This window comes from Lutra lutra, chromosome 1 (assembly GCF_902655055.1).
Source record: "Lutra lutra chromosome 1, mLutLut1.2, whole genome shotgun sequence".
NCBI lineage: Eukaryota > Metazoa > Chordata > Mammalia > Carnivora > Mustelidae > Lutra > Lutra lutra.
In genome coordinates, this window is record NC_062278.1 from 3166542 (window position 1) to 3286945 (window position 120404).

Sequence of the window (120404 nt, forward strand, 5' to 3'; positions counted from 1 at the left end):
CAGTTTTAAGACATCTGGATGTCCCAGGAAAATATCAGCCCATAAAATTAGATTAAGAGGATTCCAGATTGCTAACACAGCCAGATGTCTGGCAGCCACAGAAGTCCCCAGTGAAGATGCTATCAGCAAATTATTTCTACAATTTTCCCCAAATGCAATGTCTAGCACACAACCTAGAATAAATAAACACACAAAGAGAAGAGAGTGTTGACAAGAACCAGCAGAAACAAAGCACAACAAAATTAAACCCTCAGGGACACTCTGTAGATGTTGTAATCAACCCAGCAAACCATTCAAATAGGTGAGAATTGAAAGCTATTAAAAAAAAGACAGGGCGCCTGGGTGGCTCAGTGGATTAAGCCTCTGACTTCAGCTCAGGTCATGGTCTCAGGGTCCTGGGATTGAGCCCCGCATCGGGCTCTCTGCTCACCAGGGAGCCTGCTTCCCCCCAGCCCCCACCTGCCTCTTTGCCTACTTGTGATCTCTGTCTGTCAAATAAATAAATAAAATCTTTTAAAAAAAATGACATAATATATATTAAATATCTGAGTACAGATTTGAGAACTGCAATATATAATCATTGGAGTTAAAAACTCAATGGATGGGTTGGAATGGTATCAGCTAACAGGAAAATTAATGAATCTGAAAGTAGGCTAAAAGAAAATATCCAGAACAAAGTATGGAAAGAGATATAAAGACGGAGCATACAAAATAGGGGTGAAAGACATAGAGGTTTCCTAAGTATTTACGGAGTCTGAGAAGGAGAGAAAAAAAAAAAAGAATTGGGAGAAGCAATACAAAGGATGTTGGCTAAGAGGTTTTTTTTTTGTTTTTTTTTTTAAAGATTTTGTTAATTTATTTGACAGAGAGAGATGACAAGTAGGCAGAGAGGCAGGCAGAGAGAGAGGAGGAAGCAGGCTCCCTGCTGAGCAGAGAGCCTGATGCGGGGCTCGAACCCAGAACCCTGAGATCATGACCTGAGCCAAAGGCAGAGGCTTTAACCCACTGAGCCACCCAGGCGCCCCTAAGAGTTTTTTTAATCAAAGGAAAACACTTAAGACTCACTTAAGACTCAACATTTTCCTCTAAACATTATTTTCCTGCATCCTACAACATTTGAAATGTAAGACTAAAAATTGCTTAAAACAAAATATTAGGGGAACGTCCCCAAATAATAGGGAAAATGCCAAGTAAACACTCAGAAAAGGAAAACTAGTGTATATGGTCTAGTATCAGACAAAACTGACTGCAGGCATAACATCATTAGAGACACAAACTCTAGAGACAAAGATGGACACTTTGATTCATCAGAAAGATACAGCAATTCTAAATCAGTATGCTCTTAATGACACGATACCGAAATATACTTAAAAACATTTGATAGAATGAAAATAAGTAGGAAAATTCACAATTGCACCAATAGCGGAGGATGCCGCCACACCTCCTCCATGGCTTGTAGGTAACAGGCACAAAGATCAGTAACGATACTGAATATCTTTTTTTTTTTTTAAAGATTTTATTTATTTATTTGACAGAGAAATCACAAGTAGGCAGAGAGGCAGGCAGAGAGAGAGGAGGAAGCAGGCTCCCTGCTGAGCAGAAAGCCCGATGCGGGACTCGAACCCAGGACCCTGGGATCATGACCCGAGCCGAAGGCAGCGGCTTAACCCACTGAGCCACTCAGGCGCCCCACGATACTGAATATCTTAATAAAATCCATACATGACATGATAGATGCATATGTGGAACTCCGTCCCCCAAATCTGCTCGATACCCATTCTTTTCAAGCACACGTGAATTATGTACCAAAATAGACCGTCAAGTCCGTCTCAACAAGTCTCACAAGCTAAATCGTGCAGAGCACGTTCTTCGGCCAGAATGCAACCAAGCCAGAAAGGAACAGGAAAAGAAAAATAGAAAACTCCCCCCACCCCATGCTTGCCATTTAATTCTTCTAAAAGGCTAAAGTTCGGAGGAGAAATACCAATGAAAACTTTTAAAATATTTTGAATCAAAAGATAACCTTTGGGAAACAGTTCAATAGTTCTTTTTTTTTTTTCCTTAAAAAAAAAAAAGATTTTATTTATTTATCTGAGACACGGAGAGAGAGAGCACAAGCAGGGGGAGGAAGGGAGAAAGGGCAGAGGGAGAAGGAGCAGGCTCCCCGCTGAGCAGGAGCCCGACGTGGGGCTCGATCCCAGGACCCCTGGATCACAACTCGAGCCGAAGGCAAACGCTTAACTGAGACCCCAAGGCACGCCAGTTAAATAGTTCTTAAAAACAAATTCATAGCTTGATTATATACATTAGGAAAGAAGGAAGATTGGAAATTAACGACTAAGAATTTTCTCAAGAAGTTAGAACGAAAAGAAACACAAAGTAGAAAGAAGAAAACAAAGAAGGGAAGAACAAAAGTAGCTGAATAGACAGAAAATGTAAAATAGAAAAGACCAACAAAGACAGAAAACACGACTGGAAGATTAGTAACATTAACAAAAATCTGAGACTCATGAAAAGGAAAGCCTCTGCCTTCAGCTCAGGTCATGATCTCAGGGTCGTTGGATCGAGCCCCTTTTTGGGCTCCCTGCTCAGTGGGGAGCCTGCTTCCTCCTCTCCCTCTGTGCACCTGCTTTCTCTCTCTCAAATAAATAATTAAAAAATATTTTATTTATTTATTTGAGAGAAAGAGAGAATGAGAGAGAGAGCATGAGAGGGGAGAGGGTCAGAGGGCAAAGCAGACTCCCCGCTGAGCAGGGAGCCTGATGCGGGGCTTGATCCCGGGACTCCAGGCTCATGACCTGAGCTGAAGACAGATGCTTAACCAACTGAGCCTCCCAGGCACCCTCAAATAAATGATATTTTTTTAAAGAGAAGAGAAATAATAAGAGGACTGTTTGAACACTTCGTGCCCATAAATTTGAAAATTTAGATGAAATAGAAACATTTCCAGGAAAATAACTTACCAAAACCAGCACAATAAGAAATACAAAATGTGACTAGTCCTACAACCATTAAAGAAATGGTTGAATCATCTCAAGAGATGGGGGAAGCATGACAAAATGTCAACATTCATTTGTGCAAACTAGGCTCTGAGGGAACTTCCTAAATCTGATAAAATGTCTACCAGAAAACCTCGAGCAAGCGTCATAACCACACGCAGCACGTTAAAAGGTATCCCTTGGAGACTGGGAACAAGACAGTGACGCTGGCTCTCGTCACTTCTGCGTAGTGTTGGACCGAAGGTCCTGCCCTGTGCTGGCTCCATCTGAGAAGCTGGGCTCCCGGACACTTCCACGTAACCCCAGGGAATGCTGACCTGTGGAAGCCGGCCTTGACCCTCAGACAGGTGCGGGTTCCAGGCCTCCTCGTGGTTGGTGGGGTCACGTGACTGGCCGTGGCCCACGAGCTGTGAACCCTGGTGTATCAGAGCTCTGGTCCCCTGGGGTGTGGTTAAACCTTCCAAGGGCTGGCTATTCCTTGAGCTTGGCCCCCCGAGCTGGGAGTTCGGAGAGGAGCCCCCACACTCCCGCGAAGGGCACGTCGTGTGAATGAGAAACAGATCTGCTGCGGTAAGTCAGAGAGCACGGCCCTGGGACAGAGCGCTCAGGAGCTTCATGCCCTCGCAACTGAATGCTCCAACGCAATACGGTGTTGCACGCCCGCTCGTGACTGGGCCGTAACTGGTCACAGGGTCCCACTCCAATGGGAGTTCTGGAATGTTCTCTGCAGAAACAGACGCAGAGATGCACCCATGCGGGCTCAGATGTGGGAAGGCTGGCACCTCAGGGACTGTCTCAGACCCAAGGGCATGCCTCCCAGGCAGCCCACACTCTGTGGCCGATCATGGCCGGGGCAGAAGGACAGAGAAAGTTAAGCCACACCCAGGACACAGTCATCACAAGAACCAGGTTCCAAAGAAGGTTAGATCCCTGACCCAAGCCAGGTGGGTCTGCTATTCCAAGGCCGTGGTTGGAAAGAAAGGGGATCCTGGCACCCTGAACAGGGACTTCTAGGTTGACTCACCTGAAAATCCTAAATTCCCAACTTCCCCGGAACCCCAAGTCTGCAGAAGTGGGCCATCCCTCCTGGTATAGACGCTACCAGCCCCGCTCGAAGACAATGTAAGCCGTCTCCCTCGCCTTCTCTGTAGTGTCAGAATTTCATTCCCTGGCAAGGACCTAGGAGATGTCCCCAACTTTCTACTAGGAGGGTCCCTAGAAGCCTGGAAAAGCACAGGCCCCTGCTGAGTACGATGGGAACCCACAGTTGCCATGGCAGATGGTGGACAGAGTAACCCCTTCTCCAGAGCTCTGGACGTGGGCTTGCTGGGATGAGTATACGATGGAAAGCCTGAGGTATACCAGATGGTTGGATTCTACGGGAGGCCCTGGAGGCGACTCCACTGACCACGGGGGTGTGAACGTGAAGTGCGTTGCTGGGGACAGCACCAGCCTCCCTCAGGGGTCAGTGGCGGCCCCCTCCGTAGACCAGGCTCACTGCAGACGAGGCCACTGAAACCAGGCTCACCGCAGGAGGGGCCCGCAGACCCAGGCTCACTGAGAGCGATGGGAACAAGGAGATGGAAGCCACAGGGCGGGCGTCAGGGCCAACTGTCCGAAGGCAGTGGGTGTGATTACTGCGTGAGCAGGGAGCTTGGGGGGCAGCTGCATCCTTAGAGGCAGAACGTGTGCAGCCAGCAAGGGTAGCCCTCTGCTCAGACCCGTGAAGAAAGCAGGATGGAGGACGTGGAGGGGTGACAGGTGCCCTGCAGAAGTCACGATCCTTTGTCCTATTCCCAGACCTGAGCCGTGTTCAGACCTGGGAGCTCTTGGAAGAGCAGGTTGGATCCCCAGGGAAAAGGATGACAAAACAGCAGAGCTGAAGAGCTTGGTAACAACTGTCCTGTTCCTTCTGCAAAGTGACACGTGTGGTCATTTCCTCGGGTAACTGCACATGGGGGAGGGGGCAGGGGAGGAACAGCCAAACACCCTGAGGCTTGCTGGGTAGAGATGGAGTTTGCCCTGGTGCCTAAAGACCTAGAGCCTCATCATGACCCCCATGAGAGTGGGGTGTGTGGGGACTGGGCAATAATGCGGTCTTGCCCAAGCACTGACGTCCAATGGGTCCACTCTGTCCGTGCCCCTGCCCAAGCGGCCATGTCCCCCATCCCCAAACTACAGTTAAGACGGACAAACGGGGCAGTGGGTAAAACTCTCATTAGGTCCTTGGTGGTCAAATCAACTGTCCTGGGGGGATGACAAATGGAAGCCTCTGGAAAGGCCCCTGCCCCCGGTCAAGATGGGAAACACGAGAGATTAGGGAATTAGCTCTACGGTTAAGGATCTGAAGGGGGCAGGGTGGTGGCCTCTGTCACATCCCCGTTTAACGAGGCCACCACTGAGGTCTCTTCTGTCCCCACGAAGAAACAGTCCACATTCATGCGGACTGCGTGAGTGTCTGTTTTTGCTTTGCTCTGGGGCTGTGTTCACTCACACCCTCTACGCCCTCGTGGGGCCCAAAGAGAGACGGACGACCTGGGCATTTCCGAGAACATCACATCGGTCTACGACACCGATGACATCTTGCTGGTAGGCGACAAGCAAGGAGTGGCAAACACATCAGAAGTCTTGAGAAGCCTGAGCTCCTGCCGGTGGAAGACAGGCCCTAAGGAAATTGAGAGGGGAACCCCACTAGTAACATTCTTGGGGGGCCCAGCCAGGAGGACGTTGGGACCACCAGAGGGAAGGGCCGGTCACAGCATTTTGTGTCGTCTCCCAAAACCAGAGACAGACGGCGCCTGGGATTGGCCGTGGCTCTAGAGACGGCCCCAGCCCATCTACTGTTGGCGGGGAGAGCTACCGGCTTTGGGGGAGCCCAGGGCAGGGAGGGCTCGGCAGGAGGGCCCGGCGTGTGCAAACAGCCCCAGGCGGACCCTGTGTTATCACGGGTGTCGGTGGTGGGGAAAGCGCTGCGCGGCGTTCACGGCAAGCCTGTGTCAGAGTCACGGTGCAGGCCCCCGGGGTTTGGGAACAAAGCCATGCCATCTGCGGGAGAGAATTCTGTGCCTTTCGAGAAGCAGCTGCGGATGAGCTGCTGGGCCCAAAAGACACGGGCGCGTGGCCATGCCTCGGGGCCCACTCAGGGTGAGCCAGATCCCATCACCCCCCCCACGTCGTAAGGTGGGGGGACTCAGAAATAACCCGTCAAGGGCGGGAGTGGATGCCTGAGCGGGGGCAGAGGATGGGGAGGGCTGTGAGGAGCAGGGACAGGAGTGGGAAGACGGCTGCAGAGCAGGTTATGCCCAGCGAGCGCCCACCACGAAGAGGCACCCCGCCACCCAGGAGGGAGGGCAGGCTCGGCCGTTCCCGCCGGTGTCCGCCAACCCGTGGGAGGTTTTGGTCAGCTCCCCACGTGGGGGTCCTGAAGCTGTGGTCGGTCTGCACTGCGGCTCCCCGTCTCCCTTTGTCCCCCTTTCCCTCAGCCTTGGACCCCAAGGGAACCTCCCGATAAGCTCCAACTCGGAGCCTGCCTGCGGGGAGCCTGCCTGCGACACCCATTCCCAGAGCGAGAGAGCCTGGGTCCCAGAGGGCTGCCCTGAGGCCTGGGCATCTGTCCCTCTGGTCAGGGGTCACGCTCGTCACCCAGGAAATACAGTCCCTCTGTTGGCGCCCGACATTCCCGTCCAACCCTCCCCACGCACACCCACTGGCCCCACCAGGTCCAGACGTGCCGCTTCTTGATTTGTGGGTGGATGAGATGAAGACTGGTTACTCCCCGCCTGCACTTGCTGGAAAATGGTGGAATGGGGGTAGGGGTGGGGGTGGCTGTGACCAAACACTTACTTGGGGCAGGGCAGGATGACAAGAGAAGGAGCCAGGGTTTTGAGGCCCATCCTGGAATCCCAGCTCCTGGGTTCAGCCCTGATTCTCCCCGCTGGGAAGTGCCCCAGCCCGTGCCTCTGGCCCATAGCCCTGTCCTCTGGGGTCCCTCTCGTCTGATCTGGACTGAGCACTGTGAGGCTGCCTGCGGCTCCTACAGGAATGGGGCCCCGGGGTGGTTTTCAGGTCCTTGCAAAGGGTCCCCAACACAGTCCATCCCCATTAATTGTAGATTCTGTATTTTCGAATTCACCTGCTTGGGAAGACGTTTTTGTAGTCCCTGTTCAATGCTCCGGGTTGTTCTCAGACAGGAAGGGGACTGGCCAAAAACCCGTGAGTGGCTGGACGCCCGCGTTCCCCGCGGAGGTTGGAGACGACGGCCGCCGCCCTGTTTCAGGCCTCGCTGGAAGCAGGTCTCCCCTCCGTGGCCTCTTCGGAGTCGTGGAGCATTTCTCACATTTTTGTGCTTTTTGTTGTTTAAACTGGTCCCCTGGCAGGATGGGAAGTGAGGTCTGGCGTGCTAGGACGCACCTCACGGGGAAAACGCGGGCAGAGATGGGCCTCCGTCGGGGGTGGGTGACTGAGCTGTTGGCGAGGAGGTCAGGGTTCATGCGTCCACGGGACACACAAAGTCTGTGCCGTTCAACAGAAGCTCGCATCCAGCCGGCCGTGTGTTGATTGATGACACCGTCATGAGCACAGGCTTGAGAGAACCACCGGGGTGCGAGGGCTCAGTCTTTGCTGCTTCAGTGCTCACGCAGACTTTCTAGAACAGAGCTCCTGCGCGGAACTGGAGATGACCGTTTCCCTGGCTGGGGTTTCTTCGGGGGGTACCCACCCCTTGAAAAGGCAGGTGACCTCTTATTGCAGTTACGGTGAAAGATCGTGGCTGGTCCCGAGCCTTACAAGTTCAGCTGGCAGCCGCACCCTTCCTTGGGGTCCCTGGGTCCCTCCCGAATGGCGCCTGGTGCTGGCCGCCCGCAGTCCCGGGGGTGGGCTGGGCCTCGCACTCGGAGCCGCTGACTTTGGCAGTCAGCCGCTGCTGGCGCGTCTCAGTGTCACCATTTTGCTGTTGGTACGTGAGTGGCAGCTTCTGTCTAACCCGCAGGTCTCTGAATTTGTTAACTCCCGGCTCCCTTTCATCCCTGCTTACACACCAGAGCTGTGCTCTCCGAGCTCATCTTTTTCTTACAATACCTTCCCCACGGAACCCAACAGCCAACACCACACACTCCTACAACCCAGGTTTGGCCGCCTCCCCTTGGGGACGTGGTGCTCTTAGGGGCAAAACCTGTCCCCCCACTCCCCTGGGGACCCTCAGGCAGCACTTCTATGGAGCGGGCCGTCCCTGCGCCCCCAGAAATCACCCTCTTCCTGCCCCTGGCGGCTGTCTCCTCGCTGCCCTCCCCCAGCCCTCCTTACACACTGGGGCCGCCCGTTCTGCTTCACGCCCGAGCCAGACTCAGGGGCCGCCAGCACTCCGTCCAGGAGCTCTGGACGGACACGCATGCACGGGGTCATTACACGCTCCAGCACCAAAGGGACGTGGGTCACCACTCTCCCAGGACGCGGGCTGAAGGAGGCAGGGCGCTGGCGAGACCATCGACCCACGGGCTTAGAGGGGCACGCACTGGAAATGCTTGGCAAGAAGCATGGGAGGCCGCTGGAGAGGACCGAAGGGACCAAGGGGAGCAGCTATGGTGATGCGGTGGCCAGGGTTGGGGACGAGCCCTAGTAACACGGCGGTCGGGAGAGTGCTCTGTGGTCTGTCCGCTGCTCTGACTCCTGCTCGCTGCGCACAGTGGGGCCTGGGAGCGGTGCCCGGAGCCCTCCAGGCCCGCCGAGCCCCCGCGCACACCTGTCCGCGCCTGAGAGCCGAGAGAGCTCCCTCTGCTGCCCACGCAGGGTCCCTGTTCCGGGAATGGGTCCTGGATTTCTGTTCCAGCTGGACTGGGGAGCCCTCGAGGCGCTAACTCTTCGTGCCCCCCACGCTGCATTTGCAAATGCTCCAGGGCGCTCTGGAGGAGCCGGCTCTGTCCTGGAGGGTGTCATTAACACCTCCCATCTGTCATTGACTTGAAAGCCCTCCAGGAGCTCCTGGACCTGCTCGGAGCCCGCCCCCGGGCTCCTCTGAGTCACTGCCGCTTGGATGGTTTTCTTGCATTTCCTATAATTTGGAGGAATCGATTTATCATTTCTCCTACTTGGTATTCTAGAGACCTCATTTTTCATTTCATCCTGCCGCTTCTAAAAATAAAGTTAGTGGTAACTGGAGTTTCTTACTCATTTCTCTTCCCTTCGACAGTAGGCGATTAGATTTATAAAACCCTGCGCTGAGGAGATGGGTGGGGACCAAGCGCCCCGGGCTCCTCCTGGGCACATGTGCCCTCCCCTCTGGTCATGTCCAGCTGCCACGGGCAGGGTTGCTGGGGAGGTGAGGGCGCCTGGGGTGGAGGACCGCACCTTCCCCTCCTGGGCTGGGTCCCCCAGCACCAGTGTGCCCAAGCGTGCCCCAGATCGAATCCTGGGGGACCTGCCGTGTGAGGTCGCTCGACCTCTCTGATGGCCTCGTCTGGACAGTGGGGGAGATCAGGACGTGTGATCTTTGCTCCCACACGACAAAGCACTGAGGTAAGTGGCTGGCTTAGGCGGGAAAGGGGCTTGGGGCACAATGACATGAATTTAGAATTTGCTTGAAAATACTTCGCATTATAAACCGAAAACGAAAAGGCCAGGTGGAAATGAAGCAGGTGTCGGGGTCACGGACGCACCACTCCGAAACGGGCCGCTTGGGCATAGTGACCAGTTTCAATAGAAGTGAGTTAAGAGCCAGCCTGTGCAGGAGGGACCTTCAGACCCCCTCCGTCCCCTGAAGGCAGGAGGTCAATCTCCCCTTGTGGAAGGTGCCCTCCCTGTCCCAGGAGGAAGGGACATGTCCTCGTCACCAGAGGTGGGACATGGACAGCCCAGAGGCTGTACAAACAACACTCGTTACTATTTTTTGCTAATTCACCACCGCAGCCCCAATTCTGCTTAGAATTCCTCACTACCGGAAGGTCCCCCAGTTACTTTTCTTGGTCCTGCCAACCCCTCTCTGATACATTGTCTCCATGTGCAGGAAGGCGGAGCCCGCTTGCCTTGCTGGTTTCTTTCTCTTAATTTCATTACGGGGTGCCCGAGCGCACATGAAAAAATTTTGTTTTCTTTTTCCTGTTGTATTTGCCTCAGGTCAGCTTGATTCTCGGTGCAGCCAGAGGACCTGGGACCGAGGCCCTCCCCTCACCTCCCCTCCCCTTGCGGGGATGCTCAGCCCGTGCTCACGGGTGAGGCCGGGCATGGCAGCTCATCACGTGATCTTGGCTGTTTCCGTGACCCGGCCCTTCCCGGATAAGTGTGCAAGGCCATGAAAGAAAGTCGTGGGGAGGCCGGGGCCCCTGGAGGCTAACCCCGGCTTCGGCGTGGTAACCTCCTCAGGGCCGAGTTCCTTCATTCCTCGTTAGGAGGAGTTAGGAGGCACAGGTACCTGGCCGCGTCTGGTCCCCTCCTCCCTTCCTGCCCGCCCGCAGGCTTTCTGGGTTTCTTGTGCCCTGGAAGGGACAGGCAGACTTGCGAGCCAACAGCCCACACCCCAGGGACGCGATGGGAGGGGTTTGCTGGGCAGTGAGCACGGCAGGGCCCCCCAGCAGGGCCCAGATACTTCCTGCAGGGGGAGGTCCTGGGGACGCTGGGCTGGCCTTCCCAGGTCCTTCTGTGAGAGCGCTGGGGGCCCTCTCGTGGCGGCAAGGATTCTGGGCTGTATTAGAACAAAAGGAAACATAACCCGGGGCCCAGCCTTTGTGGCAGGAGCAGCCCAGTGTGCCTGCCGGGCCCCCAGGCGTGGGGCAGCCCCTGGGCCACCATCAGCGGCCTCTCCCCGGTCATGCCCACATCTGCACCCACACCAGGGTGTCTGGGCCCAGGGCCCGCTGGCCGCCTCCCCCTGTCGGCACAGGCCTTACATCAGGGCTTCACGCCCAGCAGCCCGCCGCACCCTCTCTGAAGCCTGTAGGCTGTCTCGGGCCTCGAACTCCCCCCTCCCCACCCCTGCATGCCTCTGGCCCCCTCCCCTGGCCCGGCGTGTCTGGAGAAACCCAATCCTGGGTACCTGCCAGCTGCCCACCCTGGGTCAGCTCATCAGGACACTGGATTCTCTGCCCAGCTCTCCCTCACGGGAGGCCGTCTGCTCTCGGATAATGCTGTGCCCTCTGCCGTGCCCTCAGCGCGGCCAGTTTCTGCTGGAGGCTGGCCTCCCTCGACGGCGCGGCTCGCTTGCTTGCTGGTTGCGGTCTGTGGTCCCCCCACTCCCAGGGGACAGCCCCGCAGGTGCACGGCTTGGGCTCACCCTGCTTGTCACTGTCCCCACGCTCCTTCGGCACTGGGCAAAGCGTGTGTGTTGAGGGAATGTGTGAACGAATGGACGGCACCAGCCCACCTGTTGGGTTTGCGATCCTGCCGCCCGGCTCCCTGGAGCTCCCTTCACGGGGCTTGGCTTCAAGGACAAGGGGCTCCAAAGGACAGCTTGTAGAGCTGGTGACATCCCAGGTCACGGAGGGGTGGCGGGTGCTGGGCTCAGAACGCGTCTCGGAAACACGGACTCCAAACACAGCCGTCCTGGGCGACGCCGGCCTGCCGCGCGGGTCTCTCCGCTCCCTGCCACAAGCCTGTACTTTCACAGTTAGCTTCAGTGCTCCTGAGTCTAAAAATAAGACACGTTCACGGCCAGACACGTGGATGATACAGGGAGACACTGTCTACGTCAGGGTTCCCCCAGAAATAAGCAGTGGGGGACACACGGTTGGGGACACACACGCATACCACACACACGTGCACACACACACACCATGTAAACACAGACACACACACAGACACACAGACAGGCAGGTACACGCACTTACACAGACACACATGCAAACTATACAGACATAGACGTGTGCTCACATGTGCACGTGCACAGGCACGCACGCACACGCTCTTGGGCAGGAGCGGACACTGTGATTCACGGGCAGGATTTCTCGTTCTCCAGGGAAACCTCAATTGTGCTCCGAAGGCCTTCGGGCTGATGGCGGCGGCCCCCCGCTCATCCAAGGGAACGTCCGGACTTGGCGTCCGCCGCCACAAGGTGTTCACACACCCACCGGGGCCTCCCAGCAATGCCTGAATTAGTGTCTGGCTGCCTGGGGGGGCAGCCCAGCCGCGTTGACCCCGAGAGCCAGACTGCACGAGCCTGGAAGACAGTCTGCACGTCGGGCAGGGGCCAGAGCATGGGCAGCGCCGTAGAGAGGACGATGGTGCAGGGAGCAGCCCTTGTGACCCACAGACACACAGAAAGACTCGCTGAGCTCCATGCAAACCCGTGTGCTCAGAATAAAGCAGACTTATAATAGGGCCCGGGACTATTTCTGGGGCGCTGGTAATACTCTATTTCTTGCCCTGGATACTGGCCCCAAGGCCACACAATTTATGATTTGTGACCTGTCTGTGAAGGCTGCGGGGGTGCTCCCAGGGCCTGGCTCCGGCTGGCAGGGCGGAGAGGATGCACTTGTCTGTGGGGTCCGAGCTTACGGAAGGAACACCGGCTCCCTGGCCCTTTCCAACAGGCCTCCTGCTTCTCGTGCTCTGCCCAAGCCCCGCTGTGTGATGCCATCAGTGCAAACCCACACGGGGTCCGTCACAACTGTTCTCAGGCATCAGGACATGTTTTGGGCAGAATGATCTGCCTGTCTTAGGCCGTTTGCTTAGTCTGACTCAGAATTATAAAACGGGAGCTAAACCGACCCGTGTTTAATCCTGGTGGCAGCAGGTCCCAGCGCTGTGAGCTGTCTGGCGCTCCTGGGAGATCAACGATAAATAAAATTCGGTGAGAAGAGGGGGAAGCAGGTTTAGGACCACTGTGTTGGGGCCACGGCCTGGGAGGGGGTGGGGGGCGTGCACATGTACACGTGCGTGCACCGAGAGGCTGTGTGTGGGCTCACACGGCGCTGTTCCTGCCCACTCGCCCTTCCTCGCGGTTCCCATGTGCGGAACTCGTGAAGACCCTTCCGATGGGCTGGAAACCGCCGGCCATGGGTGCGGGCGCAGGAGGAATCCGAGGACTCCGGCTTCACGGAGCTGGTCTGGACAGAGCCACCTTCCGTTCTCGGCCAGTGTCTCCACCCGTGACGTCCAGGGATCCTACCGAGCCGGGTGGCTCTCCGTGCAGGCAAGGCGCACGCCGAGGTCTTGGCCCTTACGGGTCAGTGCGTGCTGCTCTGGAACGTGCCGGGAAACTGTGCTGTGCGACTCGGAGCGTCCGGCTCCCAGGAAGTCGGTGCAAAGTGCAGCCTCCGTACACATGTCCCTCCCACCCGCGTGTGCAGCAGCCTCGATGGACGCTTTGGTGCCAGGGGTGGTGTGGCCGTGGGGGAATGAAGCCACAGTGAAGGCGGGTGGGTGTGGGAGGGAGAAACCAGAGCTGTTGGTGGCCTATGTGGGACTCGGATCTGGGGACAGCGATGGCTTGGGGAGGTCTTCCGGGGTCAGCAGACCCAGACCACGGTCCCCTGCGAGGCTTCTCAGAGGAGCCGGGACAGTGCGATGGGACACCCCGCTTTCCCGCCTACCGGTTTCTTCCTAATGTTTGTTTAATGAGTGAATGAATTAGCGGGTGAATAGAGGAAGTGCTAGTTTGCAGACACTTAGCTCCAGCATTTTGGGGCTAAAAGGGGCCCTGGAGCCAATCCATTAGGAAACTTTCATTTAAAATGTGAAGGTCTTGGGGGAGGAGGCTGGGGTGTGACCACCGGGGCCCAGGATGGTGACGAGCTCTGAGACTTGAGAGCTGTGGTCGCACATCATCTGGGCACCGAAAGCCACCAAAGGACACACTTTGTGGTGTTAACGTGACTCTCGCCTCAGTCTCAAAATATACAAAGGAAACTCTCGGGACCGGTGCACCAGCCGTTCCTTCTGCTGGACTCGAAGCTGATCAGGGAGCTGTGTGGACGCCACGGCCCGAGACCCTGACCCGCTTCAGGCCGTGAGCACAGGTGACCTCTCTGTGCCTCCACTCGGGGCCCAGCTACCTGAAATGCCCTCAGGGCAGGTCGTACAAGCTCTGACAGGTCACAGAGTGTCTGATTCAGGCCTCAAGTTAGAACCTCAAACCAAGGCACGGCCCTCTGGGGCATTAACAAGCCGAGGTGCTGCCCAGCCCCACCCCTGCCCGCCAGGACAACTGAGCCCGCAGCCCCACCCCTGCCCGCCTCCTCAGGGGCAGGACGCGGCCCCTCTGCCCACGGCGGGGCCTGCAGCGGCTCAGCAGGGACAGGGCTCTCTGACAGGGACTCACGTGGTCCCGGGGTATCAGTGTGAAAGGATGTTCCTGCCCCGTCCTGGGGCTGTGTCGGCTGGGATGGGGACTCACCCGTTTCGGTTAGTTGGGGTTCACGTTTGTGACGCGTGCGGCTCCTCCGTGGTGTCCGGGGCCTGACGGAGCCTGGCTCCCTCGTCAGGAACGTGTTCCCGGGAAGGTTCCCGTGGCGCGCAGACCTCTGCTCTCGCAAGGACTGGGTGAAGTGTCTCCGCGTTGGCCAGCAGCTCCACGCTGCAGGGGGACAGGCCCGGGGATGGGAACAGGGCCGGCAGCCTCAGGCACTCAAAGGACGAGCCCTTGGTGGCCGTGACCCCACGCTGGCTGGTGAACGGTCAGGGAAGGGGGCGGACTGTCTGGAGCCTGACGGCGGGCTTTGTGGGACCAGCTCAGAGCCTGGGGACTAACTGTCGGTGGGAGGAGGATGTGGAACATGCCGGAAAGGAAGCTCACGGGGTAGCACCTGAACTTGCCGTGTGGCATCAAGGCAGGACCCCCAGGGAAGGGGAGACCGAGGGAGCACACCCCGCCTTCCTGCAACCACTGCCCCCGGACACCGGCCTGCGCAGTCAGAGGCAAGGCTAGGACCAGCCCACGCCCATCAGTCTCCGTTCTAGTCGGGGCAGAGTGTCAGTGGGACAGCGTCCTGGCATGTGACCCTCCAGCCACACGGGCTCTGCTCCTGGGAAGCCCGTGCTTGGGGTTCAGTGCTCTGCAGTTGCTGCGCTGGTGGTCTGAGTCATGTGATCTCTGCGTTGTGGTTTCTAACAAATCAGGTGGGACAGCGGAGCAGGTGCTGGGGGACCAGAGCCCAGACGCTCCCCACTTGTCCCCACGATCCCACCTACCGCCCCCGCTTGTCCCCATGATCCCACCTCCCACCGCCCCTACCACCTCCTAGAGCAGAAGAAAGGACCGTTTCAGTACCTTGAACAGCACCTTTCCCTGGGTTTTGAGGAAAGGGCCCACGTTTTCATGTGGTCTTGGCCCTGGTTGGAGACACACACCTGCCAGCTCGGCTGCCTGCACCCCCCAGCCTGGCAGGCCCAGGGGTGTCCCAGGAGTCAGGCCGCTGTGGCTTCTTGGGGACACTCCACGTGACACTCCGTGAAGAATTCACAGCATCCCATGCACTGCACCCACAGCCTCCAAGCCACGCGCCCCGCAGCACGCCGGACCCCAGCACCCCTGCCAGGACCCAGCACACGGCCACCTGCTCGGCTGGGCTCTCTCCTGCTCCAGGTGCAGTCAGCGCGGGGCCACTGCCGGCCACCAACTGTGGAAGGTCCCCACATAGAGACCCAAGGAAGCATTTACAACCCCTACAGCAACTGGCACGATGTCTGTTCAGCCCAGCAGGCATTAGGACTTGTGTTGCTCCAGTTCATTTTTTCTAGTAATTTGTTTTATTGGGTCTCATTAGGCAGCTGGAGAGGGGGTTCTGATTTCTGACGGGGAGGGGGAGCTCCTAGGCGCGTTACCTCGGAAGGGCTCTGCTCCTGCACTCGGCCCTGGCCCTCCAGTGCCCGTCACAAGCTCGCGTTTCAGATGTCCTGGGTGCTCCCCCCCTCCCAGATTTGAATAGAAAATCTCTTCCCGGATGCGAATAGGAGAACTCCTGGAGGGCAGAGTCACACTGCCATGAGAACAGAGCCCGTACTAGCAGAAGGGGGGCATCTGGGCTTAGACCAGATGCCTTCTCCTTTAACAGTGCGGACGAGTCCTCCATGTCCTCCGTCCGGGCTCCGGCGTGTCCCAGCTAAACTGCTTTACGCAAAGCTGCGCGGACGCCTCGTTTTCCGATGTCGACTCTGCATATCAACAGACATGACGTGTTCCTCCGCAGGCTTGTGGGTGCAGAGTGGCCTTTCCTCTGTGGGCTGTGGAGACGAATACCCCAGCCCCCAGAGTTGGGAAAAATAATCACCCCAAAGCGTCCTGTGGCCGAACCACCCAGGCTGGTGGCTGTGCTTTAACAGGGGTTGGGGGGGGGCGTTGACTACAGGCCTTGCCCGGGAATAGGACCGAGTTCAGGCATCAGGGAGATCCTCCCGCGGGGCAGGGAGCAGTGGGCTCCGGAGTGTTGTTAGGAAGGATTCTCTGTGCGTCCGGGAACGCACGTTTGCGTCTGGTTCTGCCCTCTCTGTGTCGTCGATGCTGAAGCTGGAGCCCCGGCGCAGAGGCCGCAGGGTGAGCGGGACGCTGCCGGGGGCACAGTGAACGTGGGCCCTGGGCCACGCGGGGTGGGTGCCGAAGCCCAGGACGGGGAGGGAAGGCAAAAAGGAGCGACCCAGCCTGTGGGCTTGAGGTGAACAACAGACACAAAACGGAAGGAACCAGAGGGCCAGGGACCCCGGTGAGCGGAGCCAGCCTTGCACGAGGAACGGCACGGTCCGCTCCGTGCTTACGGGAACCGCACTCCAGTTACTACTGCAACTTTCCAGCGTGTAAGTGACTTGTGCTATGACGCAAGCGAGCCTGTCTGGGCAGGACAACGGCCCCCAGTGGAGTCCTCATCTCTCTGGTCCTCCTCCAGAGAGCCCGGAGCAGAAGCCTCCGTGGGGACGGCGGGGAACCGGGCTGGATTCCCGCCGCGGGCACTCTGTGCCGTGGCCCAGGCACGCAGACCGGGAAGGCGTCCACTGCCTGTGCCTGGGGAGCGGCTCTGAGAGACTGCCCCGCTCCGTGCAGTTTCTGGTGCAGCCCTGTCCTCCCGTGCATGGAGGACAAATCTCGGAATGTCCCTTAAATTGCATGATTTTCAAAACAGCCCGACTCTGTTTGCCGGGGCCTGAGCAGGGCGGCCCCCGCTTTGCTGGAAACGGCCTCAGCTTCCAGCCACAGAACCCGGGACAGCGTCCGACCCCGGAAAACAAGAACACGCGTGTGGAGTTCTTTTGTTAACAGTGGAAACGGGAGCAGACGCAATCGACATTCTGCTTGACCGGTTTCTAAAAACGACTATTTTATTTCAAAGAGCAGGTGAGTGTTTTCCTGGCAACAAGTGGGAAAGCAGTGGCCGGAGCAGAGTCAGGTGCTCTTAATAGACCAACATGCCTTTATGTTTCTAAAACTTCTACAACACATACCACGTCTTCAATAAATAAGCCCGCACCGGTGCTACGTCACTAGAGACAGTCCCGGGTGTCTGGGTGCCCGCCCGCCCCCCAAGCCATGTCATCCCCGAGACCTGCAGGGACAGCAGCAGCGGCAGCCTCGGAGCTCGGACCCCAGACGTGTCTGGGTGTCCCGGCCGGCACTCCCAGGGCCTCTGGACGGCTTCACGGCTGCTCGCTTCCCGCCGGCTAGAGCTCGGGCCGCAGAGCAGGCGGAGACGCTGCGACAGTCCTCTGGGTGCTGGGGCGGCTCTGAGTTCCGTCGTGGTGTCTGATCCAGGCATGGTTTCCTCTGTCCTCCCAGAGGCTGGGCCCCGCGCCGGCTGCATTCGGGCACCCGCTGCGGGATCCGGTCCCCGCCAGCGCGGCGCTCACCTGCTCTCACATTCCAGACCGGGACACCCGAGACACCCCGGCTCCCGAGCACCCCCCGCCAGTCCCGAGCAGCTGCCGGGGTGCCCGCCTGTCCCGCGGGGCGTCCCAGGCTCCGCCGTGGACACAGCACTTCCCGCACCTCCTGGACGCCGTCGTGAGTCCCACGGTTCGCCTAAAACAGGACCCGGATTTCTCAAGGTGTCTTTTGTGTCTTTTCCAGGGATGCGTGCAAAAGGCACGGGGAAACGGCTCTTTTCAACACAGGATCCTTTATTTGAACTTTTCCTTGACAGTGTGTGAAGGACAGGCCCAGCCTCCCTCCAGGGGACTCGAGGGGTCAGTGTTCCTTGAACCTGGAAGAGGATAAAAGGGCAGCTGGTGACACAGCCAGCGACGGTCACAGGCCAGACGCTGCGTCCGGGCTGGACGTGCAAACCCTGCAGAGCCAGTTTCTCTCCCTCCCGGCGGGGTCTCCGAAGCCACATGGAGGGGGCAGCCCCAGCGGACAGAGGATGGAAGACAGGAGCGTGAGCAGGACACCCGTAGCTGGGACTATCTCTGTCACAAAGCTGCAGCTCCAAGACAACAAAGAAGGCAATTTCCCTGATGTTTTTCCCAGATTTTGGGGAGAGATGACTGCCACTGCCACCCCAACATTGGGAAAAATGAGCGTGAATGAGATGTGCAAAGTCAGGGTCAGTGGGTGGGTTCACCAGAGCGGCCTCTGACCCGGCGTTGGGAAGTCGGGAGCGGGGGGCACTTACAGAACTTGGTCCCCGGCCGCAGACCCCGGGCAGCTCAGCTCCTTGTGAATGAGCCGGATCAGGAACTGCACCCAGAGAGGAGAAGCAGTTACTGTGGGCAGGGAGCCTGCGTCCAGAGAGGCAGCCCCCATGCCACCTGCCGGGCTGCCTGTGGGGACTCTGAGGCTCCTTCAGGACAGAAAGGACTCAGAGGCCCACGGAGGCCGCGCTCCTGGAGCTAAGGCTGTGAGGACAGAGTTCAGCGTAACATTTCTGGGACCAAGTAACGTTTAAAATGAAATGAGTCCAACCATAAGATACCCGAATCAGAAACGGAAGAAAGACAAGGTGACCCACGATGGTGGAGACACTGGGGCGGGTGGGTAGGGGGGCACCTGGCTCCGCCGGGACCCTCGCCTGTGGCCTCCGGGGTGGCTGCGGGAATAAACCAGGGACAGCTCTGCGTCACCTGCCACCGTTCCCTCGAGCTCCCTCCCGCTCACAGCGCCGAGTCACTTTCCAGAGCCGGACTAATGGCAAAGCAGGACACCGGCGAACTGGCTTTGCTGTTGGTGGCTGTGGGTCTGGTCCTTCTGCGCGCCAGCAGCAGCCCCACAGGAGGCGCCATGTGCGGGGAAACAGGCTCCTGGTTTTGGTGGTCCCCACCTCTTCCAAGGTGGCAGGTGCCCTCGGGCCCGGAGGGATGGCGGGCTGGGAGAAGCCCAACACAGGTTGAAAGCCCACGTGGCTCTGCCGGACCCGGCTCAGGTCGGAGCTCTAAGGGGCAGGGACACTTTTGTCTCTGAGGCTTGCGTTTCCAGCAGGAGCCCGAAGTCCCTTGTATGCCACGAGATCAGGCTGAAGAGAACCGGCGTGTCCCCCACAGAGAAGCACTGCCGGCTGCTCTCTCTGCCCCTCAAGCCATGCGCGTGCACTTGGAGTGGGAACGCAGGGAGCGCGTCAGGCGCTCGGTACGGGGCTGGCGGTGACAGTGACATTTCTGCTGGGCAAGCTGGGACCCTGAGCCCCCAGCTCACCAACATTCCCCTGCTCTGCGGGAGCTGGAACCAGACCGCTGCACGCACCACCGAAGCCCACATGTGAAGGAGGAGCCTCCCGTTATAGGACCCGGATGGTGGGGGGGGGGGAGGGGAGGGAAGAAGACGACCGGTGCATCCTGTGACACGAAATAACGCGGACGCGGGCAATGCCTCTGAAGGTCAAAGGTGATGAAATGCCGTGTCTGCGGGTGAGACAAGCCCCCTGGGGCCCCCGTGACACGCGTCCGCAGGTATAAGACCACACACGTGACAGCATGGCCATCACGGTCACGCTCCCCAGACAGTCCTGTAGGGTGCCCAGATCTGACCCCGCTGGGTGACCTGCCCGGGCTGCCGAGCTTCTCAGCCTCAGATGGGTGGGGTCCAGCAGACACACGATTGATGCGTCCCAAGTTCACGCCCATCCCCCCACCGCCGTCTCCTGACACCGTTCGCCTCACCGGGGCCGGTCCAGCCTCCTTCCGGTTATTTTCTGCCTGCGGGTATGTTCACGTTCTCATCTCTGTCCTTCTGGAGCCGAGAGACATTGGTCTGCACGCTCTGTGGCTGCCCGGCCGGCGCCGTGTCCCCTCTTGGTCTCGAGATCCCGCCCGGGGGGCTCAGAGCAGACCACCCGTGTGCACTCCGTTCTGTGCGTGGTCTCCCTCCAACCGAGCCTCCGCCTCGCTGTCCAAGCTGCCCCCGGACTTGGCGCTGTCTGCTCGCCGAGCTCGCCGTCTGTGCCCACGGGCTCCGTTCCTCCCTGGACAGCTCTCGTGGCGTCTCACCTGCTTACCGTACGTGCGTCTGGTCCTCGTCTTCTCAGACCCACGTGCCCGTGTTGCCGGTGAGCCGCCCGCTGGAGCCCAGCCCGACACCTCCTGTCCTCTCCCCAGGGGCACAAGCAGCGGTCCCGCCGTTCCTGAGTGGGCGACTCGCCCGTGCCTCCAGCTGGGGCCTCGGTACTCGTCTATGCTGTCTCGATGCCGTGGGCCCTGTGGACACCCTGCCTCTCCTCGGAGCTGCTGGGCGGCTAGAAGGGACGGACGTGCTCCCAGGATTGGAGAAGGAGAGTTTCCAGTCCTCGAACAGCCCTCCCTGATGGGAGTCTCACCGCCACTGAGCTGAAGTGATCTGGGGACGCTGACGTAGCCACACCCTCAGGCACCAACAGAAACCAACACTCTGAGAAGCAGCGTCTTCAAACCCAACAGGCCCCGAGTTGAAAGGTGCCACTGGATTCTGTCTGAAACCGGGAGCCCTGGAGTGAAAACTCAGAGCCTTCGTGTGATCGACGGAGCTGAGATTTCCAAGTCCCCAACTTGCTTCCGGGGGGGGACTCTGCCCACCAGCCACTGTCGGGGCGCGCTGCACGCCTCTGACTCGGGCCGCGTCCTGTCTGTCCTGCAGCACGCCCGAGTCTCGGTGCCTGTCCCCGCAGCCTCCACTCTTCTTTCCCATCCCCCTGGGTGCTGGGAGTCGGGCTGCTTCCACACAGGGCTGCTGGACGCGGGGGCACTGGGGCGAGGGGGATCGCCGTGCGGGAGGTGGTCACGGCCTGCCATCTCCTCCGGTCCCCCCGACAGTCCTGTCTCGGGGTGCCATTTGATGCCCATCTAGCCACCGCGGAGGCGACACGACAGCCAGCGGACGACACGGCTGGGGCCCCACGCCAGGGTGCCCCGCCCTCTGCCTCCCTACTGTCCCGCCGAAGCCGCAGGCAGGACGTGTGCGCCGACCACGCAGAGGCAGGCCTCGTATCACGAGCACAGGCCAAGCCTCCCCGAGGCCCGCAGCTCCCCTGGAGAAGCGACCCCAGCGTGCGGTCGACAACCAGAGAGACTCACCAGTAAGGCGCAGGCGTCCGCGAACATCAGCATGTAGAACACGTTGTTCCACCCAGACGGGGACAGGAGCCCGGCCAGCAGAGGGCCCAGGGCCGCTCCTGAGGGGCAAACGGACACAAGTGAGCCGCGTGAGAAGACTCGGGAAGGCGTACCCAGACCCCGTGCGCGCACACCGGGTGCTCAACACCTCCCCCTCCGTGAATGAAAAACGCGGCAGAAGCAGCTCCTTCTCCCTCGCAGGCTGGGTGGGGCAGAAGGCCCTCCAGTACCCTGCACGGTGGGGCGTGGCCGGCAGCACCAGTCTCTGGAAACAAATCTGAAAATTCGTATTGACCCTGAAACGTTCTTTCTCTTGGTCCAACAATCCCAAAGAAAAACTACGGAAGAGCCCCGAACCGGACGCACGATCTGACCGGCGCGCACGTACGAAGTGCGCAACTGTGTAGCGAGGCAGGAGTAAGGTGCGGCCACCGTGCCCGGGAGGACGTCCTCACTGCGACAGCAGGGAGCTGGGCGTACAGCCCGGGGCTCTCCCTCTTCGGGGAACGCACACCGAATACACAGCCCCTGGTGAAGGAGTGTGTGTCTGTCGTCTGCGCCCAAGCGGTCCGGGCAAACCCGCGTATGATGTTCTCGCCTGTGCGCGTGCGTATGTTACAAACGTGTGCGCGTGGGAAAGGCGATGAAGCAGACGCAGGATACAGGAATTCTCCACAGCATTTCTGCAACTTTTATGTAAGTCTAAAATTATATCAAAATACTTTTTCGTTTTTATTTTTTTAAAAGATTTTATTTATTTATTTGACAGACAGAGATCACAAGTATGCAGAGAGGCAGGCAGAGAAAGAGAGAGGAGGAAGCAGGCTCCCCGCTGAGCAGAGAGCCTGATGGGGGGCTCGATCCCAGGACCCTGAGATCATGACCTGAGCCGAAGGCAGAGGCTTTAACCCACTGAGCCACCCAGGCGCCCCTACTTTTTCGTTTTTAAACGAAAGCAAGCAAGTACTCCTCAAAATGCCTGAAGACGCCCAAGAACGCTGCCACAGTTTGGGTATTTACTGTCTGAAAAGCGACGGGAATAGATTACGACCCGCGCACGGGCTGCGCCATCGTTTCGGCCCGTTAAGAAGTACAAAGACTTTACAGCAAGTTACCCTGACACCTGACCCCGAGAGGCAGAGTACGGGGTCCTTCCCACTTTGCATGCACTAATGTTGTTCCAACTGTTTACAGACAGCCCTTACTACTTTCTTACCTGAGAAGTGATCGTGCGTGTTAAATCTCAGAGAAGCTTCCGGTAAACACGGTGGCTTGCTCACCTGTGCTCATTTCTACACCTCCCAACACCGACATATGCCACAAATGAATTCAACAAATTACGAGCCCACAACGAGAAGGGCAGATGAGAGACGGCACCATTCTTGGAGGATGGACTTTCAAGGGCACGACAAGGACACAGGCTCCGGTCTCCTTGCTCGGAGAGAGGTGGCCTGAGGACTCCTTGCTCGCAGGCAGGCCCGTCCACACACGCGAGGCAGGGGAGGGTAAAGGGAGGGAAGGGGGGCTGTGGGTGAGACTCTTTTATGAGGATATTGGATACGTCCCTCCACTCTCCTGATCCCAGCTTTCTCCTTGTCAGCATCACTCCAGGACCCACCCCGCCGCTTCACAAGAGAACAGCCCCTCAGACTGGGCTCGGGGATTTGGGTGGGGATGGGGCAGCGACTGAGTCGGGGAACGCGGGAAGGCCAGCACCCCACCAAGCAGCAACCCCCCCACACACAATGATGGCAGTGCTGTCCCAAGACCCACACCCCAGCGGGCACCGGGGCTCTCCTCCTCCAGATTCCAGTCTGATCCCGTGGCCGTGAAGACCAGCGGCTGATAGCATCCCACGCACAAAGGGCTTCTAGGAAGTGCTGGGTGGCTCGGGCTTGAATACGAACACGTGAAGGGCCGGCCAGATTCATCTGGGAGGAGGGCGACTTAGAGGAAACGAGCAAACTGGGGAGGCTAAAATGCCCAGAAGATCCCAATACCCTCAGGAAATGGACAGAAAATCAAGTTGAACCACACGATATTCTCACATTTATACCTGAAAACCAGTATCAGCAATTACACGATTCAGTCCAACACATGCTGCGACCAAGAACGGGATGCACTAGGCTCTCCCTCTCCCACAGCACTCACGCCCTTCCTTCCGGCGCCACACAATGGCTCCCACAGAGAAGGGGGGCGACCAGGGCCGTTCTGCCTTCAACAGCACAGTGATCAGAGAACACACCATCAACGTTGGTTCACAAGCACGTCCACGGAGTGGGTTCTGAGATGCGTGCCCCTTGGCACACAGAAAGATCTGGAAATTTGCCGTGAAGGAGACGGGAACTCCAGATGTACACACTGACACCAGGCTCGACCACGCTGTCTGGTCAAAGGGATTAGGAACGTTCCACACTGTGTCCGTGTGCGGCTGTCCAGGAAGTGTAACAAGATGATTCTGGAGAAAGCTCTCTACGTCGCTTATCTATCAATATCTCTAAAATCTCCAAAATGTGTGGAATGAGAACTAATCACTGACTGTCAAATAAAGGTATAAAACTGGAAAAAAACCCCACAGAAAATGGGATGCATGAAAAGGGCAGAAAAACACTAATGAATGTTAACATTATGGCAACTTTCCAAGACGAGGTTGGAAAGTCAAGTCAAGAACAGCTCTGAAAGCAGAGAAAAGAGAAGAAGACAGGAGAGAAGGAAAAAAGAAAAAAAATGGAAGGATTAACCCAGAAAGGTTAACCTCTGATGAATCAGTTTTCCAAGAATTAAAACCAGACAGCAGTAGGGGAAACGTGTGCCCCAAAACAGAAGAGTTGGGGCCGCCAACACTGGAGGCGGGAAGGACTTCAGGCTCCGCGTTAGTAGGACAGCAGTGGGCGTCCAGGAGAGGACGGCGGCCGTCTCCGTCCAGCTACACACAGGGCGGTGGGCGCCGCCAAGAGAAAATCCTCAGGGTCCTACACCGGTGCGGAAGGACAGCCCGGCTCAGGTGGAACTGTGTTCTTACCGAGCCGCCTGCGTCTGGCAAGAGCTTGCGTCTGCTGCTGTGAGACTGTCCTGGATGCCCAGGTGTCCCTCCTCATCTAGCCAGCCCTCTCTCTCACAGCCCCCCTCCTGCGGGAGCCTGGGGCAGCAGGTGACACCGGGGTGCTCCCCGAGATCCTCCTGGGTAGCCGCGCGTGCCATAGCAGCTGACCTCCGGAGCTTCAGCTCCCCACGTCTGGAGAGGGACCAGCGTAGGACCACAGGTGCCTGGAGCAGGGTCAGGGGCAGTCGCAGGGCATGTGCTCCTGGCAGGAGGCTCGAGAAAGGTCAAGAATGTTGATGGCAGCCTGCTAACTGGTCGGTAAGAACACGCTTGTCACTGGCTCGGTCCCGCCCGCCAGTCTCTGGTGAGCGACTTGCTCATCTTGTCACCTTCCTTTCCTCCAGAGGATGCCGCTGCTCGCTCTTCAGGAACCGGCACGAGGGGCGCCTGGGGGGCCCGGCTGGTTAAGTGTCCAACTCTTGGTTTCGGCTCAGGTCATGATCTCATGGATCCTGGGATCGAGCCCCACATTGGGCTCGGCTCAGCGGGGAGTGTGCTTCTCCCTCTGCCCCCCACCATGCTCTCTCTCTCTCTAATAAATAAGTGAATCTTAAAAAAGAAAAAAAAGAGCCTCTTTAAAAAAAAAACAACCCTAACAAGGCTGGTAACACCGGACTCTTGTACACCTGGGACCTGAGAGTTCCTGCCGTTTGCACTGGGTTGGATTCTGTCCGTCTTGAACGGGAGGGATAAACGGACCAGCGGCCCGCAGCCCCCTTTGCCAGCGGCTGACTTTGGTGAAAACCTGAGCGCGCTCTTTCACACGGAGGGAGAGTACTCGCAGCCAGTGCCGGGCCCGTCCTCCCTCGGCAGCCAGCGACCCGCGGACACGCGCCTCCACGCCCACGGCCCCCAGATCCGCGCACACTTCGGATCTGTTCATGTTTGTAAAAGGCCGAACATGGGGACCCTGTCCTGTCCCTCCCACCCACGGTCCTCCCCCCATGCCGCGCACTCCTACCGTCTGTGTGCGTGCCATGGTTTGGTCCTAGCAAACACTGGTTTTTCACAGTAACAACTGTTAAGACCTCCTTTTTTCATTATCTAAACTTGTCGATAACAATTATTTGAGCTCTGTGGCAACGGCATTCATCAAATTTCCCTTGGCTGGTTTTTATCATAAATTATTAACATGAATTAGCAACTCTGCTGAAAGACTAACTGAACTTTAAGTGACTCTGAGTCCTGTATTTTTCCATTCATAAAAATTATTAGTAAATTATCGAGTGCATGTGAGCACCACATTTATGACCTGAGAGATATTTCCCATTTTGCCAAGTTAGATTTTATACACGTATTGTGTATTGGGATTAAATTTTGAATTAAGTTTCCTCTGTCAAATCAGCTAAGAAAGGGGACCTCCTGTAAGTCTGTGCTGACGTTTTCCTTCCCTGTGTCTGCAGAGAACCGTCATGTCACACCGCTCTTTCTTCTGGACTCTGCCACTTATTAAGACTCTGATGCCCAAATACCATATCAATCTTTGCGTTTTTAAATTACGGTGTTCCACTCATTTGTAGACAAAAAAAGATACTTTTACTAGCACGATGATACTATCAAACTAAAAATAATCTCTGATTCTTGAAAAATAATCTCTTTTTTTGAATTTTATTTATTTGTTTTTAAAGTAAAGTTTATGCCCAATGTTGGACTTGAACTCACAACCCTGAGATCAAAAGTGGCATGTTCTACCGATGGAGCCAGCCAGGTGTCCCAATAATCAACTTTCTTTTAGAATAAGCATCATAACAATAGTGTCAAGACTGTTTCATGCAGTTTAAAAGAAAAAAAAAGGCCAGCCCATCCTAATATTACCGAAACATCTGGAATCCTTGGCATCTGGTTAATTGGGATGTGACAAGGTGGACAGTGTGGTTCCCCCATGACCATGATGAACTCTTAGAGCTAAAAACACCCACGCACCTACAGAGCCAGTCCCGTCGATGATGGCAGTCACAGTGGCGAGGGCGTGCGAGTTTCCCTTGAGACTTTTGTGTGTGCCCTAGGAGAGAGGGGACAGCAAACGTGAGGCACATCCCAGCAGCCTCAGCGAGAAACGAGCCCGCACCTTCTTACAGCAATTTGCCTGAACTTGGCAAAGCAGTTTAAAACATGGGGTGTTTTTCCGTCAGAAAATTTAAACTCTACTCTATTCCAACTTACTTTGGAAAGATACACGAAGTTTAAGGGTTTTCAACAGTAAAACCTCATCAGACATCTCTGTCCAAACATATTCTGGTTGAAAGAGCTCTCAGAATTTTTCCTTAAGCAAATATTTCCTCAGCACACCCCACCAGCCAATGTGGAAGACAGACACACGGACGCCACTCGTCCCTGCCCTGAGCTACGCCAGCTCTAACGCCCACGTCCCCGTTCCTGCGAGGGGCTTTCTGTGACATGTGTGGGATGGCTCTGGACCACCTAAACGCCCACCCAGTTCTCAGCAAATGCCCAGGAGGGTGGGGAGGCGGGCAGGACCCAAGAAGCCAATGTGGGAGTCACCAAATCCTAAATGACAGACCCACAGGAGCTCCGGGTTTCAGAAAGCAAGACGGAGAGATGGGAGAAAGCAGCACCAACGGAGGACGATAAAGAAGAAAAATTAACTGGGAGAAACAGCGCCCAGACGCTTTCTAAACCCGAGGCGGTAAGTACAGGTGCTTGTGTGTGTACCCACAGAAGTATACAAAACAAAGCACATATAGGAAGCGATACCCAGCTATAATCCACATTTTCTGGAGTTGGGAGTCCCTCTTCTGTCCTCTGATCCCACAGGGCAGGCAACTGTTGGTGGTCTGGTGTGGACCCTTCCAGAGTGTTCTGTGTGCCCCGTGCAGGCAGGAGCATGGGTACACCCTCAGCACAAAGGGGGGCCTGCTGCTGGACTCCCCCGTGCCCCTCCTCTGCTTCTCTCTGCTGACCCGGCACAGCAGGGCCTCTGCTCGTCTCGGGCGGGGAGGACGGGGCAGGAGCCACTGAGCAGGGCGCAGTGTTGGGCAGATGCCTGGCCCTGGAGGAGGGGTGGGGGCAGGTGCGGGGTCCGCAGCCACCTGGGTTGCCAAGTAGGAGAATGAGCGAGTGGCCGGGAAGTTCGGGGTCTGATTCTAGAAGGACTTGAGAGAGGTGTGTCCCTGGGGCAGGGGGCAGAGAAGTTCCAGGGGCCTCGGAGGCCCGATGGGGCGGGGGGATGCCAGGCCAGAGGCCCGAGGAGGCCGGCCGTCCTGCCCACCCAACGATGGACCGGCTCTGGGGACCTGCTTATGAATTTAAATGAGCTTTTACTTTTGGAGCAGTCTCAGGTGCGCGGACATGTGGCCCAGATCGCACACGAGGTGTACGTGCCCTGTACCCACTTTCCCGTGTCCCAGCTGCTGCGGCGAAGGTCCCGACACCCATGCGCCAGGATCACCTAACAGGCGGGCTTTTAGCTAAAGGTTACTTTGATGTCCTTCTGTCCAGGACACCACACGACGTTCCGCCATCACGCCTCCTGACTGCGTCTGACACTTGCCCTCTCTTGGATGCCGTCGTGAGCGGAATGACCCTCTGCTGGGATGCTGGGTGGTGGGTCTGGGGACGGAGGCCACAGAGGGGAGGTGCTACCTTCACGGCACATGCCCAGGGTGCAGGCTGTCACATCCTGTCATTGCCAGTGCTGACCTTAGTCCCCTGGCGGGGGGGAGGGTCTGTCAGGTCTCCCCGTAGCTACATGGTTTCCCCTGCGCTGGGAGGAAGTCACTGTGTGCAGCCCACACCTAAGGGCAGCGAGGCGTGCCCCCCTCCCTGAGGACAGAACACCCAGTTAAGTCTTCTCTACGGGGCATTTGTTTCTTTTCTCCCGTTTATTTAGGGAAACAGCTTTTTAAAGGGCATTTTGTATCTTGGTGCGGTGTTCCCTACAGGTGGGGGCACCTGACGACTGCGTGAAACGTCTGTCTGTTCGGGTGGATGGCGGTGGTCCTGCCTCCCTGGGGTCCCAGAGCACGGGGGCCGGGCTCTCCTGATCGCTAGTCCTAGGTCGCCTCATCAGAGCACCCTCTTCCTCTGGGAGGAGTGGGGACGGTAGTTCCTCTGGATCCCAGGGCAGACCAGCAGAGGGCCGGCCAGGCTCAGCAGGGGCCGGGTGAAGGGGGAGCTGACCCCACTGGGTCTCTGATCTGGGGCCCCGCGGCCGGACTCCGGGGCGCAGGGTCACCAGCCCCCGGGTTAAGCAAGGGCAGCACAGAGGAGGGGGCCAGCGAGCTGGATTCTGACCTCCGGCCTCACATGAGCCCCTTCAGCTCTGCTGGGATGGACTGGGGGCAGCATCTCCCTGCATTTGTTTCAGAAGAGACTTAGAAGCACGGACTCTTTCCCAGAGAAAAACTGCTTCTATCAAGACACAGTTTTACTGAGAGTGACTGTCTCTGTCAAGTACGACAGCGAGGATGGGCTCCTGCCTCTGTTCTGTGCTCAGCCGTGTGGCCACTCACCAGGTCGGCGGAGACGGCGGTCGTGATCAGGGCGTACGGCCCGCTGACCAGGGCCCCACTCAAGAGCAGCATGGCTGTGGGAAACCAGAAAGCAGAGGAGGCATTTAGGAGCAAAGCAGTGCCCTCGGGGAGAGCCTCCCCAGCCTCAGCTGCCCTGGGGTGAGCAGCCCAGCGTCAGGCGGGGCCGGCCTGAGCGGAAGGCAGGCGGGTGCTGGGAAGGCGACCCTCGCGTCTGGGGAGCGGACACGCTGGGCCAAGCGTGGTGGGCATCTGCCTTCAAACCTGCCCACGGAGGTCTGTAGGTCTTCTCACGCTCCCCCAAAGGCTCCGGCTGTGTCCGGAGGACCTGGTACTCCTGCGTCCTCGACCCTCAACAGGGACAGCTGGGGACCCCCCAGGAGCAAGCAGAACCCTCGTGTCCCAAGCATGACTATGCCCTGGTTGTGCCAGGGATCCCTGTCATTGGTGCCAGTGGTGTGCTAACTCCAGCCATGGCCTTCTCCGCAGTGAAAAGGGCTGTCTCTCTCTCAGTGCCCACAGCCACTGGTGGCAGTGCCCGAGGGGACCACGGAGACCCAGTGCAGCTGAGCTCCTGAGGGCAGGATAACACGCTCGGTTCTGAACACACGCGTCTACGCCACCCCCCAGGCTCACTTTCTCAAGCTAGCCTCTGGTTCACACTCTAGGCAGAAGCCTCTGGACCAGTGGGTCACGGGGAACCCCACGGCCCCACGCATCAGCGACCTGCCTTCTGGAGACTTCTAATGGGAGCACACACAGGCTGCTTCCTTTCCAGTCCCCGCTGCCAGCTTGTTACGACAGAAGAAGTACTTACCAGCTGCCAGAGGCATCACCAGGGGGAAGCTAAGAAGAGCCCCTCCTCGGCCGACACTGCTCTCAGAACGGCCGCTGACGGAAGCCAGCTGGGAGGCTGCGCTCTGCCCGGCCCCGGCCCGCTCCCGCCCACATGGGGGACAGGCCTCGGGCTGCTGCGGCCCTGCCTGCCGCCTTCTGGGGGGCTCCCTGAGGCCCCGGAGCAGCAGCCTGTGCTCTCCCACAGCCACGCTCTGACCTGCGGACGGGCAGGCCTCCCTCTGGGAGCAGGTGTCCCACTGGGAGAGGGACACGGGCCTGCTGTGGCCACACCAGTGCTCCAGCCCGCCCAGCCAAATGCCTCCGTGCTGTCCGCTTTGTCTCCGTGAGCTGCGTGGATGGAACCCGACTGCGCAAGGAGAAAAGCCACACGGACTTACCGACAGTGGCTTCCAGGCCCATTTTGCTGATGGTGGAGAACGTGTAGAGCTGGCAAGGGCAGGAACACAGGGGAACCGCGGGTTACCAGAGGCGGCCGAACACCACCCCGGAGCCCGTCTCTCTAAAAAGTCAGGTGGGGATTCTTGGGTGGCCTGCGGGAGTCCCCAGGCTCAGCCCCTGCACGGGTTCCGACGGCGCCTCCCGCTCTCAGCTCCCTGGGCAGCTCTCCCTGGGCTCCGTGCGACTGTCCCCTCCTCACGCTGTCCCCTGCCCTGCAAACAGCTGCAGCGCTGAAGGGGTCCTGCGGCGGGGGCCACACGTATTTCCCCAGTAAAGGCCCTCGGAAGATCTGTGTGGGGCAGGGTCCCAGGCCCCAAGCTGGGCCTTGTCCTGGGGACACAGCCTGGCAGAGGGGCAGACGCGCAGACGCTTACAGAGCAAGTTGATGGGTGACGGCATTATGCCTGAAACTACCACGGCTGGAAAACGGTACTGACTTAGAAACCCTTGCATTGCCTCTGGGACAGGGTGCTACCGGCACCCTCGTTTTTCAGACAAGGCAATAGGCCCGAAAGGGAAGGTCACCTGCCCAGGGCCGTGTGCCACCAAACGCATGAAAAGCAGAATCCGCGCGACAGTGGGGCAGGGCAGGGAGGTGGGGCGTCCCAGAGGCCGAGCAGGAGCCTGTTGGGGAGAGGAGAGGGGCGGGGAGGAATGCCCCCCAGGGAGCCAGGGATGAATGAAGAGCGGGGCCGGCCACTTGCCCGCTGCCATGGGAAGTGGCCACGGGAAGCACATGGGGGAGGGAGCCCGGCAGGCCTGTGGGGCATGCTAAGGGGTTCGGAGGCTAGAGTCTATGCCCAGAAACCACGAGCCACGAATGGGGCTGAGTCTGGGCAGGACGTGACAGTGTTTGCTTGCGGGGAGGGTGGCTGCTTCTGGAGGCTTGGGGCCCAGGCTCACCGTCGGGGCCGCCAGCAGCAGCATCAGGCCACAGGTGGACGCCCTTTTCTCTAGTCGGTCTGAGATCACACCTGCCAAGATCCCACCTGCAACACAGAGAGGTGAGGCCCGGAGCGGCCCGGGTCCCCAGGGCAAGAGCCCCTTGAGAGGACGCGGAGGGTACAGGACAGCAGCAATAAGGGAACCATGTCCTCCTCCCCATCCCCGGCCACGTTCACCGTTAGCAAGGGGCCATCCCAGTGAATAGGCCCCGTGGGGTTGTGGGCAGACAGGGGCGACCCCGGGGGCATCTCCCAGGGAGAGAGAGGACAAGTCTGGGGTCTGGGTCCAGGCTGGCCGTGAAGCCCCTTCACCGCGAGGGCGCTAATATGCCAGCCCGCCGCCTACCTTGAGGCGGGCCCCTGCTCCCCAGGGAGAACCACTCTGGGCTCTGAGTCAGATGCGGGACAGGGGACCGTCCCCCAGAGGGACGGCCATACGTCCACTCGGGTGATGCAACGTTTTGGGGAACACGCGTTCCTCCTGATAGTAAGTCAGCTCGGAGAGAACACGGGCCCAGACGTTCACTTACCGGCCCCCAAGTTTCCGGCCAAGGACAAGAGGGCGGGAGGGACTCACCAAAGATCCCACCCACATCAAACAGGGTGGAGAGCTCCCCGGCTTGTCGGGCGTCCAGGTGATCTGAGAAAATGACACGTGTCTTTGTGAGCAAGTCACAGCCAAGGAAGACCCCACGTGGCACCCTCTGGTTTCCCCAGGGTGACTCACACCGAGAGCAGCTGGGAGTTGACCCCGCAGCCTGCCACGTCGGTAGACTCGCAGAAAAGATGAACGCCGCTCTTTACCAAGAAATGAGGATTTGCCCAGCTCAGCCAGATTGCCATCCCCTCTGGTTTGGTGTCCCCCAGGGGAGGCCATAGTGTGGGATGCAGCAGAGAAGGCGGTAAGAACCACGTGGCACAGAGAGGAGTGCCACGGGCACTGGCCGGCTGACCTGAAGGCTTTAGGTCTGGAGGGACTGGAGCTCCATGAACAGCAGCAGAGGAAGCCACGCAGGGCTCCCCAGAGGGCTCAGGTTGGCCCGAGTAGCAGAAGTGGGCGGGGAAAGCATTTGGGATCGAGCCCAGCCTTTCCTGGTGTCCTCAGTGCCACATATAAGGGACTTGGCTTTTTTAATCACTGGGTCTGGAAAAGGCAGCAATGTCTGACTAGAGTCCTGAAAACGTCACCCCTTCCGCAGTCACAGGGAACAAGGGAAGAAAGAAGTAGGACGCCTGTCTACACTGCACGGGGCTTGCCTGCCCTCATGGAGTCACCTGACAGGGAGCAGCTCCTAACCGTCCCCTCTCACATGGGCGGTCCCCTTACTGCCTCAACCGCCGTCCCTGGGAAACCCAGCCCTCCTGCCTCGGGCCCACGGCCACCCCTGCTGGTCCTTACAACCGTCGGGAATCCATGGTGTTGGGGCCCAGGGCAGGCTGCCCCAACACGGGCCTCTTTGGCATGAAGGTCATTTTGAGTTAAAGGGGCGCCTGGTGGCTCAGCCGGTTAAGCGTCCGACTCTTGCTTTCGGCTCAGGTTGTGATCTCAGGAGTTGTGAGATCGAGCCCCGTGTCAGGCTCTGAGCTCAGTGCAGGGTCTGCTTGAGGGTCTCTCCCTCCCTCCCCCATCCTGCATTCTCTCTAAATAAATCAATAAATATCTAAAAAGATTTATTTTGAGTTAAAGTAATTAAAACGCAGCAAATTCAGGAAAAGCTCTCTGCCTCCCCACAGCTGCCGAGATTTACGGGGGGAAGGAGAGCCTGCCCCAGGAAGGGAGCTGTTACCAAAGACGCCCCTTTACTTCAGAACTGATCTGCGTAAGGGGGTTTCCAAACCTCTCCTCTCACCTGCCTGCCAATGTGCTTCCGTCCCCATGGGTCCCCAGACCCAACATTGCTCCTGCGCCCACGTAAGCTTTGTGGGGCCTCACTGTCTCTGAACTGCACCTGTCACGTGGCATTTGATTCTAAGTCCGGCCAGAAGGACCACAGGGCGGAGGAAGGGCTTCCTCCCCGTCAGTGGTTTTGTGCTCTGCAAAGCCCCATGTTCCAGATCTCCCCTCGCTGTCACCTTCCCAGAACCCGCATTTCCAGGGGGCCCTGCTTTCTTTCCTTTCTCCCTGCAACCCCCAGCTCCCGGCCCGAAGGCTCCAGGGCCCTCCCTGCCTAGCCCCACCCCGATTCAGCCGTGACTGCAGCCCATGGACTGAAGCATCTTTTAGGAACTGCCGATGACCCCTGACTTCCCTCCGTGGTCGCACACAGCACAGGGGCGCGTGGAGCCCACAGGCTGGTGCCTTCTGTCCTATCTGCAGCTTTAGCTGCGGCCGGACTGAGGAAACATGAGACAGGCTGCCAGCTGTCCCCAGAACTAGAGCTCCTCTCCAAGGAGCAATTTCCAGGTCAGGTGACTCAGCATTTATTATCTCCACTCCCAGGGGCCTCCCCTGCACGTGGGAGGGTGTGACCTGACCTTCGGTGCAGCCTAGATTGAAATGCGGGCTGCCCCAGATAGAAGGGCCCCACGGCGCCAGCAGCCACAGCTGGGATGGAAGAGGGGCCCCTTAAGCCCCATCACGGTTATTATGGCTTCCGTAGCCGAATTCTCTTCTGGCCTCTACTTTTCTACTAACCACACTGTTTGATCAAAAGTACGTCTCACGAGACTCTAGAAATCGGACCTAAAAGGGCGTCTAGATCACAGCCACGGCAGGAACGTAGCATCGGTGTTTCCAGCAACAGATACTCACCCACGTTTGTGATGTACAGAGGAAGCCAGAAGAGGAACGTATAGCTGACCAACTTCGCGAACAGCAAGCACAGAGAGAACTCGATCACACCCTGAAACGGAGAGAGCCGGTCTTCACCCCGAGCGTGTACACAGCAGGTTTGTGGAAACATGCAACACAAGTCTAGTTTACTTCACTCCCGTAAAAACAGCCGCCATCTCTGTCTGGTGGGGCACCTGCCGACGCTGCCGCGAGAGGGGAGCCGGCATCCTCGGGGCTGGGTCCCGCCCGAGGACTGGGGTGGTGGCGGCTGGGGGTGTGGGGTGGAGGACCCGCCCATGGCCACTCTGGCCGCCCCTGCCTGTCTTTGCAGATTGAGACCAATTTCTTGACGTCAGATCAGAGTCCATGCAAGCACGTGTTGACCTGATTCCTACACCACATCGCTCTGGAAACTCAGCTGTTGAAGGAGTCCTCCAAGAGCGTACCTAGAAGGGCTGCCTCGACACGGTGCACGCGGTGCTCTCCCTCCTTTTGCTGGAAACCCTGGCAAACGACGCAGCGGCCAACAAGCACACAGGACAGGGCTTCCCACCGGTCACAGCGCGCATGCCTGCCGGCACCTGCACCCGGCGAAGCGGGAGCTCGGGGAAGACACTGGGAAGAGAAATGTGGGTCTGGACGAGGACCCCAGGGCCCACAGTCTGCCGGCTGCTGTGAGAGTCCTGTCTGTGTTCTGCTTGAGCTCTACTCTTGGGAAGGCGTGGCATCGCGACACACGCGTTCCAGACGTCTCCGGGAGGTCTGGGTGAGACATGGGGTAATGCTAAGGTGTCACGTTGTGTGCGCACAGGGACCAAACCAGGCAGAGAACACAGATCTCTATCTCTGTGATTGTGAAATTATCTGAGTTTGTGCTTCACAGTGGCAAGCCCCATCCGAGGATGTGTGCGGGGCTGATGGTGGAGACCACACGCCCTGCATGGCCTCACTACTGCCCTGAGTGACTTGGTTTAATCCTCAGAACATTAAGTATAACGCCAGGCCCTGAGCCCCATTGCAGATGAGGAGACGGAGGCTCAGCGTGGGTGACACACTTGCCTGGGACACCCAGCACATCCGTGGCCGGACCGGGCTACGGTGCCTCCTTCGCTCTGTAACTGGGCGCGCCCTGACCCCGGCCGAGCAGCCGCACAGGAAGGCCCTGGTCGGCAAGTTACTAGCTGTTACTAACCATCACACGGGAACGGCGACTTTCTATTTAAAAGCAGCCGACCCACATTCTCAGTGGCTGCGGGAGCCCCGCCCAGGCCTTCCACACTCCCCGCCGGCTGGCCGCCAGCGCCGTCTGGTGCAGCCAGGGCTCTGCTCTCAAGCACACGTTCTCCGAAGTTGTTTCACTTCCACGACCGGATTCTCAGGTCCCGGGCGCACCGTTTATGCTTCCTGCCTCACCCGGTCGCTGAGGGGCCTCTGGGCTTGTGCTCCCTCAGCCCTTCCTCGCCGAGGGCCGCGCTGGCGAGGCTGTCTCGTCTGTGTGTGAGACCTGCGGGAACTCCTCTGCCTGTCAGACCCTGGGGCGGGAGTCCAGATGTTTCTAGGTGCGGTCCACAGGCCTGGCCACCGCACGGGTCTGGATATCCTCCCTGACATGGGCAGTGTCTGACATGGGCATCCCCCCCTCCGCATGCTTCTGCCCTGGGCTCTGCCTTCATCGCCTGCCGTGCCTCGCCATGTTAGAACACATTTCCCACGTGTCCTCTGTGGGTCCCCCAGATGCTCTGCTGAAGGAGCCCATGGATTTCAGATAAGAAAAACCCAAAGCAACAAGAAATCTCACCACAGCTCCATGCCCTGGGCAGAAAAGCCTCCCCCTGGACCTCCTTCACACCCTGACCACACACCAGCGTGCCCACCAGCCTGGAGCCAGCCCGCCGCCTCACCCAGACCAGCACCTGATCTTTAAATGATGGACGAGAGCAGAGTCCCAGCACCATCAGCGTGTATTCCCCGGGGGCTTCTGTCTCTTCCCTTGACTCTGCACCCCCCCCCCCCTTATTTCTTCCTTTAGCATGTGTGGCGGCAATGCACCAGCTCTGGTCTCCTAAAAGCACTTTAAAGGGTAAAGAAAATCGAGTGGGCTCACCCACACCCCACAGCAGGACTCGGGGACATGCCTCCCAAGGGCTCCACACTAAGGGTCTTCATGGACCAGGGAGGGGAGCACTGGTGAGGGGCTGGGCCACAGGACGAGGGGCTTGCTGGAGCCAGACCTTCTGGTTTCCCAAGTAGAGAGGGGAAGCCCTGTTTGTCTGTGAAACGGGTGTACTTCTACACGGAGGCAACTGATTTTGAAAAACTGAAAGCTTAGTGTGAGGCAAACACCGCAGCCTCACTCAGTCCCATGACTGCCTGCTGGCAACCTCGGGTTGATGCCCAAGAGTTCACGGATTATGTGACCACGGATTTCTGCTGTTAAGCTTGATCGTCAACCGTAGGCACAAATGCCCCTTTCTGAAACGCCTCCCGGGTGCTGGTACTCACCGGGATCCTCAAGGCCCCGGTGAAGCTGATGGCAGCCATGCTGCCCCCGCCGTCGGCTGGGAGGACCACGATGTGGCTCTGATGGACGGGGTGCTTCCCGTCGGACGGCAGCAAGCACTGCAACTCGGGGTCCTGGAGGCGAATCCCATCGGGAAGGAGAGAGAGAAGAAAAGCTGTCAGCAGGGCACCACCTGGCTGAGTGAGGCCAGTCCTGAGCAGGACGCTGTTCAGCTAGGTCATGCGGCCACGCAGGGCTGAGCTCCTCACCACGTCTTCGCCTTACGGTCGGTCCCAAGCGCCCGCGTGTCTCCGGGAAACAACTAAAAGCATGCAAAATCCTTCCACCCAGCAATGCAGGACTCTATTTGTGAAAAACCATTTGAAAGTTGGGAAAACACCATAAACTGAACATTGGTCAAGGGCGTCCATGTAAAGGACATATCTCTTTACGGCTGGGAAGGACGGAAGGAAGGAAGGAAAAAGCTGGTGAGATTTTAACGTTTATGTCCCATTAAATAGTAAAAGTCAAAACTTCATTTTTCATTATGATCTTAAAAAACATTCAGTATATGCCTATTACGTGTCTAGGTAACTAGAGGGATCTATCTAATTACAGGGGGAAAAAGCAGCTGAATTCCAAACTGACAATGGTTATCACGGAATGATAGAATTATGGGAAAGGTCAATAAATTCTTTACATGGCCCTGTACTTACTAAGGAGTTCACGATGGACATCTGTGACCAGAAATAACATTATTTTAAAATTCATAAAGCACTTCCAATATTCTGTGAGTTCCAATCCTGGACAGTCCTGGAGGGCAAAGTTTGCCTTCATTAAAGCAAAGAACAGCGCTCCCCAGTTCGGGGCTGGGGGTCAAGTCGAGCTAGGATGATCTAAAGATATTCTTTGTGAGTGAACCACAAAGGTCCAAGACTTACAAAGAAATGTTTCTGTGCATCTCACGCTTTCCACAAAGTCAAACAGTTTTACTGTATTTATCTCACTACAACCTAGGTAAGTTTCAAGTTGTACTTAAATTAGGAAAGAAGAAAGAGATAATGCGTTGTCATGGTCCTCTCGTGATATTCACACTTCCCTTCCACGGAAAAGCAGAAATTGGCACACTGGAAAGAAGGCGACCCAAGGTCCCCAACACCGAGAAGCGGGTGTCCGACCACGACGTGGCCCGGTGATGGGGACACACTCACATTTAAGCATATGAGCGGATGTTTCTGAGTGAGGATGACAACCCCCAGTGGGACAGCCCATCCTCCTAACGACAACTCCGTAACAGCACACGGAAACAGAGAACCAGGATCAAAGTCTACAGTAAAGAACCTTCTCTCTCTAGAATGCCGCTGTTAGCGGTTCCGCTCAGGAGATCAAACTGATGGCTGTGAATCACAGTGAAACACGGCCACCTCGGGGGCTGTGAGGGAGCCTGGTGCTCCGGCCACACCCCGGGCCGGTCACAGCCATCTCAGGGGACAGGCTCCAGGTCAGTCTGGTGTGCGGTCAAGGCTGAAATTGCAGGACAGGTTTCGTTTTGTTTTGAAGAATTTTAAGGTATGAATTATGATCCAACAGAAACCAGTCAACAATGTGTAGTTTCATCGGTTTCATGAGTACTGTCCCCACACCCATGAAATTCTACAAATCTTACTAAATTGCTTCACTGAATAAAAGATGTTATTCTAGCAAACTTGCAAATGAAGAGTCTAAATTAGGAAATGAACTATAGGAAAAAATAAAGACTTCCAGACCAATTATAGAAAAAACCACTTTCAGATTCATTACTTCCAGTCGAATTGGTACCCATGTGTAGCTATCAATACAGTCACTATACTATTTCAATGAGGCACTTTTTAATTCTAATTCCTGTACAGTTGCCTACAGTTTCAGGTGTACAACACAGTGGTTCATCACTGCCATGTGACCCCGGTGCTCACCACCACAGGGGCCCTCCTTCATCCCTACCCCCTTCCCCCACTGCCCGGTCGACCTCCCCTCTGGGGCCCATCTGCGTGTTCTCCAGAGTTAAGAATCTGTTTCCTGGTTTGTCTTTTCCTCCCCTTTGCTTCTCTAATTCCACATGAGTGAGATCATATGGTATTTGTCTTTCTCTATTTTGCTCAGCATAATACCCTCTAGCTCCATCCATGTTGGGGCAAACAGGGAAATTTCATTCTTTTTATGGCTGAGTAATATTCCTACACACGTGCGTGCACACACGCACGCATGCACACACCCCTTACTTCTCCCTTCCCCATCCATCAGTCAGTGGACACTTGGCTGCTTCCGTATCTTGGCTACTGTAGATAATGCTGCTGTAAACACGGGGGGCCTGTATCCTTTGAATTAGCGTTTTCGTATTTTTTGGGTAAATACCTAGGAGTGCGCTTGCTGGGTCCCAGGGTCGTTCAATTTGTAACTCTCTGAGGACCCTCCACACTGTGTTCCAGAGCGGCCGCGCCAGCTTGCATTTCCGGCAGTAGCGCACGGGGCTCCCCTTTCTTCACATCCTCGCCAACACCTGTCGTTTCTCCTGTTGTTGATTTTCGTCATCCTGGCGGGTGTGAGGTGGGATCTCAGGGGGTCTGGATTTGCATTTCCCCGATGATGAGTATGTCTGTTGGCCGTCTGGGTGTCTTCTTCGGAGAAATGTCGTTCATGTCTTCTGCCTGTTCTCGACAGGACTGTATGTTTTGTGGTGTTGAGCTAAGTTCTTCACGGGTTTTGCAGACTCACCCTTTATCAGATTTGTCATTTGCGAGTCTCTTCTCCTGTTCATTTTGTTGTTTCCTTCACTGTGCAGAAGCTGATTTTGGGAGACCCCGACACATGATTTCTGGTTTTATTTTCCCTTGCCTCGGGAGACGTATCTGAAAGACGTTGTCAGGGCCAGTGGCAGAGATGCTACTGCCAGCGCTCTCCTCTGGGGTTTCTGTGGTTTCAGGCTAGGACAGGTGCTCGTGAACACTAAGCAGGCTCTCCAGGGGACGGCATGCAACCGGACACACAGAGGACAGACAGTGAAGAGCTCCTGCCCAGCGAACAGAAGAGTGCCTCTAGCCCGGAGCAGGTACTGCACACTGAGACCCGCCTGCCCCTTCCTGGTTCTGGAAAGCACTTCTGGGCCACTCGTCGGGCTGGTGGAAAGCCCCAGATCCAGCACTTCTGGTCTTTATCTAAGCAAGCTCGGCCTTTGCTGGAAAGGGCCCCAGCTACCAAATTCCAGTCCTCTGCAGTGTCTGGAGGGTGCAGAGGGGAACTGGGAAGTCACGGTGGGTTTTCCAAACTAAACCAGGGGTGTAGAGTTGCCTCCTTACAGAGCCAGAGACCCCCTGGGCCGACCAGGACACGGGAAGCTGTGCATCAAGGGCCCTGCAGGGTCTCACGGCACCTGTGGCGCCCTCAGCAGTGGGCGGGGCCTCTTCGGCCAGGGAGCCCCATTCCTAGGCTTCGGAATCAGCAACGGGGCTCCCCAAGATTAAAACAGACACACACAGAGACATGCACACAGCGGGGGGAGGGGACGCGTGTAATAACATGCTGATGTTCAAGTGAGAAGCCCACGCCATGCCCAGAGGCGCCCGCGGCCACACTGTGCCGGGAGGGCACCCCCCAGATTCGTGGCTCCACTGCCGTGCCACGTGGAAGGCTCCTTTAGTACTGAGACACCCGCTCGATGCTCGGAAGTGTCCGCTGAGCCACAGCCGATCAGAAGGATCCTCAGAGAAGCCAAGGCTGGGCAATGACACGTGACTACAAGGTGACAAATTTTGACCACCACGAGGTAATCATAAAGACCCGAAGGAGGGAAGAGGGTCCTCCTGGCTTCGTGACGCCGGAGCCCCTTCCTCTTCGCTTGTCCTTGCTTTCGCACCGGCCCCTTTCCTCACACAAGCCTGTCAGGAAGGCAGTCAGCGTCCCGCCGGGCACAGAGCGGCGGTGATGAGGGGGTGGGTGACGCATTAACTCCGAGCCCAGGGGATCTGAGCCAGTCATTCTGGGAAAGGGGACACCAGGGTGTCCAGCCGAGCTTGGGGGGCATCCTGGCTGGTGACCCCCATGGGGTCCAGCCCCCTCCAGCGCCTTAGCCCTTCCTGCCGTGTAAGAGACAAGGGACCAAAACCTGCGTGGTCGTGGGCACGACAGGGTCGGCCTGTGGTATGGCCAGACCGGAAGAAACAAGGCCTGCCCGGGGCCCCTCGGTGACACGTTAGTCAACAGACTTAGGCAGCAGGAGCCAGAAAGGGAAGAGGGAATTGGTACCAGAAGACGCGTCTGGCTTTACTGGTCATTACAGCGTCACAACACAGGGGCTCGCCTCAAGGAGAAGGTTAGTGTTCAGTAACGAGCAGGACTTACAGCCGTCAGACATCGATTAACACCTGATGCCGTGGACCCGGTACTTGTGTCCCCCCGAAGCTCCTGAGTGGAACCCCGAGCCCCACTGTGGTGGGCGGAGCCCTCAGGACGGGGTCCATGCCTTGTAAGAAGAGGCCCCCAGAGTTTGTGTCCCCCGTGCTCTCTCCAGCATCCCAGGAGAAGGCAGCTGGCCGGGAAGTGGGCCTCGCCAGACCCCAGACCCGCCCGTGCCTAGATCTGGGACTTCCTGCCTCCAGAAGGACATGTGTGTTGTTTACGTCACACAGTCTATGGTATTCGTGTTACAACAGCCCAAACTAAGACACCCAATTTTTAAAAATGCACACTGAGCACTGAGTAGAGAGATTAGAGCACTGCAGTTGACTTTCCCTAAATTCCAAGAACCAAGAAGTACAAGACATCATTTTTCTCTTTCCCGTCATGTCAACAACCACAAATAAGTTTTTGTAGGCAGTAAGGAAAAAAAAAATTAAGAAGCCCATTTGGTACATTTATCCTTTAAGGTGTTTGATTTAAAAAGAAAAGAGCTTGTAATTTCAGTGCGTAAAACCGAGTCTGAGGTGTCCCCGTGGCTCAGAGCTGTGCGGCAGAGCCCCAGGAAGGACTGGTCGGAAGGACGCTGAAAGCCAAGGGGCCCGTCGCGCTGCCTCCAGGCCTCCTGTCTGAGCAGGACTGGGCAGGTCCCTGAGCACTCTGCCTCAGTTTCCCCTTCTGGAACATGGGAGTGTCAGGGTGGAGGCCTGGGAGATGACTCTCTTCATTACCTCTTGGGCCCACGTCCCATTCCATCTCCTGAACCCTCTGGCCCAGGTCGGTGCTGACCCACCCCTCCTCCTTCAAAGCCCTATCCATGCCCCCTGCTTAGGGATGGCTCCCAAGACTGGGCCGGAACCAGCGCCTGCTCGCGCCCCACCCCCCGGGCTCCGTGCTTGGCATTTAGCTGCTGCGGGAAGCTGCCGGCTTCCCGTCTGTACCCCACACCTGCCCCCCAGAATGGGAGTCCACAGGACGGGGGGGGCCCCGTGGCTGACACTCCAGGTGCGGCCTGACCTAGGGCGTGCCTGGGACACTGAATGCGGCCCGCAGTCGTGGGACGAGTGTGCTTTCAGGCTGATGCAGACTTGAAGTCCAGCCAGCTACCCAAAGAAACCGCGCAAGCAAACGCGGGTCTTACAGGAGAAATACGAGACCTAAGTTTGTCACCGAGGCTGGGCTCTGACCTCTGTGAAGCAGCGCAGGCTGGTCCGACTCACCAGGAGCGTGTTCTTGTCGTCCGTGAAGATCTGCTTCTGCAGCCGGAACCTGTGCGTGCCGTTCTCACAGCCCTTCGGCTGCGGGGGCAGAAAGGCACGCTTAGCAGTTACGGACGCAACGGCCAGACGCCGCATCTGACTGCAAGGTAGGAAGCTCCGCACGAGCCTCTCAAAACAGCCGCCCAGGGCCAGTAAGACCCAGGGTTAAAATAAACCACAGGGCTGAGGGGCTGGGGGCTCAGTCGGTCGAGGGACCAACTCTCAGGTCACGAGCTGGGGGGCACGGGATCCAGTCCTGTGTTGGGCTCCGTGCTGGGCGTCTGGGGGATTCTCTCTCGCCCTCTCCCTCTAGCCTCGTGCTCTTGTTCTCAGTCTCCCTCAAATAAACAAATAAAATAAAACAAAGGCCTAACTGGGGGCTCTAGACCCTCAGATAAAAGAAAGTGAGAAGAGGATCCTCTCAGGAAAAATAATCGAGGACTGGGGTATGAGGACACGTCACGGTGCTGGTTCTGTCAACTTCACTTTCCCTCACGGCTTTGATTTTTTTTTTTTTAAGATTTTATTTATTTACTTGACAGACAGAGATCACAAGTAGGCAGAGAGGCAGGCAGAGAGAGAGGAGGAAGCCGGCTCCCCACTGAGCAGAGAGCCCGATGCAGGGCTTGATCCCAGGACCCTGGGATCATGACCTGAGCCAAAGGCAGAGGCTTTAACCCACTGAGCCACCCAGGCGCCCCGGCTTTGATGTTTTTAAATGACCTTGAAAGGAAAAGCCTGTAGAAACAATACTGGGTGACATTCTCCTCTGGTGAGAGAGGAACCAAGGTCCCCCTAGGTCAGTAGACTGTTCAGAAGGCAGGGTCAGTGCGTGCAGGAGACGCATGTGGCCCCTCCCTCGGCTGGGCACCATGGACTGGAGCTGCTGGGCCAGCTGTAAGGGTTAATTCTCAGCACAACGAAACCCAGATCCCTGTAAACTCTGAAATCCATGCTCATGGAAGGAAAATGGCTTTTAAAATGTTATAAAATATCGCCTGCTGTTTGAAGGCAGTGACTTTCAAAACTGAGTTTTTATATTTGCTTAGGAAGGTACCAGAACCCTTCTTTTCAAATTAACTGTGCTCAAAAGCTCAACATATTGACAAATGGACAGAAGCAGCACTCTCTGGCCATCCGCTCCCCCGGCCTTGGCACATGGCAGAGACCAAGAGGAGACCCTGCCCTGGGGCTGCCACCCGGAGGGACTGGTGGTGAGGAAACGGGGAGCCACAGGAGGCTGTCAATCAAGTCAGCGACCCGCTCTGACTCCTGCTTCAAAAAAATCTTCCGAGGTCGGGGCGCCTGGGTGGCTCAGTGGGTTAAAGCCTCTGCCTTCGGCTCAGGTCATGGTCTCATGGTCTCAGAGTCCTGGGATCCAGCCCCGCATCGGGCTCTCTGCTCAGCGGGAGCCTGCTTCCTCCTCTCTCTCTGCCTGCCTCTCTGCCGGCTTGTGATCTCTGTCTGTCAAATAAATAAATAAAATCTTAAAAAAAAAAATCTTCCAGGTGAGGTGTGAAGCATGGCTTTTGCAGGAGCAAAGGGGAATTACTTTAGGAGCCTGAGGAGAGACGCTGGTGCCACGGGCCAGAGCGGTGGAGGTGACATCCCACGTGTTTAGGACTCCCGAGGATCTGGCCTGCCCACAGCGAGGACAAGGCTTCCCCAACCAACACAGGGAATGTGGAGCCCAGCAAGTTCATGGGGTGAAGTGGGGAGATGACCCTAGCTGTGGCCCATCTGAGCCCACCAAAGGCCCTTGCAGGGATGGCAGGGGGCAGGGGCCTGTGTGACCGTGGACCTCAGGGGATGGCCCTGCTGGGGGGAGGCGCTGACCACCAGGGCCTGTGCAGATCTCTGGCGGGGAGGGCACAGATGGGGGCTTGCGCCTCTGGAGGTCTGGCAGAGGCGAGGGGCCAGCTGGGGTGGTGGGGCATGGGGTCTGGAAGCCCAAGAAAGAGCGCTGCATGAGGGAGGGGAAAAGCATATCTCCTGGGGCCTCAGCCGTAAGACTCTGCCTTCGGCTCAGGTCATGATCCCAGGGTCCTGGGATGGAGCCCTGCATGGGTCTCCCTGCTCAGTGGGGAGTCTGCTTCTCCCCCTGCTGTGCTCTCTTTTTTGCTCTCTAATAAAGAAAATCCTAAAAAAAAAAAAAAAAAAAAAAAAACAACCAAGTAGTAGAGAGGGTCCTTACCGCCGCCAGGGACGAGAAGCAGGCGATGTCCTTTGGATCTGCAAGACCGAACGGAAACAGCAGTGAGCCCGGGGCTGGGCGTTCCCACCACCCAAGAAATCACCCCAGAGCAAGACACCACCTGAGACTGGACCGAATGAGGAGCAGTTGAAGAAAAGGACAAGGCCTGCACCCCGCCAGCACCCCTGTCCTTCTGTCCCCGTGACACACGCAGGGTGAGGTGGGGGAGCTTTGGCAAAGGCGAACCGTCGCGCGTGAGAACGGCTTTGCGCTACGGGAAAGATTTCACATGGGACAAGCGGAAAAAAGCAGAGCTCGTGCGCACCGCAGTGGCGAGCCGCGGAAAATGGCCCGAGGGACAAAGATCGGGAAGAACCGTGAAGACCTGCGCGGTGGGTGACCTGTACCATGCGTGATGGGCTGTCCCACGTTGCGGGATTAATTACAAATACAAACTAGTGGGAACAAAACAAAACAGCCAGACCTACGGCCACAAGGAGCCCAGGGAAGCAGACGCCCTTCTTCGGAAACCAGGCGGCGGCCTCCAACAGCCCTGCCCCTCCCCCAGCCCAGAATCCGGGTCTTTTTGTCACTTTTGGTAAAACAGCTTCTCTGGAACGCCACCAGCCTGGCTGGGGCCTGGTTGGGGCCTGGCTGGGGCCGGAGCGGGGAGGAGGAGCCGGGCGTTCTGACCCTACACACCGGGGTCTCTGTGCTCAGACACTGATGCATGGGTGCCCGGGGTCCCAGCACGAGGGGAAGTCAGAAGGCTACAGAAATGCCTCCTATCGTGAGGCCGGCTGCCTCCAGAGCAAAGTCCCTGTGCAGAGAAGCCCCTCCAGACCACGGCTGCAGGGAGCCGGTGGGTGCGTGGTGGGGAAGGGCACGTCCCCAGACCGTGTGATGTCCAAGCGAGAGTCCTACTTGGGGGTCAGGGGCTGTACTGCGGTGATGAGGTCCCCTGGCTGAGAGGTGCGGTCTGGTGCGCGTGCCACAGAGATGGGGGCACAAGCGCTGGGGACCTCTTCGTGGCTCCTGTCGGGGGGCCTCATCAGGGGCAGGAAAGAGAAGGGCCTGGAACACCCAGGGTACGTCCACCTGTTCTCCCATGGACACTCGGGCCTGCAGAGAAAGGAGGGCAGGAGGGAAGGCGAGGAGGAAGGGGGGCTATGGCATATGCACGGCGAGGGAAGGAAGAAGGGCTACAGGTGGGCCAGCGCGTGTCCTACGAGAAATGGCCAGTTGCCCACTTAATCAGCAGGGGAGGCTCACGCAGTGGACCGACGATGGCCAAGGAGACCCAGATGTGTGCTATTTCCTTTTAAGGAACGAGTTCCCGAGGTTCCAGAGAATAATGTTCAACTCCTTGGGTTCTAGGGAACCCAGGTTTGAGAAACAGACTTCAGAAGCACCTACATAGCTCATTGCAGGAAAATGTCTTTCAAACATGTATTGTCTCTACACGAAAAGGTAGTGTTTATAGGACACAAAGTTTTTTTAAAATTATCGTCTAAATGAAAAAATATTTTTTTTAAAATTGAGTCTGTAAGAACACATCCCAGGGACCTAGGGAGAAAGTCTGAATGGGCGAGCAGGCACCCGCTAACCCCAACTTCACCGCTTAGTGTGTGACCTTGGGCAGGTCACCTACAGTCCCTGAGCCTCAAGACTTTTCCCTGGAAATCTGCCAAATAATATCCGCCCTAAGCCTGGCCCTGCGCCTGGGACACAGCAGAACTCCTGTTACATGGTGGCTGCCTCTCCCCCGAGAATGTCCTCCTGATGACGAGGAAGAGGGCCACAGGGCACGTGCCCACTAGTTACTTGGGGAGTCTGAAAGGTGTCTCATCTCTAGTACAACTAACAAAGCAAACCTCGAATTTTGATACAAGAGGGTAGGTAGATGCCAATACCCAGTGGGAACACACAGGAAGACAGCAAGAAGACATCTGGTGGGAAGGCAGAGAAGTGCCAGAGTCAGGCGTCCATGAGCCACGTGAGCCGGGCACCGGGGAGCAGCCCCAGCAGAAGGCAAGGGAAGAGAGCAGGTAGCCAAGGGTGGTGGGAGAGGGAAGACCAATCCTGGGGAGACCAGCCGGGGTATGTGGGGGGAGAGCAGGCACCTGGTGACAGAGATAAATCGGGTGACCCCTGGGCTCTGGGGGGACCCAGTGCAGTGAGAAATGTGCTCCGGACCATGGAAAGCTGGGGAGGAGGAGGTCAGGTGTGAGGAGTCCAGGAAGGAGGGAGGAACAGGGGCTCACCTGACATCTCGTGTCACCTGCAGTGAACGTACTACTAAGGGCTGAAGATAGACACTCTCAGCATGAATCCATCCCTGACCAAGAGAATGTGTTGAGGGGACAGGAGGGCGGTGGGAGGAAGGTTCTGAGTCCAGGCCTCAGTCCCACCGCACTCACCCTGCCCGTGGAGCCCCGAGTCTCCCATCAGGGTCAGCACCCCGCCTACCCTGCAGGTCACGGAGGACCCGAGGAGCAGGAGACGCAAGCCCAGGTCTGTAAGGTGTGCGCCTGTCCCCTGCCAAGTAACAGCAAGGTGTGCGCCTGTCCCCCCAGTAACAGCAAGCCTCCCGGGACAGTCTGGCAGGCACAGTCCCCCGGCCTCAAGGCTTGGTGGGCCTGGGGAAGCTGAGGGATTGCACTTCTGTCCCCCAGCAGGCCCGGGTGGAGAAGCAGTGATCCAGGGTCACCACAGGAATAGGACAGGGGCCGTAGGTCAATCCCTGGATGGAATGGGAGGCCCCAGCAAGAAGTGGGGGGAAGGCAGCACCAGGAGATCCCTGTGTGGACCCTCTCCACCCTGTCCCACCCTCTTGGAAGCCACAGGAGGGGTGGCCCGGTGGGAAGAAGGCTCTCATTTTATAACAAAACACAAACCACAGCTTCCTTGTTCTTGGGATCCCTGCCCTGAGCAGGGGACGAGGCCCCGCCCGGGAGAACCGTGCTGAACGGGTTCAGGCACTAAGATCCGGGTGGCCAGCGGCTGTTCCCGTCTCTGGCCACACACCCCATTCCTCAGTGCATTTCCTCTTGCCCCTGGAACCAACCCTTCATTGGCTGAGGAAGAGAAGAAAAGGGACTGTGGACTCCTGACCTTGGGCAGGACACACCCGGGGGCCCCTGTGCAGGAGCCAAGAGGACTCGCGTTGCTCTCCAGGTGACTACTGCCTAAGGAACAGGCTGGAACGCCCCGTGACAGAGCTCCGCATGCTAGCGGGCCAGCCTGGAGGACAGGTGACACAGGGGACCTTTCCCGGAACTCCGGGACACTCACTGCAATTAAACGCCACAGGTTGGTGACGCTGGCAAGCAATGAGAAAAGAGAACCGAGAAGCTGAGTAAAACACGCCTTAACGTCCCGGAGGAATTTGGCAGCTCCGAGCGCAGAGCTGAAGCTGACGCCCGCATGGGTGGCAGCACCGAGCCCCTGAGCACCCCTACCTGGGATTAACAGCCATCTAGTGCCTATGATTTTATTTTGCTTTAAGGCAAATCGAAGCAGCAAATGCCCAATCCAGCTCCAAGAAGAGCTTGGGGGACCAGGCGCCCTGCCCCGTAACGGCTGAAGCGGCTTTCCTATCACTGGACTGACGGCCAGGAGTCCTTGTCCTGCCAGATTCCCGATTTGAAAATTAATTTCAAACCCAATTCAATCAGAAGTCTGGCATTGAGCCTAGAAGGGAACAAAGAATTTGATTTTCTGGCAGAACACTCTTCACCTGATTCGGATACAGGGTCTGCAGTCACGCAGTGATTTCATGATACTACCCTATCAGGAGGCACACAAGCTTTGCGGCAACAAGACAGCTGAGCAGGTGCTGGGCGCTGTGGCCCCGGGGGTGAGCGACGTGGCAGATCTCACATACAGGACTCCCGGCACCAGGCGCACCACGCATGCCCGATGCTGGGGGCGGGCAGGAGAGGAGCTGCCACGTCGCTTGCTCCAGAAATCAGGAGACAACAGGAAATGCAGCAAGAGCCAGAGAGAAAGCGCTCACGGGAGAAATCTATACCTGAAGAGGGAAGTCCACCCAGCTGGGGGAGAGCCAGGGCCACTGTGGGCCTTTCCCTTAACACCTGGCCCCCCAAAGCCCCCCGCCGGGACGTCATCGCCAAGGCCGCATGTACTTACGCTCGATGAGAAAGAGAAAGCACACTATGCCCATGGCTGCCACGATGGCCCCGGGGACGATGAAGGACAGGCCCCAGCACGTGGACACCCAGTAGCCAGCAATCAAGGATCCCAAGATGTTGCCCACGGAGGTGTGCGAATTCCAGACCCCCATGATCAAGCCCCGCCTGCAACACAACGGAACACAAGACGGCACACGATGCTGAGAAGTCGCTATGCGCCGGCGGGTGCGGGACAGACGGTGCCCAGGACGTGTCAGGGCCCCACGGAAATGAGCGGGACGACAGATGCCACGGCCGCGAGGCAGACGGACACGGGAGACGCGCGCAGAGCAGCATTCTTGCCGGGCCTCGGGACGAATCATCGCACGCCTGTCTCAGGGCTTAGTGAGTCTGCCCTTGGGGAGAGAGAAAGAAGCCTCTGCCTGAGCTTCTTGGAAGGGCCCAGAATGAGGTCTGCGCCTTCGTAATCTAACTGCAGCTGTGTGAGAAACCCCCATTCACAGAGCCCGCCGGAGGAGCCGGGTGGGGGTCCTAACAAAGCTCGTGGAGCTGGGCTCTCGCTCCGCTTTCCCTGCCGTGTTTAGTGGCTTCAGGCACTTCTAACCTTGGGCCCGGCCACGCTGTGCATCACATGGATATCACCATGTCATCCGGACTGCGGTCCCGTCACCAGAGGCTGAGTGCGGCTCTGCCGCTGGGCGCTGGGTGACCCACTCAGGACCCTGCCACACTGCCGTGTGCCTCTGAGTCTTGGGAAGATGGAGCTTCTGCTTCAGAAGATGTGAGGCAGGGCCCCAAGCTCCAAGTTTCTCCCAGGCTCGCAGGGGACCAGCTGTGCAGAACAGACTCGCCCCAACCATGACATGGAATGGGGGCGGGTAGAAGGTGGGCGTGTCTCCTGGGAGGAAGGCCCACCTGAATTCAGTACCCCAAGTTCCAGAGGGTTCAGTCGCCTTCCTTCATAGAGTGGACTAATAAAGGTGGCTTTTTCTGCAGTAAATATAAAGAATAACTAGAAAGAAGGTGGTCTGGTTTTCACCAGACTCTCAAAGAACAAATGCCGCTGGAGGCGGGGCCACCTTCGCTCACCTTCCTTTCCCAAACCAGTTGCCGAGGCAGGTGACGACGCTGGGCCAGCCGGTGGTCTGCACCAGTCCGTTGATGATCTGCGGCAGAGAGGAAAGAGGGCTCACCGCCAGCCCAAGAGGGTGCGCGCCCCGTCCCCAGGCCCGGCTCACAAAAGCTCACTCCGCCCTGTTGCTGGCAAGTCCGGGAGCACAGCGGAGACTCCCACAAGAAGGCAGAACACTCTGATGGGAGCTTCAGGAGCCAAAGATGGGTTTGAAACTACATACACGTGCACGTGTGTGTAATTGTGAGCGTAACCGTGGACAGGGAAGCTCACCGACCACACGTTTCACTTCTTGTATCCCGACCCTCTGAAAGGAGCACAGGCAGGACCCTGCGCTTGTGACAAGCATTTCTCCACTTCTCGAGAGTGCCCTGAGCTCAGGCTCCTAGAAGGGGCTCAGGAGGGAGGCAGGTTTGCTCTAGTCTCAGGAGCATCAAGGGCAAGTTCACAATGAGACGGGAGACAGGTGCAGCCGACTGCCTCCCCCAACCACCGCCGCCGCTGGGCGGGCCAGCCCTCCGGGAGGGAGTCGGAATAACTGTGGGTCTGGTCTTGGGGCCAGCCAGGCTGGCCTTCCCTCTAGGAACACGCTGGGACTCTGGGGAACTGTTCATTCCCTCCCTCTAACTCTGCATTTTACTATAAAGTGTGAATCACTGTTGTAATTAAAACACCCAAACTTTTCAAGTCCTGCGGCAACACTTTAAAAAGCAAATTACATACAATCTGCTTTGATGACAGGATGGCACCCCCAGGCTGTGTGGAGAGCCTCAGAGGCTGAGCCGCAGTTTCACAAGCCATTTTCCATTGCAGTCGGGACTCACCCATGGGGCCGAGGGGAGCGCTGGAGCAGGGGCTGCAGGAAGGACGGCCCAGAGGGATGGGCAGAGCCTGTCCTGGCCTCTCCTCCCCTCGGAGCACCATGGGGCTCTCTCCTAGCCTCCCTGCTGACTGTTGGCAAGCCCGGAGCCCTCCCTTCCTCCTTCCCCAGCCACACCTCACGTCCCTCTGACACCAGAGGTCAAATGCATCACAGGACACATCTCAAAGCCTTCCATGTGAGGGAGGAAGGGCTCCCAGGCTTCCTGCGTCCGTCCCCGTGCTGGGGTGCCGATGTGGGTGGGAGTGCGGTCCTTCCCACGCCGGCAGACAGGACACGGAGCTGCCCTGGCCCGCAGCTTTCTCCTGTGGCAGGGGTGGGGACCCGAGGCCCAAACGCCCAGTCCGATTTGTCACGGACACCCGGCCCCTGGGAAGCCACAGACCCAGCCCTTACCTGAGTTACCACGTAGAATCCCAAACTGTGGATGTTGTAGAAATAGCCTAACCCGAAGAGGGCGGTGAAAGCGCCACTAGCCAGCATCCCAAACGTGAGGTAGTATCGAATGGGTAGGCGCTCCCCTATGATGCCGCTGAGAATGGAGAACAAAGAAGTGAACATGAGAAATGAGAAGACAGACACACCCATGATGTGAAGGAGCCGTGACCTTTCTGGAAATTTCCACGCTGTTCTCAGAGCTTTCAGAACTCGAACGCGCTACAGTTTCCAGGAAGACTTCATCACAACTGTGTCCAGCAGAGCTCACGAACCAGAGACTGGCCATTGGCAACGTCTTTTAGGACTTTATTTCTGGAAGGGCCCTGGACTGTCAAGTCGTAAACCTCAAACACTGTGACTTGCGCATGACGGCTGCCAGTTCAGACCACCGGAACCCCTGGGGGGGCTCCGTTGGGGAAGTGTCTGACTCTTGGTTTTGGCTCAGGTCATGATCTTGGGGTCCTGAGATCGAGCCCCGTGTCGGGCTCTGTGCTTAGCGAGGAGTCTGCTTGCCCCTCCCCCGCACCCCACCCAGAACGGGTAAATAAGATCTTCAAAAAACAAAACAGTAAAAACCTGTCCCGCTAGTTAGTCCTGCTTTTATATAAACAACGTCCAGTGTGTGTGCACAGTATTTTAAAATGGTGATGTTCAGACTGTAGACGTGTGTCATGAAAAGGGATCACCTGTCGCCTCGGGACGTCTCTCGGCCCTGAAACTGTCACTAAGTCACCTGCGTCCACACGCGGTGCTGAATGGGCTCTACCATTAGCTGCCCTCCAGCCGCCACCACCGTGACCTGGTCTGAAGACAGATTTTCTTTAACGCGAGTGCTGACACAGGGGGCTAGGGCTGCTATGCTCCTGTCCCAGCAACGTCACTCGATAACGAGCTGGCCTTGGGGGACAATTCCGTTCCAGAGCTGTCTGGGATGGCTCCCATGAGATCGAAGTGGGCGAAGGACCTGGTGCATGGTGGCTGCTCTTGTCAGAGCAGCTCATGCCTCGGGAAGTAGGCTGCCTGGGGAGAACTGCCACTGTAGAGCGGTTTGTCACTGTCACTTGTGAAGGGGACAAACACCAGAATAATCAAATGATTGTGAGCCTCCTGCAGTCACTGAAAAGCATGGATCTCCCTTCCTTCCACATAACCATCCGAGAGTCACATAAACAAGAAATATAATGATACCTGCCAGCCCCGGGAAGACTACTCAGGGAACGATCTCCAATTCTGTCCTTCATCTCAAGAACCAAGACAGCAGGACACTTCTCCTTCTGAAGTCCCCAGAGAGGGACCATCTACCTAGCACCAACCAAATGACTAAAGGAAGTAATTTAAAATTAGGAATAATTTCTAAATAAATATTTATGATATATATTTATAACTATTTAAATTAGGTATAACACTCAGGCCAAATTCAAAGTTGCGTAGAAATATCACAAGCTCAAGAGCATTCTAGAGCTAAGCAAGTGATGTTTTTCAACTTGCTGGTTTCAGAGCAGAGAAAAGGTGTCCGAGAGAGGCTCGCTGTCCTGTCTGACGGATAGAGGTAATGCCATCGGCCAGGGCTGACAAATGTTCTCAGTCTTCCTGTACGATAATGGGCCCCAATTTAGTCTCTACTCCGTTTTTAAAGAAAAGGCCTAAGGGGGGGCGCCTGGGTGGCTCAGTGGGTTAAGCCGCTGCCTTCGGCTCAGGTCATGATCCCAGGTCCTGGGTTCGAGCCCCACATCGGGCTTTCTGCTCAGCGGGGGGCCTGCTTCCTCCTCTCTCTCTGCCTGCCTCTCTGCCTGCTTGTGATTTCTCTCTGTCAAATAAATAAATAAAATCTTTAAAAAAAAAGAAAAGGCCTAAGGTAACAGACGCCACTCCGTCTCACATCCGATTCGTATGGGGACTAAAGGCCTCGCCGCACCCACTAGGAAAGGCTTGCGCTGACACAGGCGCCCCTGCAGACGATTCACCTGCCAAACTATTCACCAGCCACGTGCCCTGATGTCACTAAAGGCCACGCAAAGCAGTGGATGCCCTTGTTACAGTCACGAGTCTACTCCAGAGTCTACGCTAGATGGAATTTCGTAATAACCCTCCTTAGCGACTTGCGTGACACACTACCTTTGCCAGTGAAGAAGGAACAATAAAACCACCTTATTTAAAGGCTTCACCTCAACACTTTTGATGTGCCGCGGGGTCATTCTTTGCGGCGAGGGGCTGTCCCGTGCTGTAGCGCGCTTAGCGGCCCTGCTCTCTGCCCGCTACACGCCGCCAGGAAGCCCCTTTCTCCTGTTGTGACAACCAACCACGCTTTCAGATCCTGCTACATGTTGCGGAGGGACAAAATCACTCCCAGCCGAGAAGCGCACGTAAATACTATTTTCTAGTAACCGAGAAAAACACATTCGAACTTTTGGGTCTTTTTATACTATAGGTTATCGGTGTCCGGTAAGACCGCGGTCTTCGGGTTTCAGCATCTGATCTCAAGATGGAACAAGGCCAGCCGCCGGCTGCAGCTCATGCCCCAGGAAGCCGAACGCTTCCCCCGCCTTCTCCTCGGCTGGGCTGTGTTCTGCTGCGGGTCACACACAGAGGGTTTCGCATCCGTCCTTATTCATTCGTTCGTTCAGACAAGTTCTGCAGCGCTAGGTAAATACGATAAAACGGGGGACAGCCACGCCACCAACAGGAACCACCTGCCTGGGCACCGGCCACCCACCAACTGCCCTGAGCTGGGGCGGGGGCAGGTCTAGAGGATGCCACGCTCCGGGGGGACTGCTCCAGGAAAGAAGCTGAGCAATTACAGGGATCCCCAAGATTCTTAAACCTCTGAAGATCTCTGAACAACAACAAAAATCTCTTGAGCCAAGGGCCTTAGTCCCTACGATTTTTTTCTTGACAAAGAGAGAGAGCACAGGCAGGGGGAGCAGCAGGCAGAGGGAGACGCACACTCCCCACTGAGCAGGGACCCCATCCCAGGACCCTGGGATCGTGACCTGAGCCAAAGGCAGATGCTCCACTGAGTCCCCCAGGAGCCCCAATTTTTTTTTTTAAACCTGGCTGAACTGATACAACGCCAGTTTTTAATCAGGTAATCACCTGTCCTGGTACCGACATACCATTTCCACCTTCCCGGGTCAATCTGGAATGGGGTAATGATCACACGGGAAGATGCTGGGAGCGCTCCGTGGGCCAGGCTCTGTTCTGAGCGTTCGTTGGGTCCTTGCCATGATCCTATCAGTTAACTACCGTTCTCTTCGTTTCACAAAGGGGAGACTGAGGCCCACAGAGGGGCAATGACTGGCCCAAAGCCGTGTGAGCCAGCGCTGGAGTCGGATTCATTCCCAGCAGCATGCCTCTGGGGTCCGTGCCCCAAGCACAAGGAGGGCGGTGAGGCACCCTGTGGGGCCGAGCTGGGCAGCAGGGAAGAAACTGCTCTGACACTGGCAACCGGGGTCATGTGGGCAGATGGCAGCCCCGGAGACCAGAGGGGAGGACGCGCTCCGCAGCATATCCCCAGGGGCCACCAGCACCCCGCCCCTGGTGACCACATCGTGGCAGGATTCACAGTGCGTGTGAAACCCCAGGGCCCAGAGCGCTGTCCCTGGACGGTCTGCCCCGATCAGCATACTACCTGGGCCGTCTATGTGCGCAGATTTGCAGCGGCGCCCTGACCAGCAGGGCACCCCGCGCAGGCTGGCTTTCACTTTGCCCTCGTTTCTGAGAAGACACAGGAAGGGAGGCAACCTGAGGATGCGTTTTGCCCCAGAGGAACAAGAACCATCAGGGGACGGAGAACCCTAGCGGACCTACCTCAAGTACATGCCAATGGCGTAGGCGCACAGAAACGAGTAATCCAGGGCCCCGAGCAGCTGCTGGTAGTTGTCCTGGTCTACGGGGGTGAGAATCAACAGGAAACGGTGAGTACTATTCGCTCTGCACCCAGCACCGCTTGTGTTCCGGGGCAAGATGATAGAACACACACGTGCCCTGTACAGTTGGGCAGTGCACTCAAGAGAACGGGGCTGTTCGCAGCACAGAAAACCTGGGGGAACACTTGGGTGGCTTCTTGACAAAGGGAAAGAGGGTCGCCACATTTTCAAACAGTCACTAAACAAATGTGGATATGACAGGAGATACCCACTCGTCTGGGGGAGCACGTGGGGCCTTCTCTCTGCCTCCTGTGTGGGTCTGACTGCTCCTTGGCCGCCCCAGGCCAGCCCCCGCTCCATGCCCCCCACTTCCAGGGGTCCCCCTGTTGTTCCCCGCTGTTGATCTCTCAGCTTCAACATGGACAAAACACAAGGGGTCTGCAGCAGGTCCCCCAGGCCGCAAACCTGTCAGATGGCAGCGGCTCTGCACGCAGGGAGGGGCAGCTGACGGGAGACCGCAGTCCCCGGAGAGGCAGGCACACTCAGGAAGGTGGTTCCTGCGGCTCAGATGGGGCAGGCCCGGCATCCAGCAGCACCCAGCCGTCCAGCCATGGCGGAGCTGGAGGACAGGGCGCTTCCGGAAGCCCCGACCCCAACGTGCACATGGGGGGACAGAGAACTCACCAAACGGGGCCCAGCTACAGTCCGTCTCATTGTCTGCCGGCTGGCGGTGGGGCGCGCCACTGGCTTTCTGGTTCCAGCTGTTGAACTGGACTTGCCCCTCGTGCAGCGTAGCGCAGTATCTGTGCAGCTCGCCCTAGGCCACCCGCGGGGGTCAAAGGCCAGAGGGAGAAGGTGTGCTCAGGGCAGGTTCCGCAGGCTCGCAGCGGAAAGCCTGCGCAGGGCAACCCCATGCCTGGGGAGTGAGGCCCCATGGGCGCGATCTGTCTGCAGGACCCACCGAGTGCCCGCGGGGACTGAGACTCGTGGGGCCCTCGGCCGTGGCCAGCCCTGAGAGCCCACACAGCCCACACAGGCCTACGTGGGGCCCCCAAGACGAGTGCCCCGAGCAGCCATGTGGCAGAAGCTGCCATCCCGGCACCACCTGCCCATAGCGGAAGCAGGGACTCCTCGTGCTCGATGTCTACATGCGACAATGAGGACAGATCTCACAACCAAGGAAACCTGACACGGTGCCAACGGCAGAGGACTTAACAACAGAGGACAGGGCACACGGAGCCTGGACCTGGAGCTAGAAGGGGGCCAGACCTGAGCCCAAGGGATGACTGCCCAGGGGGGCATGTAAACATTCGCCAGGCTAGATACTGAAGGTCCGAGGACGTTGCTATGTGCAAATCAGATACCTCACCCAGAGAACCAAAGAGCCAGGGCACAAGGCCACCAACCCACCGAGCTGTCCCCAGAGCCAGCAGGCAGGCCAGGGGCAGGGGGAAGGGGAGCGGGAGGCACAGGGGCTCTTGGGGCGGGTGTGGGGCCCAAGCAGGCCACTCCCGCCCTGCCTGTGTGCCCGCCCGCCGACAGGGTTGACCCCGTCACCCACAGAACGCTTCCCGGGACTGGAGATGCCAAACACCACGTGTCAGCACTGTGCTCGGGACGGGGTGCCCCGTGAGGAAAGGTGGCCATTGCGGTGGGGCATGGGGGTGCCAGGAAGGGCTGGAGGGGCAGTCACAGGAGATGTGCGCAGGGCACAGGGGACACCGGGGGCTGCTGAGGAAGAGGAACCCCGCTTCCAGAAAAGTGCCACATGATGGCTGGGGCCCATCTTGTTCTGGGGGAACCTCCATGTGCCTGCAGGGCTGCGGGTTGTCCCACGTCTCCCCTCCCATGGGGCTCCCTGCCACCTGCTGAGCGTTTTCTGGGTTTCTTTACTCCAAGTGGCTCAGAGGAAGCAGTCCTCCAGATGGGAGAGCAGAAAGGAGGCATCCTCGAGGTCAGGGAGGGGCCCTTAGCAGGAGCAGGGGCCCTAAAAGGGCGTTCCTTATTGAGCTGCCACCTGGGAGAGGCAGGGGGCTTGGGGGGCACCAGGAAAGCTGGTCCCAGGAGAATTCCTCCAGGTCAGGACACATGGCAGTGGGCAAGGAGCCCCACCCCAATGCACCAGGCTCGGGGAGGGGGTGTGGGGGGCAACCGGAGTCCTGCCCACCACCTTCCCTTGCCCACACCGTTTCTTCGGGAGGGAGTCGCCTAAGAGGCTGATCACCTCCAAGCAGCTGCCCTTGCCAGGGCTGTGGTCAGCCTGGCCTGGACGCCTCCTGGTTTTGCATGGACGCACGCCACTGAGAGCTGGCACGGCCCATGGGACTTGGCCACTCTGTGGTCCTGTGGCTTTGGCATCCTCACTGGGCGTTCTGCTAGAATTCAAACACTGCCCTAAAAATCATCAAGGCTTGCTTTACAGACTCGGTTCAGTCTTTGCTAAATAGCTTTCCTCTCACCCTTCTTGGATTACTTAGAGCCCCACTGCCCCTGCCCATGCTCCAGGCTCGCCCAGCTGGATGTTGCAGGGAACTGGGAGGGAGGCTGGGGAGGCCGAGCCCCTCCCTCCCACATGCCCCGGGCAGTCTCCCATTTCCCTATTCCCCTGATTCTATATTTAGCTCCTCTTCCTCTCCTGCAGAAGTCAGCCTTTCCCCAGGCCAGACCCTGTGCCTCACTGTCCTCCCCGTTCACTGCCCACAAAGAAAGCTGCAGGCAGGCTGTCGGGGGACCTGCCTGCTGAGAGGGGGGTCCCCACGTGCAGGGCCTGACGTGGGAGCAGGGGAGGAGGCGGCTGTGGACCCCTGCTCCGAACACGGTTTTCACATCCTCTCCCATCAGGTCAGAGTCCCAGGAAGCAGCCGTTGTGAGAAATGGCAAAGATCGGGAAGGATCCCTTCTTGTTCCAGAAACAAGCAGAAAAGCGATTCTGGTTTGGTTTGTCCTGCGGTAAGTGGGCTCTGAGCTGCGACACCGGGGCCAGGGTGCTGCCTTCCCGCCTCCGCAATCCCTGTGGGGGCCGCTCCCCTGGCCTCTCGGAGAGCGTGGGGACGGGCAGCCACGGGCAGGGGTCCCCCACTCACAGCCAGCCCCTCCCCAGCCCGCCCCCGACACTGGAAGCACCACCTCCACCCCTCTGGGTGGCTGAAACACTGTGCCCAGCAAGAAAAGCCTTCCCACTGCTTGGGCATCAAGGGTCCTGGGGACATTCGCGTCACCACCCGCTGGATGTCAGTAACACTGTCGTACTTTCGTCTTCCAGTGAGTTTTACTCCCCAACCTGGTGTTCGGGGGAAAATTAAGGAAATTTGACCAAGATGAAGCGATCAGGAAAACGCTCAGCAGCTAAACGGGCTCGCAGTTGGCGTGACAGCGTTCAGGGGCCCGTCCCTCCCTTTCACAAAAGCCGCCGTCTTTGCCAACGTTTAGAGTGCTTCCTCCGACAGCAGGAACTGAGCCGCGTGTGACAGCAGGTGGTCACTCAAAGCTGAGCAATCGGGAGCCTACGTGGTGTGGAGTGCACCAGGTACACGATCCTTGAGGTCGTCTTGTCACCGTGTGACCCACGGTGAACAGCAACAACAAAATACAGAGCACAGGCCGTGGGGACAGGAAGGTGGGGCGGGAGAGGACGGTGGCCGCAGGATGGGAGGCCACAGCGAGCAGCCCCGGAGCAAGCAGCGTGGGTGTAGGCGAGAGGCCGGGGAGGTGCGGGTGGGGAAGCAGGTGTGGGCACTGGTCCCCCCTGCAGATCCCGCCCAGCCCTGGCCCTGCCCCCCACCCCACCAGTGGGCAGCGAAAGGGAACCACGCAGGACCAGTGGACAGCACGGCCCTTCCAAGGCGCACACGTCCATGCAGCCGCAGGCCATGTCCTTAGCAGAGCTACCTGGAAGAAGGCTGCTGTGTAGGCTTGGAACTTGAGCGACGTCACAGAGTGACTACCAGACCAGACCCCCAGCCCGCGGGCACCGGGGGTCTCCAGCCCCAGAACCGTGAGCAGTAGATCTCTGCTGCTGCGGGGCCACTGGGCACAGGGCCGGCGGCAGGAGGACCAGACGGCCATGACTTACCCACAGCAGGACCCACGTGCGGTCAGGTGCCCCGAGGGAACACAGGGGCCATGGGACCGCGGCGCAAACACACCCGCACCGGCAGGTGCACGCAGAGGGAGAGGAGAGCTTTCTGCTCACGGCTGATCTTTCAAAGCCGGAAGCCTTTAATACAGACTTAGGGACACCTTAACGCTTCCTACTCAAAATCCTTCTCGGAAATCTTCCTGTATCAAGCGGCGTGGCTCTCATTCTTTTTTTGTTTGTGGTTCGCTTATCTATTTACTTGTTGATATACTGATTTATTTTTTAAAGCTTATTATTATTATTATTTTTTTTTTAGGAATCTCTATGCCCAACATGGGGCTCAAACTCACGGCCCGGAGAGTGGCACACTCCCCCGAGAGCTGCAGCCCTGCACGTCCAGCAGCGGCGCACGGCTGTCTTCCCGCCCCTGCCGCCCGTGCCCGGGGCTGCACGCTGTGTCGGGTGTCCAGACGGTGGGTGTGAGGCAACCTAGTGCTACTTTCGCCGGCCTTCACGGGCACTGGCAAGCTCACACACAGCTCATCCAGTCTGGCGGGATTCCGGCTCCTTGTCTGTGAACTTACTCTCCTCCCCCTCTGGCGTCCTCCTTCCGCTTTGCCAACTTCACACCCCTCCAACGGACATAATTTTGTTCGTGGATTTTTACTTATTACACTTAAATCTTTCATCCATCCATCTATTAAGATAGGGATTCAACTCCGTCCTTCTAGACGAACAACCAGTCGCGCTCACGCTGTTCGCTAAAGCTACAATTTTCCCTCCTCTCTGTCTACCACGCCTTATTTTCTACGCCCTTCCACTGACCTCTCGGTCTGTTCTCATGCCATACCATGAAAATTTGATTGTAGTGGCTTAAAAATGCTATCTTTTCCACACTTTCCTTGGACATTTTGCCACATAAATCCTTAGGCTGATTTTGTTCGGTGAAAAAAGGCCTGCCAAGACATTCCGCCGCAGCCGCCTTCATCGCGGGACACTGGCCTTTCTAGAGAGCAACCCTTCCCACCCAAAGCCGGGCTGTGCCGCCAGCTGTCTTCCATCTGTCACCGAGCATTTCACAGCTTCCGCCTTCTGGGCTCTGTGCACCCAGAGAGGACCGGGCGCTGACACTCAGACCTGTCGGGGTCGCCATTCCCGCGGGGGCACGGGAGGCTGGGCTGGGACGGCAGGTGGAAGGGAGGAGGGCTGTGCCTGCACCCACCACCTCCCGGCCCGCGTCCATCACTGCCACCTTTGTTTTCTTTTTGCTACACCGCAATGTCACATGTCATGCCACTCTTCGAATGTCATTGAGGGATGTGAACCATTTTATAATTCACAACCACTGGTGATCAATTCCAGGTAAGCAAATACATTTTCATTTTGTTTTGCTTATCATGTGCTAGCGAATACAGACTACAGATATTCGAGCTATTCCTTGGGTCACCAGAATCATCCCTAGCTGTAGTTTTGTAAGTAAGACATGCGAAAGTGTGTCGAAGCTTTGTGAGGTGTAAAGTTGAGGATGATGTTTGTAGGGGGACGTCTGGATCGATCTTAGGAGACTGCGTGTGAGGCCCATCCGTGTCCAGGCACAACTAAGGCGCTAAGTCGGAAAATCTGTGTGTGGGAGAAAATCCGGCTGTGGGCCCGTGGGCGTGTCTGAGATCTTCAATGCCCTTCAGATCAATGCCTCAGGACCCTGCCCAACTCACCAGACCTGGCACTGCCCTGCATGAGGGGACTGGGCCCCCAAGTCCCCAGGCCACTGTGAAGACTCTGTGTCAAATGGTGAACAGGTCACCCTGTCACACCGCGGGCTACAACAAGCCCTGTGACCGACAGATGCTTCCAGAAGGGCCAATAGGACCCTGCCTCATCGTGACACCAATCGTCAGTAAGCCCCAAACTCCTAACAGGGAAGCTGAGAGTGTGCCCTACAGCAATGCTACATCCCTTCCTGGCTATGTGAGGCCCCTCGCGATATCATGTGGAGTCCCAGTGTCCTGTCCTGCCACCAAGATCCTCCATCGGGCAGCCCGCCTTCCCCACGCCGCCTGTGTCCCAGCAGAGCCTCTGACCCCTGGGCTGGGGCTTCATGGTGAGCCCACCCTCCATCGGCTACTCCACGCGAGCTCGATCCTGAAACCCCGGCAGGCTCCCCAAGCACGCCCGCTCCTTCAGCCCCACGGCGCTCACTGGGACCTCTCCAACAATCTCCTCCACTTCTATCACTTGCCTTTTCTTGAGCTGTGCGTGTGTTTCCCTAACAAGGAAGACAGAGAGTGAGTGGTGATGTTTAAATGTAGCAGCTGGGGCGGCTGGGGGGGCGCAGATGATTGAGCATCTGCTTTCGGCTCAGGTCATGATCTCCAGGTCCTGTGATCGAGCCCCACATTGGGCTTCCAGCTCAGAGGCGAGCCTGCTTCTCCCTCTGCCTCTGTCTCTCCCCCTGCTTGTGTGCTCTAATGAAGAAATAAAATCTTCAAACATAAATAAATAAATGTGGTGGCTAGTCCTTGGAACGATTTTAGAGTGCCTGGTTGGATGCATTAAAGCCCACTCTCCCTTGTCTCTCCTTTGAAAACCACATTTTTAAAAGTCTGCAAACATTTCTACAGCCATTAAAACTTGGTATATCAAAAACTTGAGAATTCTGCTAAGGGATGCGAAGGGCGCAGAAGGTTCCTGCTTACTAGTCAAGGAGGTAGTGCAGAACCCTTTGCATAGAAGGATGCTGTTTTAACGTCCCCTGGGCGTTACTGGAGAAGGGGGAACACTAAACTGTCCACAGAAGCAACAGACTTGCTTGGCACTGCCACTCCCACCGGCCTTAAGATCGAGAGGCTGGTGCTCAACCACGAGGTGGGAATGTAGGAAACGTGGCAGCCAAGGTCAGAATTACAGCGCTGGATCCGTGTCCCTGCCCACGACTAGGCAAGGGAGGGGGCAGTCTTTGGCACTGGACAATTTCCTTGTTCCTTCTACAATCAAGAGTCAACAGCCTGTAGCCTGTTGAGAGTTTACAGGCAAAATGATGTCTTTTCTAAGAGGGTAAGAAAATGACCTGTTTCTTCCCAGTCGTAACTGGCTGTTACGTAGGATTGTCTACTTTAATCTTCTTTTCTCAAAGTGTAGTTAAATGTCTGCTGAGCAACTTTCTGCTCTCCCGTCACTCAAACAGAAGCTCGGGGTTCTGAGAATAACAAGAGAGCCACCACCATGGTCAGACTTAGAATCAGAGGACAGCGATGGCAGAGGCACTTCGGGGAGCAGTTTAAGACCGGATGTATTTGGATGGAAGGTCACAGAGTAAATATTTGATTAAGCTTTAGAATTCTGCAACTGTCAGTTACTACAACGGAAAGCATATCACCTCTAAAACGATAAACCCTAAAAGCATGTCCAAGATTTTTGTTTCAGAAAAGAGAAACTAACAATCAAAGCAGGATAACTTGATTCTAAAACCACCTGTTTTCTCCATGGCCCCGCCCCCGCCCCCCTTCCCCGGCCCCTCCCCCATTCCCAAACTGGCTCCTAAAGTAGCTCCCGGCTCCCGGCAGAAACTACAGGCAGGAAACAAAATGGTGCTTTTTATTCTTTCTTACCTTAACTATGCTGATAGGCTTTCGGGATAAGTGGAAGCTTGCATACAGCAAAAATGTCAAAATAAAAATGAAGGCTCTGTACCTGCAACACAGAACAGAGGCAGGGATGACGTAAGTTAATACAAGATGCATTAAGATGACATTGTATCTCCCTTGTCTCTGGAGACGAACCTAGAAAATGCTGTCAGGGCCGATGTCTGAGAATGATGAGAAAGTCCTGCCTGTGCTCTCCTTCGGGATTTTTTTTTTTTTTTAAGATTTTATTTATTTATTTGACAGAGATCACAAGTAGGCAGACAGGCAGGCGGGGTTGGGGGGGGGGGAAGCAGGCTCCCTGTGTAGCAGAGAGCCTAATGCGGGGCTCGGTCCTAGGACCCCGGGATCATGACCTGAGCCGAAAGCAGAGTAAAGCTTTAACCCACTGAGCCACCCAGGCGCCCCTCCTCCGGGATTTTTATGGGGTCAGGTCTCACACTGAGGTCTTTCATCCACTTAGAGTTTGTTTTTGTGTGTGGCGTAAGAGTCCCATTCTTCGCGTGTGGCTGTGCGGTGTTCCCAGCACCGCTTAGTCTTTTTCCTGTTGCTGATTCTTGCCTCCTTTGCTGAACATGAGTCGGCCACAGAGTTGAGGGTCCATTTCTGAATTCTCTGTCCCATTCCACTGACCTGTGTCTGGTTCTGCGCAGGTCCTGTGCTGCTCCGATCGCAACCGCTCCGTAGTGGATCTTGCCATCTGGATCGTGATTCCTCCAGTTTTTTCATTTCATGATTGCTTTGACTCTTTGGGGGTTCTGTGGATCCACACACGTTTCAGGATCGTTTGTTCTAGTTCTGTGACAAACGCTGTTGGTACTTTAACAGGGACGGCACTGAATCCGTAGATTGCTTTGGTTAGTACGGACGCTGTACCGATATTTGCTCTTCCACTCCATGAGCACGGGGTGCCTTTCCACGTCTGTGTCGTCTTCAAGTTCTTTCATCAGGGTTTTATAGTTTTCCGAGTACAGACCTTTCACATCTTTGGTTAAGTTTATTCCTAGATATTTTATTGTTTTTGGTGCAATTGTACATGGGATTGTTTCCTTCATTTCACTTACTGCTGCTTATTAGTGTATAGAAATGCAACACATTGCTGCCTATTAATTTTGTATCCTGTGACTTTACTGAATTCACTTACCAGTTCTAGCAGTTTTTTGGTGGACTCTTTTCAGGTTTTCTATACATAGTATCATGTTATCTGCAAACAGTGAGAGTTTGAGTTCTTTACCAATCTGGATGCCTCTTACTTCTTTTTATTATGTGATTGCTGATGCCAGGACTTCAGTCTATGTAGAGTAACAGTGGGGAGAGTGGACATCCCTGCTAGGTTCCTGACCTTAGGGGAAAAGCTCTGTTTATCCCCACTGAGTGTGATGTTCGCTGTAGGTTTTTCATGTAAGGTCTTTATTATGTTACGGCGTGTTCCTCTAGACCTGCTTTGATGAAGGTTTACCAATGGATGTCGGACTTGTCAAATGCTTCTTCTGCATCTACTGAAATGATCAGATGATTTTTATACTTTCTCTTATTGATGTGAAATAGCACGTTGATTGTTTTGAATACCGAGCCACTCCTGCATCCCAGGAATAAAGGCCACTAGATCGTGACACATGGTTTTTCTTATATATTGTTGGATTTGGTTTGCTCATATTTTGTTGAGGACTTTCGCATCTATATTCATGAGAGATATTGGTCTGAAGAGGTAAAAATCCTTGAAGAGAGCACGTACAGTACCTCCTCTGACATCAGCCCTAGCAACATCCTTCTAGCTATGCCTCTTGAGTCAAGGGAAATAAAAGCAAAAATAAACTGTTGGGACTTCATCAAGGTAAAAAACCTCTGCACAGCCAAGGAACTAATAAAACTAAAAGACAACCTACTGAATGGGAGAAGATATTTGCAAATGACATACCTGATAAAGGGTCAGTATCCAAAATATATGAAGAACTTATACAACTCAACACCGAACAACTAACAATCCAATTTAAAAATGGGCAGAGGACATGAACAGACATTTCTCCAAAGAAGACATCCAGATGACCAACAGACACATGAAAAGATGCTCAACATTACTCAGCATCAGGGAAATGCAAATCAAAACCACAGTGAGATCCCACCTAACACCAGTCAGAATGGCTCAAATGAACAAGTCAGGAAACGACAGGTGTTGGCAAGGATGTGGAGAAAGGGGAGCCTCCTGCACTGTTGGTGGGAAGGCAAGCTGGTGCAGCCACTGTGGAAAACAGTATGGAGGGTCCTCAGAAAGTTACAAATGAAACTACCGTACCATCCAGTATTGGCACTACTGGGTATTTACCCAAAAAATACAAAAACACAAACTCATAGGGATACATGTGTCTCTACATTTACAGCAGCAGTATCTACAGAAGCCAAGATATGGAAGCAGCCCAAGTGCCCACAGACAGATGAATGGATAAAGAAGTAGGATGTGTGTATATATATGGAATATTACTCAGCCCTAAAAAATAATGAAATCTTACCATTTGCAATGACATGAATGGATTTAGAGAGTTAAGTGAAGAAAGTCAAAGAAAGACAAATACCATATGATCTCATGCGTACGTGGAATTTAAGAAAGAAAACAAATGAGCAAAGGGGGGAAAAAAGAAAGAGAGAGACAAACCAAGAAACAGACTCACAACTCTGGAAAACACACTGATGGTCACCAGACGGAAAGTAGGCAGGGGATGGGTGAACTAGGTGATGGGGATGAAGGATCAAATAAAATAAATGCATACAAAATAAATAAATATTAAAATCAAAATAAATAAATAAGATGAAAATACATACATTCATACACACATAAACAAACAATACATTGTAACTGTATTTTAAATCGTCTTATATGTGTATTAGTCCCTCAATCCTATATCAATTATTAGTCCTATTTGCAACATCACCATAATATAACATTTAAAAATTTCACGACTTTTGTTTTGTCTAAATTAAAACTGTTTAAATACTCATAAAAACGTAACTACAATCAAAGAGAAATTTGGGACGCAGAAGGTGAACACAGTTCACAGAGTAGACATGAAGAAACCATTAACAGGGTTAGTAGGAGAATGAAGTACAAATTTCCTGTAAGCCTGTATCCTGGGCATTTAAGAGCATATCTACTTTTTTACTTTGAGCTTCTGTGCAACTTTTTAAGAAGGACACATGCAAGGCAGGAATATAAATATCTCACTGGCCTCCATGAGAAAGTCGGTGACCACAGACGCGCTATGAACAAGGCGGATGACGGTAGAAAGCCTGGCCTGCGGCCGTGTGCTCTTCTTGGTTTATGCGAAAAGCAGCCCAAGAGCAAGACTGAGATGAATCAGAGACTAGAGAAAAGAAGACCCTGGGCAAGAAGAGAAAAGTTCATTCCAACGTCCAAGCTGGAACCCCTCTCTGGAAAAGCACTTGTCGGGGAAGAAAACAGGTCAGCGGGAAGAGAACTTGGCAAGAGAGCAGAGCAGGGGCCCCGCCAGAAGGCAAGGCCAGCCCCCACCCCTGAAGAACCTGCCTGTTTCCGGCCTGAAAAGGCCAGTGACTTCCAGAGAGAGCACCCACCCGAGTGGACAGTCACCTATGGCAGAGGTACGGGCGGCGGAAGGGCAGAAGGCAGGGCTCCAGCCCGGCAGGGACCCTGAACTGGTCCCACCTGGGCACAGGGCCCCCTTCTGCAGTCTGCCCAGGGAGCACGGACGAAGTTCTGGGACCGAGTCAGCCCCAGCACCTCCCAGATCAGGGTCCCAGAGAAGAATCGAGCCCTCGAGGATGCTGCATGACCCCGAGTCACAGGTATGTTATGAACCAGGAGAATGTGAATGTCATCGTCACCCAGCTAAGGATTTTGATAGAGTGACTTGATTTCAATGGGCTCTGGGTTCACGCTCTCCAATCTCTTCCCAGACATAAACAGAATATTCTATGTACAAGTAATTGATCCTTATTAAATATATTTATTAAATAGGATAAATAAGCCTAGAAATAAAGAGCTCTTGTGTGTGTCCAGATCACATCTGAAGAGCCCCAGGGGCCCCGATACACCTGCAGCCCTAGATGACAGTCTGTCTAGGTTATCCAGACTTAGTGGCCAACCTGGGCCTCCACCCACCACCTCTGGGCTGCCGTCCTCCTTCCCTGCGCCTACACGGTCATTCTCTTGGCTGCTGCCTTCTTCCTGGAGATTCTGAACCAGAAAACCCTACCTTCTGTTTAGCCGGTATCAGGGCCGACTCTAGTGCCCCTACTCCTAAATCTGTCCTTCCTCCCTTCCTTTCCTCATCGTGGTTACACAGGATTTGTGGAGGGGAAGAGTCAGCATCCTGGGCTGACGGTTCCCTTGCAGAAAGTCTTAAAGACATTTTATTTCCACGGGATTACCTGGGGTTACAGGACCAAAGTCCTACACAACCTTCCTGATTGCTTTTCCTAGCCTGTGATTAACTCTATCCTCATTTTCTGTCTTCCTTTATGCTTTACGAAGCAGTACTGTGGATGAATGTGACTGTCCACTTTGCACTGGGTTGAATCCTGTGCCCCCCCAAATTCAAGTCCAACCGAAAACCTCAGAACTTGACCTTATTTGGAAATCGAGTCCTGGGGATGTAATTAGTGAAGCTGAGGCCATACTGAACCCACGTATGACCTGAGACCACACGAGATCTTAAATCCAATGACTGACATCCTTATAAAGGCCTTATGGAAGATACAAGGACAGACAGGAAGACGGCAGCGTGATCGCAGAGGCAGAGCCAAGATAAGGAAGGCCGAGGACTACCAGGCACCCCCAGAAGCTGGAGGAGGCAGGAGGGATCCTTCCCTGGAGCCTTGGGAGCTGCGCAGCCCCACCGACACCTGGGTCTGTGACTTGCAGCCTCTGTCATGTGTGGAGCTGTTACGGCGGCCTCGGGACACGAATGCAATCTGATACTGGTGTTTTTGTTCAATGTCACATTTAGGCTTGGGAACCGGAAACATGTACAGTTACAAGGGAGCTACAGAACCCTTTGACTCTTCGGCCTGCCACGTACTCTGCGGTTCTGTCTAGCGGTGGCCTTGTTCACATCGATCAGCACAAGAACGGTGCTGGGGTTGATGCGAAGCTTCTAGCTAAACAAAAGTGCATCTCAGCAGTGACAGCACAGGCCCGGTGTGCACCTGCAGAGCCTCACAGACATGGTCTCCAGCCTCGCGTGTGCTCCCGGACGGCAGCCTGCTTCGGCCCGAGATGAAGGGACAGCGTCTGTTTCCTCGCTGGAGCGTTACTCGTCGGAGTCGTACGCCAACGGGAGAGACAAACGCTTTAGAGGACCGTTACTGGGCGGTAGGATCTGGAGTGGGAATTAGTCCAAAGGCGTCCTTAATTTGGGAACAAGGACACCACACAGAGCTACGATGGGAGACCTTCCCAGAGCATCCTAAGGCTCCGACGAGATGTCGGGAGATGCTGGCACGGACCACCTGCTCATGCGGCCCTCTGCCCCAGCAGCCCTGTGCCCAGTCTGCCGCCCAGGAAGCAGCGCTTCTCCCCTCTGTGTAACTAACGCGGAGTCTGTGGGGACATACGTGGAGCTGACATGGGGATCCTATCCCTCTGGTCTCCCCTCGCAGTGTGTGATCCTGATGACCTCAGAAAGGGCTCGGGCCTGGGGGGGTGGGGAGGCTGCAGGCATCCCCTGGGGGCGGGGCTTCCTTTCTCGCCCTCGTGCACGCACTTACAGCCCTGCTGCTCCGGGGATCTTGTTTTATTCATCGGACTAATCCACCACTAGCATCATTTATTTTAAATCTCAAGTCACTCCAGACTCGGCTCGTCATTTTCTGGTACGAAATAGTCCTGGCTCCTCCTACTGTGCCTGCGGCCCCAGTCCTGACATCGGTCCGGACTCCAGAGGTGCCTGGGTTCCTCCACAGGAGACCGCACGCAGAGCCCGAGACCCGCGGAGCCCGAGACCCAGCACCCAGTGCTCCCCACCCCGAACGCTGCTGCACCCACGGCCTCTGAGCCGGCTGGGTGTGGCATGTGACTCGAACGCAACACACAGCCCACACTCAGCACACACACACACACACACACATACACAGAGCAAACACAGCACAGACGTGCACACAACACTTACATACACACAGCAAACACATGCACACACAAACACAACACACCACATATACACCATACATATCACATACATCAACACAACACACATGCACACCATATACACACACACCACACACATCAGACATGCACAAACACAACACACATACCACATACATCAAACACAACACACATCACATGAACACATACCACACATGCGCGTGTGCACACACACACCACACACGTGCATCAAGGACACGTGAAGAACCACATGTACCTATTTCTCTCCCGGTCTTCCTGATACGTTACTTCCCGACCAGCCCCTCCTGCGCCCGCATCTGTAGCCCCTCACCAGCAGTGAGAAGTCCTCTCCCCTCTGTGCTGTTCCTAACAGAAGAGCGTTACTGAATCCAGTCCTGAGGAAATACTAGCTAGACACCCAAACAAGGGACAGTCTACGACAGAAATGGCCGGTACTCTTCAAAAGTGTCAAGGTCATGAAGGACAAGGGAAGGCCAAGAAACAGCTTCAGACTGAAGGAGACTGAGTCCCACAGGACAATGGAACACAACATGTGATTGTGGACAGGGTCCTGGACCAGGGGACTCGGGACAAGACATCCTGGGACATTTGCTGCTGTAACTTCTGCTATGGACCGTGGATTAGATCACGGCATTACCTCGTGTTAAATTTCCTGATTCTAACCTTCACGCGCAGTTATAGGAGAATGTCTTATTGCTAGGAAACACACACTAGCATATTGAGAAATAAAAGGGCATGATGACTACAACTGACTCTCAAATGATTCAGAAAAATACGTGTGTGTGCGCGTGTGTCTGTGTGTGTGTCACACACACATACACAGAGGGTGGAGGAAGAAGCACATGGGGCAGAGTGTGCAGGTGTGTCTGGGAGCTGAGCCCTGGCCCCAGCTGGACTGGCCACATTCAACAGTCCCTCTACCCAAGGTTTACTCTACTCAACACTCAGCACCCCAGGACAGAGACCAGTATCCCACCTGGGCCCCAGACTGCCTCCTGGGGGATGTGGGCTAAGAAGAAAGGTCAAGGGCACAGAGCCTCAGGGGCCTCGGTTGGCCGCCATAATGGATCCCAAAGTCCCGAGACTTACCCACCTACTGAGACAGGGAAACTAAAGGAACCCCATAAAAAAACGGCTTTTCTCACTGCATTTCCAGCTTCGGTTTTTGCTAGATCTTTGCCCCCACCTTACACATCTGTGACAGAACAGATAATGTCTGTCTTTCACGTAAACACCAAGGAGTTAATGACTTCTTCAGAGTTTTCCAGCACAGCAGATGGTATCTAAGGAGCGACCGGGGGGAGTCATCTTGAACGTCTCCAAGACCTGGGATTCACCAAAACCCCCGGCTCCAGGGCACAAGTGACTTACGGAGGACAGCTCCACACTGGCTCTGTTCCTGGGTTACTGAGGAGGCACGGGCACCAGACCACCGTCAGTAAAAACCCCAGGCCCCAAGCGAACATGACACACACAATCTTTCTTCCCTTCTGAGTCTCCCGGATGCCCTGTCTGTATCCACACACTCTCTGTATCTTTAATAGACTCCGTTCTTACTTCCTCTCAGTTTGTGTCTGATTTCTACCCCACCTGAGGCCGAGGGCTTTCTTGGCTGGTCCTCCGGGGCCCTCCTCTGGGTCCCAAGACCCAGCCAGCCCGCTTCAGTCCCACAACTGCGCACAAAGGAGTCAGGTCCCCAAAGGAAATCAAGGTGGTGTCAGCAAGGGCAATGCCCACTGGGAGAAAGACATAACCAGCCCTCTGCAGGAATGTTCAAGCCAGCTTTCTCCCTTTATGGGGAAGGGAGCTGGGATCTAGAAAGTAAAGGTCAACGAGCAAGTCTGAGGCAGGGATGGAAGAGACAGGCTACATCCTTGCCCCCCAGAGTGCGGTCTGCAGACTCAGGGCATCCTGTCACCTGGGAAATGCAGACTCTCAGGCCCCACCCCAGAACTCCTGAGTAAGCATGCTCGTTTTAACACATTCCCAGGGGGAGGATGCACATGTAAACTAAAGTGTGAGAAGCCCTGGGGCCTCAACCTGAAAAAAGAAAAGGAAGAGAAAAAAGAAAAGGAAGAGAAAAGAAAAGAAAAGAATGAATTTGTGACATACAGGACATGGGGTTCTTTGTGATATTCTTACAATTTTCTTCTGTGATTTTGGAAACTGTATCAAAACAAAGTTACAAAACAGACAAGGAAACTGAAGGGAAGCGCCCACTAGAGGAAAGGGAAGTGTCTACAGCTCGAGGCCAGGTTACCGGTAGACGTGAAATGAAATGACAAGGGAACCACTCTAGGAGGGACGCAGAGGACCTGTGGGTGCCACCAACCAGCAGGGGCCTGAGAAGCAGAAAAGGGTGTGAGGGCCACAAGCAGGCTGTTGTGGCAGAGATGAAGGGGTATAGGATATGGCACTAAGGCACAGAAACTGTTTTGAGCCGAGGGTATTTGAGTGCCTTTAATTTCTAACCTGCCTACAAGCACAACCACCTAGAAGAACTCAAGTGTCGCAAACCCCTCCCTGGGAGCAGCAGGGGAGACACTCTTCTTGCTGGAAAGGAGAAGCACCAGCAGCTCACCTAAAGAAAGGCCCACAGCACTATCTTATCTCCCATCTGTTCCCATAAGACCCATTGAACCTTTCGGAAAAGTCATTTGTTTTTCCACATATGCCCTTGTCCTACTCCTCTTCCCTTATTAAGATGGCACAGAAGCCCTCTGAGTCACATGCATATGTGATCACATCTGTCTTTTGTAGTTTAATTTGCACGCCCCCAAGGAAGGAGCCCAAGGGGACAGAGGAAAACTTATTCCTTCCCAGTAGAGAGCAACAGGAAAGAGAAACTTTTGGGCGGGTGGGCTACGGGACGGAGAGGCTGGCTCTAGTCTCTGCCCTTGCCCTCTTCTTCCTCTAAGGGGTGTGAGATTCCTGACTCCACCGTGAGAAGGGCTGTCAGAGGTTGTTCTCGAAACAGGAAGTGGTATTCTGGTCTGCATCTAACTTGTTTAGACTTCATTTTCTCTCAGTAAGTTCTGCCCCAGCTAAGCCACTCACCGGGCTCAGGGTTCATACACTTATCTCCCCCACAGCCACTTTATAATCCTGCCCATAGCCAAGGGTCGTTTTTCCATGGACACCGTGATTATTATAGAAACTACTGAAAACCATGAGGGAGTCCTAACACTATCTGTCATGGCCAGAACCAAACACAGAGGACAACTAAGCAAAGTTCCTGGTCACAATTTCCAGTGCTGATAAGCCATTCAACTGTAACACAGGGACGCCAGGCATCCACATGTATTTTATATAATGACACCAGCCGTGCGCACACCTCCACACAGCACCAGGCCACGGGGCTGAGCGCCAGACTCACCACTGATCCCGGGAGAATGAGAAGATGAAGCGAATGCCTGGCGGCAGGGGAGCCATTTACACCGCACTGACCACGGGGCTCTGGTCACAAGAGAAGAGGCTTCATGCGTGGGTTATCAACCCGGGCTCCAGTATTTCTCTCTGGCCCCTGCAGCTCCCGCCGACTGGAAGGTGCCTCGAGGTGTCCTGCTGGGTCTTGCTTGCCCTCTTCCTTCAGGCAGAGGCTCAGCTCTCTACAAGAATGAGCAGTGGAAAAGTCAGGTGTCCCGGCAGGGCCACTGTGGGAGTCCCTGGCAGACGTAAGGTCCGGAGTGGGTGTCGGCCCGCCCAGATCAAAGCTGGGCTTCCAGCTCCACACCGAACTCCCCCCAAGAGAGCTACTAGGGGGAGGCAATCTGCCTGCCCTCAGGGACAGCTTGTTCAAAGACCATAGACACAAACTCCACGTGGTCTGATGATGAACAGAGAGACTCCGAGTCCCTCCCTCTCCATCTGGGAGACACCCAGAGATCCTCCCACTTGCTCTTAACCACCACACTCTACAGAACTAATACCAGTATGGAACTAATACTAATATTCATGTGAAACCAGTCCGTGCCCAGTGGTCATACCGTGTCCTCAATTACCAGAGCATGCCAGGCAATGGGACAGGCTCGACTCCACCCCCTGTGGACCAGGCCACGTCCAAGCCACACTAACAGAGAGACAGAGAGGCCTGGGCAAGATGGCAGGTCGTCAAGCCGATCATTTCACTGTGGCCTTGTGACTGAACTGAAATGCATCTCATGCTGTGGGAAGGTACCCGACTATCTAACTGCCTCTTGATGCCTCATGTCCTGGGGAAGGACCCCATTCCGAAGCCAGGGCTGATGGCAGAGCAAGACGGGAAGGAATGGCCGGGGAAGCCTGAGAACCAAGGACGGCCGGCACAGCAATCAGGCCCGGTCTCTCGTCACAAAGCCAACCTCAGGACACGATACTTCTCAGTCTATCCTCGAATGCTTGGCCACAAGGAATCTTTTGGACCAAGGCCTTAGATAACACGGGACCCAGTGCATGTAGGAGCACGGCCTGGGCTGTCTTAATACTTACTGAAAATTCACCGGTTATATAATTTTTTTTTTAAAAGCTACTTTTGAGTAAACATTCATCTCAGTTTAAAGCTGCTGAAATTTATTTAATGTCTTCCAATAACTTCTTTGGGGTTACAGACAAGCAAAGCAAATAGCTCCGCCTGAAGGTTCCAGCTACATTCCTAAGAGCCTGGGCACCCCCCCCCCCCCACATTCTGGCCCTTCCCCCCTCCACACACGGTGCCTTCTTCAGGGATTGCCCTGCACGCTTTTTAGTAAAAACGTCAAATTCCTTGCTGCGTTTTCATCCCAGGACCCCTGGCCCTGGCCCTCCCCAACCCCCTTACAGCTGACCTTGGGCTGGCTAATCCCAGGCACATTACTTCAATGCTGTCCCCTTGCTGTCCCCGCCTAACAACATAGGGACGGTGGCACCTACATTTTAGGGTTCTTATGAAGAGGAAAAGAAATCACCCATGGGAAGCCCTTAGCAGCGGGCCTCGCGGGCAGAAGCAGCTCAGGAAAAAGCAGCTGGTGTTCCAGGAAATCCAGGAGAGCCAGGGTGGCGTGTGGCTGCCCCATTCCCGGGACTTAGGTTCAAACTTGGCACAGAGCGAGCGCTCTGGAGACGTGTTAAACCAGTCTCTGCAAATGCTTCAAAGATGTTTTGGCTCAAAATCCAGATTTAAAGAATATTTTACTAAAACTCCACTCAAAATGAGCGGGCTCCTGTCCGGGCCTCTATATACTCTGAGAAACAATTTTGTGACCACAGAGTAAAGGATTTAAATTTTACAGTGCCTGAAAAGGGATGGCCAGAGTCCACTTCCTTCCTCCGTCCAAACACTGCTTCGCTAGGTGTGGCTTGTCTAGGAATATTCTAGATGGTATTCCCCTCTGAATCAGTCAATCAATAAACCTCAATTGTGGGAAAACCTGTAATTTATTATTTTTAAATTTTATTTATTTTTTAAAACATTTTATTTATTTATTTGACAGACAGAGATCACAAGTAGGCAGAGAGGCAGGCAGAGAGAGGGGGAAGCAGGCTCCCCGCTGAGCAGAGAGCCTGATGCGGGACTCAATCCCAGGACCCTGAGATCATGACCTGAGCCGAAGGCAGAGGCTTTTACCCACTGAGCCACCCGGGTGCCCCCAAACCTGTAATTAAAAAAAAAAAAATCCAGAAAGCCTTGGAAACCAGCAGGCTAAGAAAATCTCAACTTCTTTTCAGAAACAATTGAACGGTCTTCCCCTGTGAAATGGGTGAAGGCAAGTGCTTTCACTCTCCTAGAAGTAAAGGTAGGGATTTTACACGTGGGATGCTAAGAGCTCAACTGAATGAGGCTCCTTCCTCCAGAGCCGGGCCGTGGCCCGAGAAGCACGGATTGCATGGAGAGCCGTGGCGCCCTGTGAGGTCCACCGGGAGGCATGGCACTACCCTCCCAGGAGGACCGCGGCTTGCCCAGGGGCGGGACACTGCGCAAACTCAGGTCCAGATTTTCTCAGCCGCATCCGCCCTCTTCTCTTCCTCCGGCCTGTCCCTTGTCCCCGGCCTGTCCCTTGTCCCGGGAGAGCACAGGGGAACGAGGCGAGGCACTTGACACCCTGCGTTGAGCACACAGCCCCACTGCATAAAAGAAAACGTACTCTTTCCCCTGGCCGCTCTTCGTAGGGTCTCCTGAAAGTCACTATTCCCGGAGAGAAGTCACACTCTCCAGAGTCATTCTACCATCAGACGGGGGATTCAGCTCCCTCCCACCTCCCAGAGCAGATCAGTCAAACCTGCTCACAGGCACGGTTTTATACCCACCTTCTGAAAGCGCCCAAACCCCGCAACTAGAAGAGGAATAACCCGAGGCAAAAAAGCATTCCCGGGCCGTGCCCTCGGGCCATCCGTGGGTGACCTGGCTGCCCAGGACCGCTCTGTGGGCTCTTTCAACAAGAGTGACACTGCAAGGGTCTTCCTGGAACCGAGCGCTGTGTAAACCTCAGCAGCCCTGTACAGATGTTAAATGAGCTACTCAAAGAGAGTTTTCAAAGTGGATCTTATTTTAAGGCAAAGTCGGGTGGAAGGTATACTTCCCCCCAGAAAGTTACTTCTTTTTTCTGCAAAGAGAGAGAGAGAGAGAAGAGAATGGCAGGAGAGGGGGAGAATGAAGACAAATTCCTTTCCAGAGAAAATACTTTCTATGGCTTCTACTTTAAAGGCTCTATTCCCTACGAAACATTACTGACAGTGCCCACTATCTCTTTCCTGGGGTTTAAACACAAAAAGAACTTCTCTCTGCATCACCTCCTCTCCCCCACCCCCAACCCACTGAATGTCAAAGGTGATGCACAAATAGACCCTGCCCGTGGGGGTCCCAGCCTACATGGGGAGACACTGAAGGTCTGGAGTCTCTTGACCTACAGGGAGACCAAGGAAGGCGCCGGGAAGAGACCCTTAACAGTGACCAACTCAAACAACTTCTCCCAATCTCTGATCCCAGGCGGGAGGCACCCAACCAGCAGCTGGCCGCCTCCCAGCCCCAGGAGACACAAGGAGAGGCAGGCTTTGGAATTCCACCTTTAGAAATGCAAACCTGGGGCTGGAAAAAGGGCTTTCCAGTGTCCTCCGTTCAAATGCAAATCCGGACGGTCCCTCGGGGTCACCAGGTCGCCAGAGGCGGCTGCGTGGCTGGAGGGTGGGGAGCACCGGAAGGTTGGGGAAGAGGCAAAATAGAGCTCGAAGGCCGGAGGTCGACAGGTGGGGGACTGTCCGGCGCTTTCCAATCGATCCACAGGACGCTGTCACTGTGTTGGCTGGGAGGCTCACGGGCTCCGGGAACCAGCTGCCCAGCAGACAAACAGCCCAGAGGCCCAGAGCGCCAGCTCCCCGAGCCTCCCGGACGCCTTTCAGCGCCGGCTCCTCCCCGGCGGCGGGTCCCCGGGAGAGGCGGACTCGGTGACACGCCCACGTCCCCGGCGCGGCGGCCAATGCGCCGGGCTCCTCCCGCGGGGTCCCCGGACCCCCGCTGTCACCGCGACCGGGGCAGGGTGAGGAGGGGCGCCCGCGGGACCGCTCGGCTCGCCCCTGATTACCCTTGCCCGGGATTCCCCAGGCCGCTCCGGTCTCTTCCGAGGCAAGGCAGGAGTCGAGACTCCCGGCTCAGGCCAAGGCCAAGCACAAAGGCCGGCGGGGCGGGAGACGGCCGGAACGCAGGGGCCGGCGCCGCCGCGGCAGGTGCTGCACGGCCGCAAACCCGGAGACCGGTAGGCCGGGGCCCGGCGGGTGCAGGCGGTGCAGAGCGTCCCCGCGTCGCTCTCCCCGCCCTGTCCCTGTCCCCGCGCCTCACCTGCGCCGCGGCCCGAGCCGGCCGCCGCGGGCGCTTCCTGCTCGCGACTTCCTGGGGCGGCGCGCGGAGGCCCCGCCGGCCCCGCCGGCCCTTTCACTTTCCTGCCGCCGGCGGGGCGCCGGGGCCCGGGCCGCGGCGGGCGGCTCGGCCCTCCCCCTCCTGCTCATCCCTTCTCCGATCCTTCCCCGCCCTCCCCCATCCCCTCCCCCGCCCCCCACCCCCGGCCCAGGGGCGCGCCCACGCGAGTGGCGCTGCCCGCCCGCGGGCTGCTGGGGCCCGCAGGCGCGCGCCCCCCGCCCCAGCTCGGCATTTTGACCGCCGGGCCTGTGTCCTTGCACCTGCCGGCGGGCTGGCGGGCATTCACTGCCTTGTTCTGCACTGGCCAACAGGGAGCCCCCCTGGGCCCTTAGCCCTCAAGGTAGGTCTTACCAACAAGCCGCAAAGCCAAGGGTCCCCCTGGAAGGCCCAGCGCTAGAGTGGGGGTGCCTGGGACTAATGGCCTTTATTCCCGTGGCTCCTTCTCAAGGGTCAGAAATCCCAAAACCAGCGTGCTCCTGAGTGAAAAGGGGCCCACGGACAGGCTCTGTTGAGCCTTCCCGAACCACACCTGTGTGTGCATGACACGCAGCTCGGAGGGGTGGCCTGGAGAAGCCCAACCTGGCTCCTGTCACCTGCGACCCGGGCACCTCGCTGTGCCCTCACACACAGTTCTCACTACCGCCCAGGACAATTGTTCTCTGAATCCCACTCTCACTGCGGGCCCACAGTTGTCCTTGGGCAGACCCCAGAAGGGGCCGCTTATATTCCCACAGGCACCCACAGTAGACACAGCACCCTAACTGGGCCCAGGCACCCAGCTCCCAGAACAGCACGTCCCAGGAAGAGCAAAGGGAAGCAGAAAACAGGTTTTGCAGAAAAATTCCAGGAAGGAGGCCACCCCTGGCTAAAAGTAATTCGAGGTCTCACTGTTACTTGCCTGGAGGTCTGTAGGGACAGTGGGTCTGGGCACATCGGTCCGCCCTGCCCAACATCTCCCTCAGGCCAGCCCTGAAAAGGTTTCCTCCTCCCCTGCCAGGCCTCACCGTTTCCCCTGGGACCCTGTTCCAGTTTCTAGAACAGTCTGCTGTCCTTTCCTGTTCACTGAGTTGTGTAGAAGGTGCCACTTCTCTGGTTTTGTTGTTGTTGTTTTTGTTTTTGTTTTTGTTTTTTGAGAGTGTGCTTGGCGTGGGCAGGTGAGGGGGATGAGGCAGAGGGAGAGAGAATTCCAAGTTGACCCCCCCCCACCCCGCTGAGTGCTGTGCCAGATGCTAGGTGGGGCTCTAACCCAGGACCCTGAGCTATGACCTGAGCTGAGTGGGACACTTAACCTACCGAGCCATGCAAATGTTCCCTTTGGCTTTTGAGAAGCATTCTCTGTGCAGAAGGGAAACCTGCCAGCCTCAGGGGCCCCAAGGTTTCAGCCACAGGATACCTGCCGGGCCCCCTTCCTCCTGCAAGTGAGATGGCCCCAGGCCTCTCTACTTCTTTCTTTTGGCAGGGTCTCCAAGCGCCAGTTCCTTCTGCCCTTCCTGACTCTCCGTTCTTGGTGATCCCCGAACCAGCCCAGCCTGGCTCCCATCTCTCCCCACACCGCCCCTCCTCTGCTGCTCCCACGGGCGTCCTGGTCTCTCATGGAAAGTGTGCCCTAGCTCTCCCAGCCCCGGGCCCTTCCTCGGACACCCACTCTCCCAGCTGCCCTGAATTGCCCTCCAAAAGCAGCTGGGATCCTGTCATTCCTGACGAAACCCCTCACGGTGCCCCTGTGTCCCGTGGGAACAAGACCGGGTCCCTCAGTAGCCAGACAAGGCCTGACCAAGACCCTGCTGCTTCCTGGCCCGGCTTGGGGACAGCACCGTCACCTCCAGGAGGCGCGCTTTCTCACACACTGCTGGGTCTGCCCTGCCCACCCCACCTCAGCCTCTCCTCTGGCTCCAGTAGCTCTGTCCTCTCATTTCCTGGGGCCCGCAGAAACCCGTCTGTCCTGACGGACCACGGTGACTTGGTCCTAGTGATTTCTGAATCTGGCTGGGGAGATACTCAGGCCGTGCCCTGACTTGGAAGGCCGCAGTCTGTGTGCAAGCTGTCTCAGAGAAAATGGTATTTGTGTGGCACACTGTGGAAAACCAGAGGGGGCCAAGATGGTCTATAGATTACTTGCCAAAAGTGTTTGTCTTTTAATTTTAAAAAGGTTAAAGTATTCATCTTTTATAAAATACTAATCTTTTATATGATCATAACACCCAGAAAATAGAGTAGGGGAGGTAATAAATTTGTACAAAACTTTCAAATAGAACAGTTGGCACTTTGAAATGAGAACCTGCGATCGCTTCGAGGAACATTCCAGGCTTTATGGTTAACATGACTGTGTGCAAGCTCAAGATGGAGGGGACAGCTGGCACATCACCACTGAGACACTTTGTGCCAATAGGTAACCTCTTAGAAATTTTTACAAAAGGTTTTATTAATTTATTTGAGAGAGAGTGGGAGGGTCAGAGGGAGGAGGAGAGAGGCAATCTCAAGCAGATCGCCCCGCTGAGCACGGACCCAGACGAGGGGCTCGATCTCGCCACCCTGAGATCATGTCCTGATCAGAAATCAAGAGTCAGGCTGCTTAACCGACTGAGCCACCCAGGCGCCTTAGGTGACTCTAACCCTGTTTTTTTCAATCACAAATTTTGTAACAGTTGAGAAAATAAAGAATCTAATGGTTCTTCCTTTTCTTTCATTGACATGTAATGTGGAAATTTCCTTTGAGAACAGAATGAATTCCAATCCTGCTCAACTTTTCCAGTCCAGTGGTTCAAAGTCCTGACAAGGTGTGCAGCACCAGAGGTGGTATGCCCTGAGGCTGTCACCAAGGGGCACAGCCTGGGGCCTGGCTCCAGATGGATGACCCCAAGGGGGCCAGATGTGGGGCTGTCAGCTGAACACACCTCGCCTGGCTGGGGCTCTGCTTTAACCGGAAACGTCCATGTCTGCTTTGACTTTGTTCTGAAGTTATTTTAGGAAAAGAGGAACAGACCAAATGAGGCACGTTGGTTCTTACCCAGCAGGTATTTACTGCCGTACGGGCTCAGCCCCGTGCCAGGCACTGAGGCGTCAGAATAACAAGGGGCCTCGACTTTGCAAAGTTCACAGAGCAAGAGCGTGCAGCAGGAATCAGCTGGGCCCCCCGAAAGGAAACTCACGCGCGAGTGAGGAAGGGGCTTGTATTCGTGTCTCAGGGACGCCCTGACAAAGGGCCTCAAACCGAGTAGCTTCAAACCACAGGGCAATCCGTGGTCTCCCAGTTACGGGGGCCAGAAGTCTTGAGATGAGGGTGCTGGCCGGGCCGTGCAAGCCCTGAAGCCTCCCCGGAAGAATGTTCCAGACCTTTCTCTTAGCTTCCCGTATTGCTTCCAGTATTGCTGGCCAGCCTTGGTGTTTCTTAGATCGCAGATGCTTTCCTCCAATCTACCATCACACGGCGTCTCCATGTGTCTGTGTTCACGTCTCTCCATGTGTCTGTGTCTCTGTGCCTCCCCTCTTACAAGGACACCGGTCATACTGGATCTGGGGCACACCCCCACTCCAATAGGACCTTGCCTTAACTACATCTGCCACCACCCTATTTCCAAATAAGGTCACGTTCTGTGGAACTGGGAAGGACCAGAGTCTGGCGAGGGGTAGGTTGGGGAGGGCACCAAGCTGGCACACGGCCACTAGAGAAGGTCAAGCAGGGCACGGGGGTGGAGGGAGGTCAGTGTGGGAATGCACCCGCGGGCTAGCAACATCACGAAGCTGCCAGCGCGCTGGGGCCAGGGAAATGAGCCGCTGCTCGGATTTGGGGAGCTGGGGCTGAGGCCAGAGCTGCTGGACAGGAGGGGGCTTGGGAGGGGAGGTAGCTGCTTTCAGGTGGTGCCTGGCAGGGAGGGAGCAGGGAGTGAACAGTCCTACCTCTCAGGTCCCACTCTCCCCCTGCCCCAAGCCAAGAGGGAGGTAGAGACAAGGAAACCCAGAGAGGGAGGTAGAGGCAAGGAAGCCACAGCAGAGCTCCAGGAGGCAAAGACAGATGTGATCTCCATCCCCCTTCCCCCAGAAAGAGCATCTGGTTAGGGAAAAAGTCACACAGATAACCAGCAATCACAACACGGTTACACTATAGCGGCAAACACACAGAGTACAAAGGAGGGTCACCTGATCTGCCTCGCCGGTCACAGGAGGTAATGTCTCGGGAGCATACAAGGAGTTGGTCAAGAGCATGGGCAGAGAAGGAACACGGTCGTGCAGAGCGAACCCAGCATGCACGGAAGCCTGAGAAGCAAGGCAGCAGGCTGGTCAAGGAGCAGGGACGGCCCGAGATTATGGCAGGTGGGGAACACGGGTGGGAGAAAGGTCTAGGGGCAAGGAGAGGAGCGAGCTGGGGCTGGCCCCCAGGTGTCAGGCTTGGGCAGGAAAATGAATGGTGGAGTTCTCATGGAGAGAGGCACACAGAGCGTATCGCCCTTGGGGGGGCGGGTGGGAGAGGAATTTATTTGTACTTGTTGAGCATCTAGTTCCCAGGGGACCTCTCAGTGGAGATGTTGAGGGGGCTGGAGGTGTGGCTTCAGAGTCACTGGAAGGATCCTAAGCTGGTGAGGGAGGCTGGGTATGGGCAGCAACGGACAACAGGGGAGTAGGACCTTGCCCAGGCAGGAGGCCGAGACTGAATCCAGAGGTACCAACACTTAGGGGCCAGGCAGATGGAGTAGTGGGGAAGGCCAGAAGAGGATGATGTCCAAGGGCCCAAAGCAGGCAGTTTCCAGAAGGGGATGGAGGGGGCCACAGAGTCAGATGCTGCACAGAAGTCAGGTTTACAGGCTTCGCCGAGAAGAAGGGGGACTGCAGCTTCCATGGGGGTGGGCAGACGGCTGTGGGGCAGGACTGAGTGGGGAGTGCGGAAGAGGAGGCAGGAGAAAGCAGACAGTCATTTCAGGAAGGTTGGCCGTGACTGGGAGGAGAAAAGAGTCCAAAGCTTGAGAAAGACTTGGGGAGCAGGAAGCATAGGTTTTAAATGTCTGGACGTTTTTGATCGTATGTAGAAGTTGAGAGAACGCTGGAAGGAAGCCCCAGGTGCCCATCACTCAATTTCATCAACTACCAATCCACGGCCAAATGAGTCTCCTCCTTGTTCGACCCCCCTCCTGCCCCGGTAGTATTTTGCAGCAGGCCCCAGACGCTGTAGCACTGGATCTGTAACTTTTCAGTATGTATCTCTAAAAGATACGGTTCCAGCCTATTCATCAAGGCTCCCCGCAAACAAAAATAAGCCCAGAACAGCGTCCACTACCCAGCCATGCTCTCAGCTCCCTGCTGGTGCTACAGATGTTCTTGTCCTCTATTTCGTTTTTAAATGGGGACTCAAGCAGACCACGCACGTATTGCCCGGATGTGTCCCCTAGGTCTCCCCATCTGGACATTTGCCCTGTGCCTCTCTCTCTCTCTGCCCCTGACACTTTGTTCCCATGGTTGCAGGGGCCGGGCTGTTTGTCCTGCAGTTTCCCACACACTTCATGGGGCTGGCTCCATCTTCGCGATGTGATCGAACATGTTCTTTTGCCTCCTGCCCTTCCTGAACTTGGCAGTGAGCTCTTGAGGCGCCATCAGGTTGGGCAGTGAGGAGCGCGACATGGGTGACAGTCGGTGTTCCCTGCTGAAGGCCATTCTTCCTTGGAAGTGAGAGTCACAGAATTAGAGAGTTCTCTTTGTAGCACATTCCACGGAGACAGACTTGTCCTCACCAGCTACTTAGCTAACTCTGAGGTGTGGTTCAGGTAGGAAAGGCAGGATGAAACTGGGATTCCTTCCATTCTCTGCTACTTGTCAAAACAATGACTTGGTTTTCTAGCATGCCTCAAAAGTTATCAAACAGTTTCCTTCCATGTCATTCTGCCCTTTTTGTGATATGCGTTCATCTCATTTGCCCATCTTGGCTGGTGAGAGCCTCCTCTTCTTCTTTTTTTAAAGATTTTTAAAATTTATTTGAGAGAGAGAAAGAGGAGGGAGCAGGGGCAGAGGCAGAGGGAGAGGGAGTCCTAAGCAGACTCTGTGTTGAGCGCAGAGCCCGATGGGGGACTTGATCTCACCACCCTGAGATCCCGATCTGATACCAGGAGTCAGACACTCAACAGGACAGCACACCCCAGGCACCCCCGGTGGGAGCCTCCTCTCACTGGACCCTGAGTCCTTCTGCCATGACTTGGTGCTTTGATAATGTCCTTGTTTTCCAGTGTGACACGATGTTCCGAGCGCACCTCACCCACGCACCCCAGACCTGGAAGCAGTCGTTTCTCTCAGGAGCTGCCCGCCCTACAGAAGCCAGAAGTCGGGACGGGAGTCCATGTGCACAGGAAAGAGGGCCGTCAGCTTAAAGGACATGTGTCCCGCCTGAGGCAGAAAGACAAGGAATCCAAAACATGCGAAGAGAAACGAACCCCGAGATGGAGAAGGGACCATGGGAAAAGGACAGATGCAGACAGAGGTCATTTTAGGTGGACAGGCAGGAGCTGGGAGCTCTTACCTACGTCCCTATTGCAGCAGATAAAGTCAGTTGCTGAAATAGAGGGAGGAGGTAGCCTCGGGCATTTGAGGAAAATCAAGAGGATTTAAGCGAACCTGCAGCGAACACTGCCTGGAGGGCTGCGGGTGGGTACTGCTGGCCTCCAGGAGAGTAATGAGATCGTCAGTTTCTATCCTGCCACTGTGTGTGTGTGATGGAGTGTGTCTGTGGCCTGAGTGACACGGAGAGAGGACAAAGGTGGGCAGCTCCAAGCTGAAGGGTCAGCTCTTGTCATCCCGTCTCCTCCAATTTGCAGGGAGGAGCCCCTCCTTTCCCCTGGCATTGAGAAAGGGGTGATTCTGACACCTTCTAGAAGCTTCGGTCTTCCATGAGAAAGACCCACGAAGTGCCAGAGAAGCCCTGTGCCAGCAGCTGCAACGGGAAGGGAGGTTTAGAACAAGGACCTTCTGCCCAAGAGCTCGGGGTCTGCGAAGGAACCAGGAGGCCAGGCCACGGTGCATCGGGGAAAGCAACAGACATCCCTGGGGGAGGACCTCCTTGGAGGGCGCTTTTGGCGAGTCTGGACTTCAGAGCTTGTGAGAAGGCAGCAAGCTTAGAAAGCATGAAAGCACTGAACGTTATCAGAGAGGGAGGGACAGGTAAGGCCAGAACCTGCTTACTTAGTGAGGAGAAGAGAAGCTTCGTTTATGTCTCCACTCATCAGAGTCAGACTTCCAGCAGGAGGGGTGCAAGGTGATTTTGTTCAATTATTAATGTTGTCGACAACGAACAGAATGGACAGCTTCCCAGTGTTAAGCATGTCCTGCAGGTCCCCCCTTCACTGTGTGTATCTCGGGGGGGCAGGAATATCACTGTCCTCTCCTAGGCGCCAGCCATCTACAGGGACGTCCTGTGGCTGATCTGAAGGTGAAGGAGGTCACATGTTGGGATGTGGGCTCTCCGAGGGCAGAGATTTTTTTATCCGTTTGTCCATCAATGAATCCTCACCGCCTAGAATCAAGCCTGGCACCCAGGAGACCCTGGAGGAACCCCTGCTGTTGAATGACTCTTCCCAGGTGGGCAGTGGTGACGTTAAGTGCCGGAAGGCACAGCGGGTCTGTATGAATGTGCCATGATCCGTGGCCATGCCCCGGGTGCCCAGGGAAGAGAGAACTAGCTACAAAGTCCCTTTCTGCAGCGTGCGTGGTTGACCTGCCATTTTCTTCTAAAAACGCAGTTTGAGTTCCCGCCTCCTGTCTTTAAGTCCTGTGAAGGCTGGGTTATGCAGCAAAAAGGAACGCAAGTTTTAAATCCAAATGTGCCTACTAAGTTCCTGTGGATTATGTCTCAGCCACCGCCCTCCCACCGGCAAACTCAGGAGCATCTGTGAAGGGACACGCCTGGTCACATTGCGGGAGGGGGATCAGAGGGGACTGGCCGCCAGCGCCTGTGCTCCCTGCAAGGATGCTGGCCGCCCTCCTTGCCTTGCCCAGCAGCATGTATTAGATGTGTCACCCTGGAATGCTCCTCAGTGTCTTCTCTAATGCAGGGTCGCCGAGCAACCGAGCGCTTGGCTCTGCGCGACGCCGTCTATGTTACAAGGAGGGAAGGACGGACGCTATTCTCAGGAGCTCGCCATCTAGGCGGCCGGAAACTACAGACAGCTTCGAGCCACCAAACACCCCAGCCCCCAAACCCTTAAACATGTTACAAAATCTCCAGTTACAACAATATAAAAACTCTTTTAGAAAAAAAAAAAATCACGGGGCGCCTGGGTGGCTCCGTGGGTTAAGCCTCTGCCTTCGTCTCTGGTCATGATCTCAGGGTCCTGGGATCGAGTCCCACATCGGGCTCTCTGCTCAGCAAGAAGCCTGCTCCCCACCCCCCTCCGCCTGCCTCTCTGCCTACTTGAGATCTCTGTCTGTGTCAAATAAATAACATCTTTAAAAAAGAAAAAGAAAAAAAATCACATGTTTTCTTTGATATCGTCACTTCTGGAAAGCCAACAATACATTGGACGTAGTAAGGAACTAATCAAGGAATGCACTGGTGAGATGAAGTTATCTTTGCCCAAATGAACTTGCTTCATACGTGGGGATTTTTCCATTTCTGTTCCGTGCAGCGGGGAAAACGCGGAGGGTCCCTACGCAGAGGCCACGCACTCAGCCCCAGAAATAACGCTGAGGTCAGGAGTTGTGGCAATGCTTAGAGCTGGCAGCCTGGAGCCTAGTGGGGCCCAAAGTGGACCCCAGCCCGGTCCTCAGGGCCAAGTTTTAGGGCTCAGATGGCGTGGATGCCAGTCCTAGGAAACCTTAAACTGCCAGCCCCATTTAAAATCTTCCTGGCTCTCCTTGTGGAGGGGTAGGGAAAAGGTTTCTGCCACTCTGACTAGGGTATTTGGTCCACTGCAGCTTAGAGCCTTGCCCTACCAGCCGGACCATTAAAAGCCAGGCCCTGGGAGGAGAAACAGGGTACCAGAGCAGAGGGGCAGGTCGCGCCCAGAGCGGAGGAAGTGCTTTCGGTGGTCACCCCAGGGCCCGGACGAATGAGGTACCTGGAAAAGACCCTGAGACGGTATTTTCTTAATAAGGTAAACGAGTACAATCTCCTTAAGGACCGCTTCCTACCTCCCTCAAACCTGAATTAAACATTTCCATTCATTCTATTATCAAACTTTGACTGAGTGAAGATAATGCTGACAGGCCCTCAAGGTGAAATACTGCTGGTATTTAAAACACTTCTGAAGAAGCTGACGCGTTTACTATATAAGAGCCCCTGAAAACAGCAAGTGATAAAGGAAACCATCCGATTAAGTACAAATATATGTACATTTTAAAGGCCTGGAAGGATTCACACCAAAATGCCAGTAAGTGGCTGCATACCTCACCGCATTGTACCGATTTTGCCAACATCACTTAGTAATTTTTAATACTGTGAGCCTTGACTGCACGGCAGGCTCTGTGCTAGACTGTGGGGGCCGAGGTCCTGGGGCATGGCGGGAGGCTGACCTGGAAACACAAGTCACAGGGTGCGAGGACCGCAGCAGAGGCCGAGAGAAGGGGGGGTGCCAAGGGCTGGAAGCAGGTAGGACAGCGTCCCCAGGAGGGTGCATCTGGGTCAGATGTTCAAGGTGAAGAGCGGTTCACCAGGTAGAGAAATGCGAGAATCGCGTTCCAGAAAGAGAGAAGATTCACTGATCTGGGAGGGTGTCCTGTAGCAAAATGATCTAAAGAATTACACACGGGCAACGCAGGTGAAGAATAAGCCTGTGGGGGAAAGCGCTTATCCTCACAAACAATCCGGGAAGTACAAAATAAAGGCACCATGAGATGTGGTTCTGCCCACCAAATTAGCCGGGAAAAATGACTTACAGCAGGCGAGGGGTCCTCGAGCATCAGTCACTCCGCTGGACAGCGACACGGGACCGGCCATCCTAGGAGGCAACACGGGGTAGTATTTAGTCTCCCTACTTCTCCTCCCAGCCCAGGGCCCCTCAGCTCCTCCAAGGCTGAATCCTGCATAGTGGGCTCTGAGGTGTGGACAGAGATCTTTGCACTCAGACGTTCACAGTGATTCTACTCATCTCTTCATTCACTTCCTTATTTTGGGGAGCAGGTTCACAGGGGTTCATCGCCTTACTGTGTCCCATCACTGACACAGGGGAATGTGCATTCTTCCGTACGGATCAAGCAGTGTGTGGTCACGGATTTAAAAACCCGAGCTGAGTACACACATTCCATTTCTACAGCACGTGTCCTTTCCCGAGCATTTCATCCTCATGATCTCATTCTATCCTCATGACCTTCCCGCAAATCGAGCAGGGCAAGCCTTATTCCAGGAAAGGTCACTTGGCTTGCAGGCTCCTCCCCTGCACCTGCCTCGGAGAGCCTGATGCATTCTCAGGCCCCGGAAGGTACAGTCCCTTGGACCTTGGCCTCGCCCTCCACCACCATGGCCCCTCGCAAGGTCATCTTTGGCACCAGAGTAGAACCGGCCTTACATATCCACTAATTTGTAAGAATGACACCATTTTAGAATAATAGATCCAGAGGAAGCCACGGGGAATCAGAGTTTTGGTAATTTTTTAAAGAGTGTGCATTAATGCTGAATTTGTCCCAGATGGGTCTGTACATTTTTTCTTGTTCCATCAGAGCCCCCTAATAGACAACCCAGGGGCTCAGCACATGCTCAGCTACAATTACTTCACTGATGTATTGAGAGAGCCCCTGGAAAACTGAATCTGATGTAAGGAGAATCAAGAAAGAATAAAAAATAATGAATAAATAAATAAATATATAAATAAAAGAAAAAAAGATTCTAAACCAGACGAAAAAAGGAACAAAACATTGATATGCTCTACTTTTTTTCTCTTCTCCAAGTGTTGCATAAACTACAGTTCTGTTGCAAAATGATACCTAACATGCAATTTGGTAAGCGTGTGTCGTCCGAACACTTGCTCTGTGCTGTGTGGCGACAGAGGGGAGTGGGGACGAGCTGCAGGCTCTTCCCTTGAGTGGCTGCCAACAGAAAACCGTAGTCTGCCCAGTTTCTGGACAGCTCATCTGCAGCCCGGTTGACTCCCCTAATCTCTGTGCCCCACCCGCTGGGCTGCATTATTGAATGGGTTCACTTCCCGGGTGGACGAGAACTGGTTTGTGTCTTGATGACAGCGTCTTGACATCGTTCCACGAACCCACATAACTCCGGTGGGTGTGTGTGTGGCCGGCTGTTTCCTCTTTGTTGGCTGCCACATGCACAGGAGGCATGAACTTCAAAGTGGTCACTTGGACCGCAAGGACTGCGGTCTCTTCCGGCCACGGCGGACATTGGCGCTACTGAACGCGAGTCTTCAGCACAGACTGACTTCTGATCCCCACAAGTGAGCACCTGGCTGAGCCATCGTCGGCGGTTTGATCCCCTTCAGGAAGGAACGATGATTGAAAATCATGAAGATCGGGCTGCCTGGGTGGCTCAGTGGGTTAAGCCTCTGCCTTCGGCTCAGGTCATGATCTCAGGGTCCTGGGATCGAGTGCCGAATCCGGCTCTCTGCTTGGCGGGGAGCTTGCTTCCTCCTCTCTCTCTCTCTCCCCCTCTCTGCCTACTTGTGATCTCTCTCTCTCTGTCAAATAAATAAAATCTTAAAAAAAAAGAAAAGAAAAGAAAAAATCACGAAGATCAAACGGAGTTGAAAGTTCCCCAAAGACCGGCGGACTACAGGAGCGGCAAGCACGGTGTAAGCGTGGATCGCCGACACCCACCTTCACTGCGTGCCAGGCTCCCGGCAACATTTTACGCGGACACCCCAACAGTGCTCGGAGGGCAGCGGCCGCACCTCCATTTAGAGACGGGCACGCGGACGTCAGAACCTCGAAGAGGGGTTCGGAGTGCAGCCTGGCATCTGGCTCGCATCCACCAAATGCCATGAAAATTCTGTTTTAAAAAAAGAAGTTGCCATTCCTGTTTCTAAGGTATCCACGGACACGGCGGTCTCCGCGCCCGATCGTCGGCGGCGCACCGTGGCCCGCCCTGGGGTAAGCGCGCGGTGCACGCCTACGTGCGCAGGACGGAAGCAGCCCTAACGGACAGCCCGACATTTCCACGGTGAAGACGGGTCTGAATCCTCCTTGCTGAGCGGCCCGGCTGATGCTGGGGGCGGCTGCTGCAGCCTCAACCACCCCGGACAGGCCTGTCTGCGGTCTTCCGATCCCCCCGGTTCTTAGGGCCGCTTCAAGAGGGTCCTGAAGAGCTCGTCGCCATGGCAACTGCCAGGCCTACAGCCCCCCGCCTGGAGGTGGCCTGAAAGGTGTGGACGGAGGGGGCAGACCCCGGGGGCTTGCCAGCACTTCCAGCCCCTCTGGAGCAATCCCGAGGTTCCCAGGGCCCCCTCACCGGCGGGCCGGCCCGGACCGTGTTTCCTTCGCTCGTTCTTTTTGGAGGAGAGCAGGGAGGTTCCGAGAGGCGGGTCTCTGTCGTCTCTACTTGGGAAAGGCAAGGAGAGAATTTCTCACTGGGGAAACGGACCCTCCCGCTCTCCACTCACCCGCGGCCCGGCCATCGCGGCCCTCCCCGCTTCACCGAGGGACGCGTCTGCGCAAGCTCCCGGCCGGGGGTTATGGGAAATCCCTCGTGGGGGCTGATGGGAAGCCTCGCGGTGGCTGGTGGGAAGGGCTCACTCGTAGACGACGGGAAACGCCTCGCGGTGGCTGATGGGAAGGGTTGGCCGGGGCATGATGGGAGAATTATGCTCGGGGTCTCCCTGGAAAGGTTTTTCCGAGGCGGGGGAGGTTCTTCTTCTTTTCCAGTGAAGAAACCCCCTTCTGCGATGTGCTCGCCTTTTGCCGCTCATGCCCACGAAGAAAGGAGCAAGACGAGTTAAGGAGGCGTTTCGAGGGGCGCCTGGGCGGCTCAGTGGGTTAAGCCGCTGCCTTCGGCTCAGGTCGTGATCTCAGGGTCCTGGGATCGAGCCCCGCATCGGGCTCTCTGCTCCGCGGGGAGCCTGCTTCCTCCTCTCTTTGCCTGCCTCTCTGCCTGCTTGTGATCTCTGTCAAATAAATAAATAAAATCTTAAAAAAAAAAAAAAAGGAGGCGTTTCGAGGCCTTCCTTGGAGTTTGAAAGCGCTGCTTGTGTGACCACCGGGCGGTCGGGGTCACCCGGGGTCAGGGGTCAGGGGGTCTGGGGCTGCGGAGAATCCGCTTGGCCTGAGGAAGCCTTCCCGGGACTTCGCGGTCTGTCCGAGGCGGGGAGCCGGGTCTGAGCGGTTCCGGGCGGCGCAGTCTGGATCGGGTCTGGCGTCGCCGCGGGAGGCCGGGGACGCGGCCCTCTGGCTTCTTCAGGCCCTGCCGGACCTGGGGCGCGTGACGCTACCGTGGACTGCACGATGCGGGGGACGGGGTAACACTGCCGTGGACTGACGATGGGGGACGGGGGTGACACTGCCGTGGACTGACGATGCGGGGGCATGGGGTGACACTGCCGTGGACTGACGATGCGGGGGACGGGGTGACACTGCCGTGGACTGACGATGCGGGGGCATGGGGTGACACTGCCGTGGACTGATGATGGGGGGATGGGTGACACTGCCGTGGACTGAACGATGAGGCGGTAACTGACTCGTCCGCACCAGAGGTCAGTGGCGTCGTAAGCTCCAGGACTCAGGAGCTGCACGGCCAGCTGGTGCCCAGTTGCTCCCTGTGATGGGATCCTTGAACAGGGGCTTAAGCCGCTTTGGGTTCTTCAGTCTAAGCTCACGGAACCACGCCTCTCTGCCTGGGAGATGGTTTCGGGCCAGTCCCAGAACACCAGTTACTCCTTTAAACCAGAGATCTGGGAGGCCATGGAGAGCAGTGAGGGGCAGCAATGGCTTTGAATCCCTCTGGCTCTTCGCCCTGGAGCGAAGATGCTACCTCCCGGCCCTTCCTTTCCTTGGCCAGGTGCTGAGGGGACGACAGTGAGGACTTAACAGGACAATTCACATAAAACAGCCGGAGCGGAGCTGGACACCTAGCAGACTTCGATCACTGTCATCGTTACAGCAAGTCCGAAAGTGGAATTTCTGACCTTCGTTTTCACTTGCAAAAACGCTAACATGTATTTGAGTGACCAATTGCCACTCTGGATTTCTAGCATTTAAAATATTTTTGACATTTTCTTATAAAAAGACATGCTTAATTGTAGTAAATGTGGCAACTGCCAAGTATCAAGGGGACCATGACCGTCCATTCCCCAAACGCCTGGCTTTTCCCCACAAGAAAAACTGTTAAATTTGGGTGTTTATAATCTTCTTCCTTTGCAATGAACAAATAGCGCTAACTGTAGGGTCTTGGGTGTTAATTTGTTTGTTAATTGTCTCTTCTTTCAGTAAGTGAAGTGTTTGGAACTGACATTAGGTTAAGATCACTACCTTCCATTATGTCATTGTTTCTGAGGGACAGGCTGGAAAGCCCGTGTGATGTGGGAGTTCCGTGGATGCTTCCCCTCAGGGTTTGGTACTCTGTGAGGCTGTCGGCTGTCGGCAGGATCAAACTATTTCCTCAGCCACCCCTCCCCCTACCCCCACAGCAACAACAAACAACACACCTTGGGGTGGGTGTGAGGGGAACTTTCTTTGAATGATACGTGATTTCTTTGTATTAGTTTTATTGTTTACATTAGGTAGCTTTCATAATAAATAACTACATTAATACAATATTATTTTCGATCCCCATGTCAGCTCCTTGAGATCGGAAGGGCTTATCTTCCCCAGTTTACAAAATAGGAATCCAAGGTTCAGGGGGCGGGTGAATTACCTGAGGTCACCAAAGCCATGGGAATCCAGAATTAGAACTCAAACATTCTGGCTCTAGGAGAGTCCTGTCTTCACTGAGAACAATAATGACTTTAAGACCTGTTTCCCTTCCATTTAGATCAGTTTTTTAATACTTAAATATTAGGTTTGAAGAAATAAAATGATTGGGTTATTGTTATTGTTCAAACTATTAAAACTACAAAAAAAAAACCAACAATATTTAGATTTGAGATGAAAGCTACTTGTGTCATTTGCAAAAACTCATTAGAAATCGGATATGCAAATGTACAAAGGCCAAAGCATACAGAAAAACAATTCTGAGCCACAAGCTACAGCCCAGGAAACCAACCCATTATCTATAGCAACCAGTCCAGGAAGCCAGGGTGCCGTGAAGTCGGACTTGCAGGAAGTCAGTCTGCTAACTCCTCCAAGTGATCTAGGGGCAAACACTAACCCCTGTAACCAGTGGCCAGGACTTGATCAATAACTGAGCAATTTTGTCATCTTTGTCCCCATTTCCAGCTTCAGACCAACCAGAGAAAGTTGAATATGCATTGCTAACCAGTCACATGGGATGGCCCACTTCTAATTAACCACCCACAGCTTCCCTGGGCTAACAGCCTCCAGTTGGGGCGTACCTGGAGACCTCGCTCTTTTCCACTGGAAGCTTTGCCTTCCCTTTGCCTGCCCATGACCTCCGTCCAAATGCAAGTGATGGTGGCTGACTTCCTCGCCAGGGCAAGCTCCGAATACATGGTCTTTGCTTGTTCATTTGGGTGGTCTTTGTCTATTCACACATACAAAATAGAGATTCTGTTAAGTCCACTGATGAAGAAAGACCTCGACCATATTTCCATCTCACCGGGAATCTAATGGCCCCGTGGACTGGATTTCAGTGGCTTGGCTGAGCGTCTGCTGGGGGAAAAACACTTTCCTCGGTGCTGTGGGGGCTGAGAGCTAGACGGAGGATAGACAGGTGGACGGACGACAGGCAGTAGATGATAACATGGACTTGAAGTCCTTTCTTCCTTGGGGTAGCGAGGGGACTGGATCAGGCTCGGGGTGGAGAAGGGATGTCAAACTCTTAAGGACATCAGTGTGGACGCGCCCGCACACTGACTCCCTGCGTCAGAGAAAAGCTCTCGACGGACAGAGCTCTCCGGACGCCAACACCGAAGGGTCGGGAGAGCCCAGAAGGTGGGGAGGAGCAGGCAGGGCCCACGGAGGGACCCAAGAAGCCAAGGGGCCGGGTCGGAAGGGTCAGGGTTCAGCGCAGGCAGAGGTGAAGCCCTGCCCAGGGCGGGCCCCTGTGCGTCGTCTGTCCTCCACGTCTTTAGGGCCCTGGTCCAAAGGCGGCCCCTCGTGACAGCACCAGCCGGCAGCCGGCGGCCCGGGCCAGCCACGCGGGGTCCCCGCTTGACGGGGGCGCCGAGTCCATCCCTAGTCCGCCCCCTCCCTCTTCCCGGGCTCCGATTGGTCGAGGTTCCCTCCCGTTGCTATGACAGCACCGAAAGCGGTCAGTGGCTCCCCCCACGCCCTCCCGCCCCGCCCCTTCCCGCCAGGCCCGGGCGCGCCTTCCCGTTGCTATGACAGCACCCGAACGCGGCCCGTGGCTCCGCCCCGCCCCTCCGGTCCCCTCCCCAGCGCCCGCGCCAGGGGGAAGGCGGGGCGGACCGCGTCTCCATGGCAACGGCGGACGCGGCGGTGCGGGCGGCGGGGACCTACCGGCTGGAGACGCGCTGGTGGCGGCGAGGACCGAGACCGGGGCGAGGGCATGTCGGACTTGGGCTCGGAGGAGTTGGAGGAGGAGGGAGAGAATGACCTTGGGGTGAGCGCTCCGGGGGCGGGGGGCTTCCCGGGCGCCCCGCGGAGGCCAGCCGGGGACCGGGACCGCACCGGCCACCGCCGCGCCGCGCCCGGGATGTTGGCGGTGGAAGGTGCCCCGCTGACGTCCTCTTGCCACATCCCTTCTCGCCGCCTCCTCCCTCCGCATCCCGCCTCCCGTTAAAGGCGAAGACTTCCCAGCCCAGCCTCCGGGAGCATCCCCCGCCTGCTGCAGGTCTCCGTCCGGGCGCCCTCCGAAGCCGGCGGGTCACCCCGCCCTGGCGAGCCCGCAGGGCGCTGGGTCCTGCCCCGGAGCCTGCGCCTCAGGATCAAGGGGGTGGAGGGAAGGGCTTCGCGGGGTCCTTCGAGAGCTGCGAGGGGCTCTTAGCAAGGCTTCCACCCTGGGGGCCTGGAATCCCACGGGCTCTCTTCGGTCTTGCGGGAGCTGACCCAGGTCACTGGACTCGTTCCGGGTGCAGGCAGCAGAGAGGCGGTGCTGGGTGCCCGGCGTCCGAGCAGGAGCCGGGCTCTGTGTGGGCGTAGATGGATGTCCCCAGACTAATCACTCTACCGCACAGGGTGACCGTCTCCTGGCTGACAGGTGGGAACCCCAGCCACGGCATGTGTGCTGGGGGTACAGAGTGGAGACAGTTTCAGAATTAGCTGAAAAACCTACCACTTCGGCTGTGATAGATGCTCAGAACTTTTTGCTCGCTAGGTGTGCCCACCTCCCAGCTTCTGCCCCGGTCACTGCTCAAGACTAGCCCCTCTACGCCGCGGAGCCACCCGGCCAGTAGGAGGGCCGGAAGCCAGGAATCCATGCTCTCTGGACAGCCAGCAGCTCGTGCTAAAAAGAGGACAAACCACAGTGCTTTACACTCCAGCATCCCCGGGGCATTGAGGCCCAGGTGGGGACATCTCCTGACGCACGCACCCTCCTCTTTAGTGTCTGTTTCCCCATCCCCTTTGTTGATTTCTCAGGGGACGCTTTTAAAACATCACTTGCTCAGAGTCTGTTTCTGGGGGAACCCAACCTACAGCATCTGCCCAGTAAGACTTCGAACTTGTCCCCTCAGGTAGCCCTAGTGGTTTGTAACTCTTTTGTGCCCATAACTTTAGCTTTGAATCACAGCTGGGGTCATTTTAGAGCCTCCCTCCCTCCCCCATTCGGTCACCCCCCGTCGGGTGCCCTGGGAGGTCTTCTGAGCGAGGTGGAGAGCTTTTACACATTTTGATTTCGACTAACCCTGAAACAAATCGGTAAGGTCACACATGTTTACCTTCCGTTCTGAGCATAGATTTCTGAGCTAGACAGTGCTGGGCAAAGGCAGACCGCAGACAGTTTTTTCCCCGTGTCCTAGTTGTATGTCTGAGCTGGTGGTGCCCTCTTTGCAGATACCACTCCGGGTCAAACCGTTACTCTGTGCCTTCGCCCTTTTATTACGTATATGTTCACTCTGCACTCATGGTTAGGGGCTTGAGGAATGTTTATTTCCTGAAGGGTAGGAGAAAATAGCTGAATTACAAACCTGTATTAGTTTTTTTTAATTGATTTACTTGTAAGCTACATAATTATTTCCATGTTAGTCTACGAGTGTTTGAAACTCGAGTCTCTTGCTGAGGAGTTGAAACTTGATAACGAGATTAACTAAGTGGAGTTAGGGATGCTTGTGACAGCTGAGCCCTGGTCCTTAGCTCCCCTGTGTGGCTTCCTGTCCCGCAGGCGCCCCCATGGTGAAAGGGGTCCTGAAGCCACAGGCAGCCCTGGAGATCCTTGGAGGAAGAGGTGGTCTTTTTGCATTTTGAGCCCTGGATTATTGGAGGAAGGAACAGGGAGGTATTCCTAATGTGGCTTGAGGCCATGCCACCGGCGTCTGCTTCTTCACGCCTGTTCCCACAGAGAACACAATTAGGAGCGCCTCGCATTTCCCGCAGTTTGTCGATTTTGCTCACAGGGCAAAGGATTATCATGATCAATTGCAAACTCAGATGTTGGAGAGAGTGAGGGAGGCTCCCACCCTTGACAGGTCCCAGGGTATCACCTTAGACCAAGGCTCCACATCGCCCAGGTGTGGTTTCCTACCTCACCTGTCAGATGGGGCTGAAGACTGGGAGGGATTCCATGAAATATTACTTACGAAAATGCTTAACACATCTTAGTGATTAATACGCGGTAGCTGTAATTGTCCCTGTCTCTTCTGCCCAGGAGTACGAGGGGGAGCGGAATGAGGCGGGTGAACGGCATGGACATGGGAAAGCAAGACTGCCTAATGGGGACACGTATGAAGGGAACTACGAACATGGGAAAAGACATGGCCAGGTCAGAACAGGTGCCTTCAGTGGCTAGATTTCTCCAGTTAATATTCTGGTGGTGAGCCCGGAACACAGGAATGATACGAATTGTATATAATCAATGTGTTTCAGGGTGTCTACAAGTTTAAAAATGGTGCTCGGTACATGGGAGAATACGTTCAAAATAAAAAGCATGGTCACGGCACTTTCATATACCCAGATGGCTCAAGATACGAAGGTAAGATATGCTCACAAAGCAGATGGTTGCGTTGTAAAGCTCATGTGTGGGGATTGAACTTGTTTGTGGTTGCTGAGCTGAGGGAGCTTCGAGTCCTCCAGATCAGTTAGTCACTCAATAAACACAGCTGTGCTCCTAGGTTCACAGGGTTGATGCAGAAACCAGACAGGCCTGTAATGAACGAACCGGCTGCTGACCCTGCAGCCAGCACAGCTGTGAGCCCGTGTGCTGAGTACCAAAAGCAAGGGAAGCAGTGAGGGAGCACAGGCGTCATGAGATCTGGACCCTTGACTTCAAATACTCTGTCCTTTCAGCCCCTTGACGTTGATTTGCTGCTTCTCTTTCTGGCCAGTCCCTCTTCTGATGAACACGTGGTTTCTTTAGACCTGGTGGCTCCTTCGTTGAAGGCCGCTGGTCTGGAAGACACGCTGCCTCATTAAGTTGGCATTCCTATGTCTGCCACAGTTTCTTTCTTTCTTTTTTTTTTTTAAAGATTTTATTTATTTACTTGACAGAGAGAGAGATCACAAGTAGGCAGAGAGGCAGGCAGAGAGAGAAGGGGAAGCAGGCTCCCTGCCGAGCAGAGAGCACGAATTGGGGCTCAATCCCAGGACCCTGAGACTATGACCTGAGCCAAAGGCAGAGGCTTTAACCCACTGAGACACCCAGGAGCCCCTTGCCACGATTTCTTACCTGCCAATGTTATGTGGGAGGGAAATTCTTGTTCCCTTATATCCAAGAACCCCATGGCTGCCCCCACACACCGTCATTACCCGGTGTGACTACCATGTTGGTCTGATCCCAATGAAGGACGAGCCTGGGAAGACAGACAAGTGGGGAGTGGGTGTGAGCCTTCAGAAACTATGCAGGATTCTGTGTTCTGGACTTTTCCTGGGAAGAACATATCCAGTTTTCATCAGATTTCCCAGGGGAGCTATAACCGACCCCTGGAGCCATGGTGACAAGAGGTGTGAAGTCGTGTAGAGAGTCTCACTGCTTGCTGTCCCAGCTCTCTGGTCCGCAGCGTGAGGAGTGAACACGGGGAAACGTGCCTGGTGGTTGGCGAGCTCTCAGTACGTGTCCGCTGGCAGCATCGCCTCCCGGTGAGGACATGTCCTTCGGCGTGAGCCAGAGCTGCCTCCCTCATCACCGAATGAAAGTCGAACCAAGGAATTCTGAACCAGAGGTTCTGCCAGAGTCCGAGAGCCAGGGGAGGCCTGCCAGCGCTGGTCGTGTTAGAGAGGAATTTCGGCTCTGTTTCCTATTTCTTAGAGGGCTTATCACAGAAGGAACACCATCTGCTTTTTAAATCAACTTGAAACAATTTAATTTAGAGTTTGATTTGATTCCTTCCAGACTGTTATGAACCTAATCTCATTGTTGTCATGTTTTATTTTAGTGTAGACATTAATACAAGTGGAACGACATGTAAATATGTAAAGAAGGTACTCAGAATAAGGGATTGAAGGGGTTTTTAACATGAAGGTTAGCCAACATGTAGACCTTCTTTGCAAACAGCCATGAGTTTTTGTGTCTCCATGTGGCTTTGTATGTTAAAGTGTGCAGGGTGTGGTTACTGCTCAGAGATTTCTTCTTCGTGGTCAAAAGCTACAATGTTAATTTTAGCTCAGCCAGTGAACAACCTTCTAGTCTTAAAATCTAAGTTAAGACATGGCTGAATTTTTCAAGACTGTGTGTTGGCCCACTGCCACCCTAAGGGACACAGAGTGGTTTTCTGCTGGTTATCAAGAGTACTCAGCCTCAGCCCGGGGTTGGGGGCACATTCCTGATCAACCCACTGAGCCTGATGGGAAGCCCAGGGACGAGCGGACACTCCTGGTTTGGGGGCTACTCGAGCAGTGGTAAAGCGGGAAATGAGGTTGGGGGGTGAGTGGGAGCCACTTTAGAGGGGCTTTCGGACCACCTCTATGGACTGTGAGATGCAGAGACTGAAGGTCGACAAGGGCTTTGGAAAGGAGAGGGAACACCCCTCTTCAGGACCGGTCCTGTAGCCAGCTGCAAGGAGCCAATAAAGATGAAGATGTTTGGTCACGACACTGTGGAGAGACAAAACGATATGACTCGAAGTTGGCTTTTCTGGATGCTCTCAGTGGCCAGAGCTGGAAGAAGACATGAATGCATGGCCCTTACTTGCGCAAGAGAGCACGATGTTGGAACCACGGAAATCGGGATCTTTGTTCCCGTCCTGCTGTGTGGCCTTGGGCAAGGTGCATGATCTCTCTGGTTTTTGGGTGCTGTCCCTGTAAAAATGTGTTTTGGTTATTACACATCCCAAAGGAGGTGGCCAATGCAAAGACCCTAGCTGGCAGGAACTACTACCAGAGTGATGCCCCACCGATGTCAGCGCCCGTCTCATACACGTTCTGCGGACCCAGCGGCGGAGGGAGCCAGCGGGGCAGACAGTGACTAACCTGCATCTCAGATGGGCAGAGAGCTTCTTAGAAGGGCATTTCATTTTATTTATTTTTTAATATTATTTTTAAAACGATTTCATTTATTTATTTGCTTATTTATTTGAGAGAGACAGAGAGAGCTCAAGCGCTTGCACACGAGCAGAGGTGAGGGGGCAGAGGGAGAGGGAGAGAGAGAATCCCAAGAAGACTCTGAACCCAGTGTGGAGCCTGACGCAGGGTCTGATCTCAAAACCCTGAGATCGTGACCCCGAGCTGAAATCAAGAGTCAGACAGTGAAATGACGGAGCCACCGACGTGCCCCAGGGCGTTTTGCTTTAAATGGTCTTTAATCTCCAGAGCTGCGGACCCGGGAGCCCTCGAGGGAGGCCTGGGGACAGCGATGGGGTGGACGCACGTGGAGAGCTTTGTAAGGGGACGGTGTTCTCCTGGAGGAAAACCAACACAGACCACCAGCCAGCCAACCGTGGAGTTCCTCCTGAACAGAAATGTAGCTGAAGACACTCTGGTGATGAGATGGAGAATGATGAGAAAGTATAGGTTTAGGGGTCGGAAGGCTGAGCAACGAAGCGCACGGTTAAAGCAACAGCAGCACAGCTTCTCAGTGGCACGTGTGTATAAAGGGAAACCTGGTCCGCGGTGTTAAAGACCTGCTCCAGGAGGCGACCTTTCCCTCACTTAGCTCCCTCACGTCACCATTTCCTGCCACCCGCTTACCATCTGCTGGGCAGGATTGCTAACACCTTGTTTGTTCAGTAAACCAGGACTTTTAAAAAGTTTCTGCACTGCTTTGAAATTTGGTGCCTTTGCAATTTAATTATTTTCTTTCTTTCTTTTTTTTTTTAAAGATTTTATTTATTTGAGAGAGAGAGAGAGAGAGAGAGTGCGCACACACAAGCAGGGGGAGGGGCAGATGCTGAGCAGGGAGCCCGATGCCGGACTTGATCCCAGGACCCTGGGATCATGACCTGAGCTGAAGGCAGATGCTTAACTGACTGAGCCACCCAGGAACCACCCCTTTCCTTCCTCCCTCCCTCCCTTTTTTCTTCTTTCCTTCCTCCCTTCCTTCCTTTCTTCCTTCCTCCCTTCCTTCCTTCCTGTATGTTTATTTATTTATTAGCAAGATAGACAGAACATGGGGGAAGAGACAAAAGGAGAGGGAGAGAGAGAATCTCAAGCAGACCCCCACTAAGCACGGAGCCTGTCGGACAGGGTGCTCCATCCCAAGACCCTGAGATCACGACCCAAGCTCAAATCAAGAGTCAGATGCTCAATTGACTGAGCCACCCAGGTGCCCCTGTAATTTAATTTGTTTCTTGAAAATTTTCTGTGAAGTACTTACTACATTTTTCTTGACACGCTGCCCTGGAGACCAGCTGTAATGGCCAAGAGAAGAGGATGGAATCGTTTTGTCATGGTCTTTTTTGGTGAAGAAACCAAGTGACGTCTTGGCCTCCTGGGGCCCTGTTGCTCAGCTCTGAGAGCTCACACGAGCCAGCTCTGGGACACTTGTCCCCAACCCCGTGCGCAGTTCAACCTTGGCCGCAGTGGGAATATTTACACCACAGAAACTGCCTCTGCTGCACATCTGCCCTTCTCCTCCTCCTCCTCTTCCTCGTTTTAAACTGGTAATTTACCAGGACACAATGGCTCCTTGAAAGCCGAGTCCTCCAGGACTCCTGCACCCTCTCTCTATCCTCAGGGCGACTTTAGGTTCGAGTCCCTGTGTTTGCTGAATTATTTCAGTATGGGGGTTCTCCGTTACCCTTGCTCATGCTGTTCCTGACACACGTCACACCTCTTCCCTCACTTACGCCGGTTCCCGCCGCCGCCTCTCTGGGCTGTCAGCTGTGGGTCTGCCCCGCACTCGGGGGGCAGGGGAAAGGCTCCCCCAGGTCAGCGCTCTTCTTGGAGCTGCTGCTTGTCTGTCTCAGAGTGCTCGAGACCTTGTGGGACTGGTAGAGAAAATGTGTGGCTGTGCTCTTCCGTCGATCTGTTGCTGTCGATGAACATGGGATTCACTCGTATAAACACGTATTTCCTGGACGATCCACATGTCTGTGGCATGCTGTGTCTTCTTTCTCTTGATGCAGAAGCAAAGTCCGATCTCCTGTAAGCCAGAAGCTTATGCAAGTCTTGGGGGCTCTCTTTAAGGAAAAGAACATAAGATTGGCATACATGTGAATGTTCATTTGTAATAAAAAATCAAAATAAATAAAAACAATTTATAATGCCACAACTGTTATAAAATCCGAGGACTTAACAAACAGAAGTTTAAAAATTCATGTCTGACATGGCTGCCACACGCCTTTTCCTTGTCTGTCTAGCTAATAATGGAATGTCTGTCTGACCACAATTCTGTTATATCCCTCTCTACAGAGAAAATAGGGAATTCTATCTTTTGTCTTTGATCAGAAATTGACGAAAATTCATTTTTAAAAATTATGCATATTCTAGAAAAGCGTCATTCCAGGTAACAACTTGTTATTAGCAACACCACGTGCATTTTAGGAGAGTGGTCAACCTCAGAAAACTCTTAAGTTTCTTCCCTGTGTGAGCTGTAAGGTTGGGGGGTGTCGTAAGTCTCCTGGAGTGGGGATCTATCTTCTAGGATCGACCTCATTCCCTAACTAGTTTGCTGTTGTCATTACGGTAGAGGTGTTGGGAGTTTTATGGTGTCTTTACCAGTTCCAGTATTTCTCAGCAAGGCAGCAGGAGATTCACAGGAGGCGGCATGGGAAGGGGGTGGGGGGGGGAGGAAGCAGGGGCAATCAGTGAGGGAAGAGTCCCGCGGAGGCAGGGGCTGGGAACGCCGCGGTGTCCACGTCCTTGGAGCCAGTGTATAGGTGGGGCACCCCAGGCGCCCTGGCTGGGAAGGTGTGTCAGAGCAAGGTGATGAGGTGGGAAAGAGAGTGAGCTGCTGGGAGAGGCCGAGTTGGGATCACCGAGTCTGGGTGTTGTTGCTGGATCGCTGAACTGTGCAAGCAGGGATGTGGTGTAGGGATAACTGTGCAGACAAATCCCGGGTTTGTATCCTTGCTCTGCCACCGACCAGCGGTGATACCTGTTGAGGGCACATGCAGGCGACAGTGGCCCACGTGTATGTACCTGTTCAGACCTGCATCCAGGAGGCCCCTGACTCAGTTTCCCTTAGCCAGCCCCCCCTCCACACCATCCAGCCAGAGGGGCAGGGGGATGGAGGGGGGCCACAGAGGGAGGAGACAGCAGGTGAAGCCCATCTTTCCCTTCTCACCCGGGCCCACTTTTGTGTCGTCCCTTCCAGGGGAGTGGGCAGATGACCAAAGGCACGGTTACGGCGTCTACTACTACATCAATAATGACACCTACACTGGGGAGTGGTTTGCTCACCAAAGGTTTGCGTTCTCTCTTCCGTTCTGTACACTTGTTTATGTAACGAGAATATGACGACGCCTTATTATGAGACGGAATCATGACAAAAACCCATTTGCCAACTCTGCCAGGCAGTCCAAACCCTTCAAGGCTTTAAGGTGGGCACTCCAGATGTGACATGACTGGGCAGGTACAGATGTGCGGGGAGAATACGCGGTCCTTCATTCAGAGCCCCCGGGGCGAGGAGGCCACAGAAGTACCCACCTGGGGACAGAGCCACAGAGCCTCCTGGGAGCGCTGCCTCTTTCACATGTGACCCGAATGATACGCGGGAAGGGCCTCGGGAAGGGTGTCGCTGTCCAGCACACGATGCCCCTCCCATGCATGGGCACACAGAGCAGGCGCGTGCTTTGATGGGGCACAGATAGAAAAGCCAAGGATAGGCCACCCTCAATTTAAATGTCTGTCCTATAAACCTGGAAGGCTTTCCACTGTGCGGGGAGAGTGAACGTTCTTTCTGTCTTCACCAGGCACGGGCAAGGCACCTATTTCTACGCAGAGACGGGCAGTAAGTACATAGGTACCTGGGTGAATGGACAGCAAGAAGGTGCGGCCGAACTCATTCACCTGAACCACAGGTACCAGGGCAAGTTCTTCAACAAAAACGTAAGTCGGTGGGAAATGAAGCACGCCCTCCTCCCCCCGTCTGCGTAAATATGTGAACATAAAAACTTAGGGAACCCTCCCACCCCTCCAAACACAGGGATGGGGCAGCCGTGCCTCTCCCCAAGTCTCTGATGCCTACAGATGGCAGAGTGGAGGGCACCTGGTTCTTTTCTCTGCATCTCAATGAACCCCCACTCTACCCGGGCCGGGATCCAGCCCATCCTTATAAAGCGGAGGGGGGAGGGTCCCGTCTCTCATATGTGCTCATCATGGTAGGTCAGATGTGAGACATTTCCTGTGCTTGTGAGCATGTGGGTGTTCGGACATCCTTTGCCCTGGGAGGCACGGAGCTGGAGCGCTGGGAGCTTCTTCCTTGCCGCAGGGTAGCCTGCCCAACCTGGACGTGGGCTTCCGTGGGAAGGTGTGGCCAGTCCGCAGGGCTCATAATTGGTCCTTTCTGTTGGAGGGCTCTGTGGTTGTGGGGGCCCCGCTGGGACACAGAGATGCCCTGCTTACCCGCCCCCCCCCCCCAACGCTTCAAGCCAGCGTGGCCAGAAACGTCCCCTGAAGAGTTTGCAAAGCAAGTTAAAGGCATTAGAAGTTGACATAGAGAGAGGCGCCTGGGTGGCACAGTTAGTTAAACATCTGACTCTTCAACTCAGACAGTGAACTCAGGGTTGTGAGATCGAGGCCCAGGGCAGGCTCTGTGCTCAGCGGGGAGTCTGCTTGAGATTCTCTCCCTCTCCATCTGCCCCTCTCCCTGCTCTCCCCTTCCTCAAATAAATAAATAAATAAATAAATAAATAAATAAATAAATCTTTAAAAAGAAGGATGTTGGGTGCAGGGAATATTGAACTAATATCATGAAACCACCTTGGACTCTCTTAAAACTTAGTTTTCACTGACATAAAATTCATTCCCTAACTTACAGATTCTACTTTTAAGTCTTTGTAAAGCAGCACATTCTCCCCAAATCCATGCATTTGCATATGTAATTCTCAGGAAAATTCTCCCGGGATGCTTTTCAGCACGGGGAGCTGTGTGGAGGGAATGAGAATTCGACGAAAGTTCATTGGGAAAATCAACAAACCTAGACTCCCCTGGAGAAGGAGAGCTTTGTTCTGCTGGTTAGTGAGACCTGTGCACATGGCACACTAGTCCAGTGGGCCGTTGAACAATGTAGGGGTGGGGGCACGGATCCCTGGCCCCCGCACAGTCAGAGATCCACGTAGGGTTGGGGTTAGGGTTAGAACATGCTGTGGACTGGAAGCCTTACGGACAAGATAAACAGTCATTAACACACATTCCTGTTTCAGGGGTTATACACTGTATCCTCACTACAAAGTCAGCCACATACTTTGTATCTGTACTAGATACTGTATTCTTATAATAAGGTAAGCTGGAGGAAAGGAAATGTTATTAAGAAAATCATTAGTGGGGGGCGCCTGGGTGGCTCAGTGGGTTAAAGCCTCTGCCTTCAGCTCAGGTCATGATCTCAGAGTCCTGGGATGGAGCCCAGGATCGGGCTCTCTGCTCAGCAGGGAACCTGCTCCGCCCACCCTCCGCCTGTTGCTCTGCCTACTTGTGATCTTTGTCTGTCAAATAAAGAAAGAAAAATCTTAAAAAAAAAAAAAAGAAAATCATTAGGAAGAGAAAACACATTTATAGTGCTGCTCTGTCTGCTCCAATTGAAATGTCCCCATACACCCAGCCCTTTCGGCACGTGCACATACAGCATGAGGGCTGTTACTGTATAAAATAGGATCACATACATCCGGACACGAAAATAGGCACAGAGACCTCGATCTTTTTGCTCATTTGGGAATATTTATGTAGGTTAGACACGGCCATTGCTGATTCTACAAATATTGACGTTTTGAATCATGGTTGATATCGCCAGCCGCCCGAAAGAGCTGTGCCAGTTTACACTCCGGTGAACAGATTCTGAGATCTTCTGTCATACATTCTCCAACATTGGGTATCACCAGTCTTTAATGTTTTTGCAACTCCGATGGATAAAAAATGTCTTGTGGTTTTAATGTGCATTTCCCTGATTCCTAGTTAAGTCCAGCATCTTTATGCACTTCTGCTCCTGGTTCCACTACCTTCCTCAGAGAATTACCCGTTCCTATCCTTGCCGACAAGTTATTAAAACGTACTTCAAAGTTTTGATAATTGCAACTGAGCTACCAGGTTGGAGAAATACAGATCATGAAGCAGATTAGAAAGTCTAGGGACAGGTGCAAGTGCATACGGCAAATTAGCTCCTGAAAAGGGTATCATTTAAATTAATGAGGACATGATGGGGAGAAGTCGAGGAGTGGTGCTCGGACAACTTGTTAATGAAATGAAGAAAAACGAAGTCCGTTTGAAATCCAGCATGAGGTGAAGACACACTCTAAAGGGAGAACAGGTTTAAATGTAAACAAAACCACATACGGAAAAAAAATAGGTAAATGTTCATTAACTTTGAAATGAAGAAAGAGGACTTTCTAAGCAGAAATATAAAGGAAAACCCAACAGATTTTGCTTGCTAAAAACAATCCCTTATTGATTAGAACACGTTTTAAAGAAAGTTTAAGAGATAAATGACCACTGGGGTTAGGATGTTTGTAACATTTAGTATGCATACATAAAGCATTTGCATTAGTCAGTGGGATTTTAAGTGGTCAAAAATGTTGAAAAAATCCAACCCTACTTATAACTTAAAGATGTGACTTAATGATGAGTCCTGTTACTTATATACTCAAAAAATGTAAAGATAGAGCAAAATGTTGAGCCCAGGAGAAGCAAGGGTTTAAAGACAAAGGGTTCGTAAGTGTTGTGGGAAGGAAGATCATTAGAGCCTCATTCTGGTGAATATATTAAAAAAATAGGTGTGTCTATATATTTTGTGAGTATATATGTACACACTGTGTGTGTGTACCAGAAATTCCACCTCTGAAAACTTCCCTGAGGAAAATATCAAGAGTGTACATTAGATTCGACTCTGCATACGTCTCCCGCCACGGTCTCTGTCAATGGATAGCGTCGGCTCGCCAAATATTAACAGTAGTAGATGGGTAAAATAGATTACAATTCTTAAATGAAAGAAAACACCAGGTTGACAACTGGAATTGTGGAAGACCATTTGTGAATATGGGAATTCATTTATGCCGTTTTTCTAAGCAATGGCAGAGTATGAATCGCTGGGTGTAGTTACGGTCAAACTTCTATTTAGAAAAATCTAGGCACTAGAAATAAGGAATAAGGTTATAAAGATTACATCACAATATATATTTTTAAAGATTTATTTAATTGGAAAGCAGCAGGGGGAGGGGCAGGGAGAAAGGGAGAGAATCTGAAGCAGGCTCCACGCCCAGCACGGAACCTGAGGCAGGGCTCGATCTCATGACCCTGAGATCACAACCTGAGCCGAAATCATGAAGAGTCAGTCGCTTGGGGCGCCTGGGTGGCTCAGTGGGTTAAGCTGCTGCCTTCAGCTCAGGTCATGATCTCAGGGTCCTGGGATCGAGTCCCGCATCGGGCTTTCTGTTCAGCGGGGAGCCTGCTTCCCCCTCTCTCTCTGCCTGCCTCTCTGCCTACTTGTGATCTCTGTCTCTCAAATAAATAAATAAAATCTTAAAAAAAAAAAAAAGAGTCAGTCGCTTAACCCGCTGAGCCACCTGGGCACCCCAAGACCATGTCCCAATATTATTAACACTTTTATCTCTAGCTTGTTTGCCTGTGGGTGTCGACTTCATGAAATTTTTGTAATAAATACATTACTTTTATGACAATGAAACTAAAGTTTAGATAAGAAACCAAACAGGCCCTGTACCTGACAATTCCACTGGCCGTGAGTTCACAAAAGCCCTTTAACCCTCATCGGCTGTCCCGCTCGCCACCTTTGGGACGGTTTTTGGTTTTCTGACATCCCCGTGGCATTTTGCGCTCCGGTTCCTACGGAACACTAAGTGTGAAGCCCCTCTTGGTCTCTCTTTGCTCGCAGCCTGTCGGCCCTGGAAAGTACGTGTTTGATATCGGATGTGAGCAGCACGGGGAGTACCGTTTGACAGATGTGGTGAGTGGCAGAGTGCGTACGGTTTCCTCTATCCGTGGGCCAAGGAGCTGCCCGGGGCTGTTGAGCCCACGGATCCCATCAGGTCACATGGAAGTCATGCCAGCTCTTGGCCACGTTCATGCTGTCATCCTCCTGTATGCGCATGCCTTGGTCCAGACCTGAACTTCCGGATCTGAGCAGTGTCACATCACCGTTACTGCAGAAGCCCACATGCAGCCTGGGTCAGGAGCAGCTGGCCCGGAGTCCAAGAGCTCTGGGCAGCGTCAGGCAGCAGGAGTGACGGCTGGCATCTGTGGCCGTGGTGCCACCAAGTCTGTCCAGTGTCACACTTCTGACGTGCGGCTTGTCCTGCCCATTTTGTCTTTTTGCACCTTTCCAGCGCTCAGCGCTGTCGTGAATACCTGCTCCATGCCTCCCGGTTCACAGGAACTAGCCAGTGAACGCTGTCACTACTAGGCACGTTATGTGTGCGAGCGTGTGCGCGTGTGTGCCTGCATGTGTGTGTGTACGTGCCGGTGGATTTCTTGTCATCATCTCCTGATCTACAGGCGATTTCATAAAATACCTTGGCACCTCCTTCCTCCCTGGCGTCACCCCCAGGCACATCCCACCAGGACACCCCACGCCCAGGCCTGCCCTCGGCCCCTCTTTTCCGGCTCCCCTCAGATCACTGTGCCAGAGGCTCTTTGTTCTGTAGAGTGACTATCCACGGCCTTGGCAGTGGCCAGAATCCTCTGCGGGCTCACGGTGACCGGCCCCCGGCCTCATGCTCCCTACTTGTGTTTACCATCCCTTTAGACCAGGGGCCGAGGATTGCAGCAAGGGTCAGTTTCCTGGCAAACTACCCAGTTTGAAGTGTCCCAAATGCTTGATTTTGTTGCTAAAAATAGGCCCAACCCCAGCCCCAGCATCGTTTCAGCCCGGATCCCGGGACGTGCAGTGACTGAGGGAAGGGGCTCCCAGAAGCCGAGGCATCTAGAGAAATCTGACGAGTCACCCCTGTGGGCCACAGCTCCCCACATCCCTGTCTGCGCTGTGCCCTTGGCAAGCGTGGTCTAGAACTGCAAACACAGCTGAGCTGCGTGCTGTATTGTTAGATCGGACAGCGATGGACTGAGTCCTTGCTGGGCTCTCCTGGGGCTGGAAACTGCTCACGGGCCCCCGAAGGGACCTGCTGGCTCAACTTATTACACAGTCCCACCGCCCTCCAAATCTGTCCCTTGCCATCTCAGTGACTGAGCCCTTATTGTGATTTGGGGAGTGGGCAGTTTTGTTCTGTTTGGGGAAAAGTTCTTAGAAGTCAGAATTTCAGGATGCTGGGGAGAAAGTAGAAAGAACACCCTAACACTGAAGGTGGGGAGATATTGCCACAAGCCCCCAGAACTGCCCCTGTTCAGGAATAAGGCTGGGGAGGAACGCACAGCCTGGGGGCCTTGGTCTAGGGCTGCACTTGGACTTTCTGGGATGACACCCGGGGCTGTGATAAGCACAGAAACCAGGTGTCACAGCGCACGGAAGATGGGAGATCTGAGATCTAATGACTGCTAGAAACGCAGGTGGTAGGGCCCCACCCCCAACATCCCGACACAGGAGGTCCCACCCGTGTTTTCACAAGCCCCCCGGGGACTCTGGTGCAGGCCTAGAGCACTGGCGTCCCCCTTCGGGGGGGATGGAGCTCAGAAACTTGGAAACCAAGCCATCTGGTTCTGAGTGACTCAGTGGAAGTGACAGGCAGGTCTCTGTCCCACGTTGTCATACGTACTATCCTCTGTGTAACAGTGACGCTTCCCAGTTTATTGATATTCAGATCTTTGGAAATGTGTGACAGATACAAAACCGGGGAACAGGCTGGGACGCTCCGTCCGGTGGGCATATGCCGGCTGCTGGACGGCTGGAATTACGCTCTTACAGAAGAGCCCACGTGTAGAGGTGATCAGTTCTCCCTCGACTGTCACGGGACTTCATTTCCCCCCATAGTCCTTGGTTCTAGATGCTTAGTGTTCAGGCCCTTCCACGCTGTCTGGTCGTCTTAGGATGCTCCCAGCCCTTTCCTCCCAGGGATGGGATGCTAGCTATTGTACTAAAGAAGCTGTGATCGGGAAAATGTGACCGAGCATACTGAAAGCCACACCCAGTCTCTGTTACTTCTTGAGGGCTCCAGAAGGTGGGAATGTCAAGTCTGGAAGCCATTCACAGCAGAAGCGGGAGCGCACGGGTGGGCGCCGTGCGGCGATGCCTGTCTGTGCCTCAGCCTAGTGCTTTCAAGACCCACCTTGGAGCCAAGATCACCCCAGGGACGGCTGACCACTGGCCTGACCACCGAGCCGTGCTGTCACGGTGGCCGAATGTCCCCTCGCGGTAAGCATCCCACACCGAGTCTACACACATGCCTGTAATTTTGTTTTTAAACTTACCAACAGGAAAGAGGAGAAGAGGAAGAGGAGGAGGAGACGACAATGATGACCGTGGTTCCGAGGTGGAAAGCCACCAAAATCACAGAGCTGGCTCTGTGGACCCCGACCCTCCCTGAGGAGCAGCCCCCTGCGGACGGGCCTGGTGCAGAAGAGGCTCTGGAAACCGAAGGTACGGGGCGCCTCCGGGGTGCTGGCCCTGGGTACCCCCTTTGTGGGCCTGGAACTCTGGGCCTGTTTTGTGTGCATGAAAATGTCGGGGGGTAGCCTGGGGGGTTGGGGCCTCCTGGGGGTGGAAGGAGAAGGGGGAAGTGGGATGACTGGCTGGACGGACCACCTGGTTGGTTCCATGGGAAGCCTGGACCAAAAGCCCACCGCCCTCGGTTGGGACTGGCTGTGGGTGTGAGCTCGGGCCAGGGCCGTGAGCAGCCAGGTGACAAGTCCTTCCTGAAGAGGGGGTGGCAGTAGCTGACCGTCCCCTTCCCCGTGCTCTTCCCGAGAAGTAGCCAAGGCGCCATGGGCCGTTGGAGAAGTTTGCACGGGGCACGGATCCTAATGCGTTGGAGTTCCGACGGCTGGAGAGGACAGCCAGGGAGGGGACAGCCTCAGGCACGGCAGGGTCAGGCCTCCCCTCCCTGGTCTCTGCTTGTGGGCATCCCCTTCGCTTCAGAGAGCAATGTTCATCGACTACATCAAATTGCCCCCGTCAGCTCTGGAACCCTGGGGAACAGACAGTGGCTTCTCAGCGGGAAGTAGGCCACCCTTCCCCACCGAGCCCCTTGCCGAGATAGGGGATGGGTGCTCCAGGTCTGGACCTGATTGGGTGATGTCAAGCAGGAGTGGGGGTCCCCAGAGCGGGTGGCGGGCAGGAGGGAGTGGGCGCTGGCAGGTGAGGAAGCAGCTACCTGAGACCCAGGCCCGCAGGCCACGTGACAGTGTTTCCTGTGGCTTCATCTCAGGCGGCGGGGAGCCCTCAGAGGAGGGCCAGGCTCTGGCCGATGGTTCCGAGGGGGAGACCGACTCCATGAGGCCTGGGGAGGACGATGGAGAAGGCAGCAGGGAGGAGGGCCGAGAGGACTCCGTTGACCAGGGTGAGCACGCTCTCGGGCCCAGGGAGGAGGAGGGCGCACCCTGGGAAGGGCCTCTCGGGTTCTCCTGTCTTTGACCTTGGCCTCCGTGGGCTGCCCCGGTGACTGGGATGAGATCTCAGGGGCCGGCTGAGGACTCCTGCGGGGCCGTGGGATGTCCCACTCTCAGGCGCCCCGACCAACCCCCTTTCGGTGGCGGGGACAGCCTGCAGCCCTGCGGGGTCTCTCGCTGTCCGTCGTGAGCTAATTATCTCCATTTTTACCAAAAGAGCAGCCTCAGGCTGAAGGGTCTTTCTAGAGATTTAGAATGCTGCTTCCTTTTTTTCTTTTTCTTTTTACCCGATTTTTACTATGGTGGGATCCCAGCAGTCTGATCAGTGGCCAGTGGTGCTGGGAATCAGCCCCTTTCAAGTGGGTTTGAAGGGACCGTTAATCTCGAAGCTTCTGTGTCCGCAGGTCACAGGCCAGGGATGTGACCGTCAGGCTGTTGGGGCTTCAGGTTCCTAGAGCCTTTGACAAGGTGCTGTGGGCAGCCCCAGAAGTTCAGAGAGGGCTTTCTTCTTGGAACTCAGTTCCTTGTGTCTGGTTTAAGGCGGGCATCTCAGTGGTGCAGGACCCAGTGGTCTGGGAACCTCTGGCTCCAGATGGTGGTTGCTGGGCCAGGGACCCCATGCAGGTTCGTTTGTCTCTACCGCAAATATAGAGCAAATGCCTTTTTTTGGGAAGACCTGTACTTCCCATTTTTTTTTTTTTTTTGAAGACAATCTCTGTAATAATGAACTCCTGGTAAAACAGGTTTCCATCCCCATGCGTTGGGTGCACATAGGGTCAGGCTTTGGTTGGCAAGTGAGACGAACCACCGCAGTGCACCAGAGAAGCCCGTGCTTGCGGCTGGGGGCAGCCTGTGGCTTAGAGCGCGGGAGGCCTACGCCAGCCATGCCCGTTGGCAGCCGGGGGGCCTCCTGCTTGTACCCCCCGCATCCTGCATTTGTCCCCAGGGTCCTGAGGTTTGTGAGGTTGGAGGAGGCCCTCATCTGCCGAGCAGGGAAATGGCACGGGGATGCTCCGTGCGGGGAGGCTGTGGCTAATCCTGAGCACGTCTGGTGGGGGGGGGGACACTGTGCTTGCCCCACCAGGGGGCCCTGGGCGAGACCTAGGGCCTGACAGTGTGTGGAGAATCGTTCGCTTGACTGCTGTGTGCCTGCTGTGTGCCCACTCGTGTGCCTACCATGTGCCCGCCGTGTGCCCACTCATGTGACTGCCGTGTGCCTGCAGAATGACAGCCGTGTGCCCGCTCATGTGACTGCCGTGTGCCTGCAGAATGACAGCCGTGTGCCCGCTCATGTGCCCGCCATGTGCCTGCAGAATGACAGCCGTGTGCCTGCCGTGTGCCTGCAGAGGGAACCGTGTGACCACCGCTGACTGCTGTGCACAGAATGTGCACGGAGCAAGTACGGCAGCGTCAGTCTTCCTGAGAGCAGGGCAGAGAGGGGAGGGGAGGGACGGTGCTACCCACACCTTCCCGGGTAGATGCCAAAATGTCAGAGCGCCTTAAACGAGCAACGGGCTGCGGTAAGCAATGGGTCTCGGAGGCAAACATTTCATGCCAATGACAAAAACTTAAGATCTAACCCGATTCCTGCATCACGGCGGAGGGTCAGCCTACCAACCTCTTTTCATCGCCCGCAGCGAGGGTTATAGCGCTTACTTACAACAAAAAATAGCTCTTAATTCCATGGCGCTTTTAAGGGAGCACCTTACTGGAAGGTAGCAAGTCCTTGCCTTCCTTTGTACGGATGTAAGGGCCGAGCCGCGAAGCCCCACATTTGCAGAGCTGGTCGTGTTTGGACCGCGTGTGCTGGCAAGGATGGTTCCTGAGCTCACCCTCACCGGAATATTCTCAGCCTCGACTTTGGGTTTATCTTCTGCTCCGTTTATTGCTGGTGTCATAGGATTTTTTTTATCCCCTTAGTGTCTGTGGCTCTTGGTCACGCTGCCTCGAAGGATGAAAGGGTCGACCGGACGGAGCAGTGGGGGCAGCGAGCAAAGGTTATTGAGCGAGAGTATAAATCTCTCAGAGAGGGAGGGGCCCGGCAGAGTCGCCCTGGGAGTTTCTAAGTCTAGGGGTTTTGGGGCACTCTTTTGCGGAATGATCTTAAGCAATCAGGGTGAGCTGAGTCGTGCCCGTCAGGGCTCTGGTCATGTTATTTGTCCGACTATTAGGATGATATCTGCATGTTGATGATCTTTTTTTTTTTTTTGCTGACATTTGGGGTTTTAGGTTTTCGCTGCCCCTTGCCTGTGATATTGACAAACGCTTTGGGGTTAACAGTCTTATTTCAGGACATTTTAACAAAATCACTTCAGCAAAGGCCACGAAGCAGAATGTCTGGTCCTGTCTAAGCTGCAAAACGGGGTGTCACTGCCGTGTGATCTTGGCCGTCCTGACTCCATATTTTCTTGTTGGGGACCCTGGCCCCGATTCCCTAACTGGCCAACTCCTAACACTGGTACCAAAGAAAAACCATGAAAGTCGGTATAAGATAAAATTTAACATGGTATTTTTTTGCCTGATAAAAGCTTAATATTTATAATATTATTCATTGCAAAAGATCTGTTAGCACAGCATTTCAGCATAGAAAAAAGGAGTGTGGACTATACTCGTGCTTCTTTTCTCCCCGCAGGAATTGTTAGTTTTGAAGAAGAAGAAAATAAACAGTCAGAGCCACCGGAGTGAGCGGAAGCGAGCGGGAAGGATAGGAGATCGTGTCACAGAAACACTCTGTTATAGGGCCCTCTGATGCTAATCTGTTATTAATCTTTTCTTATCAGTTGTTAAGTAGTGCACGGTACGAATAAATGTCTCCCTTCTCCTTTGTTTAAGGATGAGCCTCTGCGGGGTCTTTAAGCTGGGCCTCTCTGGGTTACCAGGCTGCGGTGGTGCAGCCCTGTTTTCTCCTGGGATAAAGGACGGGGTCACACACCCCTGACTCCGCAGAAGGCGGTTCACGGAGGTGGCCTTCTGGCTGAGCACGTACAGTGACTACTTGCCAAAGCTGCTCTCTCTAACCTCCCTCGGGAGAGCCACGGAGACACCTAGAAAGCAATCCTGTGCCCAAAACGCTGCGGTGAATAGACTTAGGGTGGGGCGCGGGGAGGGGGGTGCGCCGCGGGTCGGGCATCTGACTCTTGATTTCAGCTCCAGTCGCGACCTTGGGGTTGTGGTGTTCAGCCCTAAGTTGGGCTCTATGCTCAGTGTAGAGTCTGTTTATCCCTCTGCTCCTCCCTCCCCCCGTGCCCCCCACCCTGGCACAAGGGCTCTCTCTCTCAAATAAATAAAGTCTTAAAAAAATAAACTTTGGGCTCAGGCAAGTAACCATCAGCTGCCGTTGGAGGGGGCCCTCCTGCCTGTTCTACGGCTTCAGCCTCCCAGCGTGGATTTCGGGGGTCCCTGCGGATGGTTGAGGGCAGGGCTGCCCACAGACATGGCTCTGACCTTGTCAGTGGTGCACCTTCTTCAGGTCCTCCTGTGGGGGGTGGCGGGAGGGGCAGAACTCCGAGGGCTGGTGAATCTGGTCGGGCAGATGTAGCCACGGGATTTGAGTGTCCCCCTTCCTGGCTTTTTCTGCTCCTGGATTCTCCACTCACTTTCTGAGGCTGTGTCTGCCCCGAACCCAGTCCTCTGCCCTTCAGGCCAGGCAGGGGCCATCGGGGCTGAGGTCACTCTGTGTGGTTGCCGCGGACGCAGGCTGAAGCCGCAGGAATGGACGTCCTGGTGACGGCCTTTCCCTGCAGCTGAGGCTCTCTTCTAGAAGCTGGCTGCTCTGAGTCCCTCTCCCCTGGCATCCGGGCCTTGTGTTGTAACTTGCACAGAGTACATGCTGTTATCTGCTGGACGCCTGGGTGGGGAAGGAGCTCCTGGGGGGAGGGGGGGTAGAACCACCCTGTGTAATGCTGGGGAGAGCAGAGTTCTGTTCCCAAATGTCCATATCGTGAATGGAACAATTACGACGTTCCTCTCGACCTCAAGATGGAACTGGTTCCTTTTCCTGGATGTCTAATGCCAGGGCTGTCCCCTGGCCATGTGGCTTTGTCTCCTTGGCCTCGGCCCTCCACGGAGCCGTCCTGGGGGCTACATTCTTCCTTCCATGATTGCCTTCAGGGTGAGGTTCTTGGGGTCCATCTCAGACAAGCTCCTCCACCTGCCCGTTCAACGCAAGGGGTGGCCCGGAGCCTGTCTGTGCCTCCCTCTCTAGCTGGGGGCCACCCTCTCAGGACACACTCTCCTGCCATGTCCACCAGTGCCACTTCCTGCTGCTGATTCGGTTTGGGTGGGCAAGTAGGGCCATCTGGGAGCCATCCCGAGTCACCTTGTTCGAACAAGAGATACTTCTACTCCCCAGGAAATCCCAAGGGAGTTAGGAGCTTGGGGTCAGGAACCAGGGTCGAACACCAAATTTCTCTTAACACCTAAGAAAGGACAAGGGTTTTAGGATGATCGAAAACAAAACCTCAACCAAGTAAATGGAAAGATCTAACTGGCCCTGTGGTAGGATTCACGATTGGGCAGCATCCTGCCGGACAGACGGAAGGGAGCTCCGGGGGCGGGTGTTGCACGAAATGGAAGGCTTTTGTAGGCGGAAATGGCCAGGACAAGGCAATTACTGGTAAGATGAAGAAGAGTGGTTTCAGGCAAGGAGGGCAGGGGGCTCGTCCTGCCGGCCACCGGCCGTGCCCACGAGGGAATTCCAGCTGGGGTTGGAAATCCCACTGCTGGGGAAGGCTGTGACTCTGCCCGGTTTGGTATGAAGTCTTGGCAGAGGCGCAGCTACAATTTTGCGTAATTTGCACCTTGGTAAATACAGGGGAAAGGTTCCTTGTGCTCCTAATTTTTATTTTGTCGAGACCGTGTCTAATTGAGCTGAAGTTTTCACTGCGTACTTTGATTTTGGGTTTCTGTTTTCCCCGGGCTGTTTTTGGGTGGCTTTTCTCTGTCCCCTGTCCGCAGCTAAGCAGGGCTTCCCCATGTATTTTCATAATGGCCTGTGTAATGACCGGTTCCCCCACAGGAACGGAAGGCCCTCAGATGCGTTGTCCTCTGAGATCGGGACCCTGGCAGGACACGGGAGACACTCTCAAAACAGGGCAGTTCGAGGGGGCACGCTGTACAGCGTCCGTCTGGAGACGAGAGGACTGGGTGTGGAAAACTGGCTCCGTCTGGGGTCTGGGAGGGAGCCGCGCATGAGGTTCCTCGTGAGCGGACCAGGGCTGCTCATACCTGAACGTGTCACACAGCGCTCTGCACACATCTCCTTTGTGTCTAGGGAACCTCTGAGCAAGGAGCCAGCAGCACGCCTGCCAGGACACTGTGGCCTTGCTCTCCACGTGCCTCCTTGGGGCGCTGGGTCCCGCCGGGTTCCTGCTCCCACTCTGCAACCCCACTGTCCCTGCTGAGATTGGAATTCAGTGCCAGCTCTGCGCCCCCAGCCTCCCCTCCAGGCTGCAGAGCACAGCCCCCCCAGGGCTCCGTCAGGACTCCCGTGTGGTCTTCGTGTCCTCCAAGCCCCTGCAGGGGAGAGACTATGACAAGGAAGTGGCTGTGTCACTCGCAAAGACCAGCTCCATTTCTACACTTTGTGTCCCTAGCCTGTGACTTCTGTCCTGGTCAGTAGGCTGGGACCTCGAACAGTTTGACTTCTTTGGTTCCACACCGCCCTTGTCCAGGCTTCAAAAGTCAACCTACTGACTTAGCAACGGCACCTTCAGGGCTTAAGTCAACGGGGAAGTCCTAGGTCAGGGCAGCTATGGCAAACACTTGGGTGAATCTCCCATTTGGTCTGGCACCTGCTCCCGGGTTCCTGCTGGCCCGCTGGGGGACCCGCAGTCCTCCCCTGGGCAGGCAGCCCTGTCCTGGAAAGATCTGGGACCCCCGACCTGGGCTCTGTTATCTCATCTCTTCTCGGGTCTGGAGCAACGAGAGGCAGCAGGTGTCCTGAGAACTGGTCTCGGATCTGAGGCATCGCGCCCAGGGGCAGGTGTGGGAAGGCTTTGGTAGCAGAGAAAGGTTGGTTCCCTTCCTTGGGGGAGGGCAGGGGGGAGGAGTGGAGGAGAAAGGGAGGGGGCAGAGGAGGAGAGGGAAAGGAGTGGAGAGGAGGGAGGGGAGAGGATTCTCCTCTGCACACAGTGGGGGTTCCAAGTCTTCAGCCTCTCATCCATTTCCGCCCAATTGTCACCCCTGCGGGTCTCTCCACGCCTCACTCCCTGCCTCCAGCGTCGCTCCTGGAAGGGATCTGCCAGGGTTGAGCACTGAATCGGCCCTCGGCTCTGCCTTCCTTACGAGGAGACTCATGTTGGCTCCTCAGCCTGGTCTTACTGGTCTGTCCACAGCGTTTCTCTTCCCCGGGGGTGTGTCCCCAGGGCGTCGAGCGGCCAGGGGATGTGAAATCTGTGACATGACAGTTGCTATGGGGACAGAGAGCGGGGGCTGGGGGTGCCCCCAGCCCTTGCCATCACCAGTGCGACTGTGGGCAATAAGGACGCTCGTGCCTGCCGTGGGCCACCCATGCCCTCTCCTGACTGGCGAGGAGGCCACCACGTGCCCGCTGTACACGTGAGTACCCCGGGATCGGGTAATGGGAGGACGTGGTCCTTGAGCCGCTCTGTGCTGATGACAAGCTTGTGGCGGGAAAGAGCACCCCCTGCCCCGCCCCAGGTGAGGGTAGTTTGAAAAGAACTAGTCACAAGATGAGGGAAAGTTTGCAAGGGAGTGAGCTGTGGAAAGAGATACCCCAGTGCCACTGTCCTCCTCCATGCCGTCCCCCCTGGGCTCCCCACCGGCCCCAGGGTGTGGGAGCCTGGGTGTTAGGTCTGCACGGCTGAGCCTGGGGACAGAGAGGGACCTGGAAGCTGTCCAGCTCAGCCACAGCATACACAGCCCTTGGCCCTGTGCAGACACTCAACAAGGAATGCTGAAGAACATTCCAGGGAGGGAGGGTCAGGGGAAGGGTTGCCAGCCTTGTGAGCTCACCTGGGCTTCCCGCACTGCTCAGCTCCAAGCCCGAGGTGGGCTGTGCGCTCCTCCTGGAGAGCCTCTCTGCTTCCGAGCCCCCCCTGGTGCACGTCCTTCTGTCCTGTGGTCCTCTTTTCTGGCCATCGGGAGGAGGAGAAGAGAATGCTTGGATTTTACCGAGGGGCGAACCAAAGGGAATGCCCTGGTTTGCTCCGGGTCCCACCCAGGCAGCCCCACATCCTGTCCAGGTGGCCTGCCCCCAAGACCACGACAACTTCCGTCACGGTCACATGAAAACAGAGCAGGTCACCGTGGACAGAGGGGCCCACGCCACCTGGCTGCTGCAGCTCCCCTGTTACCTGCGGGGAAATGACATGGTTTCCTCCCACATCTGGATTTGGGCAGCAAAGACTTAGGCTCAGAAGGTCCCAGCCCCAAACTCCCAGAGGGCCGCCTGAGGATGGGGTCCCGGGAGCTGCGTGGGGGCGGGACCAGGGCTCTGCTGAGCCTCTGCATTGCTAACAAGCTCCCAGGACGCCCCAGGGACCACGCATTAGAGAAGCGGATAGGAAATGACTTATTCGGCGTTTCCTCACCTCTCCTCAAGGCTGCTTACAATTCTCCGGGTAGAGCGCTCCGGGGGTCCTGCTGTTGGACCACGAAGTGAATCCGGGCACACACTCAGCCCCTTCGAGCAGTGCCCAGGCCAAGGACGGCAAAGCCGTCCAAGGACCCCTGGGGGCAAATAAAACGCGCATTTTCCAGAATCGGTCGCTAAGCTCAGCGGTGCCGTCGTCCTTCCGGGAGGGAGGGGAGCTCTCCGCGGCCTTTCTCCTTCGGGGTTTGTGTGGGCTTTGTGTCGTAGCTTGTTTGGGTCATGCTTTGCTTTATTGCGCTAAGGAATTTCTACCTCCTTACGGACGGCACACAGCGCGAGACACTGAGTTCCTGGGGGAGAGAAATACACTTGTTTTTTTTAAGATTTTATTTATTTCTTTGACAGAGAGAGATCACAAGCAGGCAGAGAGGCAGGCAGAGAGAGAGGGGGAAGCAGGCTCCCTGCTGAGCCGAGAGCCCGATGCGGGACTCGATCCCAGGACCCTGAGATCATGACCTGAGCCGAAGGCAAAGGCTTAACCCACGGAGCCACCCAGGCATCCCTGAGAGAAGTACACTTTTGCAGAGAGCAGGAGAAATCTGATATTTCCAGATCACCCACTTCCTGAATGACTTCTTAGGGAACGTCTTGGCTTGCAGCCTTCACTAAGAAGACGGTGTGTGTGTTGTGAGCGTGCATGCACGTGTGAGTGTGTGTGTGAGTGTGTGTGTGTGTGCGTGCATGCGTGTGTGTGATTTTTAGCTTAAGTTTTAGGGGCAAATGGTCCTCAGCAGTTGGAAGTGGCATTTGCTTGGAAGCCACCGGGGTGAGAAGCGGATGAGTCTGGAATGTTCCGCAGCAACTTGCGGACGCCTTTTGACATGGCGGGATTCTGGTTGCAGTCGTGATGGGGCATCTCTAAGATCCCCTCAGTCTCTCAAAATTCTGCCCGGCTTAAGAGCTGGACACCCGCCTGCCAGTTTGCTCTCAGTGACTCCGTGTGGCTTCCTGGTGTGGCTGAGCAATGGGGCCAGGAGAGGCAGAGCGTCCTGTTGAACAGGGAGGCTGGGGAGACAAGGCGGGGGCTCCCTCCAGGCACCGGAATTGCCGGCCGGGCAGGGGGAGCGGAAGAGATGCAGCCTCGCAGGGACCCTGGAATCGAACTGTCTGTCCAGGTCCTAGCCCTTCCCCAGCTGCCCCCTAGCTCTGCTTCCCTACGGACTCCAGGGTCATCGTCTCTCCCTCCGGACGCTGCCGAAGCCCAGATCTTGTTCCCTCCTCCCCAGCTTTGCTGGAGGCCGGCAGAGCCCGCCGTGCCTACTGGGGTGGTCCCTGGCAGGCCTGTCCTAGCGTCTTGTTACTAAAGGTGACCTCGCCTCACACAGAGAACAGCGTTCAGGCCCCCTGTCAGCAGTGGACTGAAGACAGCTCATTAGCTCACGACGGCTGATTTCTACATTTTCAGGCATTTTATAAATCGGCGATGAAGACACAGGTGGCTCAGAATCGGCCGTGGTGGGAGAATTTACACCCTGGAAACCGGCAGACCCCGCAAATTCTCCAGCTGAGCCCACTGCTGCTCACTGCTCGGAAGACAGCCCTCCCTCGGGGACAGAGGCTGGGGGCTGGGACGGGCTGAGCCCACTGGCAGCCTGCACCCAAGCCACACCAAGATCGTGCTCAAGGTCACAGCAGGTAGGAGACAGAACAGGGCACAACCCCAAGTCTCCTGACACCCAGAGCAGTCTTTCGCACAATGGTCCGATGAATGTCTCCTTTATCATTGGAAACCATTTCTGGCAATTCCAAGGATCCGTGTGTGTGTGGATCGTTTGTGGGGGCACATGTCGGGGGCAGGTATGAGAAGGGACTCCTTGGCCCTGCTGTGCCGGGATCCGGCCCCAGACCCAAGGACCCTGGAGCCTTCTAACATTCGTGGCACACTTTCCAGGTCTGGAATCTGGGTGGGAGGGGGGCCCGGTTCATGCCTGGATGTCCTCGGTCCTCACGTCACAGGACCCCACCCTTCAGAGCACCCCATGCTGCTCAACTCAAGACGGATGCATGTTTTCCTGATGTTCTTCTCTGTAATTGTGTGTCTACTCCTCGAGGGCGTGAAATGGCTACTATGCTAGGGTCCTCTGCACACCTGGGCTATCATGGGTGCCCAAGGCCGGTGACACACCGCCTGGGACCAGGGCTCAGGGAACACATCTGGGCTTCTCAATGGGGAACAGTTTTGCTCCTCAGGACGTATTTGGCAAGATCTGGAGACGTGTTTGGTGAGTGTGACTGTCAAAGGAGCGTGCTACTGGCATCTTCCCGGGTCAAGCCCAGACATGCGGCTGAATACTCCACAGTGGGCAGCACAGCCCCCTCCACCTCCCACAGCAAAGAGCTCCCATCCCCAGATATCAGCTGTGCTGAGGGTTTGAACCCGGGGCGCACAGCTGTGCAGTGAGCCCTGATCACAGGTGCTGGGTCCCCAGGGAGCTCCATGAGCACTTCATGGGTTAATGTGGGGAGGGATCAGCTTGACAGTGCCGGACCTTCCTATGCAAGGACACAGCGTGCCTATCGACCCAGACCGTGTTCTTCCGGGCCTGCAGTGGTACGTTTAGGTTCTCAGGCTTTCTTCTAAGCATCGCCCTGGGCATCTCTGTTCTGCTGTCATTGATAATGTTTTCCGTTGCATCTCCTGATGATGTTGCCATACACGAGATCTGTCGACGTCTGATCTTTACCTTTGAGCTCAGGCACTTACTGAATTCTCCTCTGGTGGTCCTAGAACCTTGGTTGATTTTCTTGGGGCTCCAGGCCTGTGGTCCGGGCATCTGTGAGCACTCGCCACATGCTTTCAGCGTGCCAGCAGAGGGAGGGGGCTCTGCGTGGGGAGGAGTGGAGCCCATGCCCCCACTTCTAGCCTCCGTGGCTCCCTGGACTGATCTGGGGGCCTGAAGGATGGAGGTTCTGGCTAAGGCTGTCCGTGGGGGTTTTGTGAGCCCCTGAGGCCAGGCGACACGGTGGTTCAGGGTGGAGAAGATTCTTGG

General features: G+C 55.4%; 2 protein-coding genes and 1 long non-coding RNA gene across 8 annotated transcripts; 2 read left to right on the forward strand and 1 right to left on the reverse strand.

Annotated features, from left to right (window-relative positions):
• Positions 1-17217: 17217 nt before the first annotated feature.
• SLC37A1 (solute carrier family 37 member 1) lies at positions 17218-93618 on the reverse strand. Of its 5 annotated transcripts, none has more exons than XM_047719443.1 (21): positions 93108-93618; positions 86469-86530; positions 72132-72363; positions 62569-62650; positions 55567-55699; positions 54824-54902; positions 50975-51110; positions 49656-49732; positions 48565-48731; positions 44413-44450; positions 42147-42257; positions 36534-36665; positions 34011-34101; positions 31836-31898; positions 31218-31303; positions 30254-30302; positions 29001-29074; positions 26452-26530; positions 21387-21484; positions 18521-18585; positions 17218-18109 (listed from the first exon to the last, which is right to left on the reverse strand). In XM_047719443.1, exons 3-21 carry the CDS (start codon positions 72185-72187, stop codon positions 18094-18096), a joined length of 1632 nt encoding a protein of 543 aa, XP_047575399.1. In that variant the 5' UTR covers positions 72188-72363; positions 86469-86530; positions 93108-93618; the 3' UTR covers positions 17218-18093. The 5 variants fall into 5 exon arrangements, with proteins under 5 accessions (XP_047575399.1, XP_047575408.1, XP_047575417.1 ...); XM_047719452.1 differs by lacking the exons at positions 86469-86530; positions 93108-93618 and adding exons at positions 75789-75883; positions 76542-76706; XM_047719461.1 differs by lacking the exons at positions 86469-86530; positions 93108-93618 and adding an exon at positions 76542-76706.
• LOC125093810 (uncharacterized) lies at positions 57527-61392 on the forward strand. The gene is made up of 3 exons (XR_007125343.1): positions 57527-57831; positions 58145-58408; positions 59277-61392. It is a non-coding gene; the product is annotated as an uncharacterized LOC125093810 (long non-coding RNA).
• RSPH1 (radial spoke head component 1) lies at positions 93056-112625 on the forward strand. Of its 2 annotated transcripts, none has more exons than XM_047719490.1 (9): positions 93056-93210; positions 95413-95526; positions 95631-95736; positions 101452-101542; positions 102050-102185; positions 106177-106248; positions 108669-108831; positions 109619-109750; positions 112432-112625. In XM_047719490.1, the coding sequence occupies exons 1-9, from the start codon at positions 93157-93159 to the stop codon at positions 112482-112484; spliced, it is 921 nt and encodes a 306-aa protein (XP_047575446.1). In that variant the 5' UTR covers positions 93056-93156; the 3' UTR covers positions 112485-112625. The 2 variants fall into 2 exon arrangements, with proteins under 2 accessions (XP_047575446.1, XP_047575438.1); XM_047719482.1 differs by having other exon boundaries at positions 95631-95735; positions 101424-101542.
• The last annotated feature ends 7779 nt before the right edge of the window (positions 112626-120404 follow it).

Bases quoted from the DNA above. Each gene is read 5' to 3' on its own strand.
- SLC37A1 (XM_047719443.1), bottom strand. From the start codon at position 72,187: ATGGCTCCCCTGCCGCCAGGCATTCGCTTCATCTTCTCATTCTCCCGG. The intron at 34,102-36,533 runs GTGAGTACCAGC...TCTCCGTTTCAG, and splicing joins CCGGGGCCTTGAGGATCCCG to GGTGTGATCGAGTTCTCTCT. The intron at 30,303-31,217 runs GTGAGCCTGGGC...TGCCCTTGCCAG, and splicing joins TGCTGCTGGCGGCCCCGACG to CTCTACACGTTCTCCACCAT.
- RSPH1 (XM_047719482.1), top strand. From the start codon at position 93,157: ATGTCGGACTTGGGCTCGGAGGAGTTGGAGGAGGAGGGAGAGAATGAC. The intron at 102,186-106,176 runs GTAAGTCGGTGG...CTTTGCTCGCAG, and splicing joins GCAAGTTCTTCAACAAAAAC to CCTGTCGGCCCTGGAAAGTA. The intron at 106,249-108,668 runs GTGAGTGGCAGA...ACTTACCAACAG, and splicing joins AGTACCGTTTGACAGATGTG to GAAAGAGGAGAAGAGGAAGA.